The sequence below is a fragment of the Lonchura striata genome, chromosome 5, assembly GCF_046129695.1.
Source record: "Lonchura striata isolate bLonStr1 chromosome 5, bLonStr1.mat, whole genome shotgun sequence".
NCBI lineage: Eukaryota > Metazoa > Chordata > Aves > Passeriformes > Estrildidae > Lonchura > Lonchura striata.
Genome location: NC_134607.1, coordinates 71,528,232 through 71,670,114, shown reverse-complemented (window position 1 = coordinate 71,670,114; position 141,883 = coordinate 71,528,232). Strand labels below are relative to the sequence as shown.

Genomic DNA, 141,883 nt, shown 5'->3' with positions numbered 1-141,883 from the left:
CGAGACCTGGGCCAGGCTGCCCGTGGCTAACGCCACAAACAACGGGATCCGCCGCCCTGCTGGCCCTTCCCGGCTGGATCAGCTCCCTTTCCCAGCCATCCCTTGGCATTCCCGGCTGGAATCTGGGGCAGGAGGCTGCGCCGTGCCTTTGATCCCGGCGTGCTGGCAGCAGCGGGTGCCAATTATCCAGGGAAGTGCCCAGGGAGCCTCCGGGAGCTTCCCTGGAGTCCCGCTGGAGATGACCTGGATGGATCCGGGCTCTGCCCGGGGCCATCCCTGTTTTCTCCATCCCTGTTTTCTCCATCCCTGTTTTCTCCATCCCTGTTTTCTCCATCCCTGTTTTCTCCAGCTTGGCTCAGGTTTTCCAAGCTTGGCTTCTCCCTGAGCTCTTTATTCCGGGGTGAGGAGCGTGGTGCTGGTGTCCCATCGGGATGTGAGGGATCAGCAGAGGACCTGAGGAGCCAGCAGCTCCTTCCTCCCTCCTTCCCCGGCTGGGGAGCCTTTCCCAGGAGATCCCGGGTTGATCCCGGCTCCGCTCCTGCTGGAACTCCCATGGGGCTGGAACTCCCCACCCACGGGATGTGTGAATGTGAAATTCCCATTTTCCCTTTTCCAGAGGGAGTGCATTTCCACCCTCAGGCTGTGTAAAATTCCCATTTCCCTTTTCCAGAGGGAGTGCATTTCCACTTATGGGTTGTATAAAATTCCCATTTCCCTTTCTGAGACGGAGTGATTTCCATCCACTCCCCATCCACGGGATGTGTGAAATTCCCATTTTCCCTTTTCCAGAGGGAGTGCATTTCCACCCACGGGATGTGTGCAATTCCCATTTCCCTTTTTGAGACGGAGTGATTTCCATCCACTCCCCATCCACAGGATGTGTAAAATTCCCATTTTTCCTTTTCCAGAGGGAGTGCATTTCCACCCAGGGGATGTGTAAAATTCCCTTTTCCAGAGGGAGTGCATTTCCACCCTCAGGATGTGTAAAATTCCCATTTTCCCTTTTCCAGAGGGAGTGCATTTCCACCCTCAGGATGTGTAAAATTCCCATTTTCCCTTTTCCAGAGGGAGTGCATTTCCACCCACAGGATGTGTAAAATTCCCTTTTCCAGAGGGAGTGCATTTCCACCCTCGGGATGTGTAAAATTCCCATTTCCTTTTCCAGAGGGAGTGATTTCCATGCACAGGATGTGTAAAATTCCCATTTTCCCTTTTCCAGAGGGAGTGCATTTCCACCCTCGGGCTGTGTAAAATTCCCATTTTCCCTTTTCCAGGGTGATTGCATTTCCACCCATGGGATGTGTGCAATTCCCATTTTTCCTTTTCCAGAGGGAGTGCATTTCCACCCATGGGATGTGTGCAATTCCCATTTTTCCTTTTCCAGAGGGAGTGCATTTCCACCTTCGGGATGTGTAAAATTCCCATTTCCCTTTTCCAGAGGGAGTGCATTTCCACCCACAGGATGTGTAAAATTCCCATTTCCCTTTTCCAGAGGGAGTGATTTCCATCCATTCCCCATTCACAGGATGTGTAAAATTCCCATTTTCCCTTTTCCAGAGGGAGTGCATTTCCACCCAGGGGATGTGTAAAATTCCCTTTTCCAGAGGGAGTGCATTTCCACCCTCAGGATGTGTAAAATTCCCATTTTCCCTTTTCCAGAGGGAGTGCATTTCCACCCTCGGGACGTGTGAAATTCCCATTTTCCGTTTTCCAGAGGGAGTGCATTTCCACCCACAGGATGTGTAAAATTCCCTTTTCCAGAGGGAGTGCATTTCCACCCTCGGGATGTGTAAAATTCCCATTTTCCCTTTTCCAGAGGGAGTGCATCTCCATGCACAGGATGTGTAAAATTCCCATTTCCCTTTTCCAGAGGGAGTGCATTTCCACCCTCGGGCTGTGTAAAATTCCCATTTTCCCTTTTCCAGAGGGAGTGCATTTCCACCCACGGGCTGTGTGAAATTCCCATTTCCCTTTTCCAGAGGGAGTGCATTTCCACCCACAGGATGTGTAAAATTCCCATTTTCCCTTTTCCAGAGGGAGTGCATTTCCACCCAGGGGATGTGTAAAATTCCCTTTTCCAGAGGGAGTGATTTCCATGCACAGGATGTGTAAAATTCCCATTTTCCCTTTTCCAGAGGGAGTGCATTTCCACCCTCGGGGCTGTATAAAATTCCCATTTTCCTTTTCCAGAGGGAGTGCATTTCCACCCTCGGCCTGTATAAAATTCCCATTTTCCCATTTCCAGAGGGAGTGCATTTCCACCCTCGGGGCTGTATAAAATTCCCATTTTCCCTTTTCCAGAGGGAGTGCATTTCCACCCTCGGGGCTGTATAAAATTCCCATTTTCCCTTTTCCAGAGGGAGTGCATTTCCACCCTCGGGGCTGTATAAAATTCCCATTTTCCCTTTTCCAGAGGGAGTGCATCTCCATCCACATCGGGCAGGCCGGGGTGCAGATGGGCAATGCCTGCTGGGAGCTCTACTGCCTGGAGCACGGCATCCGGGCCGACGGGACCATTCCCGGCTCCAAGCAGGTGAAATCCATGGATCCCAGCTCCGAGCAGGTGGATTCCTCCTTCGAGACCTTCTTCTGCGAGACGGCGTCTGGCAAGCACGTGCCCCGGGCCGTGTTCATCGACCTGGAGCCCACTGTCATTGGTAAAACCAGGATTTCTCCCTCATCCCTCTTCATCCGGAATTCCCAACCCTTTTTTTATTTCCATGGGTTCCCGTTGCTCCCGCTCCTCTGCTCCGGTTAAATGTCCCCGGCCATTGGAAGCAGATGGAATTTACGCCTCCAAAGGGATTCCAATTAAATTCCCACTTCCAGAGGGAATTTACGCTTCCGTGGTTGTCGCTGAGTTGGTTCCCTCCTTTTGGGACCTTCAGCAGGTGGAAAATATCCTGGATTTGCCAGCCTTGCTGCTCCTGGCTGGAATTCCACCATCCCACGGCCAGATGTGGCACATCCGGACCTGGCTGTCCTCCTTGGCCACCTTGATCTCTTGGAGATCTTTTCCAACCTGATGGATCCCAAAAGATTCCCACTTCCCCTTCCAGCTCCCTCGGGGATCTCTGGGTGTTTGTTTGTGTGGCACCTCCGTTTGAGGTGTCTTCCTGGGAATGAAGAAGGATTTATTTGGGAAACGACTCCAAATCCAACCACCTCCTCCTGCCCTCCAGGCTCCTCCTCCTATCTTTCCATCTGGGATGTGACTCATTAGTCCTAATTAAAGGGTTGCAGGCTTTTGTTTGGGTTCTGCTTAATTTTTAGACGCCTCATTAAGGTGTTCAGTGCAGAACTTAATGAGCGAGCCAGGAGATTATGGGATGTGCCCAGCGTTGGGATGGAGTGGATCTAAAAACCCTCCGGAGCTGGGTCAGGTGGAAATGCCAACGCTGGAGGGGCTTTGTCCGTGTCCCTTCCCTGCTGGAGAAGGTGGAAGAGACGGAGGGATGGAGGTGGAGCTCCCAGACTTCTCCTCCAAGCTGCCTGTGGTAACCAATCCCACAAAAACAATGGAATTGCGGTGTCCTCGCTCAATAACCCAGATAAATTTAGGATTTCAGGCTAGGTGTAGGGTGAGGATGGAGTTCAGGTGGGAGTTTATTCCTCCCCATTCCGTTATTCCCACAACTCTTCCCTAACCGTGCCACGACCTCCTGCTGGACATCCCACGGGTTTTGCTCCATCAGCTTCTCCCAGAACGTTCCCTGGTGCTCTGCTCTGGCTGATTTCTCCTCCTGGTGCAGATGAGATCAGGACTGGGACCTACCACGGGCTCTTCCACCCGGAGCAGCTCATCAGTGGCAAGGAGGACGCGGCCAACAACTACGCCCGGGGCCACTACACCATCGGCAAGGAGATCATCGACACCGTGCTCAGCAGGATCCGCAAAATGGTGAGGGGCAGGGGTCTGAAAATCAAAAAAAACACCTTAAATTAAAAAATATCGCTGGGGGAGGTGGTTGGTGCTGCTGTTGGGATTTGGTTGGGGGCTCGGGGAACCCTCCGGGTTTGTGTGTTGGCCCTAAAAGCAGAGGATTGACGCGTTAAAACCGGGCTCAAGGTGCTCGGGGAGTGCTCCAAGAAGAATTTTGTGCTGTGTTATTTGGGATAGGCATCCCAGTCCTTAAATGGATACATATCCATTTAGTTTGGGATAGTCATTCCAGTCCTTACAGGGATAAATATCCATTTCTTTGAGGATGGTTATCCCAGTCCTTACAGGGATAAATATCCATTTAGTTTGGGATAGTTATCCCAGTCCTTACAGGGATAAATACCCATTTATTTTGGGATAGTCATTCCAGTCCTTACAGGGATAAATATCCATTTCTTTGACGATGGTTATCCCAGTCCTTACAGAGACAAATATCCATTTAGTTTGGGATAGTCATCCCAGTCCTTAAATGGATAAATATCCGTTTATTTTGGGATAGTTATTCCAGTCCTTACAGGGATAAATATCCATTTCTTTGAGGATGGTTATCCCAGTCCTTACAGAGACAAATATCCATTTAGTTTGGGATAGTCATCCCAATCCTCAAATGGATAAATATCCATTTATTTTGGGATAGTCATCCCAGTCCTTATAGGGATAAATACCCATTTATTTTGGGATAGTTATCACAGTCCTTATAGGGATAAATATCCATTTATTTTGGGATAGTTATCCCAGTCCTTACAGAGACAAATATCCATTTAGTTTGGGATAGTTATCCCAGTCCTTACAGAGACAAATATCCATTTATTTTGGGATAGGCATCCCAGTCCTTATAGGGATAAATATCCATTTATTTTGGGATAGTTATCACAGTCCTTACAGGGATAAATATCCATTTCTTTTGGGATAATCATCCCAGTCCTTAAAGAGAAAAATATCCATTTATTTTGGGATAGTTATCCCAGTCCTTATAGGGATAAATATCCATTTATTTTGGGATAGTCATCCCAGTCCTTATAGGGATAAATATCCATTTATTTTGGGATAGTCATCCCAGTCCTTATAGGGATAAATATCCATTTATTTTGGGATAGTTATCACAGTCCTTACAGGCATAAATATCCATTTCTTTGAGGATGGTTATCCCAGTCCTTACAGGGATAAATATCCATTTATTTTGGGATAGTCATTCCAGTCCTTACAGGGATAAATATCCATTTCTTTGAGGATAGTTATCCCAGTCCTTAAAAGGATAAATATCCATTTATTTTGGGATAGTTATCCTAATCCTTAAGTGGATAAATATCCATTTCTTTTGGGGATAGTTATCCCAGTCCTTAAATGGATAACTGTCCATTTATTTTGGGGATAGTTATCCCAGTCCTTAAATGGATAAATATCAATTTATTTTGGGGATAGTTATCCCAGTCCTTAAGTGGATAAATATCCATTTTTTGGGGATAATCATTCCAGTCCTTAAATAGATAAATGTCCATTTCTTTTGGGATAGTTATCCCAGTCCTTAAATAGATAAATGTCCATTTCTTTGGGAATAGTCATCCTAGTCCTTACAGGGATAAATATCCATTTCTTTTGGAATAGTTATCCCAGTCCTTAAAGGGAAAAATATCAATTTATTTTGGGGTAGTTATCCCAGTCCTTAAATAGATAAATGTCCATTTCTTTTGGGATAGTTATCCCAGTCCTTAAATGGATAATTATCCATTTATTTTGGGATAGTTATCCCAGTCCTTAAAGGGAAAAACATCCATTTATTTTGGGATAGTTATCCCAGTCCTTAAAGGGAAAAACATCCATTTATTTTGGGGATAGTTATCCCAATCCTTAAAGGGAAAAACATCCATTTCTTTTGGGGATAGTTATCCCAGTCCTTAAAGGGAAAAATATCAATTTATTTTGGGGTTGTTATCCCAGTCCTTAAATAGATAAATGTCCATTTCTTTTGGGATAGTTATCCCAGTCCTTAAAGGGAAAAATATCAATTTATTTTGGGATAGTTATCCCAATCCTTAAGTGGATAAATATCCATTTCTTTGGGGAAAGTTATCCCAATCCTTAAATGGATAAATATCCATTTCTTTTGGGATAGTTATCCCAGTCCTTAAAGGGAAAAATATCCATTTATTTTGGGATAGTTATCCCAGTCCTTGCAGGGAAAAATATCCCTTTTCTTGGAAATAGTTTTCCCAGCCTGTAAAGGGGAACAATATCCATTTTCTTGGGATAGTTATCCCAGTCCTTACAGGGATAAATGTCCATTTCTTTTGGAATAGTTATCCCAGTCCTTACAGGGAAAAATATCCATTTATTTTGGGATAGTTATCCCAGTCCTTGCAGGGATAAATACCCATTTTCTTGGGATAGTTATCCCAGTCCTTGCAGGGATAAATATCCCTTTTCTTGGGATAGTTATCCCAGTCCTTGCAGGGATAAATATCCCTTTTCTTGGGATAGTTATCCCAGTCCTTGCAGGGATAAATATCCCTTTTCTTGGGATAGTTATCCCAGTCCTTGCAGGGATAAATATCCAATATTTTTGGGATGGTTTTCGGGATAAATGTCCCATGTTCTGCTGCAGGCTGACCAGTGCAGTGGACTCCAAGGCTTCCTGGTGTTCCACAGCTTCGGAGGAGGCACCGGCTCCGGCTTCACCTCGCTCCTCATGGAGCGGCTCTCCGTGGAGTACAGCAAGAAATCCAAGCTGGAATTCTCGGTGTACCCGGCCCCGCAGGTGTCCACGGCCGTGGTGGAGCCCTACAACTCCATCCTGACCACCCACACCACGCTGGAGCACTCGGACTGCTCCTTCATGGTGGACAACGAGGCCATCTACGACATCTGCCACCGCAACCTGGACATCGAGCGCCCCACCTACACCAACCTCAACCGGCTCATCGGGCAGATCGTGTCCTCGGTCACGGCCTCGCTGCGCTTCAACGGCGCCCTCAACGTGGACCTCATCGAGTTCCAGACCAACCTGGTGCCCTACCCGCGCATCCACTTCCCGCTCACCACCTACGCGCCCATCGTCTCGGCCGAGAAGGCCTACCACGAGCAGCTCTCCGTGCCGGAGATCACCAACGCCTGCTTCGACTTCTCCAACCAGATGGTCAAGTGCGACCCGCGGCGCGGCAAGTACATGGCGTGCTGCCTGCTCTACCGCGGCGACGTGGTGCCCAAGGACGTCAACGCCGCCATCGCCGCCATCAAGACGCGCCGCTCCATCCAGTTCGTGGACTGGTGCCCCACTGGTTTCAAGGTGGGCATCAACTACCAGCCGCCCACGGTGGTGCCCGGCGGCGACCTGGCCAAGGTGCAGCGCGCCGTCTGCATGCTGAGCAACACCACGGCCATCGCCGAGGCCTGGGCCCGCCTGGACCACAAGTTTGACCTGATGTACGCCAAGCGCGCCTTCGTGCACTGGTACGTGGGGGAGGGCATGGAGGAGGGCGAGTTCTCCGAGGCCAGGGAGGACCTGGCGGCCCTGGAGAAGGATTACGAGGAGGTGGGACGGGACTCGGCGGACGGGGAGGAGGATGAGGGGGATGAGGATGAGTGTTGAGGGGCTGGGCGTGGACGCACGCTCGTGTTCCGGAGGTGCCGGAGCGCCGGCCGGCTTTGATGTTTAAACCTCCCCTGCTTGCGTGGTTTGGGCTGGCAGAGCTCCTCTGCAGCCTGGGTGTCTTGAGCTTTATCCCGCTGCTGTTGACCGACGAGCGACGCTGAGCCAGGCCTAACCTAGGCCTGACGTCCCGCCTAGCCAGGAGATCCCGGTTCCGAATCCAGGGAACGCTGCAAGCCGCCTGCTTTGGCTGCCGTGGCAAAACTCTTCCTCCTTGTTCTTTAAAGCACTTTGGAATTTGAAACGCACCTGTAAGCGTCTGTGCAAACGGCTTTTTTGGATATGAATAAAGAGGGGTTTTTTTTGGCTCAGAATTCCTTGGATTCCCCCAGGGGCGTTTCACGGCGAGGTTCCCGCTCCCAGATGTCCCGAGGAGAAGAGGAGATGCTGCTCAGGGTGTGCTCTGAGAGTCATCCACCCTCATGAGTGCTCTGGGGGAAGTGTCCTACATCCTGAGGGAATTTCTGTCTGGAGCTGGCGGCTGCTCCGGGAATTCCATGGCTGGGATCGGGGGATCAGCTCTCAGATGTTGAGGAGCACTTTTTGGCCTCCTCGCCGCCTTCGGTGGAGCTCAGGTGTTGCCTGAGCAAATCCTGGTGGTTTGGGGGAGTGCTGAGGATTTGGGAAATATTCCCAAAGCGGGGAAATCCAGCCAGGAATGGGGAGAGCAGAGGGGAGCTCTGATCTTTGGGACAGCAGGTGGAAGGATCCCAAAACTCTTTGGTGGCCTTAAAAGGACCGGGTTGGAGGTGGCCTCTGAGAAGGTCCAGGTCCCTTGAGTCACCCTCAAAGCCACCATCCCAGATTCTCCCTGAGAAGATTCCAAATCCAGCTGGGAATGGGGACAGGGAAAGAGGGGAGATGTGTTTGATCTTTGGGACAGCAGGTGGAAGGATCCCAAAACTCTTTGGTGGCCTTAAAAGGACCGGGTTGGAGGTGGCCTCTGAGAAGGTCCAGGTCCATTGAGCCACCCCAAAGATTTTCACCCCAAAATCCCCATCCCAGATTCTCCCTGAGAAGATTCCAAATCCAGCTGGGAATGGGGACAGGGAAAGAGGGGAGATGTGTCTGATCTTTGGGACAGCAGGTGGAAGGATCCCAAAAACTCTTTGGTGGCCCCTGAGAAGGTCCAGGTCCCAAAGCCACCATCCCAGATTGTCCCTGAGAAGATTCCAAATCCAGCTGGGAATGGGGACAGGGAAAGGGATTGGAGCCGTCCCATGGGCGGAGTCGCTTTGGAAAGGAGAGGAGAAGGATTTTGGGGAAAACCCCAGAGATTTTGGGGAAAACCCCAGAGGTTTTGGGGAAAACCCCAGAGATTTTGGGGAAAACCCCACGGATTTTGGGGAAAACCCCACGGATTTTGGGGAAAACCCCATGGATTTTGGGAAATCCCCACGGATTTCGGGGAAAACCCCATGGATTTTGGGAAAACCCCAGAGATTTTGGGGAAAACCCCAGAGATTTTGGGAAAACCCCACGGATTTGGGGAAAACCCCAGAGATTTTGGGGAAAACCCCACGGATTTTGGGGAAAACCCCAGAGATTTTGGGAAAACCCCAGAGATTTTGGGAAAACCCCACGGATTTGGGGAAAACCCCAGAGATTTTGGGGAAAACCCCAGAGATTTTGGGGAAAACCCCACAGGTTTTGGGGAAAACCCCAGAGATTTTGGGGAAAACCCCAGAGATTTTGGGGAAAACCCCACGGATTTTGGGGAAAACCCCAGAGGTTTTGGGGAAAACCCCAGAGATTTTGGGGAAAACCCGAGATTTTGGGGAAAACCCCAGAGATTTTGGGGAAAACCCCAGAGATTTTGGGGAAAACCCCACGGATTTTGGGGAAAACCCCAGAGATTTTGGGGAAAACCCCACGGATTTTGGGAAAACCCCACGGATTTTGGGAAAACCCCAGAGATTTTGGGGAAAACCCCACGGATTTTGGGAAAACCCCAGAGATTTTGGGGAAAACCCCAGAGATTTTGGGGAAAACCCCACGGATTTGGGGAAATCCCCACGGATTTCGGGGAAAACCCCACGGATTTTGGGAAAACCCCAGAGATTTTGGGGAAAACCCCACGGATTTGGGGAAAACCCCAGAGATTTTGGGGAGAACCCCACGGATTTTGGGGAAAACCCCAGAGATTTTGAGGAAAACCCCATGGATTTTGGGGAAAACCCCAGAGATTTTGGGGAAAACCCCAGAGATTTTGGGAAAACCCCAGAGATTTTGGGGAAAACCCCACGGATTTTGGGGAAAACCCCAGAGATTTTGGGAAAACCCCACGGATTTTGGGGAAAACCCCAGAGATTTTGGGGAAAACCCCAGAGATTTTGGGAAAACCCCACGGATTTGGGGAAAACCCCAGAGATTTTGGGGAAAACCCCACGGATTTGGGGAAAACCCTACAGATTTTGGGGAAAACCCCACGGATTTGGGGAAAACCCTACAGATTTTGGGGAAAACCCCACGGATTTGGGGAAAACCCCACGGATTTGGGGAAAACCCCAGAGATTTTGGGGAAAACCCCAGAGATTTTGGGGAAAACCCCACGGATTTTGGGGAAAACCCCAGAGATTTTGGGGAAAACCCCACGGATTTGGGGAAAACCCCACGGATTTTGGGGAAAACCCCAGAGATTTTGGGAAAACCCCACGGATTTGGGGAAAACCCCACGGATTCGGGGAAAACCCCAGAGATTTTGGGAAAACCCCACGGATTTGGGGAAAACCCCACGGATTTTGGGGAAAACCCCAGAGATTTTGGGGAAAACCCCATGGATTTTGGGGAAAACCTCACGGATTTTGGGGAAAACCCCACAGGTTTTGGGGAAACCCCACGGATTTTGGGGAAACCCCAGAGATTTTTGGGAAAACCCCAGAGGTTTTGGGGAAAACCTCACAGATTTTGGGGAAAACCCCACGGATTTGGGGAAAACCCCACTGATTTTGGGGAAAACCCAAGAGATTTTGGGGAAAAGCCCACGGATTTTGGGGAAAACCCCAGAGATTTTGGGAAAACCCCAGAGATTTTGGGGAAAACCCCACGGATTTGGGGAAAACCCCAGAGGTTTTGGGGAAAGCCTCACAGATTTTGGGGAAAACCCCACGGATTTGGGGAAAAACCCACAGATTTTGGGGAAAACCCCAGAGGTTTTGGGGAAAACCCCAGAGGTTTTGGGGAAAACCCCACGGATTTTGGGAAAACCCCACGGATTTTGGGGATCTGGAGCTCCAATCCTCCCTGCAGGAGGTGAGTCCTTGACCTGTGACTTCAGCTCCATTTTCTCATCCTGGAATGGCGAAGCTGCTCCTCCAAAATTCCAGCCTGAGGAACGTCGGGGACATCCCTGGCCCACCCCTGCACCATCCTTAATTGCATTCTCCCCATAATTAAGCCAAGGAGTTAATGACTTTGTGCTGATAGGGAATTCTACAGAACCTTTTTGGTAAATTGTTTGAGCTAGGCCATTCGTTAAGCGCTTTAATTTGAATTTCATTTTTTAATTGAAAGGTTAAAAACTTCGTTGATGGAGGGACTTTAATTTGGATTTCATTTTTTAATTGGAAAGTTAAAAACTTCGTTGATGGAGGGACTTTAATTTGAATTTCATTTTTTAATTGAAAAGTTAAAAACTTCGTTGATGGAGGGACTTTAATTTGAATTTCATTTTTTAATTGAAAGGTTAAAAACTTCATTGATGGAGGGAATCCTCTGACCCTTGGGATTCCATGGGAAGATCTCCCTCATTCCTTTTATCCTTCCCCATTCCCAACCTCCACGGAATTCATTTCTGTTGGGTTTTTTGGTTTTTATTTTTATTTTCAGGCTGCTCAAATTTAGGTTTATTTTGCTTTTTCCCCGAGTTTTACCCATCCAGCAAAAGCTGCAGGCTGAGCTTTGCCAAGGAGCTTGGCACGCTTTCGCTTTCTGATTAAATCCACTTTTTTTTCCCATATTTTTCCCAGCAATTCCCTGAGGAATCCTTAAATTCCTGCTAAAGCAATCCCTGTCCTGCTGCCAGGGCTGGAAATCTAATTAATTAACTAATTAATTAGAAGTGATGAATTTTCAGCTGAGAAGAGCACAGAGCTCCAGGAGCTTTGGGAAGGGACAATTCCAGCCCTGCCTAGGAGCTGGGAAAAGCCTCTTTCATTAATTAATTCGTTAATTAATTAATTAGAAGTGATGAATTTTCAGCTGGGAATTCTGGGAATGCCAAGGTGGGGAAGAATGGAGGTGTGGGAATTCTGGGAATGCCAAGGTGGGAAATGGAGGTGCTTTGAAGGATTTGCACCTGCAAATCCATGGAATTTGGAGTTTCCTTGGCTTTTTTTTTTTTTTTTTGGTGGGGGAATCCATTTTTTAACAATTAATTTCTTTAAAGGATTAAGCTCCTTTTCCAAAATTCCCTTGCAACCTTCAGGGCTGGGAATGGGATTTCTGCTTTCCGCCCTCGTTTTCCAAACGTTGGAATTCCTGGCGATGGCGGCTCCTGGCTTGGGATCGTGGGCTGGGATGGTTCTTCCAGCCTTGGAGATCCATGAAAATTTGGGATTGTCCCAACTCCAGGGCAGCTCCAAATAATCCTGAATTTTGACTCTTCCTTCTTGAGCCCACACCATGGATAATGAAAATTCCCAAGCCTTTCCCATGGAGCTGGATCCCACTTCCAGAGGGAAGGAGGGACCTGCACTCCGGCGGGGAGGGGATGTCCCTTCCCTGAAACACGGATAAAATTCCATCAGGGTTGGGATTTAGGGATGTCCTGGAAGACCTGGAGAAGCTGTGGGAGAAGGGATAAAGCCAGGACTGAAGTCACCAGTGCAGGTGGACGATGGTTTCATTTTCCACGCAAAACGGACAAAATCAAGGAATTCATGGATATGAGGTGTCCCAGAGGCCGGAAAAAAGGAATTTTAAAATTGTATCCAGATTTGGGATGTGGGAACGGCTCCTTGGGAATGATGGTTTGGTCCTCTTGGACGTTCCTGTCCCAAACCTTGCTTGGGTTCAGTGGAGGGTTGGGATCATCCTGAGGAAAGCAGGAAGTGAGGCCGTTCCCGGGAAAAATCCATAAAAACTGCTCAGGAAGGAATGGATGGAAAAGCAATTGGGAATGACACGGAGCTGGGGTTTGGGGAGGGGCCTCACCCTGCTTTGGATTTTCCATCTCTTTTCCATCTGCTGAGGGGGATCCACGAGGAGCTCCTGGCTGGTGGGAACGCCCCAAATTCTGGGATTTGGGAACGCCCCAAATCCCAGGATTTGGGAATGCTCAAATCCCAGGATTTGGGAACGCCCCAAATGCCAGGTCCCAGCCCCACCTGGGCCAGCTTGGAGCAGGCAGGAACCCCAGGAAGATCCCAGGAAGGGGATCCATCATCCCAGCTCCAGGTGGGCCTGGAGCTCCAGAGCTCCTGACAGAATTCCCAACAAATCCATCCCGTTCCTTGTCCTGCTGCCTGCTGGGAATTGCTGTGGTTTTCCCAGCCCCAACCCCATGGATGTGAACGTGGCGATGGTCCCTAAACGCTGGGAATGTAAATTTGGAATCTGTCCCTCAGCAGGTGGGGCTGGATCCTCCTCGATCCCGGGATGGAATTCAGGATCCTGCCGGCCTTGGGAATGTCGGAATTCCTGCGGCGCCTCCGGTTTGCTCTGATGGGAGGGGAAAAAGTGGGAAAAAAAACCCTTGGAGTGGAGGAGGAAAGGGAGGAGGAGGGGATTCCTGCAGGCCAGGGAAGAGCTGGAGGCCTGGGGGAAGGATTTGGGATCAGCTGGAGGGGATCCAGCAGAGGAAGGGTTTGGGATGGGATCCAGCATGGGAAGGATTTGGGATGGGATCCAGCAAAGATTTGGGATCATCTGGATGGGATCCAGCAGAGGAAGGATTTGGGATGGGATCCAGCAGAGGAGGGATTTGGGATGGGATCCAGCAGAGGAGGGATTTGGGATGGGATCCAGCAGAGGGAGGATTTGGGATGGGATCCAGCAAAGATTTGGGATGGGATCCAGCATGGGAAGGATTTGGGATGGGATCCAGCAAAGATTTGGGATGGGATCCAGCATGGGAAGGGTTTGGGATGGGATCCAGCATGGGAAGGATTTGGGATGGGATCCAGCAGAGGGAGGATTTGGGATGGGATCCAGCAGAGGAAGGATTTGGGATGGGATCCAGCATGGGAAGGATTTGGGATGGGATCCAGCATGGGAAGGATTTGGGATGGGATCCAGCAGAGGAAGGATTTGGGATGGGATCCAGCAAAGATTTGGGATGGGATCCAGCAGAGGAAGGATTTGGGATGGGATCCAGCATGGGAAGGGTTTGGGATGGGATCCAGCAGAGGAAGGATTTGGGATGGGATCCAGCATGGGAAGGATTTGGGATGGGATCCAGCAGAGGAAGGATTTGGATGGGATCCAGCATGGGAAGGATTTGGGATGGGATCCAGCAGAGGAAGGATTTGGGATGGGATCCAGCAAAGATTTGGGATGGGATCCAGCAGAGGAGGGATTTGGGATGGGATCCAGCATGGGAAGGGTTTGGGATGGGATCCAGCAAAGATTTGGGATGGGATCCAGCATGGGAAGGGTTTGGGATGGGATCCAGCAAAGATTTGGGATGGGATCCAGCAGAGGAAGAATTTGGGATGGGATCCAGCAGAGGAAGGGTTTGGGATGGGATCCAGCAGAGGAAGGATTTGGGATGGGATCCAGCAGAGGAAGGGTTTGGGATGGGATCCAGCAAAGATTTGGGATGGGATCCAGCAGGGGAAGGATTTGGGATGGGATCCAGCAGAGGAAGGGTTTGGGATGGGATCCAGCATGGGAAGGATTTGGGATGGGATCCAGCAGGGGAAGGATTTGGGATGGGATCCAGCAGAGGAAGGATTTGGGATGGGATCCAGCAGAGGAAGGGTTTGGGATGGGATCCAGCAGAGGAAGGATTTGGGATGGGATCCAGCAGAGGAAGGGTTTGGGATGGGATCCAGCAGAGGAAGGATTTGGGATGGGATCCAGCAGAGGAAGGGTTTGGGATGGGATCCAGCAAAGATTTCGGATGGGATCCAGCATGGGAAGGGTTTGGGATGGGATCCAGCAAAGATTTGGGATCATCTGGGTGGGATCCAGCAGAGGAAGGATTTGGATGGGATCCAGAATGGGAAGGATTTGGGATGGGATCCAGCAGAGGAAGGATTTGGATGGGATCCAGCAGAGGAAGGGTTTGGGATGGGATCCAGCAGAGGAAGGATTTGGATGGGATCCAGCAGAGGAAGGGTTTGGGATGGGATCCAGCAGAGGAAGGATTTGGGAAGGCTGAATCCTGCCTGGAATCCTCCCTCGGATCCTCCAAACCCCTCGGATCTCCCCGGACGTCCCTTCCCGAGCACTCCCCAGCTCCGGCGCTCCCAGCCCCACCGGAATGTCGGTGGGGATTCCCGTGCTCCCGTTCCCATCCCGTTTCCTCGGGAAATCTGCCGGCGCTTCGGCCCCTCCGGACACCCCGGACCCACTGGGCAGAGCCCGGGAATTTCGGAAGGATTCCTTTGGGAAGGGTGAAGTTGGGAAGAGTGAAGTTGGGAAGGGTCCATTTGGGAAGAAGCAATTTGGGAACGGTGAAGTTTGGAAGGATTAATTTCAGAAGGATTAATTTGGGAAGGATTAATTTCAGAAGGATTAATTTGGGAAGGATTAATTTCAGAAGGGTCCCTTCGGGAAGAGTCAATTTGGGTAGAATTCCTTTGGGAAGGATCGTTTGGGAAGGGTTCATTTGGGAAGGATCAATTTGGGAAGGATTAATTTCAGAAGGGTCCCTTTGGGAAGGATCAATTTGGGAAGAGGCAATTTTGGAAGGATCAATTTGGGAAAGCTGGATTTGGGAATGATCCATTTGGGAATGATCCATTTGGGAAGGATTCCTTTGGGAAGGATTCCTTTGAAAAGGATGAATTTGGGAAGGATCCGTTTGGGAAGGGTGAATTTGGGAAGGATCAATTTGGGAAAGGTTCCTTTGGGAAGGATCCGTTTGTCCAGGTGCCAGGTGTGGGTGGGAGGATCCCGGCCGTTCCCAGCACTCCTTATCAGCTGATCGGAGCTGATCAGAGCTGATCAGAGCTGATCAGAGCTGATCAGAGCTGATCGGAGCTGATCGGAGCTGATCGGAGCTGATCGGAGCTGATCAGAGCTGATCAGAGCCGATCAGAGCTGATCAGAGCTGATCAGAGCCGATCAGAGCTGATCAAAGCTGATCAGAGCCGATCAGAACTGATCAAAGCTGATCAGAGCTGTCCCTGCCTCAGCTGTGCCTGGATCCGGCCGATCCCTTCCCGCTTCCCGGGGATTTTCCTTCCGTGGCGAGCGAAGATCCCGCGGAGCTCCAGGCGGGCGACCTCGGGAATTCCGTGGTCTTCTCCTTGGCCAGCCGGAGCTGGGCCCGGCTGCCAGGGGAGCAGCTGTCCCCAATCCCAACCTGGAGCGGCGCTTTTCCCGGGAATTCCAGCGGGAATCGCATCCCGGCTTTCCGCTCCGAGCGGGGATTTCTCCTGGAGCTCGGAGCAAATCCCTGGTCCCTCCTCCCGAGGATCCTCTGGGCCCGCAACGCCCGGGGACACCCAGACATCCCCAATCCCAACAAAGGGATGAGCGTCCAGGAGCGGCTTCTTCCCGTGCCTCAGTTTCCCCGCATGGGAAATGGGGACAATGGCCGTATCCTGCTGGGGGACAATTTGCCGGGCTCTAACAATCCATCGAATCCAAGATTCCAGCGGATTGTGGTGGGAAGAGACCACCTCCCTCTGGAGCTGAGGCAGGAGGCCATTGTCCCTCTGGTGGCTTCTCCAGGACGTTTCCCACCCACCGGGACATTCCCAAGCCTCTGGCTGTCCCGTGGATCCCACCTGGAACATCTCCATGGATGGGGCTGGTGGGATCTCATTTTCTCCTCTTGGTGAGCACCTCCCGGGGGGTGAAGGACCAAGTTTCTTTCCCGAATTTCCTCCCCAAATTTCTCTCCACCTTCCCAAACCTTCTGGATGTGGGGATGAGGTGGAATTCCGGCGGGGCTGGGAGGAGGAGGATGGGTTTAGAAGAAGGGATGGATCCTCCAAGGTGGAGGGTGGGAGCGTGGAGCGAGGTGGGCACGGATGGACTGAGGATGAGGAGCGGAACCTGCTGGAAAACGGAGCCGTGGGCAAATGGGAGGGGACGGGTGGGAATTCGTGGTGGGACCATGGGTGGGTTTGGAGCAGCCACAGAGGAACCTGCAGGTCCTGGCATCCAAACACACCTGAGGATGTGGGGTGGCCCTGGCCGGACCCACCTGGGGACAGCGGGGCTGGGTGAGTGACAATGGCCAGGAGACACCAGGGACACCAGGACTGTGTGGGTGACAATGACCAGGACCCATCTGGGGACACCAGGGCCATGTGGGTGGCCCTGGCCATGACACATCTAGGGACACTGGTGCCATGTGGGTGACAATGACCAGGAACCATCTGGGGACACCTGATGGGTGGCCCTGCTGGGGCCCATCAGGGGACACTGGGACTATGTGGGTGACAATGACCAGGACACATCTGGGGACACCAGGGCCATGTTGGTGGCTCTGGCCAGGAACCATCAGGGGACACCAGGAGTGTGGGTGACAATGGCCAGGATCCATCTGGGGACACTGGTGCCATGTGGGTGACAATGGCCAGGACCCATCAGGGGACACCAGGACTGTGTGGGTGGCCCTGGCTGGACTCATCTGGAGATACTGGGGCCATGTGGGTGGCCCTGACCAGGAACCATCAGGGGACACTGGGCCCATGTGGGTGACAATGGCCAGGAACCATCTGGGGACACCTGATGGGTGGCCCTGCTGGGGCCCATCAGGGGACACTGGGACTATGTGGGTGACAATGACCAGGACACATCAGGGGACACCAGGACTGTGTGGGTGGCCCTGGCTGGACCCATCTGGGGACACTGGTGCCATGTGGGTGGCCCTGACCAGGACCCATCAGGGGACACTGGGGCTGTGTGGGTGACAATGGCTGGGACCCATCTGGGGACACCTGATGGGTGGCCCTGGCTGGGGCCCATTAGGGGACACTGGGACTATGTGGGTGACAATGACCAGGACACATCTGGGGACACCAGGGCTGAGTGGGTGACAATGGCCAGGAACCATCTGGGGAGACTGGGCCCATGTGGGTGACAATGACCAGGACCCATCTGGGGACATCTGATGGGTGGCCCTGGCTGGAGCCCATCAGAGGACACCGGTGCCATGTGGGTGACAATGGCTGGGACCCATCAGGAGACTCTGGGACCATGTCGTGGCCCTGGCCATGACACATCTGGGGACAGTGGGCCCATGTGGGTGACAATGACCAGGACCCTTCTGGGGGACACCAGGGCTGTGTGGGTGGCCCTGACCAGGAACCATCAGGGGAGACTGGGCCCATGTGGGTGACAATGACCAGGACCCATCTGGGGACACCTGATGGGTGGCCCTGGCTGGGGCCCATCAGGGGACACTGGGATTATGTGGGTGACAATGACCAGGACACATCTGGGGACACCAGGGCCATGTTGGTGGCTCTGGCCAGGAACCATCAGGGGACACGGGGACTATGTGGGTGACAATGGCTGGGACTCATCTGGGGACATCAGGGCCATGGGGGTGACAATGGCCAGGACCCATCAGGGGACACCAGGACTGTGTGGGTGGCCCTGGCTGGACCCATCTGGAGATACTGGGGCCGTGTGGGTGGCCCTGACCAGGAACCATCAGGGGACACTGGGGCTGAGTGGGTGACAATGGCTGGGACCCATCTGGGGACACCTGATGGGTGGCCCTGGCTGGGGCCCATCAGGGGACACTGGGACTATGTGGGTGACAATGACCAGGACACATCTGGGGACACCAGGGCTGAGTGGGTGACAATGGCCAGGAACCATCTGGGGAGACTGGGCCCATGTGGGTGACAATGACCAGGACACATCTGGGGACACCAGGGCTGAGTGGGTGACAATGACCAGGACCCATCTGGGGACATCTGATGGGTGGCCCTGGCTGGGGCCCATCAGAGGACACCGGTGCCATGTGGGTGACAATGGCTGGGACCCATCAGGAGACTCTGGGACCATGTCGTGGCCCTGGCCATGACACATCTGGGGACAGTGGGCCCATGTGGGTGACAATGACCAGGGCCCATCAGGGGACACTGGTGCCATGTGGGTGACAATGACCAGGACCCTTCTGGGGGACACCAGGACTGTGTGGGTGGCCCTGGCTGGACCCATCTGGGGACACCGGTGCCATGTGGGTGGCCCTGACCAGGAACCATCAGGGGACACCGGTGCCATGTGGGTGGCTTTGGCCAGGAACCATCAGGGGACACCTGATGGGTGGCCCTGGCTGGGGCCCATCAGGGGACACTGGGACTATGTGGGTGACAATGACCAGGACACATCTGGGGACACCAGGGCCGTGTGGGTGGCCCTGGCCATGACACATCAGGGGACACTGGGGCCATGTGGGTGACAATGACCAGGACCCTTCTGGGGACACCAGGACTGTGTGGGTGGCCCTGGCTGGACCCATCTGGGGACACCGGTGCCATGTGGGTGGCCCTGACCAGGGCCCATCTGGGGACACTGGGGCTGAGTGGGTGACAATGACCAGGACCCATCTGGGGGACACCAGAGGCACATGGGTGGCTCTGGCCAGGAACCATCAGGGGACACGGGGACTATGTGGGTGACAATGGCTGGGACTCATCTGGGGACATCAGGGCCATGGGGGTGACAATGGCCAGGACCCATCAGGGGACACCAGGACTGTGTGGGTGGCCCTGGCTGGACCCATCTGGAGATACTGGGGCCGTGTGGGTGGCCCTGACCAGGAACCATCAGGGGACACCGGTGCCATGTGGGTGACAATGGCCAGGACCCATCTGGGGAACACCAGGAATGTGGGTGACAATGTCCAGCACCCATCAGGGGACACCAGGAATGTGTGGGTGGCCCTGGCTGGACCCATCTGGGGACACCAGGGCTGAGTGGGTGACAATGGCTGGGGCCCATCAGGGGACACTGGGACTATGTGGGTGACAATGGCCAGGACCCATCTGGGGACACCAGGAATGTGTGGGTGGCCCTGGCTGGACCCATCTGGGGACACCAGCGCCATGTTGGTGGCTCTGGCCAGGAACCATCAGGGGACACCAGGAGTGTGGGTGACAATGGCCAGGAACCATCAGGGGACACCAGGAGTGTGGGTGACAATGGCCAGCACCCATCAGGGGACACCAGGAGTGTGGGTGACAATGGCCAGGAACCATCAGGGGACACCGGGGCCACGTGGGTGGGAAGTTGGTGCTGAAGGTGCTGGTGACAACCTCAGGGAAGACCCAGGAGGAGGAGCTGGGAAATCCATCCTGAGGTTGTCCCGGCACTTTTCCCTCCCCGGTGGATCGGTGGCCGTGGCAGGACCAGCTCGTGGTGGGATCTGGGAGGAACGTGGTGGGGACGAGGCCACGAGGTTTTGGAACCCCTACGGACCCGACGGAGCAGGAGATGGGACAACAAAGATTGGAAACTCCAGAGATGGCGGCTTTAATCGGGAACCTTCCCGGGTGACGCGTCCGCCGCGCCGTGCCGGGGACAGGGACCTCTTCCCTGCGCGTGGAAATGTCCGGGAGGAACGCCAGGAGAACGGGGAGGAGAGCTGGTTGGAGAAGGGACGTGGACGCGAGGTCGCTCGACGGGTCAAAGCCAGACGGCGCTGGCATCGCCCGCGGCCGGCCGTCCCCTCCGGCGGTGGCCCGGTCACTTCCTCCGCCCGATCTGGGCCATGAGGTGGGCGTTGGCCGCCGCCTTGGCCCTCAAGTTCTTGGCCTTGGCGATGTTGAAGAGGATGTTCATGATGTTGGTGGGGACGTCGAGGGACAGCGTGACCTTGGCGCGCCGGTCGCTCTTGGGCCTCTTCTGGTGGGTCTCGCCCTTCCCCTGGGCCGCGCGGTTGTCCCCCGGGAACGTCCTTTTGCCCAGCTCTTCGTTCTCCTCGGAGGCCTCCTCCAGGGACTCGGAGCCGCGCTTCTCCAGGACGGCGTTCTCCTCGGGAAGGACCCGCCGCGCCTCCGCCAGCGCGGCCTCGAGGCAGCTGAAGATGGAGGCGCCGTTGGACAGGCTCAGGGCCCGGCCGGTCCCGGCGCCGCCGAGCAGGATGAGGAGCAGCAGCAGCCTGGCGTGGGACATGGCGGTGGCCTGGCCCTGGAGACACCCGCGGGAGGGCGGAGAGGGACGTGAGCTTCCCGTGGCACCTGCGGAGGTCCCCATCCCTGAACTCCCCTTCCCGCGCTTGGAGCCACCTCCCGGCTCCCACCCAAAGGTTGGGACAGGTGGGAAGGAGCTGCCCTGGGATGAGACCCCAGCCCTTGGCTTGGGGCGCTGGTGGGAGGTGGGATGTCCAAGGAGCTCCACTTCCATGAGGCTTCCATGGAGCTTCCATGGAGAGGAGGATTTGGCCCTTCCTGGAATTTGACCTTCCATGGAGCTTCCATGGAGAGGAGGATTTGGCCCTTCCTGGAATTTGACCTTCATGGATTTTCCATGGAGAGGAGGATTTGACCGTTCCTGGAATTTGACCTTCATGGATTTTCCATGGAGAGGAGAATTTGGCCCTTCCTGGAATTTGACCTTCATGGATTTTCCATGGAGAGGAGATTTTGGCCGTTCCTGGAATTTGACCTTCCATGGAGCTTCCATGGAGAGGAGGATTTGGCCCTTCCTGGAATTTGACCTTCATGGATTTTCCATGGAGAGGAGAATTTGACCGTTCCTGGAATTTGACCTTCATGGATTTTCCATGGAGAGGAGAACTTGACCTTTCCTTCATGGAGTTTCCATGGAATTTCCACAGAGCTTCCATGGAGGAGAGGGTTTGGCTTTTGCTTCCATGGAGCTTCCATGGAGAGGAGGATTTGGCCTCTCCTTCATGGAACTTCCATGGATGGGAGGATTTGGCCTTTGCTTCCGTGGAACTTCCATGGAGCTTCCATGGAGAGGAGAATTTGACCTTTCTTCCATAGAACTTCCATGGAGCTTCCATAGAACTTCCATGCAACTTCCATGGAGAGGAGAATTTGGCCTTCCCTTCATGGAATATCCATGGAGAGGAGAATTTGACCTTTCTTCCATAGAACTTCCATGGAGCTTCCATAGAACTTCCATGGAGCTTCCATGGAGAGGACAATTTGACATTTCTTCCATGGAACTTCCATGGAGAGGAGAATTTGACATTTCTTCCATGGAGCTTCCATAGAACTTCCATAGAACTTCCATGGAACTTCCATGGAGAGGAGAATTTGACATTTCTTCCATAGAACTTCCATGGAGCTTCCATGGAGAGGAGAATTTCACTGTTTCTTCATGGAACCTCCATGGATGGGAGGATTTGACGTTTCCTTCATGGAACTTCCAGGGACCTTCCATGGAGGAGAAGATTTGGCTTTCCTTTGGTCGTTCCTTTTGGTCCTTGCTCTTCTGGGCCCATTTCTGGGGGTTTTTGGGGTCATTTTTGGGGATTTTTGGCCCATTTTTGGGGTTTTTGGGCCCATTTTTGGGTCTTTTTTGGGCCCATTTTTGGTGTCTTTTTTGGGGGTCATTTTTGGGGTATTTTTGGCCCATTTTTGGGGACTTTTTGGCCCATTTTTGGGGTCTTTTTTGTAGTCATTTTTGGGGTCTATTTGGGACCATTTTTGGGATTTTTTGGCCCATTTTTGCGGTCTTTTTTGGGCCTATTTTTGGGATCTTTTTGATTCATTTTTTGGGGTCTTTTTTGCTCATTTTTGGGGTCTTTTTTGGCCCATTTTTGGGGTTTTTGGGCCCATTTTTGGGGTCTTTTTTGGCCCATTTTTGGGGTCTTTTTGGGCCCATTTTTGGGCTCTCTTTGGCTCATTCTTGGGGTCTTTTTTGTAGTCTTTTTTGGGATCTTTTTGGGCCCATTATTGGGTTTTTTTGGCCCATTTTTGGGGTCGTTTGGGGCCTATTTTTGGTGGGTTTTTTTGGTGTCCTTTTTGGCCCATTTTTGGGTTTTTTTTGGCTCATTTTTGGGTATTTTTTGGGCCAATTTTGGGGTATTTTTTGGGACGTTTTTGGGGTCTTTTTGGGCCCATTTTTGGGGTCTTTTTGGGACATTTTTGTGTCTTTTGGGGCCCTTTTTTGGGCCCATTTTTGTCCCATTTTTGGGGTCTTTTTTGGGCCCATTTTTGGGGTCTTTTTGGGCTCATTTTTGTGGTATTTTGGGCCCATTTTTGGGGTATTTTTGGCCCATTTTTGGGGTATTTTTGGGGTATCTTTGGGGTCTTTTTCGTCCATTTTTGGGGTCCCTTTGGCCCTCTTTTGGGGTCTTTTTGGCTCATTTTTGGTGATTTTTTGGGCTCTTTTTTGGCCCATTTTTGGTGATTTTTTGGGCTCTTTTTTGGCCCATTTTTGGTGATTTTTTGGGGTCTTTTTGGCCCATTTTTGGGTTGTTTTGGGACATTTTTGGGCACTGTAAATCCCTGGACAATTCCCCGCTCCGTCAACATTCCCCATCTCCCTTTATTCCCACCTGATCCCCCCAAAAAGCCACCAGGAATCCTGCTGGAATTCCCAGGAATCCTGCTGGAATTCCCAAAATCTGGAATTCCCGGGAATCCTGCTGGAATTCCCAAAATCTGGAATTCCCGGGAATCCTGCTGGAATTCCCAAACCCTGGAATTCCCAGGAATCCTGCTGGAATTCCCAAACCCTGGAATTCCCGGGAATCCTGCTGCCATTCCCAAACTCTGGAATTCCCGGGAATCCTGCTGGAATTCCCGGGAATCCTGCTGGAATTCCCAAACCCTGGAATTCCCGGGAATCCTGCTGGAATTCCCGGGAATCCTGCTGGAATTCCCAAACCCTGGAATTCCCGGGAATCCTGCTGGAATTCCCGGGAATCCTGCTGGAATTCCCAAACCCTGGAATTCCCAGGAATCCTGCTGGAATTCCCAAACCCTGGAATTCCCAGGAATCCTGGAATTCCCAGGAATCCTGCTGGAATTCCCAAAATCTGGAATTCCCAGGAATCCTGGAATTCCCAGGAATCCTGCTGGAATTCCCAAAATCTGGAATTCCCGGGAATCCTGCTGGAATTCCCAAAATCTGGAATTCCCAGGAATCCTGCTGGAATTCCCAAACCCTGGAATTCCCAAACCCTGGAATTCCCGGGAATCCTGCTGGAATTCCCAAACCCTGGAATTCCCGGGAATCTTGCTGGAATTCCCGGGAATCCTGCTGGAATTCCCAAACCCTGGAATTCCCGGGAATCCTGCTGGAATTCCCAAACCCTGGAATTCCCGGGAATCCTGCTGCCATTCCCAAACCCTGGAATTCCCAGGAATCCTGCTGCCATTCCCGATCTTTGGCTCCACCTCGCGGCCAGCGCCTCGCACGGCAATTCCAGGCTGGGAACATTCCCAGGGCTGGGCTGGAATTCCATCCCGGATTTGGGGATTTGGTGGATTTCATTCCCAGGGAATTCCATCCCGGATTTTGGGATTTGGTGGATTTCATTCCCTGGGAATTCCATCCCGGATTTTGGGATTTGGTGGATTTCATTCCCATGGAATTCCATCCCGGATTTGGGGATTTGGTGGATTTCATTCTCTGGGAATTCCATCCCGGATTTTGGGATTTGGTGGATTTCATTCCCAGGGAATTCCATCCCGGATTTTGGGATTTGGTGGATTTCATTCCCAGGGAATTCCATCCCGGATTTTGGGATTTGGTGGATTTCATTCCCAGGGAATTCCATCCCGGATTTTGGGATTTGGTGGATTTCATTCCCAGGGAATTCCATCCCGGATTTGGGGATTTGGTGGATTTCATTCCCAGAGAATTCCATCCCTAAATTCTGCCCTTTCCCATTCCTTGGAGTGGGAATTTTGGGAAGTTTTATTCCCTGAATTCTGCCCTTTGCCATTCCTTGGAGAGGGAATTTTGGGAATGTCTTTTCCCCTTAACTTTGCCCTTTGCTGCTCCTCCGGGTGGGAATTTCGGGATTTTCCCAGTCCCGCGTGATTCCCAAATCCTGGAATATCGCCCCGACCCTTCCAGAGCTGCCGGGCTGTTCCCGCCGGGAATTTCGGGGCTGGAGCTCCCTGCACGCACGGAGCCTTTTCCCGGGATTTTCCTGGGATTTTCCTGGGATTTTCCCGGGATTTTCCCGGGATTTTCCCGGGATTTTCCTGTGATTTTCCCGGGATTTTCCTGGGATTTTCCCGGGATTTTCCCAGGATTTTCCCGGGATTTTCCTGTGATTTTCCTGGGATTTTCCCGGGATTTTCCTGGGATTTTCCTGGGATTTCCTGGGATTTTCCCGGGATTTTCCCGGGATTTTCCTGGGATTTTCCTGGGATTTTCCCGGGATTTTCCTGGGATTTTCCGGGATTTTCCTGGGATTTTCCCGGCATTTTCCCGGGATTTTCCCGGGATTTTCCCACTGCGGGAATCCCATGGAAAAGCAGGACAAGGGAAAACGCGGCTGGATCCACGCGGAGCCGCTCCTGCTCCTGGCCGGGATGGATATCCTGGCAAAAGGAACGGAAATCCAGGAAAACACCCCAAAAACCAGGAAAAGCGGATTTTTCCTGGGATTTGGGTTCCTTTTGCCGGCGCTGGGGCGAGCCGTCCGCTCCTGGAGTTTTGATGGAGCGGGAAAAAAAAAATCTGGAATTGGCGTTTCCTCCTTGCTAAAAAATGGAAAAATAATTCCAAAGGAAAGGAGGAAAGGGCGAACGGGAATCTTGGGAATTCCTCCCGCCGGGAATTCAGCGGGAATTGCCGGGAATTCCTCCCGCGCCGCTCGGAAAAGGAGGGAAAAGATCCCGGAAAGAGCGGGAGGAGAGGAGCGGGATAAACCGGGATAAACCGGGATAAACCGGGAAAAACCGGGATAAATAAATCCGGGAAAAACCGGGATAAATAAACCGGGAAAAACCGGGATAAATAAATCCGGGAAAAACCGGGATAAACCGGGATAGACCGGGATAAACCGGGATAAATAAACTGGGATAAACCGGGATAAATAAACCGGGATAAACCCGGGATAAATCCGGGATAAATAAATGTGGGATAAACCGGGATAAACCGGGATAGACCGGGATAAACCGGGATAAATAAATCCGGGATAAACCGGGATAAACCGGGATAAATAAATCCGGGATAAACCGGGATAAACCGGGATAAACCGGGATAAATAAACGAGGGATAAATCCGGGATAAACCCGGGATAAACCGGGATAAACCGGGATAAATAAATCTGGGATAAACCGGGATAAACCCGGGATAAATAAACCCGGGAAAAACCGGGATAAACTGGGATAAATAAATCCGGGATGAATCTGGGATAAAACTGTGATAAATCTGGGATAAACCCGGGATAAACAAACCCGGGATAAACCCGGGATAAACAAACCCGGGATAAACCCGGGATAAACAAACCCGGGATAAATCCAGGATAAACCCGGATAAACAAACCCGGGATAAACCCAGATAAACAAACCCGGAATAAACCCGGCATGAATCTGGGATAAATCTGGGATATATCTGGGATAAAACCGGGATAAATCTGAGATAAACCCGGGATAAATCCGGGATAGATCCGGGATAAATAAACCAGGGATAAACCCGGATAAACAAACCCGGGATAAACCCGGGATAGATCTGGGATAAATCCGGGATAAATAAATCCGGGATAAACCCGGGATAAATAAATCCGGAATAAATCCGGGATAAACCCGGGATAAATCTGGGATAAATAAACCTGAGATAAACCCGGGATAGATCCGGGATAAACAAACCCGGGATAAATCCGGGATAAATCCGGGATAAACCCGGGATAGACCCGGGATAAACCCGGGATAAATGTGGGATAAACCCGGTTTAAATCCGGGATAAACAAACCCGGGATAAACCCGGGATAGACCCGGGCTAACCCGGGGATGGAGCCGGCCCCTTGCGCTCTCCGGGCGCTTTTCCCGGCGCCGATTCCCGAATTCCCGGAGCTTTTCCCGGGATCCGGGCGGGCTGCGCGCGCCTCGATCCCCAAATCCCGAATCCCAAATTGGGATTAGCACCCAATTCCCTGGCCCGGCCCGGCCCGGCCCGGCCCGGCCCGGCCCCAGCCGCGGCGATCGGATCGTTTCTCCCATTCCGAATCCCCTGGGAGCAAAACACCCGGGATTGCTTTGCCCCTGCCTTGCTGAGCTGCTCTCCCTTTAAAACAGAATAAAATAAAATAAAATAATAAAATAAAATAAAATAAGATAAAATAATAAAATAAAATAAAATAAAATAAAATAAAATAAAATAAAATAAAATAAAATAAAATAAAATAAAATAAAATAAAAAAATAAAATAAAGTAAAATAAAATAAAATAAAATAAAATAAAGTAAAATAATAAAATAAAATAAAATAAAGTAAAATATAAAATAAAATAAAATAAAATAAAATAAAATAAAATAAAATAAAATAAAATAAAGTAAAATAAAATAAAGTAAAATAAAATAAAATAAAATAAAATAAAATAAAGTAAAAATAAAATAAAATAAAATAAAATAAAATAAAATAAAGTAAAATAAAGTAAAATAAAATAAAATAAAAAAATAAAATAAAAAAAATAAAATAAAATAAAATGAAATAAAATAAAATAAAATAAAATAAAATAAAATAAAATAAAATATAAAATAAAATAAAAATCCTGGAAAACTCAATACCTGGAGCATGGGGCAAAGAGCTCAGGATGGGAGCCAGAGCTGGAAAACTCCCTCAATCCCTAAAATCCCAAAACCCCCAAAAAAACCCTGGAATGTGCCATCCCACGGAAAATTTCTAAAAACTGGGAATACTGAGAGGAGCCGCTGCGGGGGATGCGCTCACCTGCTCTCCTGGCTCTCGGGACGAGGGTTGGGAATCAGTGCCGGGAAAAGGCATCGAGCCCTGCCCGCTCCTCCTCCGGGAATTTTAATTTTTATGGTTTTTTCCAAGGATATTTTTATTTTTATTTTCTATTTTTCTCTGTCTCTGGCGAGCGGCGGCGGCTCCGCGGGGTATTTATGAAAATCCCGGGATCACGCGGCTGGATCGTGATTCCAACGTCGCCTCGGGAATCTTTTCCTTGAAATGAGATCCAGGCGGGAGGGGAAAAACCGGGAAAAAAAAAACTGGGAAGAGGCACCGCCCGGGGTTTGGGATGTGTTTATTCCAAAGGGTTTTTGGGATGTGTTTATTCCAAAGGGTTTTTTGGGATGTGTTTATTCCAAAGGATTTTTGGGATGTGTTTATTCCAAAGGTTTTTTGGAGGATCCCAGATTTTGGGATGTGTTTATTCCAAAGGGTTTTTGGGATGTGTTTATTCCAAAGGTTTTTTGGAGGATCCCGGGGTTTGGGATGTGTTTATTCCAAAGGTTTTTTGGGATGTGTTTATTCCAGAGGTTTTTTGGGATGTGTTTATTCCAAAGGTTTTTTGGGATGTGTTTATTCCAGAGGTTTTTTGGGATGTGTTTATTCCAAAGGTTTTTTGGGATGTGTTTATTCCAGAGGTTTTTTGGGATGTGTTTATTCCAAAGGTTTTTTGGGATGTGTTTATTCCAAAGGTTTTCTGGAGGATCCCAGGGTTTTGGGATGTGTTTATTCCAAAGGTTTTTTGGGATGTGTTTATTCCAGAGGTTTTTTGGGATGTGTTTATTCCAAAGGTTTTTTGGGATGTGTTTATTCCAAAGGGTTTTTGGAGGATCCCAGATTTTTGGGATGTGTTTATTCCAAAGGTTTTTTGGGATGTGTTTATTCCAGAGGTTTTTTGGGATGTGTTTATTCCAAAGGTTTTTTGGGATGTGTTTATTCCAAAGGGTTTTTGGAGGATCCCAGATTTTTGGGATGTGTTTATTCCAAAGGTTTTTTGGAGGATCCCGGATTTTTGGGATGTGTTTATTCCAAAGGTTTTTCGGAGGATCCAGGTTTCTGGGATGTGTTTATTCCAAAGGTTTTTTGGAGGATCCCGGATTTTTGGGATGTGTTTATTCCAAAGGTTTTTCGGAGGATCCCAGATTTTTGGGATGTGTTTATTCCAAAGGTTTTTTGGAGGATTCCCGGATTTTTGGGATGTGTTTATTCCAAAGGGTTTTTGGGATGTGTTTATTCCAAAGGTTTTTTGGGATGTGTTTATTCCAAAGGTTTTTTGGGATGTGTTTATTCCAAAGGTTTTTTGGAGGATTCCCGGATTTTTGGGATGTGTTTATTCCAAAGGGTTTTTGGGATGTGTTTATTCCAAAGGTTTTTTGGGATGTGTTTATTCCAAAGGTTTTTCCAGCTGCCGGGGGTGTGGGGTCCCAGCAGGGATCGAGGTTATCCCAAAAAAGTGTTTGGATTCCCAGAGTGGATTTTCCCATTTCCAGGGGATTTTCCTCTTCCCGATCGTGCATTTTTCCCAAATGGGGAATTTGGGAATTTTTTCTGGGAATTCTCAGCGCAATCCCAGGGGAGGTTTGGGAGGGGTGGGAAGGACGAGGGGCGGGATGAGGGAAAAAGGAAAAATTCCCAAAAAGTGCAGGATTTGGGATTTGGGATTTGGGATTTGGGAATTGGGATTTGGGATTTGGGATTTGGGAATGGGGATTTGGGAATTGGGATTGGGGATTTGGGATTTGGGATTTGGGATTTGGGAATTTGGGATTTGGGATTTGGGGATTTGGGGATTTGGGATTTGGGGTTTGGGATTTGGGATTTGGGATTGGGGATTTGGGATTTGGGGTTTGGGATTTGGGATTTGGGATTTGGGATTTGGGATTTGGGATTTGGGATTGGGGATTGGGGATTTGGGATTTGGGGTTTGGGATTTGGGATTTGGGAATGGGGATTTGGGATTTGGGATTTGGGATTGGGAATGGGGATTTGGGAACAGGGATTGGGGATTTGGGATTTGGGAACGGGGATTTGGGATTTGGGATTTGGGAATGGGCATTTGGGATTTGGGAACGGGGATTTGGGATTGGAATGGGGATTTGGGATTTGGGATTTGGGAATGGGGATTTGGGAAACAGGGATTTGGGATTTGGGATTTGGGATTTGGAATTTGGAATTTGGAATTTGGGATTTGGGATTTGGGATTTGGGATTGGGATTTGGGATTTGGGAATGGGGATTTGGGATTTGGGATTTGGGATTTGGGATTTGGGAATTGGGATTTGGGATTGGGATTTGGGATTTGGGATTTGGGATTTGGGATTTGGGATCTGGGATTTTGGAACAGGGATTTGGGATTTGGGATTTGGGATTTGGGATTTGGGATTTGGGATTTGGGATTTGGGATTTGGGATTTGGGATTGGGGATTTGGGATTTGGGATTTGGGATTTGGGAATGGCCATTTGGGCACAGGGCCGGGATTTCGCCGTGGGATCCCCGGGATTACGGGATTCCCGGCGCGGGGATTTCCGCACTGCGGACGGCAGGAAAAGCTCCGGAGCGGCCGGAGGAGCCCCGGAGGCTTTTCCAGGATTTTGGCCAGGCCGGGCGAGGCCTGGGATGAGCCGGGATCCTGGGAGACCTCCCCGGCCTTGGGATGAGCTTTGGGATCCTTCCCAACGGAGCCGTCCCACCATTCCAGGATCGATCCCAACCCTCCCTTGAGGGAACCGGGAATTGCTCCCGCTGGAAAAATCCATCCGGAACCAGCCCGATCCCAGCTGGGATTTTCCGGCTGCTTTTCCATCCGCCGGGGTTTGGTCGGCTCCTTCCCGACGGATCCGATCCCGTCTCCCGGCGCATCCAGCGGTGCCATTCCAGCCTGGCTCGTTAGCCAATTAGCAAATGATCCCGACCTCCCGGCCCGCTCCATCCCTTCCCTTTGCTGGGATTGCGTAGGAATCACCGAGGCAGCGCGGCCCCGAGATTCCCGGAATTCCCGGCTGGATCCGGGGATCCATATTCCAGCAGCCAATATCCCAGGGATCAATATTCCAGCAGCCAATATCCCAGGGATCCGTATTCCAGCAGCCAATATCCCAGGGATCAATATTCCAGCAGCCAATATCCCAGGGATGGATCCATATTCCAGCAGCCAATATCCCAGGGATCCATATTCCAGCAGCCAATATCCCAGGGATCCATATTCCAGCAGCCAATATCCCAGGGATCAATATTCCAGCAGCCAATATTCCAGGGATCAATATTCCAGCAGCCAATATCCCAGGGATGGATCAATATTCCAGCAGCCAATATCCCAGGGATCAATATTCCAGCAGCCAATATCCCAGGGATGGATCAATATTCCAGCAGCCAATATCCCAGGAATGGATCAATATTCCAGCAGCCAATATCCCAGGAATGGATCAATATTCCAGCAGCCAATATCCCAGGGATGGATCCATATTCCAGCAGCCAATATCCCAGGGATGGATCAATATTCCAGCAGCCAATATCCCAGGGATGGATCAATATTCCAGCAGCCAATATCCCAGGAATGGATCCATATTCCAGCAGCCAATATCCCAGGGATGGATCCATATTCCAGCAGCCAATATCCCAGGGATGGATCAATATTCCAGCGGCCAATATCCCAGGGATCAATATTCCAGCGGCCAATATCCCAGGGATCAATATTCCAGCAGCCAATATTCCAGGGATGGATCCATATTCCAGCAGCCAATATCCCAGGGATGGATCAATATTCCAGCAGCCAATATCCCAGGGATGGATCAATATTCCAGCAGCCAATATCCCAGGGATGGATCAATATTCCAGCAGCCAATATCCCAAGGATCAATATTCCAGCAGCCAATATCCCAGGGATGGATCCATATTCCAGCAGCCAATATCCCAGGGATGGATCAATATTCCAGCAGCCAATATCCCAGGGATGTATCAATATTCCAGCAGCCAATATCCCAGGGATGGATCAATATTCCAGCAGCCAATATTCCAGGAATGGATCAATATTCCAGCAGCCAATATCCCAGGGATGGATCAATATTCCAGCAGCCAATATTCCAGGAATCCCGTCCTGCAAAGGGGCCGGGAGCGCTCCTGGATCCGTTGGATTCCCATCCCCGGGATGCGGATCCCGATCCCGAATCCCTCTTTATTCCCAAATTCCACGGGGGGTTCCTCCGCCGGCTTGGCGCGCGTCAAATCCCAGATTTCCGCCGCTCGGCCCGGCTTTTCCCGAGGCCGTTCTCCCAGGCACGTCCGGGAATTTTAGGGATGATTTTTAGGGATGGCGCTGGGCTGGAAAGGGAGAATGAAGGGATTGGCCAAAAATTTCTGGGAATAACAGCAGGAAGGGAATTGCCTCAGTTTCCCGGATCCCACAGGCCCGTTCCTCCCCTGTGCATTCCCAGATTTATCAAATTTTCTTGGAATTCCTGCTGCCTCCACCCCTGTGCATTCCCAGATTTATCGAGGATTTTCCTGGAATTTCTGCTGCCTCCACCCCTGTGCATTCCCAGATTTATCAAGGAATTTTTCCTGGAATTTCTGCTGCCTCCACCCCTGTGCATTCCCAGATTTATCAAGGATTTTCCTGGAATTTCTGCTGCTTGGCGTCTCCTCAGCCTCGGTGACCAATTCCCACAATTTTTGGCTCCAGATCCTAAAGGCTGGAGCAGGATTTGGCCTCCTGCTCCCAGAGCATCCAAAGGAATTGGGAAGAGCCTCCCCAGGGAGCGGGATTGAGGAATTTTTGCTTTTGGGATTTGGGAGAAAATTCCATGTTGAATTCTTAATTATCGAACGGCTTGTTATCCTTAATGGAAGGGATGGGTGGGAATTTGGGAATGAGGAATTCCTGGCTGGGCTGGGATTGCCAGAGCAGCTGGGGCTGCCCCTGGATCCCTGCAATGTCCCAGGAAGGACTGGAGCACCCTGAGATCATGGCAGGTGGCCCTGGAATGAGCTTTGAGGTCCCTTCCCACCCAAACTGGTCCAGGATTCTGGGATTTGGGACACTCAGGATCCATCCTGAGGGATTTTTATGGAAAATGGGGATAGAAAAGAGAGGGAAAGGGAAGGGAGACCCTTCATGGCTTCCTGAGATTCCAAGTGAAGCCCCTGGGTCCATGAATTTCTTGGAGAGGAGATGGATCCAGTGTCAGGCTGGGAGAGCTGGGAATGTTCCCCTGGAGAAGGGAAGGATCCAGGGAGAGCTTCCAGCACATTCCAGGGCCTGAAGGGGCTCCAGGAGAGCTGAAATTTGGGAAAAGCCTGGAGGGACAGGACCCAGGGAATGGCTCCCACTGCCAGAGGGCAGCCAGGGATGGGATCTTGGGAATGAGGAATTCCTGGCTGGGCTGGGATTGCCAGAGCAGCTGGGGCTGGATCCTGGAATGTCCAAGGAAAAGTTGGAGCAGCCTGGGACAGCAGAAGATTCCCTGTCCATGGCAGGAGTGGAATTGGATATTCCTTAAAGTCCCTCCAATCCCAAACCATTCCATGATTTTATTTTCCAACCAGGGAACCTGTGCCTCTTCCAAGCCTCCCTTTCCCGGATCATTTAATTTGGGAATGAGATTCTTTCCTGATTATTCCAAATCCTTTATTTCCCTGGATGGTCTCAACTCCCCCGGGGGCTGGAATTCCACTCATTCCAGATTTCCTGGGATGTTGAATTCCAGAGGCTGCATTCCTGGGTACATTCACGCAGGGAAAGCAGGAAAATGTGGGAATGTTTCTCAGAATTCCACTCGTTCCCGAGCCCTCTGGAAAAGCCCAATCCCTCCCTTCCGGGTGACGCCGTTCTTCCCACCGGGAACGTTTTGTTTCTTCTCCCAGGGAATATTTTTCCGGAATGTTTTTCCTGCCCAAGGACATCTCGGGACAGGCCAGGATTCCAGGAGGAGAGGTTGGAATTGTCCCTCTGGAAACGGCTCCTTGCCAAGGCTTACAAAATTCCATGTTTTTCACTTTTTTGGGGCGGAGGAGGAAAAGGAAGGAAAATCCCCAAATCTCTGCTCCTCCCTGCCCAGTCCCCGGGATTTTGGGAGTGAGGGAATGAGCAAAGAGCCAATCCCGAATCCTGGGAAATCCGAACTCTGGGAATTCTGAAACCTGGCAAATCCGAGCTCAGTTTTACCAAACGACGTGGAAAACTTTGGATAAATCCTTGTTTTCCCATTGGAAATCCTGTAACCTTTCCCAAGGATTGTCCCATGGAGCAGAACCCCCCTCAGCTGTGTCTCCATGGGACCAAAATCCCGGGATTTGGAGTCCCTCTTCCTGGATTTCCACACCTTTTCTTGGATTTCCACAAGTTGCAGCTCCAAGCTCCTTGAGGACTTGGAAGTGGATTTTTTTAGGGACAAGCCTGGCTTGGATCCCTGTTTTTTTTCTTGGAGATTTTTGGGAGGATCCTCTTAACCTGCCCAGGGAATTCCCTGTTTTTTTTCTTGGAGATTTTTGGGTGGATCCTCTTAACCTGCCCAGGGAATTCCCTGTTTTTTTTCTTGGAGATTTTTGGGTGGATCCTCTTAACCTGCCCAGGGAATTCCTAAAGGAAGGAGGAGTGGAGGAGAAGGTGGGAATTCCTGAAGGCCCCAGGGAATTCCCAAGAGGAGGAGGAGGAGGTGGGAATTCTGAAGGCCCCAGGGAATTCCCAAGAGGAGGAGGAGGAGGTGGGAATTCTGAAGGCTCCAGGGAGTTTAGGGCCAGGCCAAAAAGGGATGGGGCTCCACCTGATCCAGCTGGAAAAACAGATTTTTCCCACCTTTCTCTGCCATTCCCGAGGTTTCCCTCTTCCAGGCGAACGCTCCAGAATTCCACAGCATTGAGACACTTTTATTTTACCGAAATAAAACTCGGGAATTCCGTGCCACGTGGTTTGGCTCAGGAATTCTGCCCTTCCCACCCTCCTTTTCCTGTGTATCCAGAGGTTTCCCTCTCCTCATCCCACGATGTCCATAATTCCAGTTTTCCCACATCTTTTTTTCCAGTTTCTCGGTGTTTGTTCTCCTCGTCCTTATCCCGGAGGGGTCGGGGTGACTCTTCCCAATCCCACTGGATTTAAACGAAGCGCTTGGAGCCGCTCAGATCCCTCTGCCTTTTTGGGAAAAAGAGAGGAGAGGAAACAATGGGAATGCTGGCTGCAATCTGGAGAATTCCCTCTTGGAATTCCCAAGCTCGCAGCGGCTTGGGAGGTCCCTGACACCGCGGGGATTGGCCCATCCCACATCCCCAAAAAGCAAATATCCCAATCCTGGCTCTGCTTGGGATCGGCCAGGAAAAACGGGCGCACGGAGAACTCAAGGATGTGTCTTGGATTGGGATGAATCCCATTCCCGGTGGTTTTGGATTCCCACAAAGCACGCTGGAGGTCCCTTCAGCTGCTCCCAAAGCAAATTCCCTGGAAATAAAAACGGGCAGGAGGAGTTTCAGCCATTTCCCGGTGCTGCTGGGCCCGGATCTCAAAAATATTCCCAAAATTACAGATCTGAGGTTTAACTCCTCTCTCTTTTTACAGTTTCCCTCAAACCCAGAGCAGATGAACCTCACCAGAGGATTTTTTTTTTTTTTTAACGGATTGTAGGGAATTCACGGATTTTTTTTCCCCAGAGGGAATTTTGGGAGAGGAATATTTTCCTTGGAAGGCGGGGATCAGTCCCAGCTCCCGCCCTGCTCGGAGCAGGGATTGCATCCCTGCCAGGCCCCATTTGGGATGAGCTGGAGAGGAGGGAAAATCCTCACAAAGCGATCCCAAAACTCCTGGATCTGGCAGTGGAAGCCAAGCTGTGCTTCCAGGGGATTTTCCCATTCCCTGGATGAGGTGACACCCCAAGCCCGGGTGTTAATCCAGTCCTAAACCGGTCTAGGATTGAGCTGAGGAGATGCCAGAGTGTTCTTGGGTGGAACATTCCAGGGTTCCGAAGGCACAAATCCCCAAATTCCTGCACTACTTCAGTCCTTGGAAAGCACAAAAACCTCCGAAATATCTGGACCTGGTGGATCCATGCACACTTCCATGGAATTAACCCAAGGGAGATGTCCAGGAGCTCCTGGGAACGATCTGGGAATGGGAATGGTGCTGGCAGGAGCCCTCATCCATGGGCTGCAGGAAAACACCCCACAATTCCATGGGAAAACACCCCACAATTCCCATGGGAAAACACCCCACAATTCCCATGGGAAAACACCCCACAATTCCCATGGGAAAACACCCCACAATTCCCATGGGCTGGATCCGGGTGGGAAAACACCCCACAATTCCTCATGGGAAAACACCCCACAATTCCCATGGGAAAACACCCCAAAATTCCCATGGGAAAACACCCCACAATTCCCAAGGGCTGCATCCGGGTGGGAAAACACCCCACAATTCCATGGGAAAACACCCCACAATTCCCATGGGAAAACACCCCACAATTCCCATGGGAAAACACCCCACAATTCCCAGAGCCTGGATCCGGGTGGGAAAACACCCCACAATTCCCAGAGCTTGGATCCGGGTGGGAAATCACCCCACAATTCCCATGGGAAATCACCCCACAATTCCCATGGGAAATCACCCCACAATTCCCAAGGGCTGGATCCGGGTGGGAAAACACCCCACAATTCCCAAGGGAAAACACCCCACAATTCCCAGAGCCTGGATCCGGGTGGGAAAACACCCCACAATTCCTCATGGGAAAACACCCCACAATTCCCATGGGAAAACACCCCACAATTCCCAAGGGCTGGATCCGGGTGGGAAAACACCCCACAATTCCCAGAGCTTGGATCCGGGTGGGAAAACACCCCACAATTCCCATGGGAAAACACCCCACAATTCCCAGAGCTTGGATCCACGTGGGAAAACACCCCACAATTCCCAAGGGCTGGATCCGGGTGGGAAAACACCCCACAATTCCCATGGGAAAACACCCCAAAATTCCATGGGAAAACACCCCACAATTCCCATGGGAAAACACCCCAAAATTCCCAGAGCTTGGATCCACGTGGGAAAACACCCCGGAACCATCCAGGGGTTGGATCCAGGTGGGAAAAGGTCACACTTTGGAAAACATCCCCGTAACAGTCCATAAAAAAATCCATAAAAACAGTCCCGTAAAAATCCAGGCTTGGATTTTTTTTCTGGAAAACATCCCCACACCCACCCCTGGGATGGATCCCAGAGTGGACAAAGGAGGGAATCCGAGTGGATTCCCAGAATGGAAAAATGGGGATAATCCAGGAGTGGATTCTCCAGGAAAAATGGGGATATCCAGGAGTGGATTCTCCGGGAAAAATGGGGATGTGTGGGAGTGGATAAAGGAGGGAATCCGAGTGGATTCCCAGAATGGAAAAATGGGGATAATCCAGGAGTGGATTCTCCGGGAAAAATGGGGATATCCAGGAGTGGATTCTCCAGGAAAAATGGGGATATGTGGGAGTGGATAAAGGAGGGAATCCGAGTGGATTCCCAGAGGGACAAAGGGCTGGTTGCACCCTGGATTTTGGGTGGGATATTTCCACGGGAACATTTGCATTCAGGGAATTCCAGGAGGATGCTCCCAGTGTGTTTTTCTGGATCAAAATGCCAAAATGTCACTTCATTCCCAGCTTTCCACCTGGGAAGTGACTTCCCAAAATGTCACTTCATTCCCAAAATGTCACTTCATTCCCAAAATGTCACTTCATTCCCAAAATGTCACTTCATTCCCAGTTTTCCTCCTGGGAAGTGACTTCTTCCCAAAATGCCATTTCATTCCCAAAATGTCATTTCATTCCCAGCTTCCCACCTGGGAAGTGACTTCTTCCCAAAATGTCACTTCATTACCAAAATGCCACTTCATTCCCAGCTTCCCACCTGGGAAGTGACTTCCCAAAATGTCACTTCATTCCCAAAATGTCACTTCATTCCCAGCTTCCCACCTGGGAAGTGACTTCATTCCCAAAATGCCATTTCATTCCCAGCTTCCCACCTGGGAATTGACTTCTTCCCAAAATGCCATTTCATTCCCAAAATGTCACTTCATTCCCAGCTTCCCACCTGGGAAGTGACTTCTTCCCAAAATGCCACTTCATTCCCAAAATGCCACTTCATTCCCAAAATGTCACTTCATTCCCAAAATGCCACTTCATTCCCAAAATGTCACTTCATTCCCAGTTTTCCTCCTGGGAATTGGCTGCGGGCTCCTCGCCGAGAGGTTCCCGTTGTCTGCTGCTCCGGGGCTGGAGCTGGAGGGTTGGGAGGAAAAAAATCCAAGGAAATCACATGGAATGAGGGCGTGCAAACAAATTATCCCTCATTGAAGTCAAGCCCCTTGGAGCCTTCCCGCGGCTAACGAGTTCTCCCAAGAAATGTCACGGAGCGACCGGCGGCAATAAATCCCTGTAATGGTGTTAAACAACCCCGCGCGAGAGGTCGGCCGTCCGTCAGGGAAAATGGAATTTTCTTGGCTGTTTGCCGGAGATAAACGTCAGGCTGGAGCCTCGGAAAAGCCGGGAGCGATGGGAATCTGGCGTTCGGAGACGCGCTCGGCGCGTGGCGGAGACGGATGGATGAGCCCTCCCGCCTCGGCCCCGCGTTTTAACGGGATCGTTGGCTGCTGCCGTGATCCCACAACACCCGGAACGTCCCATCCGTCCCATCCCGGGCGCTGCCGAGCGAGTTTCCGTCCCCACGGGAGACGCGGACGTCCGGCACGGACGTCGGCAGAGCGCCCGGAGCGATGGTTTGGGGTTTGGTTCTGGGATCGGCTGGGTTTTTTTGGGATGCGTTCATTCCTTACCCCTGGATGGGGCCAGCGTGCATGGGTTGGATTGAAAACCCTTCCCAAAGCTCTTCCCAAAGCTCTCCATCCCGGGGAATCACAGAACCGTGGAATATGAGCTGGGAATTGGATGATCCCTAAGGCCCCTTCCCACCCAAACTGCTCCATGCCTCAGGTTGGAAAGGGAGCCATAAAAACCCTCCCATCCAAATCTCTGTCGGACCCCTTGGCCTGGAATTGGGGGATTTTTACGGCATTTTCCATCCCAAACCATTCCATGGCCTGAATTTGAAGGATCTGTAAAAAATCTGGAATCCAAATATTTTTTGGACTCCCTTGGCCTGGAATTGGATGATTTTTAAGGCCTTTTCCATCCCAAACCATTCCATGGCCTGAATTTGAAGGGTCTGTAAAAACCCCGGAATCCAAATATTTGTTGGACTCCCTTGGCCTGGAATTGGATGATTTTTACGGCATTTTCCATCCCAAACTGTTCCATGTCCCAAACTGGAGAGAGGCCTGGAAAAAACCTGGAATCCAAATATGTTTTGGACACCCTTGGCCTGAAATTGGATGATTTTTAAGGACACCCCAAATAAATTCATGTCCTGAATTTGAAGGGTCTGTAAAAACCCCGGAATCCAAATATTTTTTGGACTCCCTTGGCCTGGAATTGGATGATTTTTAAGGCATTTTCCATCCCAAACCATTCCATATCCCAAACTGGAAAGAGGCCTGGAAAAACCCCGGAATCCATATGTTTTTTGGACTCCCCTGGCCTGGAATTGGAGGATTTTTAAGGTCCCTTCCATCCCAAACTGTTCCATATCCCAAACTGGAAAGAGGCCTGGAAAAACCCCGGAATCCAAATCTTTGTTGGACTCCCCTGGCCTGGAATTGGAGGATTTTTAAGGACATCCCAAACCATTCCATGGCCTGAATATGAAGGGTCTGTAAAAAACCTGGAATCCAAATGTTTTTTGGACTCCCTTGGCCTGGAATTGGGGGATTATTAAGGACATCCCAAACCATTCCATGGCCTGAATTAGAAGGATCTGTAAAAAACCTGGAATCCAAATCTTTGTTGGACTCCCTTGGCCTGGAATTGGATGATTTTTAAGGACACCCCAAATAAATTCATGTCCTGAATTTGAAGGGTCTGTAAAAACCCCGGAATCCAAATATTTTTTGGACTCCCTGGCCTGGAATTGGAGGATTTTTAAAGCCTTTTCCATCCCAAACCATTCCATGTCCCAAAATGGAAAGAGGCCTGGAAAAACCCCGGAATCCAAATGTTTTTTGGACTCCTTGGCCTGGAATTGGAGGATTTTTAAAGCCTTTTCCATCCCAAACCATTCCATATCCCAAACTGGAAAGAAGCCTGGAAAAACCCTGGAATCCAAATATTTTTTGGACTCCCTTGGCCTGGAATTGGAAGATTTTTAAGGACACCCCAAATAAATTCATGTCCTGAATTAGAAGGGTCTGGAAAAACCCCGGAATCCAAATATTTTTTGGACTCCCTGGCCTGGAATTGGATGATTTTTAAGGACACCCCAAATAAATTCATGTCCTGAATTTGAAGGGTCTGTAAAAACCCTGGAATCCAAATATTTTTTAGACTCCCCTGGCCTGGAATTGGAGGATTATTAAGGACATCCCAAACCATTCCATGTCCTGAATTTGAAGGATCTGTAAAAAACCTGGAATCCAAATATTTTTTGGACTCCCTGGCCTGGAATTGGATGATTTTTAAGGTCCCTTCCATCCCAAACCATTCCATGTCCCAAAATGGAAAGAGGCCTGGAAAAACCCCAGAATCCAAATATTTTTTAGACTCCCCTGGCCTGGAATTGGGGGATTTTTAAGGTCCCTTCCATCCCAAACCATTCCATGTCCCAAACTGGAGAGAGGCCTGGAAAAAACCTGGAATCCAAACATGTTTTGGACTCCTTGGCCTGGAATTGGGGGATTTTTAAGGTCCCTTCCATCCCAAACCATTCCATGTCCCAAACTGGAAGGATCATGGAGTCCAGCTCCCTCTCAGACTGGAATTTGGATCTCGGAGACCTCCCCTAGAGGATGTTTTTGGGGTGACAAAGAGGATTTAATGACGGTGTTTGATCAGATTTAATTAAGCCCCAAACCCCCAGGCTGGAAAACCGTTCCACTGCTCCGTGCCCCTAATTTGGAAGAAATTCCCCAGGAACATCACACTTGCATCCCATAATACGCCATAAACCGTAGGGCAACGCTACAGCTGATTTTGGGGTGTAAAGGTGGCAACGTCGGGGTGTCTCGCTCAGCACAATGGGATTTACATTTTTTTAAAAAATTTATTTATTTAGTTGTTTTAAAATTAATTTTTAAGTGTATTTTTTTTTTTTTTTTAATTTTTAATTTATTTCGAATTATTTCTCCAGCTGTGCCACCCATTGTACCCAACCCTCCTTCTCGTCCTCCTCCTGGCCACCAAATCTGATCTTCGTCTGCTGGATTACAAGAAACGATCCCAAATTCTCCCTGATTTTTAATCCTGTCCTGAAATTTTTGGTTGGAGCTCCAGGTAGGAGGAATCCTGCCACAAATCCCTCCTGTTTTCCCTCTCTCCCACGAATCCAGATGGAAATCCATGCCCTGGCGAGGAGACCACGAGGTCCATGGGTGGCTCTTGCCCTGCTCCAGGAGCAGATCTGGCTCTCCCGGGGCCCTTCCCTCTTGGAAAACACTGGCAGGAACAGCTCCGGTGGTTTTTCCAAAAGGAAAAACTCACGGAAAACAGGTTTTCCCACGTTTTTAAGCTGTGGTTTTATCCTTTATTACAACCTTCACGAGGCCCTGGGCAGAACCAATCCGGGATGAGTGTCGGGTCTCAGAGATGCCATTTCTTCCCGCTTGGAAGTTTTGCTGGAATTTGCCAAGGGTGTGGTGGGAAAAGTGGGACAAAATCATGCCGGAAGCGGGAGCCTCCTCCCAGCTTTTTAAAAGGAACCCTTTGGAAGGCTGGGATCACCACCGATCCCGTGAATATTTGGGTTTTCCTTGCCTCCCAGGGACGTTGGCTCGTGTCGTCTCCGAGAGCGTGGGGTAGCTCACGGGAATCCCATCCCTGCCTCGTTCCTGCCCAAATCCCGGGAAGCGGATTTAGCACGGAATGAGCATTCCGCGGTTGGAAAGACGGGAAGGAGGCAGCTGGACTCACCTGCAAGGGGCGGAGGTGGCTCCACGAAGGGCTTCACCGTGGTCCTGCCGTCAGTGGTGCCAAGCTCTTCTTCCCACTTTCCGCCATTCCCGGTGTATTCCCGAGACTGGGAATACCCTTGGAGCTGCCTGTGGACTTCAGCTGCCTGCAGACCTGCGGGATGAGGGTCACTGAGGACGGATCCGATGCTTTTGGAGCGCTCCGGACTCCGGGGACCATTGGATTTGAGGATCCCATGAGTCCCGGAGCTGATCCCGGGGATGGCTTGGGATGGTGGAGCAATCCCGGAATTTTGTGGGCAGGGATTGGGATTTCTGTGGGTTCAGCTTTAAAAACTGGGAGTCAGGAAGGGATTCGATCATGTCCTGGAGGAGGGGGTGAAAACAGGAGACTTCCAGGATTCCCTCGGATCCCTCAGATTCCTCTCAGGAAAACCCGTCCCCCTCAAGCCAGGATCCAAAAGCTGTTGGTGATCCGACATTTCCTGCACTGAATCCCAGAAAAAAACCCCATTTATTCCTAAAAACAACTTTTCACTTGCAGTCTGGGGCTGGTTTGGGGCAAGGAGAAGATCCTTTCCTGCATGAATTCCCAGCCTTACCCTTCTCCATGGACATCCTTCCCAACTCGCCTCCACAACCTGCAGACAGAAGAGACAGGGAAGAGTTGGTTTGCTACTTTTTTTTTCCCAACGTAAATAAGATTTGCCGAGGAAATAATTACTTTTATGGATTATTTTTCATCCCTTTTTCCCCGTTTTCAAGGATCCAAATGCTTCCTAACAGCTCCAGCAGTGGTGAACCTAAAAATCCTCCATATCCATAGGGAAAGCCCAGGGAATGAGGTAGGAATTTTCTGCTGGATCTCAAATTTATGGATTTCTTCAGGGCAAGGAAAGCAAGACCTCAAAAAATTTCAGTGTTGAGGTTCTGGGATAAAAACATCCCCAAATTTTCCTTTTTTTTTTTTTTTGTGTTTTTTGTTTGTTGTGTTTCTGTTGTTTGATTTGATTTTTTTTTTTTGTGGGTTTTGTTTGTTTGATGGTTTTGGGTGGGGATTTTTGGGTTTTTTTGTGGTTTTTTTGTTTTGTTTTGTTTTGTTTTGTTTTTGTTTTATTTTGTTTTTGGGTTTTTTTGTGGGTTTTTTTTGTTTTTTTTCTTTTTTTTTTGTGGTGCTGGTGGTAGCTATTCCCCGTGGGAGTGGAGAACTGTGCACAATGCCAAGGAATGCCACAAAAAACTGGGAATTAAAAGGTTCGGCGAGCTCCGAGTGACCCAGCGCTTTCCCCATCCCTGAGGAAATGGGGGAAAGATTTGCTGACAAAACCAAACGGGAAGAGACAGGGGGGGAATAAAGGATAAAACCGGAGAATTTCGGGAGGTCAGGAATCTGCAGGGCCTGGAATTCCACCCTCCTGGAGAGGGGCCCCGCTCCACCTGCTGCTGACGGTGACATTTGGACGCGTGCCGACGCGGAGGTGGCTCCAATTTAGCTGCTGGCAGGGTCGCCAGGGGCCAACTCACCACAAATCCCTCTCATTTCGCTCCTCAGCACTTCCTTCACCTCTTCCTCCTGTGCCAGAGTGGGAAAAAGGGAATTTAGGGATCAATTCCGACCCTGGCAGCATCTCCCTGATTGTCCCACCGAGGTGGAGTCGCCTCGTTTGGGGCGTAACGAGAGCGGAGATTTGGTGTGACGGGGAGCTCGGGTCAAGATTTGTGCCTCATTCCATCTGGAAATTCCAGGTTTTCCTGCAGCCAGCTCCTCTGGCCATACAGGATGGGAACCCAACCCATGTCACCCCTCAAACCTGGGCTGGCTTTCCAAGGAGTGTCCCCACCTTCTTGGCATTGTCCCACCGAGGTGGAGTCGCCTCGCTTGGGGCGTAACGAGAGCGGAGATTTGGTGTGACGGGGAGCTCGGGTCAAGATTTGTGCCTCATTCCATCTGGAAATTCCAGGTTTTCCTGCAGCCAGCTCCTCTGGCCATACAGGATGGGAACCCAACCCATGTCACCCCTCAAACCTGGGCTGGCTTTCCAAGGAGTGTCCCCACCTTCTTGGCATTGTCCCACTGAGGTGGAGTCGCCTCGTTTGGGGCGTAACGAGAGCGGAGATTTGGTGTGACGGGGAGCTCGGGTCAAGATTTGTGCCTCATTCCATCTGGAAATTCCAGGTTTTCCTGCAGCCAGCTCCTCTGGCCATACAGGATGGGAACCCAACCCATGTCACCCCTCAAACCTGGGCTGGCTTTCCAAGGAGTGTCCCCACCTTCTTGGCATTGTCCCACCGAGGTGGAGCCGCCTCGTTTGGGGCGTAACGAGAGCGGAGATTTGGTGTGACGGGGAGCTCGGGTCAAGATTTGTGCCTCATTCCATCTGGAAATTCCAGGTTTTCCTGCAGCCAGCTCCTCTGGCCACGAGGAATGGGAACCCAACCCATGTCACCCCTCAAACCTGGGCTGGCTTTCCAAGGAGTGTCCCCACGCTCGTGGCGTTGTCCCCAAAGCCACGATCTCCCAAACTTCCCCGAGCTCTGAAAAGCCTTGGAGCCACCTGCATCCAAGTTATCCTCCAGGATTTCCCCTTGGGAATGGGGCTGTGGAACCACCTTTGATCATTTGGAGCTGCGCCTCCTCCTGCTTTCTCTGCCTCTTTGCCAGCCAAAGCCTTTCCCCATGGAATGAGAGCTGTGATCTCATGGATTTGGAGCCCATCCTTCATCCCTGGGACAGCTGACAGCCACTGATCCGTTGGGAATCTTCCCTGTGGGATGATCCATGTCCAACTGGACTTCCTGGGGTCATCAAGTTTGGGGTATCTTCCCATGCAGGGAGCTGGAATTTTCCACAGCCCCAAATTCAGGAGATCCTTTCCCACAACCCCCCTGGCTAAAATGAATCCTGCTTGGAAAAATCAATCCACACCCTGGGGAAATGGAAAGAATGCCTCGTGTCACAAAAGTGGCACAAAATCCGGGACGAAGGGATGCGGAGGGAGCTGCAGCAGGAATTTTGTCCCGATCCATGAGGTGTAACCCTTCCTTCTTCCTCAGCATTTGGAAGGCCGCTTTTCCCTAAAGGCTTTGAAGATGAGGGGAATTTCCCTCTCCTGCTTTTCCTTTGGCTTGGATCCGCCCCGGAGCACCGATCCTGTCGGACAGCCAGGAGCTGGGAGTCGTGGCAAAGATTGGGGAGGGAAAAACCGGCCTGGTCCTTTAGGCTTGGCTTTGTAGAGCCTGGCTCTGCCATCCCCGACAGCTTCATTCCCCAAATATTCTCGGAGTGAATCCGTTTCCCAGCGTTTCCCTCCTCCCCTCGGCCTCTTTGGCCAATTTTCTCCATTTTCCCCCCAAAATGGGAAACGATCTTGAGAACAAGCACTCACGGAAAGGCCCGGATCGCCCTTGGCTCCTTTCTGCCCGGCAGGACCATTTTCCCCCTGTGGAAAACATTCCATCATCACCAAATCCTCGGAGATTGTCCATGAAAAGCTCCGGGAATAAGCGCTCCTCAGGGATGATAGCTCGGAAGGGAGGTGGGTAAAAAGCCTCACGTGTTTCCCTCTAAATTTTAGGGATTTTCTGCGAGTGGCTGACAGGAACGGCCTCGTCCATGGGTCCATCAGATCATCCCAGATTTTTTGGGAGCTCTGCTGCATCCCAACAATATTCATTAAAAACGGGAGCCGCCGTTCCCAAGCCTCAGCATCCTGATCCTGGGATAATGAAGCACTTGGTGTCCTGATCACTTGGAATTATCTCCCCGTGGAGAGGTCAAATATTCCCCTGAAGAGATGGGAAAGGAGGGGAGGAAAGGGGAGGGAAAATCTCTAGAGGGAAAAAAACTGGGAGATGAAATCCACGGATCAAATTGGGTTTATTTTCCAGCTGGAAGAGGTGGATACAAGGAGAGGGTCTGCACAGAATCTTTGGGAATCAGCTCAAGCAAAAGATTTGAAACTGGAGCTGCAATTCCAGTGCTGGAAAGATGGAAAAACAAGGAGATGTCGAGCTTTGTCCACAAGGGATAAAAACACCCTGACAAATTTTCCACTCCCAACTGCTGGAAACTGGATTTGTGCATTAAGGGGACTTCAAAACATTAAAGGACAAGAAGGATGATCCCAATTAAAGCCGGGAGGATCATTTTTCTCAATCCACGCTCGCTTCCAGCGCCAGGAAAAAAATCACATTATCCCCCAGCAGCACATGGAGCTGAAGCAGTGCCACTCCTGATCCTAAAATCCCTCGGGACACTGGGATGCAGGGTGTAGGGATTGACCCCAAACAGGCCGGGATCCAAAATCCTTATGGAATTCTCTGCTGAGCGTTAATTGTGCGTTAATGACCCCGCACTGATTAGGGGGTCATTCCTGCTCTGCTGATCCAAAATTTCTCGTTTTCCCAAAGGAATCTCCCGCCCCAGCTGGAGGCGCCTCCAGGCAGGAATTTGGGCAGCGCTGCCCGTGTCCGACGCCTGGAATTTGGGATTGTGATGGCTCTGCTGGTGTTGGGAAATCTGAGAGACGAAACCTGGAGGATCCAAGGTTCATCCAAGCCCAGTTTGGAATTTTGGGAGCCCCAGCGGATCGTTCCCGTACTGACCGCTTCTCCTTTCGGCCCGTCCATGCCCGGCGGTCCCTGGAGGCAGAGCTGGGATCTCCCTCTTCTCCCTGGTGGACCCTGGAGAGGAGAAGGAGAGTTCAGGCAGATATCCAGAGATATCCCCAATTTCTTTGGGATTTTTTCCCCCTAAAACCCAACCTGGGAATGTGCTCTGGAATTTTTTCCCCCCCGTGTCCCAACCCCACAAGCCATTCCCAGCGTTTCTCTTTAATTCCAGGAGAAGCCACGGAGCGCCGTGGGTGGGAAAAGTGGCGCCTCACGGCCTCTCTTTAATCAGTGTCCAAAAAAATAAAAAAAAAGCCATTTATTATCCCAGACAGGCTTTTCTGGGCTCGCTAATAACATCAAAAATTCCAGCCTTTTTAAATATCCATGAGGGAATCTTGTACTTTCGGCTCCTTCCTCCCTCCTGCGATTCCTTTGATTTATTTTTCATGGCAAGGCACAGCCTGGGGAGCAAGAGGAGGAAGAATAATTTTGTTTCCATGGGCTGTAGCGGGATTTAATCCATATTTTATTGTTCCGGAAGGACCTTTTCCCACCTTCCTCCTACAACCACCCTTCAAAATTCCTCTTAAAGATTCCCGTCACACTTCCAGCATCTTTATTTAGGGGCTTCAAGCTCTTATTTTTAAGGAAGATGCCGATTTCCAGAGGTATTTTTCCAGGTAAAATTCAGCTTCCAAAAGGCAAATTATCAGGGAGAAAATCCAAGTGTCTTTAGGGGAAAAAAAAAAAAAATAGAAATATTTGGGAGTTGTTTTCAAGTTGATTTTGTGATAAAGGAGTTGATTAAAGGAGATCTGGTGCCATGAAAAAAAAAAAAAATTGGGAATTTCTGGATATGGGTCGAGTTCCTTGTTTATCCTTCCTGCTCTGCATCCCTCTTATTGCCTTAAATCCCTTTTTTTTTTTGGGAATTCCACGGGATCGCACATTTTTTGTCTTTCTGAAGAGCAGCCTCATGTTCCGATAGACATCTCCCATTCCAGATACCGAGGTTGTCGTTTTTAATAACTTAATTAATCAAAACATTATTTTTCACGTGGAATCTGCCAAAATCCCGCCACGATTTGATCCCGATGGAGCTGACGTGGTGTAAAAGTTGTCAATGGATATCGCCTTGGGAAAAAAGGAGGAAAATTCTGCGGGAATGAGGTGGAATAGAGATTTTTTAGTGACCCATCCATGTCAGAATTCCTGCAAAGATCTGTAGGATATCCTTGGAAATCCAGGAGAATGGATCTGATGGGATCCAGGCTCACTCAGATTTTCCCAAAAAATTGGGAATTGTCCCAACTTCTGTCTCCAAAATCCAAATTATTGCTGCTGTTGTCAGGAATCAAGCAGGGCTTACGGATAAAATTTGGTTTTCCAGGTTATTTTATTCCAACTTTTCTCCGATTCTTGGATCTTCCAGGTAATTTTTGTATTCTTTAATCCAAGCCCGAAACTCTCCCAGCAAAACCACGGAGGGAATTTTCATTTCCAGCCTTTTTTCTTTTTCCACTTTGCAAAGTTATTTATTTCTCGGAGCTGTCTCCAGAAAACTTCCAGGGCAGGGTGATCCAGCTCATCGATGGAATTAACATCTCATTTCCCAGGATTTTTTTTCCCCTATGATTCTAAAGGTGCCCAGCGTGGCTGGAATGCAAAAATATTCATTAAACTCGGGAGCTGAGAGCCACCGGCTGCTTCCCAAGCCTCGGCATCCTGATCCTGGGATAATGAAGCACTTGGTGTCCTGGTGACTTGGAATTATCTCCCCCTGGAGAGGTCAAATCTCCTCCTGGAGAGACGGGAAAGGAGGGGAGGAAAGGGGAGGGAAAATGTCCCCAGGGAAAGGAAGCGGGAGATGGAATCCACGGATCAAAATCCTGCGGGAAGAGGGAATGTGGGAGAGCTCTGGAGAGGGGGGACAGGGGGACACGACAGGGGTGGCCAGGAGGGGGTTCCTGTGGGATTTGGGATTCCTGTGGGATTCAGGACCCACTGGGATTCAGGATCCGTGGGATTTCTGTGGGATTCAGGACCTGCTGGGACTCCTGTGGTATTCAGGATCTGAGGGATTCCTGTGGGATGCAGGACCTGCTGGGATTCCTGTGGGATTCAGGATCTGAGGGATTCCTGTGGGATTCAGGACCTGTGGGTTTCAGGACCTTCAGGATTCCTGTGGGATTCAGGACCTGAGGGATTCCTGTGGGATTCCTGTTGGGATTCAGGACCTGTGGGATTCAGGACCTGAGGGATTCCTGTGGGATTCCTGTTGGGATTCAGGACCTGTGGGATTCAGGACCTGTGGGATTCCTGTGGGATTCCTGTTGGGATTCAGGACCTGTGGGATTCAGGAACTGTGGGATTCCTGTGGGATTCCTGTTGGGATTCAGGACCTGTGGGATTCAGGACCTGAGGGATTCCTGTGGGATTCCTGTTGGGATTCAGGACCTGTGGGATTCAGGACCTGAGGGATTCCTGTGGGATTCCTGTGGGATGCAGGACCTGTGGGATGCAGGATCTGAGGGATTCCTGTGGGATGCAGGATCTGAGGGATTCCTGTGGGATTCCTGTTGGGATTCAGGACCTGTGGGATGCAGGATCTGAGGGATTCCTGTGGCATGCAGGACCTGCTGCTCACCTGTGGGCCTGGCTCGCCCTGTGGCCCTCGAGGTCCAGCTGCTCCGGCCCCTCCAGGCTTCCCAGGCCATCCCGCTTGTCCCTTGAATCCTGCCACTCCAGGAACTCCCTTGGCTCCCTGGGAATCACAGGGGTTTTAGGGATGGGGCAGCCAAACCTCATCCAAACGCTTCCACGGGGTTGGGAATACGGGAACACCTCCCACATTCCTCTGGCGTGGGAGCTTTGCTCTCCACCTTTCCTAGTCCAGAAGAAAAGGTGACTTGGGTTTTCCAAGATTTCCAAAATTCCCAGCTCACCTGAACGGAACCCTTTCATTCGTAACCCCTGGGGAAAAATGAGGAAAGAGGAAGATCCCAAACCTATAAATGTCATCTTCACCACTGAGCTTTCTGCCAGAGCTGCTGGAACAGAAAATATTCCCATGAAACCCGGCAGAAGGAAAAATCCAAGAGCCAGCAGTGGTGGAAAACAAATCTGTGGGAGAGGAGAAGGGTGGGAGAGGAAGGGAATGAGAATTCCCTGGGAATGGTCTCCAAGCCACCAGCCGGAGACTTCAGGAGGTGTTTGACCATCAGGGAGTAGGGAACAATAAAATCCTTTAAGATCCCAAATCCATCAGAGACTGGAATGTGGGAAGGGTCTGAGGGTGGAAAATGCCAAGAGATTTGATGGAGGCTGCTGAGAGTTCGTTTTGTTTTGTTTTTTTTTTTTCCCTTAAAAATTTACTGTTTTATCAGAAATCCCAATTTTTTCCCCCCAGGAGGCAGAGTACAAACTTAGGTGTGGTTTTTTTTAAGGAATAAAGCAGGAAATTAAGGAATGCCGAGGAGGAAGATTGGTGGGGAGTGCTCCAGGTGGGAATTCCTCAAGGAGATGAGAACAGAACTCGGGATCAGCTTGGAGACCTTTCCCATTTCCCACGGCGGGGCGGCCACAGCCTGATCCACTTCTCCTACCCCAGAGCATCCCAGGGATTTTCCTTGGGAATGGTGCTGGAATAACTCTGCCAGTGACTCCCGGCTTCTCCTCACACCAAACTGGCTCCTCCTGGGATTTTATCCATGGAAAGAAGGGAATTTAAGGAGACCTCTCTCCCCTGCCCTTTTCCAACTGCATTCCCAACCCTAACATTCCAGCCAGTTGACATTTCCCCCCTGGAAAGGGCACCAGTGATGTGGGAAATGTGAAATTTTGTTAACTCCACCTGATGGATGTGGGATTTATTCCTCGGAAATGGCACCAACCTTTTCTCCTTTCTCCCCAGGAATTCCCGAGGCGCCGTCGTTCCCCGAGGCTCCTGGCTCGCCCTGGAAGGAGCCAAGGTAATAAAAGCATGGCTCATGTGGGCTTGGAAAAGCTGGGATTTTGGGAATGAACTGGTTTTTCCTTGGGTTAGAGGTATTTACTGAGTGTCACCTCAGTCTGGGCACTGGTGGTATTCCAGGAGAGGGAAAATTCCCATAAACATGGAAAAGGGGCTGTGGAGCATCAGCACTGGGATGGATTAACTCAGCTGAGGAGGTGAGTAAAGATCCCAATCCCAATATCCAAGAATCCTCACCCAATCCATGATGATTTATGGGAACAGATCCGGGAAAACCCAATTCATGCCCTTTGGAGGACACGAGCATTTTCCAGAGGTGGATTTGGGAAAACTTCTGGGAAAACTCTCGAGGGATGACCTTTAATGTCCCTTCCCAAACCATTCCATGATTTTGTGATGGTTCAGATCCTCACCTTTGGTCCACGCTGTCCATTCGATCCTGGAATTCCTGGTTTTCCAGGACTGCCAACTTCTCCCTGTGGATGGAAAAGCAGTAGAGGACAAAGAACCCCCAAAACATCGGGAAAACTCTGGAAAAGCAAGGAAAGGCATGATCCTGGGATGACACTCGGAGATAAAGTCCCACCTCAGCCTGGAAATTTCAGATCACTAAAATTTAACTATTACCAAATGAGACCAATTAACAAACTAACACTAATTTAACCCATAACCAAGATAATTTGGAATCCTTAAAACTGGAGATTATCCCAACTCCAAGCTCGCCTTGGAGGAAAGTAGGTGGGGAATATTCCCTAGATAAAAATTCCGTTGCGAAATGGAGCGGGGATGACGAATCCAAGTGTTAGCAGCAATAACAATAAAAATAATATTAATTTTAAGCATGATTATGACCACAACAATAACATCAACATTGCCTCTGTCACCAACTGCTCCATTTCTCTTATCCAACTTCCCAATCCCTCCATAAAAAGCCCATTAAGGCTCATTAGCGTTGTTTACTGATAAGGGACTAATGGTGCTGATAAGAGCCCGGCACCAATTTAGATCTGAGCCCAGGCTGTTGCTAAGACGCGGATCAGGAGGGATTTGGGCTGGGATTGGTTTAGTTTTTAACCCCAGATTTTCCCGAAATTCCCTAAAAATCTTAGAGCTTCCTGGCCCATGGTTCCCTGCTCTTCCAGGCCTTCCAAGAGGGATTTTCCCACAGAAATGGGGTGGATTCCTGAGAATTCCGTGCCACGGATCAGGAGGGATTTGGGCTGGGTTTAGTTTAGTTTTAACCCCAGATTTTCCCGAAATTCCCTAAAAATCTTAAAGCTTCCCAATCCTCTGTGATTCCCTGCTCTTCATAAACCTTCCAAGAGAGATTTTCTCACAGAAATGGGGTGGATTCCTGAGAATTCCGTGCCATGGATCAGGAGGGATTTGGGCTGGGATTGGTTTAGTTTTTAACCCCAGATTTTCCCAAAATTCCCTAAAAATCTTAGAGCCTCCTGGTCCATGGTTCCCTGCTCTTCCAGACCTTCCAAGAGGGATTTTCCCACAGAAATGGGGTGGATTCCTGAGAATTCCGTGCCATGGATCAGGAGGGATTTGGGCTGGGATTGGTTTAGTTTTAACCCCAGATTTTCCCGAAATTCCCTAAAAATCTTAAAGCTTCCCAATCCTCTGTGATTCCCTGCTCTTCATAAACCTTCCAAGAGGGATTTTCCCACAGAAATGGGGTGGATTCCTGAGAATTCCGTGCCATGGATCAGGAGGGATTTGGGCTGGGATTGGTTTAGTTTTTAACCCCAGATTTTCCCGAAATTCCCTGCAAATCTTAAAGCTTCCCAATCCTTTGTGATTCCCTGCTTTTCATAGGCCTTCCAAGAGGGATTTTCCCACAGAAATGGGGTGGATTCCTGAGAATTCCGTGCCATGGATCAGGAGGGATTTGGGCAGGGTTTAGTTTAGTTTTTAAACCCCAGATTATCCCAAAATTCCCTAAAAATCTTAAAGCTTCCCAATCCTCTGTGATTCCCTGCTCTTCATAAACCTTCCAAGAGGGATTTTCTCACAGAAATGGGGTGGATTCCTGAGAATTCTGTGCCATGGATCAGGAGGGATTTGGGCAGGGTTTAGTTTAGCTTTTAACCCCAGATTTTCCTGAAATTCCCTAAAAATCTTAAAGCTTCCTGGTCCATGGTTCTCTGCTCTTCCAGGCCTTCCAAGAGGGATTTTCCCACAGAAATGGGGTGGATTCCTCAGGATTCCGTGCCATGGATCAGGAGGGATTTGGGCTGCGTTTAGTTTAGCTTTTAACCCCAGATTTTCCCAAAATTCCCTAAAAATCTTAAAGCTTCCTGGTCCATGGTTCCCTGCTCTTCCAGGCCTTCCAAGAGGGATTTTCCCACAGAAATGGGGTGAATTCCTGAGAATTCTGTGCCATGGATCAGGAGGGATTTGGGCTGGGTTTAGTTTAGCTTTTAACCCCAGATTATCGTGAAATTCCCTAAAAATCTTAAAGCTTCCCGATCCTCTGTGATTCCCTGCTCTTCCAGGCCTTCCAAGAGGGAATTTTCCACAGAAATGGAGTGGATTCCTCAGGATTCCGTGCCACGGATCAGGAGGGATTTGGGCTGGGTTTAGTTTAGCTTTTAACCCCAGATTATCCCAAAATTCCCTAAAAATCTTAAAGCTTCCCAATCCTCTGTGATTCCCTGCTCTTCCAGGCCTTCCAAGAGGGATTTTCCCACAGAAATGGGGTGGATTCCTCAGGATTCCGTGCCACGGATCAGGAGGGATTTGGGCTGGGTTTAGTTTAGTTTTAACACCAGATTATCCTGAAATTCCATGCAAATTTTAAAGCTTCCCAATCCTTTGTGATTCCCTGCTTTTCATAGGCCTTCCAAGAGGGATTTTCCCACAGAAATGGGGTGGATTCCCGAGAATTCTGTGCCACGGATCAGGAGGGATTTGGGCAGGGTTTAGTTTAGTTTTAACACCAGATTATCCCAAAATTCCCTAAAAATCTTAAAGCTTCCCGATCCTCTGTGATTCCCTGCTCTTCCAGGCCTTCCAAGAGGGAATTTTCCACAGAAATGAGGTGGATTCCTCAGGGTTCCACGCACGAAACTTTCCTGGGAATGTGTGTGAAACAATTTTGGGGATGGGGCAGCTGGAGCAGGGTGGAAATCTGGGCTTGGCTCACCGTGGCACCTTTGGCTCCGGGAGCGCCGATCCGGCCTGGAAGGCCTCGCGAGCCCTGGGAATAAAGGAGAACACCGGGAATGAGGGCAGAGGAGGAATTCTGGGGCTGCTGGGTGCTCCTTCCCCATCTCTGCTCGTCCCAGCCTTGATTTCCCAGGATCACGGGGTGGTTGAGGTTGGAAGGAGCTCTGGAGAACGTTTCTCCAGCTCCCAATCCAAGCAGTGCCGTCCAAAGGTGTTCCGCCACCTCCCCAGGGATTTTGGGCATCTCCAAGGATGGAGATTTTCCCTGGATCCATGTCCTACCGTTGTCCCTTTCTGCCCGGTGTCACCAGTGGTCCCGGGGTCACCTTTCCCTCCCTACATGGAAAAAAAAGGACAAAGGAGATGAAAGTTCAGGAATAACGGGCCAAAATCCCAACCACTGGAAGTTTTTTGGGAGCCTCCCTGTCACGAAGGAGCCGATCCCAGGAAATCCATGAGGGATTTAATGGAAGATTCTTTGGTTTCCTGCTTTCCATCAGGCAGAGAGGGACTCGGGATGTGCAGGGAATGGAAATTCGGGCGTTGGTAAGAAGCTGAGGAAAACTCAGGCTGGGAAACACGGGATAAATACAAAATTTTGGGATATGGATGCGCTGGGAAGTGGAGGAGGATAACTCCTAAAAACCAGGCCAGGATGTGCATTGGAGACTTTTCCAGGATTTGGGAAAGACCCTGAGGAAAGCCCCGAGGCCTTTAGGGGGGTGGGAAGGGAAAGGAATGGGGGATCTGGGAAGGAGCAGACAGGAATGTGGGATCTGGGAAAACACAGAGAGGAATGTGGGACCAGGAAAGAACAGACAGGAATGTTGGATTTGGGAAGGAGCAGAGAGGAATGTTGGATTTGGGAAGGAGCAGACAGGAATGTTGGATTTGGGAAGGAGCAGGGAGGAATGTTGGATCTGGGAAGGAGCTACAGGAATGTTGGATCTGGGAAGGAGCTACAGGAATGTTGGATCTGGGAAGGAGCAGACAGGAATGTGGGATCTGGGAAGGAGCAGAGAGGAATGTGGGATCAGGAAAGAACAGACAGGAATGTGGGATCTGGGAAGGAGCTACAGGAATGTGGGATCTGGGAAAACACAGAGAGGAATGTGGGATCTGGGAAAACACAGAGAGGAATGTGGGATCAGGAAAGAACAGACAGGAATGTGGGATCTGGGAAGGAGCTACAGGAATGTTGGATCTGGGAAGGAGCAGACAGGAATGTGGGATCTGGGAAGGAGCAGACAGGAATGTGGGATCTGGGAAGGAGCTACAGGAATGTTGGATTTGGGAAGGAGCAGACAGGAATGTTAGATTTGGGAAGGAGCAAACAGGAATGTTGGATCTGGGAAGGAGCTACAGGAATGTTGGATCTGGGAAGGAGCTACAGGAATGTGGGATCTGGGAAGGAGCAGACAGGAATGTGGGATCTGGGAAGGAACAGACAGGAATGTGGGATCTGGGAAGGAGCAGACAGGAATGTTGGATTTGGGAAGGAACAGACAGGAATGTGGGATCTGGGAAGGAACAGACAGGAATGTTGGATCTGGGAAGAACAGACAGGAATGTTGGATTTGGGAAGGAGCTACAGGAATGTTGGATCTGGGAAGGAACAGACAGGAATGTTGGATCTGGGAAGGAGCAGACAGGAATGTGGGATCTGGGAAGGAGCAGACAGGAATATGGGATCTGGGAAGGAACAGACAGGAATGTTGGATCTGGGAAGAACAGACAGGAATGTTGGATCTGGGAAGGAGCTACAGGAATGTGGGATCTGGGAAGGAACAGACAGGAATGTTGGATCTGGGAAGAACAGACAGGAATGTTGGATTTGGGAAGGAGCAGACAGGAATGTTGGATCTGGGAAGGAGCAGACAGGAATGTGGGATCTTGGAAGGAGCAGACAGGAATGTGGGATCTGGGAAGGAGTTACAGGAATGTTGGATCTGGGAAGGAGCAGACAGGAATGTTGGATCTGGGAAGGAGCTACAGGAGTGTTGGATCTGGGAAGGAGCAGACAGGAATGTTGGATTTGGGAAGGAGCAGACAGGAATGTGGGATCTGGGAAGGAGCAGACAGGAAGGTGGGATCTGGGAAGAACAGACAGGAATGTTGGATTTGGGAAGGAGCTACAGGAATGTTGGATCTGGGAAGGAGCAGACAGGAATGTTGGATTTGGGAAGGAGCAGACAGGAATGTTGGATTTGGGAAGGAGCAGAGAGGAAGGTGGGATCTGGGAAGGAGCAGACAGGAATGTTGGATTTGGGAAGGAGCAGACAGGAATGTTGGATCTGGGAAGGAGCAGACAGGAATGTGGGATCAGGAAAGAACAGACAGGAATGTTGGATTTGGGAAGGAGCAGACAGGAATGTGGGATCAGGAAAGCACAGACAGGAATGTGGGATCTGGGAAGGAGCTACAGGAATGTTGGATCTTGGAAGGAGCAGACAGGAATGTGGGATCTGGGAAGGAGCTACAGGAATGTTGGATCTGGGAAGGATCAGACAGGAATGTTGGATCTGGGAAGGAGCAGACAGGAATGTTGGATCTGGGAAGGAGCAGACAGGAATGTGGGATCTGGGAAGGATCAGACAGGAATGTGGGATTTGGGAAGGAGCTACAGGAATGTTGGATTTGGGAAGGAGCAGACAGGAATGTTGGATTTGGGAAGGAGCAGACTGGAATGTTGGATCTGGGAAGGAGCTACAGGAATGTGGGATCTGGGAAGGAGCAGACAGGAATGTGGGATCTGGGAAGGAGCAGACAGGAATGTGGGATCAGGAAAGAACAGACAGGAATGTTGGATCTGGGAAGGAGCAGAGCCTTTCCCAAACAATCCGTGTCCTTTCCTGCCACTCACCGGATTCCCCTTCTGCCCCTGGAGGCCTCTGTCACCTTTGGCTCCCTTGATCCCGTTCTTCCCATCCTGTCCTGCTGCGCCCTGCCAGAAAGTTGGGAAAAATTCATTCCAGAGCCAGGGAAAAGGGATGAGGAGAGTCCAGGATGGAATCAGGACCCCTCAAGCCGAGGGCGGGAGTCCCCCAGGAGCAGCCCCAAGGCCTGAGGCTGGGATTTATTCCCATTCCTCACCCCAATTCCATGGGTTGTAAATCCCTGCCAAATGAATTCGGAATTCCAGCCAGGGAAACTGTGGCACCAAAAGGGTCGTTCCAGGCAAGGGGATTTGGATGGGGTTGGGAATGGGAACAGGGATTTAAGGAATGTCAGACCCCGGGGGGCTGCAGGGTTTTTTTTATCCCATTTTGGAATTTTTTTGGCTTCTGGAGCCACATCCAGCACTGGGAGCTCATTTCATGGAATCTCCCATTGTTGTGGGAGCAAAATAAAGCTGCTAAAATCCCTCCTTTTTTTTTTAATTTTTAAATTTAAATTTTTTTTTCCCAAGGTTGTTTTAATCTCCTCATCCATCCCGGCCGATTTTCATGGCATTTCCCAGCACCTGGATGTGAAGGAAAAATTGGATTTATCCCCACTTGAGCCCCTCTGAGGGGAGAACTAATTGGCTGCTTGAGGAAATCCGGGGCTGAACAAGTGGAATTCTCTGCTGGGAATTTGTTTGCTGCGGTTGTTGGAAGGAAACAAATTCATTAAGTTAAAAATAAAAATCAGATTTGTCTGCCAGGGACTCCCTGGATCAGGGAAAATCCATGTTCCTCCATATTCCAGGCACAGCTATCTCTCTATTGGTAATTATTTATTGACACAAGCAACAGAAAATTCCATCTGGGGATGTAAATAAACCATAAAACCCCAGGGAAAATGGGAATATTTCTGTTTGCTGGGACAGATTGGAGGGTAATAAACCATTAGTGTGATGGTTAAATCCCACAAATCCGGGATACCTTCAAGTGCCTGGAGTTTTGAAGGAGCTGGGAGCTGGGATCAGACCAGGAATGGATCAAAAAGCTTTTTTGGTGCACTAAAAAACCTGACATTAATTAGAATTCTCCTAATTAACTTTAATATTTCCCTTAAATATCCCAAATATCTCAAATGCCAGGTTTTCCATGAGATCCTTCTTATCCTGAGAGAATCCCAGCTGGGTTTAGGAAAAGTTAAGCTCACTTAAGGATATGCTGAAAGAAAGTTGGGTCTAAGCCTGGCCTACTTAATCCAGGCCACAGAAATAAAATTTAGAGCCAGGTTTAAACTCTCCATAAGTGGTTTCCTGCTTATCCTGGGCTGGAGAGATTTTGGAATATGGATTGGAATGTTTAAAATCATAAGGATGTGCTGGAAAGCTGGGTCTAAGCCTGGCCTACTTAGTCCAGGAAACATAAATAAGATTTAGAGCTGGGTTTTATCTCTCCCTTTCCTGCTTATCCTGGGCTGGAGAGATTTTGGAATATGGATTGGAAGGTTTAAAATCGGGATTGGACATGGCCTGAAAGGGAAGAAGTTCATGGAGGTGATGCTTTCCCAGGACGGGGAAAAGATGGGACAGGAGGAATTAAAAGAGGAAAAAAAAAAGGGGAAAAAATAAAAGAAGGAAATGCAAAGAAGCCAAATGGAAATTTGTTCCCTCGGATTTCCATCCCGAAAAGATGGGACAGGAGGAATTAAAAGAGGAAAAAAAAAGGGGGGGAAAAAAATAAAAGAAAGAAGGAAATGCAAAGAAGCCAAATGGAAATTTGTTCCCTCGGATTTCCATCCCGAAAAGATGGGACAGGAGGAATTAAAAGAGGAAAAAAAAGGGGAAAAAATAAAAAGAAAGAAGGAAATGCAAAGAAGCCAAATGGAAATTTGTTCCCTCGGATTTCCATCCCGAAAAGATGGGACAGGAGGAATTAAAAGAGGAAAAAAAAAAGGAGAAAAAATAAAAGAAAGAAGGAAATGCAAAGAAGCCAAATGGAAATTTGTTCCCTCGGATTTCCATCCCAAAAAGATGGGACAGGAGGAATTAAAAGAGGAAAATAAAAGGGGGGGGAAAAAAATAAAAGAAAGAAGGAAATGCAAAGAAGCCAAATGGAAATTTTTTCCCTCAGATTTCCGTCCCGGTGTCGTGCCAGGGAAGTCAAGGCTGGACAATAAATGGGAGTAAATTAAAATTTAACTGGCAATTTAAAGGCAATTACTGGGGGAATGCTGGGAACGGCTCCGGCTCTTCGGATTTGGGATGGAAACGTTGCTGGAATGGAGCTGCCAGCGCCGCGGGTCCACGCAGGGAGGCTGAGTCACCCACCCCGTGACGCAGAGAACCCTCGGATCCTCCGATTCCATGGAAAAATTCCCGTGGGTGGAGGCGGGGAGAAGCTGGGAATGAGCAGGGACACCCCGGGAAAAGGCTGGAATCCATGGGGGATGCTCCCCCGGAAGGACGGAGCCGTTGGAAGGATGAATTCCCAAAGTTCTCCCCGAAAGTTTTTCCCACCTCCTGGGCTCCTGCTCCTCGGTGTTTGATGGGATGATGCAAATGGAATCTCCACCTTGGAAAAATGGTTTTAGCGCGTCCCTGCTGGGTTCTGGGCAGGATTATCTGCTGCAGTTTTGAGTTTCTTTCCCCCCCCCAAAAAAAATAATTTGGTGTTTGGGGTGGGAATTGCCCGGTTTAGTGGAAAATTTCCCTTGGCAGGGGGTTTGGGATGAGAGGATCTGGAAGGGAATGATCCAACCCGCAGCGTTTTAGGATCCTGTGTGATCCCAGTTTTCCTGAAAAAAATTAATATCCATCATAAATTCCTGCTTAGAAACCATTCCCACTCCTGCTGAGCTCTGAGTCTGGCGCCCTCCAGACTCCAGGGATTCAAAATCCCTGGAAAACCAAAACAGGGAGCATGAAATGAGAGAAAAGAGCATTTAAAAATCCGAGTTTTGGGGAGAACAAGGGGTTAATGCACATCGTTATTTTAATGCACATCGTTATTTTAATGCACAATCACGGGGAATAAAGGAGAGGAGCTGGACGCTCGAGTCCATGATCCAAATGACGAGTTAATGGGAATAAAAAGCAGCAATTGGAACATAAAAGAGGGAAGGGAGGCGGGAATGGTAGAATAAAAAGGGAGCGGAGCTTTTAGAAAAGTGAGGAAAGGAGGAGGAGGCGCCTGGAATATCCAAACTGGACCCGTGGGTGAAATCAAGCGGATCCATTGAAATATTCCGAGGAATAATTGCAGGGAGAAGACACAAACGCTGTCAGCTCGGTTGGGAACTTCCATGGATCAGGAAATTGGGAGAGTAAATGGGTGAGGGTGACAAAATCACGGCCAGGGAATTCAGCGGGAGCAGCAATCGTTGGCAATTTGTGGGAATAACAGACGGGATTAGAGGGAAATGAAGGAAAATGAGGAGGCGTCACCTGGAAGATTTGGCGTTGGATCCAGGCAGGATGGGAGTTCTGTCCTCGGGAAAAGGGGGAAAGAGGATTTGGGGAATGATGGAGAGCTCGAGATCAACTCAGGGAAGGGATAATCAAAGTGGGAGCGCTTGGGAAATGAAATGGGAGCTCAATTCCCACCAGGATCCTCCCTCAGGTGCCTGAATGGATGGGAACGGTGGGTGAGAATTCCCTAAAATGACAGGTGAGAATTCCCTAAAATGACGGGTGAGAATTCCCTAAAATGACGGGTGAGAATTCCCTAAAATGACGGGTGAGAATTCCCTAAAATGACGGGTGAGAATTCCCTAAAATGACAGGTGAGAATTCCCTAAAATGACGGGTGAGAATTCCCTGAAATGACAGGTGAGAATTCCCTAAAATGACGGGTGAGAATTCCCTAAATCTCCCAATAAAACCAGTGGGGAGTGAACGTGGCAGAGGTAGCCCCAGGTGGGTTGAATTCCAGGATTTATGGATCTTCCAGCATTGTCCCAGCTTGGATCCTGGCTTTCGCAATTTTGGGAATGTGGTGAGGGACCAAATCCCAGCTTTGCCCTGCACCAGCAGAATCCCAGGATATTTCCAAAAGGAAGATTCCTTTGCTTTGCTCAGATGGAAGTCACCACTCTGTGGGAATTATTATCCCTAAAATCCAGGGAAAAACAGGATGCTGGCATCCCTTTGCACACAGCAAACTTTGCTCTATTCCCGGATGGATTCGGGCCATGGATTCAGGCGTTCCCTACAAAACAATTCCATAAATATCCTCAATCCAACACCTGGCAGTGCTGATCCCAGGTCTTGCGGCACGTTCCGGCCTCGAGGCTGTGCCCAAGTGCTCAGAAGGTGGTTTATAATTAATAATAATAATAATAAATGCAATAACTAATTGGATGAGGGCCTTTTCCTCAGGGAGCAATTCCCACTCGGGATTCCAGGCCCTGTCAATAATTCCGTGGCTGTGACCAGGAATCAACGGGGACTCATTTCTTTGGACAACCTTGGAAATTTGGAGTTTGGGCCCTTAATTTAAGGGCGGGACTCGATGATCCCGGTGGGTCTTTTCCAACTCCAAATGTTCCATGAATCCATGATTCTGAGAGTCTTTGGAGCTTGGAGGCATTTCCACTTGGGGTGAATATACAAAGGCATTAAAAACATTAAATAAACGTATTTTTGCTGTGTTCCTTGATGCAAAATCATGGAACCACGGAATGGTTTGGGTGGGAAGGGACCTCAAAGCCCATCCAGTTCCAATCCCAAGGGCGGGGACGCCTCCCATTGCCTTGGACACTTCCAGGGATGGGACATCCATAATTTTCTGGGAATTCTGTGCCAGGGCATCGGGAACCTCACAGAGAGGAATTTCTTCCACAGGCCGTAACCCCGAACCTCTGGCTGCGATCCCTGATCTCCAAGCTGGTTTTCCAGCAAAACCTCCAGGAACAGGGATTTTGGGAGCAGCTCCGAGTTCCCATGGCCTCTTCCCACCCTTTCCCAAATTCCTGGCCTGGGAGAGGACCAGGGCCCTTTTCCACACCCAGGGTTTGGGAAGGCAGGGAAACGTTTTCCAACTCACGGGAGATCCCGGCGAGCTCGGTTCTCCTGGCTCCCCCTGCAAGGAAAGCGGGGATGAGTTACCCTGGGGAAGAGCCGAGATCCCTCTGGAAACAGGGAATGCTGTAGGAATTCTGGAAAAGGGACAAAGAGAGCTTTGGGCAGCTGGAAGGACAGTGGGATATCCCAAATATCCCAGCTGGAAAACAACGGGTTCCACTGGCTCTACATGGAGCTTGGAGAACATCTGTCACCTCCCTCCTGGAATATTGACATTCCAGCAACTCCTTAGTGACCATTCCAGCCTGGAAAACCTCCCAGAGCGCTCTGCTCCTTTAAAATCTCCAGGATTTTCCTGGAAAAGTGCAGCTGCTCCTGCTTTTCCAGAGTTTCAATCATTCCAATCGGGAAATTTGGGGAGGGAATGAGGGATTATATCCCATGGGAAAACCGAGATGGGATTTTCCACCTCAGTCCTGGCAGGAGATGCCTCAAGTTTGGAGCTTACCTTCCGTCCCACGGGTCCTCTGCTCCCGAAAAGTCCCATCATTCCCTTGGATCCAGCTTCTCCTTTGATTCCCTAGAATGTTAAAATCCCTGTTTAATACATTGTGAGCACCTACCCTCGGGAATTTATCCCTGGAAAAACCCATGGAGATAACGCAGATGACCAAAAGCACCATTTCCATATCAAAAATTCCATCCCAGGGGTCAGGAAGAAAGCCACCAGTGCCAGGACTTGGCAGGGACCTCTGGGAATTGTTATGGAAAAGATTCCTTGCCCAGTGGTGGGGATTGCAGGAGGACAGGCGGGAAGGGGGTTTGGATCCTCGGGATGAGCTGTATCTCTGCCAAAAATCCAGGAGAAGACCCTGCTGGGCTCACTGGGGCTGGAGATTCCACTCTCCAAAGTCATCCAGATGTTTATCCAAGAGGAGACATTCGTGCGTTATTTTATGGATTATTTTTTCATGGATTATTTTTTTTTTCCTGGAGTATTTTAAAGGGTTGTTTTTTACGGATTAATTTTTACGGAGGAATTTTCATCAGAGTCCAATCGGATGAACGAAATACATGGAATTTCATCCGACTTTAAAAAAACATGGGAGAATCTCCAAGAGTTTCCTTCGCTTTGGGGACCCGAGCAGCGGGATCAGAAAAGGGCGGGATCTGCCTCTTCCCAAGGGACGTGCCCACCTTGGATCAGGCAATTCCCACCCGGAATACACTGGGATCCAGCTTCCCGTGGGAAATAACCGGAGCTGGATGTGTCACTGCTGCTGTAGGAAATTCAATTTATTCAATCCTGGCTCAGGCTTGTGAGGCCAAAGCCATTTCCATGCGATGGAAATCGGGATGAGTAGGACACGGAGACGGGAGCTGTGACTCAGCCGGGAGTGGGAGAATTCCATGATTCCTCCCAGGAAAAGGGGGCTGGGTTGGGACCTGGGATGAGCTCCTGGGGAGCAGAGGGAGAGGGAGGAGCTCTGCCACCACCCAGGGGACGCAAAGGGACACAGGAGCCATCCAAGCCTTCCCGAGAGCATTCCAGAGGCTCCAGGAGCACGGATGGCTCCTGGAGGGAGAGGAGGGTGCGGGAACGGAACGGTCGCTTTTCCCAGTGGGACACCCGAGGAAATGGGATGCGCTTGGGGTCCCCAAACCCCTGCCCAGCCCCCTCCCCTCCCTGTCCATGCCAGAGCTGGGTGTGGCTGTGTTTTCCAGCAGAATCCCGGGATGGTTTGGGATGGAGGTGACTTTAGAGATCACCCAGTTCCGATCCCAGCCGTGGGACACCCTCCACGATCCCAGGTTGCCCCAAGCCTCGTCCAGCCTGGGACTTCCAGAGGCATCCATAATTTTTCTGGGAATTCTGTTTACCGCCCTCAGTCCCTTCCTCGCAGGGCTTTGGGAAATTCCCACCTTTTCTCCTACGGGTCCGTCCTCTCCCTTCTCGCCTTTGTCTCCATCAAAACCTGGCGGTCCCTGCTCACCCTGAAAGGAAAACCAGGGATTGGTGGATTTGAATGATTCCACCTCTCCTGGAAGGATCCAGCCGGATCCAAGTGCTGCTTCCCAGCGCCGATCCCGAGCAGGGAAGGGACAGCTTGGAAAGCCAAACTTACGGGATCTCCTTTGGTGCCTTTGTAGCCCTGGGGTCCAAAACTCGTCACGGATTCACCCTGGAGCAAGGAGAAAACAGGGAAAGGGATCCACCGTGAGCTGGTGGGAATGCAGCGATCAACAACAGCATTGATTGTTAGGGTTAATCACCCTTAATTAGAAGCTGGATCATGAACATGCCCAGAAAACCCCAAATCCGGAGGTTTCCCAGTGACCTCCTGAAAACGTTGGAGCCCGCTGGCGTTATCCCAGCGCATTTCTCCGGGATGGAAACGGACAACGGGACCGTTCCCTGATCCCAGCGCTGGGACACATTCCGTGAGCGCCCCTTGGCTTTGTCACTCAGCGGGTCGGGATCTCCAGAGGATTTCCAGCTCTTCCCAGCGGCCGCCGGCAGGATTGGGAATGAGCTTTCCGTGGTTTCCTAAGTGATGGATGCAGCTGGAGCTGAGGAACGGCTCCAAGGTCACCCCTTAGAGGGAGGTTCTGGGAGGTGACACCCCAAAGTGTCACCCCTGGGAGCCACAGGGACCCCACGGACACATCCGTGCCAAGCTCCTCGGGGAGTGGAATCCCGGCCATCCCAAGGAATGTCTCTGCTCTGGAGAAGGGACGGTCGTGTCTCCAAAGATGGACAGCCGGGCTCCCTTTGGGAAAAAATTCCCTTCACTCAGCTCCCTTCAGGGCAAATATTCCCAGTCTGGGTGATTGTGCCTTGCTGGGGTTTCACCAGCTCTGCATGCCTCAACATTCCCAAAAATCTGGCGTTTTTTGGACTCTGTCCGAGCCTCTCCACGTTCCGGTTTCATACACATTCCCGCTTCCCGGCTCTCTAGCAGAGGCAGGATGGGGCTCAACAAATTTTGGGGATAGAAGGGAGACTAAAAATCCTGCAGTTTAATCCAGCCCTGGGATCCATGGAGTTATTCCCACGTCGATCCGGGGAGAAGGAGATGGAAAATGAAGCTGCAATCAGGCGGAACAATCCCAAGCCGGTTTTTCCCCTCCGGCTCCCGTTTTATCTCCGATTCCACCTCGTCTTTTACCAAGGCATCCTTTGGAAAACTCATCCCGCTCATTCCTTCGGCTTGGGAAGAGCTCCGAGGCTTCCTCACAAAGCAAATTAAGAATTGATTGGTCTCCGGGGCGGGCGAGCTCCTTTCCAGAGGAGCTTCCTCAGAGACAAATGGGCCTTAATCACGGAATATTGCGTGACTCAAAGGGCGGCATCATCACGGAGCTTTTCCAAAATCTCATTTTCCAACCAGCCATTCCGGCCAGGAAGGGACTTAACAAAACGCCGGGCACGAGTTCAGCGGTTTCTGAGCATTTTCCAGGAGCACTTGAGGAGTTATTTTCCCATTACCTGTCAGGAGCCGGCTCGGGCTGGTGGAAATTAGGTTTGGCTTTGGGGTCAGCTGCTCATTCCAAAAATCAGGGGGAATTTTCTTCCTCTCTTAATTCAGGAGTTTTGTGCCCCGGAAAATCGTTCCCAAAATGACTTTTGTTAAAATTTTTTTTTTTTTATTATTGTTGTGCTTTTGTAGGATCCCATCAAATCCATCCCACAAACATCAGCTCTGAGAGATTGCGAGGATGGAAGCAAAAAATTGGGATTTAAATTGGTGGAGACCCCCAAAAAGGAGGGGGAGAATCCAGGTGTTGTCTCCATTTCACAGGCACAACAAGGAGAGGATGGATCCAGGTTTTTCTGGGAGCCACACTGAAAGGAAAAACCCCCAAAAAACTGGGATGTCCTTACTCGTTCTCCCTTTGGTCCCACAAGTCCCCGATCACCCTAAAAACAGGAAAAGAGAGGAAAAAAAGGTGAATTATTCCCTTTTTATTGCCTCTTGTGCTGCTCAGGCCACTGATCCCACTCCAAGGCACTAAAATCTCCGGGAGCTGGAAGTGAGATCCTGTGGACACGCTGGAAAACCCTCAGCTCGCCATGAAATGATGTGGAAAAACCCAAATTTATGGCACTGACAGGGAATAACACCCCAGAGGACTGAGATGGTTTTCCTGATCCATGCTCAGCACAAAGCGGGATCGCCGCCGGATTTCCCATCCCAGTGGGATTCAGCACCTCCATCCTGCAGGGGTGGCATCCCAAAAATGAAGGATTTCCCACATTTCTCCCACAAATCTTTTAATGGAATCCGTATGGAATAGGAGCTGGAGTGCAGAGCACACGAGGCTGATCCAGGGGCTCTCCCAGTCCAATCCCAGGAAATCTGGGATTATTCCCAAAGGCTGATCCAGGGGCTCTCCCAGTCCAATCCCAGGAAATCTGGGATTATTCCCAAAGGCTGATCCAGGGGCTCTCCCAGTCCCTTCCCAGATCTGGGATTATTCCCAAAGGCTGATCCAGGGGCTCTCTCCATCCATTCCCAGATCTGGGATTATTCCCAAAGGCTGATCCAGGGGCTCTCCCAGTCCATTCCCAGATCTGGGATTATTCCCAAAGGCTGATCCAGGGGCTCTCCCAGTCCCTTCCAGGAAATCTGGGATTATTCCCAAAGGCTGATCCAGGGGCTCTCCCAGTCCAATCCCAGGAAATCTGGGATTATTCCCAAAGGCTGATCCAGGGGCTCTCCCAGTCCAATCCCAGGAAATCTGGGATTATTCCCAAAGGCTGATCCAGGGGCTCTCCCAGTCCAATCCCAGGAAATCTGGGATTATTCCCAAAGGCTGATCCAGGGGCTCTCTCCATCCATTCCCAGATCTGGGATTATTCCCAAAGGCTGATCCAGGGGCTCTCTCCATCCATTCCCAGGAGATCTGGGATTATTCCCAAAGGCTGATCCAGGGGCTCTCCCAGTCCATTCCCAGATCTGGGATTATTCCCAAAGGCTGATCCAGGGGCTCTCCCAGTCCAATCCCAGATCTGGGATTATTCCCAAAGGCTGATCCAGGGGCTCTCCCAGTCCCTTCCCAGGAGATCTGGGATTATTCCCAAAGGCTGATCCAGGGGCTCTCCCAGTCCATTCCCAGATCTGGGATCATTCCCAAAGGCTGATCCAGGGGCTCTCCCAGTCCAATCCCAGGAAATCTGGGATTATTCCCAAAGGCTGATCCAGGGGCTCTCCCAGTCCAATCCCAGGAAATCTGGGATTATTCCCAAAGGCTGATCCAGGGGCTCTCCCAGTCCATTCCTAGATCTGGGATTATTCCCAAAGGTTGATCCAGGGGCTCTCCCAGTCCATTCCCAGATCTGGGATTATTCCCAAAGGCTGATCCAGGGGCTCTCCCAGTCCCTTCCCAGGAGATCTGGGATTATTCCCAAAGGCTGATCCAGGGGCTCTCCCAGTCCAATCCCAGATCTGGGATTATTCCCAAAGGCTGATCCAGGGGCTCTCCCAGTCCCTTCCAGGATATCTGGGATTATTCCCAAAGGCTGATCCAGGGGCTCTCTCCATCCATTCCCAGATCTGGGATTATTCCCAAAGGCTGATCCAGGGGCTCTCCCAGTCCAATCCCAGGAAATCTGGGATTATTCCCACTGGTTTAAAAGGGCAGCTGCTGCCCACAGCACCAGGGAACAAAGTGCAGATAAGAGCTACAGATAAGATTTACAGATAAGATTTACAGATAAGAGTTACAGATAAGAGTTACAGATAAGAGTTACAGAGAAGATTTACAGATAAGAGTTACAGATAAGAGTTGCAGATAAGAGTTACAGATAAGATTTACAGATAAGATTTACAGATAAGAATTACAGATAAGAGCTGCAGATAAGAGTTGCAGATAAGAGTTACAGATAACATTTACAGATAAGATTTACAGATAAGAGTTACAGATAAGAGTTACAGATAAGATTTACAGATAAGAGTTACAGATAAGAGTTGCAGATAAGAGTTACAGATAAGATTTACAGATAAGATTTACAGATAAGATTTACAGATAAGAGTTGCAGATAAGAGTTACAGATAAGATTTAGAGATAAGAATTACAGATAAGAGTTGCAGATAAGAGTTGCAGATAAGAATTACAGATAAGAGTTGCAGATAAGAGTTGCAGATAAGATTTACAGATAAGATTTACAGATAAGAGTTGCAGATAGGATAAGAGATGTAGATAAGAGTTGCAGACGAGATAAGAGTTGCAGATAAATTTTGTAGATAAGATCAGTTCTTACTCTCTGGCCTTTCATGCCCGGGAAGCCTTTTGGACCCTGGAAAAACACATTAAAAACACGTAAGGATCCACAAAAACAGGTGGGAAGTGGGAAGGTGAGAAAGTTGGGATAGAGCAGCCTCCATCCAGAGGCAGAGCTGCTTCCAGGGGTGGGCTCCAGCCTGGAAAATCCGCTGGAAGAACCAGCACAGGAGCTCCTACTTTAACCCTCTGTGCACCACCGGGATCTCCTGGCAGGTGGATAAATTCAGCCAAATTCCCTCATTTTGAGAATCCCAATGGGATTTTTGGACCCTCATCGTCCGGGAAAAGCCGGGTTGCTCCAAGAGGTTCCTCCAAGGTGGAGGTGGATCCTTGGTGGGGATCTCCAGATCCCGTGGAGGCCAAGGCAGGATGGGAAGGGCATTTGGGGAGGTGAGAAGCCCCTGGTCACCCCATTGTGGTCACCCCTGTTTGCTAAATTCCCGGGAATATGCGGGAAGATGGGAGTTTCCATCTGCAGGGACACCTTCCACTATCCCAGGGTGTTCCAAACCTCGTCCAACCTGGCCTTGGACACTAGCAGGGATGGGGCAGCCACAAATTTTTCTGGGAATTCCGTGCCAGGGCCTCCCCAGCCTCACAGGGAAGAATTTCTTCCCAATATCCCGTTTTTCCCTGCCCTATTCCAGTTCAGAGCCATTCCCCCACTTCCTATTGCTCTGCGTCCTTATAAAAAAAAATCCTCTTCCTTTCATTCCGTGAAAAAATAATAGCCTAATAAATAATAATTAATAAATAAGAACGAGTTTATCCAAATTCCAGCTGCTGTTTGTGTCTCCCCCTACTCAGCCCCCTCCAGTGGAACGAGAACCTGAAATTCCTGCTGTGAAATTCCCGGAATTCCTGCAGACTTGACAAACGGCAGGGAGGGATTGATATTCCAGGAGGGCTTCCAAACCTTGGGATGAGCCACCCAACTGGACAAGGACAGTAAGGGAGTCACAGGATTTCCACTCCCCCATCCCACTGGAATTCAGGTTCCCAAATCCCCGTTTCCCACGGGGAATAATCCCCTTGTGTTTCTCTCATGGCTCGCGGGCGTTCTGCCAGCCGCGGATCCGTGGTTTTCTGGGAATATGGGAACACTCACCATCATTCCAGGGGGACCCCGCATTCCCACGATGCCCTCGTCACCCTGGGGGACGCAGAGGGGCAGGGGCAGCAACGAGGAATCCCAAACCCACAAACCGTCCCGCCGGGAATGGGGCAGGCAGAATTCCCTGTCTCCAGAGGACTTCCCAACCTCTTTATCCCTCCACCGGGATTAGGTGCCGGATATTCTCACGGATTGGGATGAAAGAGCTGCGCTGGAGGGTCCATGGAGGCCTTTGATGACCTCCTTGAGTTGACCCTACAGGACCTGCCTTCAAACCTCAGGAATTGCCCGAATTCCAAATAATTGAGGCCAAGTTTAGGTCTCCCCTATGAAGCCAACACAACCTGAGATCCTGGGATTTAGATTTATGCTGGAGTCGGAAGAGCAGGAACACGATTCCGATAATTTCCTTTGGATAACGAAGCTCCAGCAAGGTTTGCCCACGGCTGTTGACATTTCCAGGGAGTGTTTTGCCTCGGGGGCCTCATCCCAAAGCAGGTGGGGAGTTTTTCCCGATGGATGAGGCCATAAAATCCCAATTTATTTGTGGGACAGCCGCAGGAGCAGCAAATTTAAACGCGGCCTCCGATTCCGACTCCGTCTTTGCCGGAACGAGACCAAAACTTCTCAGGGATAGGATGAAAAGGGAATTTTGCTGCCTGAAACCCTTCAGGAATTTCTGGGATGGGTGGGAGGGAGGCGATGGATAAAGCTGCCTCCAAAGGGGCCGGGAGGCTGCAGGAATCCAAGCCTGGAATATTTATGGACGGACCTACCCGAGGGCCAGGGAATCCATGGGGACCTCTTGGACCAGCAGCTCCAACGCCAACTTCTCCCTGGAAAGCAGAGAATTCCAGAGGTGTCACCGGGAGCAGGGAAACCCCACCACACAATTCCTGATGAGTTTGGCCAGGACTGGAATCCCGGGAAGACTCAGGAGACTCATTTCCATGGATTTTCTGCTGTTCTCTCTGGAGGGTGCTCCAGGAACCGTGGGAGGGAGTGGCGGTGGAATGGGATGGAGTAGGATGGGGTCAGGGATGAGGAGCCAGGAGAAGGCAGGGAATTGTCCCATTCCCATCCCAGGATTTGTGCTCATGACTTTCCCGGGACGGTGGCACTGACCTTGCTGCCTTTGGGTCCAGGTGTCCCAGGAATTCCCTGGAGGACAAGGAGAACAAGATAAAAAGGGAGGATTTGCTTTGGAAGTGCTCGGCGCTCTCCTTTCCCAACATTCCCGGAGGATCGAAGCCCATCCAGCCCAGATCCCTCATCCATGCTGCCCAAAAGGCACAGGGAACATGTACGAATCCACCTCTTTTCCTGGGAATCCCGATGGTCCCACGGGCCCAGGAGATCCACTCCGGCCTCTCCTGCCACGTTCCCCCTGGAAAACAAAAGCCTTTGAGAGGAGGACACAGGGATGGGAAAGGTCCCAGTTGCCCTGATCCAGGCAAAAGCAGGAGCGTGGATCCGAGTGTTCCTTGCACTGGCAGGAATTTCCTCATGGAAAGGGCGGCCAGGCATCGGCAGAGGCAGCCCAGGGAGGTTTGGAATCCCATCCCTGGAGGTGTCCCAGGAATTCCTGGAGGTGCCACTCATGGGGGATTTGGCACAGCTGGACCCCGTGACCTTGGAAGGGCTTTCCCAACCTCAGAAATCCTGGGATTCTGGGATTCCTCCCTCGGTTCCCAGGGATTAATGACCCCAACATTCCAGCTGCCACTCCTTGCCAGTCCTCTCCTCCAGCCACACCGTTAAATTCCCAGGAAGAACAACTTCCTGGGAGCTCCACTGCTTTCCTTAGGAACCTGAGGAGCATCCCGTCATTCCAATCATTCCCGGTACCTTTCCTTTTCCATCAGGGATTTTTTTTCCCACTTCCCTGACAACCTCCAGGCTCAGGAAGACCTGGAATTGTGCCCACCTGGCACGGGCAGTTTGCTCATTGTGGTCACCCTGAGGTGACAAACACAACCCATGGCGTCCCCTCACCTTCTGTCCCGGAATTCCGGGCACGCCCGGAGCCCCTCTGTCCCCCCGGGATCCGGGAATGCCGGCGTTGCCGCGAATTCCTTGGATGCCCTGAGCTCCTGGAGGTCCTGGGGCGCCTGGCTCACCCTGGTGAGGGAATCACAAGGAATTGGGATATTGGGTGGGATCTGCTGGAGGTCCTGGAAAGAGTCTGGGATATCTCCTGGAATTCCCACGGCCAGCGCGCGGAATTTGGGACAACACTTCCAGTCCTGATCCACGAGGAGATCCAAGGGCTGGAGAAATTGTCACCGAACTTCGGGATGTCTTTTCTTCCCAAGTTTTGGTGACAAAAGGGATTTTCCATGGCTAAATAAGGACAGAGCCTTTATCTCCTGTGGCGAATTCAAATATTCCAGGGATCCCTGGAAGTCATTCCTGGCGAACCCACAATTCCCTGGAATTCTTTTCCCAGCCTGAGGATGTCCCTGCTGACTGCAGAGGGGTCAGCCCAAACCCTCCTATGATTCCAAATTTATCCTCAGGATCTCCCTCTGGAACGGCCCTTTGGAGGACACAGAGCATTCCCTCTATCCCAAATCCTTCTCCCATTTTTCCAGGATTATTTTGGTGCCACTTCCGTGCTCCGCATCCAGCGGTGGAAAACCAGGATGACAAAGAGGAAAAACCCAGGGAAAAAAAAATAATTCCAAGCGAGATTCAACCTTACCTTAAATCCAGGTGGGCCAGCCTGGCCAATGGGACCTCTGAACCCGATTCCTGGTTCTCCCTGTGAAAGGAAAGTTGGGAAAAATCAGGAATTCTGCTTCCAGTGTAGAGCCAGCACAGGGAGAGTTTGGTTCGTGCCGCTCCAGGGAGATCCAGCTGAAATCCCACCGAGCTGATCCCACTCCGAGGGTTCCTGCGGAGCCCTCATCGCCTCTGGATGAGCTGAGCTGCAGAGACAAAATGCTGGGAATCAGCTCTGGAAAAGAGGGAGCTGGAATATTCCCGGGAATGGTATCCCAGGGTTCCGGGTCAGACACATTCCCTGGAATTCATGACTCCAAGGTGTCCTGTCCCTCTGATCCTCCTGGAATATTCCCAGGAACGTTATCCCAGGATTCCGGGTCAGACACATTCCCTGGAATTCATGACTCCAAGGTGTCCTGTCCGTGTGATCCTCCTGGAATATTCCTGGGAATGTTATCCCAGGATTCTGGGTCAGACACATTCCCTGGAATTCATGACTCATTCCCAAGGTGTCCTGTCCCTGTGATCCTCCTGGAATATTCCTGGGAATGTTATCCCAGGATTCCGGGTCAGACACATTCCCTGGAATTCATGACTCCAAGGTGTCCTGTCCGTGTGATCCTCCTGGAATATTCCTGGGAATGGTATCCCAGGATTCCGGGTCAGACACATACCCTGGAATTCATGACTCATTCCCAAGGTGTCCTGTCCCTGTGATCCTCCTGGAATATTCCTGGGAACGTTATCCCGGAATTCCGGGTCAGACACATTCCCTGGAATTCATGACTCCAAGGTGTCCTGTCCCTGTGATCCTCCTGGAACATTCCCGGGAACGTTATCCCGGAATTCCGGGTCAGACACATTCCCTGGAATTCATGACTCCAAGGTGTCCTGTCTGTGTGATCCTCCTGGAATATTCCCGGGAATGTTATCCCAGGATTCCGGGTCAGACACATTCCCTGGAATTCATGACTCCAAGGTGTCCTGTCTGTGTGATCCTCCTGGAATATTCCCGGGAATGTTATCCCAGGATTCCGGGTCAGACACATTCCCTGGAATTCATGACTCCAAGGTGTCCTGTCCGTGTGATCCTCCTGGAATATTCCCGGGAACGTTATCCCAGAATTCCGGGTCAGACACATTCCCTGGAATTCATGACTCCAAGGTGTCCTGTCTGTGTGATCCTCCTGGAATATTCCCGGGAATGTTATCCCAGGATTCCGGGTCAGACACATTCCCTGGAATTCATGACTCCAAGGTGTCCTGTCCGTGTGATCCTCCTGGAATATTCCTGGGAACGTTATCCCGGAATTCCGGGTCAGACACATTCCCTGGAATTCATGACTCCAAGGTGTCCTGTCTGTGTGATCCTCCTGGAACATTCCTGGGAACATTCCCTGTGATCCTCCTGGAACATTCCCGGAATTCCGGGTCAGACACATTCCCTGTCCGCAGCCACACCTCAGGAGGTGGCCGGGATGCTGATCCCGAGGCGGGAATTTGGGATATGGGAAAAGGAGGAGAAGTCACCCCTGGCCGGTCCTTTACCTTTTGACCTTCCTCCCCTCGTTCTCCTTTGGTGCCCTGGGGGATAAAGAGAAGATTCCAAGGTCATGGAATTGTCACCCCTGAGATTTCCAGGGATTCCCTGCCTGGAATGTGGGGAAAAACTGGGAAAACGCCCTAATTCCAAGGAATTCAGTGATGGGATGAGAGGGGACATCAAACGTCCCTCTCAGGTCGATGTCTGGGTGAGCGGCATCAATTCTACTTCAATTATTGAGGTTTTTGGCTAATTTTAAGGTAATTCCTTAAAAAGAAATAATAAATATTGTAAAAGAATAATTAATTGCTTTAAAAAGAATTGCTTTAAATAAATTAACTATTTTAAAACACCAAAAGAATGAATTCAAATTAATTTAATTACTTCAGTATCATGCGCTGCTCTGTCCTATCCAGTTTATCCATAATAAATAATTCTGATTAAGACATTTTTACCTAATTATTTATTAATAATAAATAATAAAAAAAAATCACTGCCCAAAGTGTCCATGAAATGAGATTTTTTGTGGCATTTTTTCCATCCCTACCCCTCATTCCATGGCTGGAATTTCCTTGTCCATCCCAAATTTCAGTTCTCTAATCCAGCAGAAAATGAGCAACTGGGGGCCCCCCTTGAATTTTTGGCGTTTGGGAACACAGTGATTCCATCCTTGAGGTTGGAAAATTCCTCAAAAAATCACTAAATCCAACCTTCAAATTTCGTATTTCCTCCTGGGCGTGGCGGATGTGGGGGAAACCGCTGGAATTTCAAAGGATCAGGCTGGAAAACCCCATCCCTACCTTTTCTCCTTTGTCTCCACGGGATCCAGGAGTTCCCATTTCTCCCTGGAAAACAACCAATCCCCCCCAAAAAAATCAATCCCAAAAAATTCATTATTCCCAGGGATTTTCCCTCCCCTCTTCGCACCGCTTGAATTCTTGGGATGGCAGGATAGAATAATTCCATCATTTTGGGTGGAAAATTCCTCAAAAATCACTAAATCCAACCTTTCAATTTTGCGTTTCCTCCTGAGCGTGGCAGAAAAACTGCTGGAATTCGGGACCAAAACCCCCAGGAATGTTTGGGAATGTGCCAATCCCAGTTTCCATTGGACCTGAGTGTATTCCCAGCTGCTTTTCCCTTTCCAGACCCTCTCAGCACAGGGAATTCCGGTTTCAAAGGATCAGGCTGGAAAATCCCATCCCTACCTTTTCTCCTTTGTCTCCACGGGATCCAGGAGTTCCCATTTCTCCCTGGAAAACAACCAATCCCCCCCAAAAAATCAATCCCAAAAAATTCATTATTCCCAGGGATTTTCCCTCCCCTCTTTGCAGCAGCTGCCCACATTCCTGCTGCAGTTTTTGGCAAATATCCATGGAGGAATCCCTGCTTTCCAGCACTCCCATTCCCACAATGGATTGGGAATTCTCCTGTGCAGTGGGAATGCAGAGGGAAAAAGCACAAATCCTGGAGCAAAGGATAAATCCAGGCTCCCCCTATCCCAAGGGAATAATTTGAAGCAGATGTTCAATAATTCCATGAATTTGAAGGAGACAGGAGGAATCCCAAAGTGATTGAGAATTCCCAAAACACAAATCCCATGTTTGGATCAGCTGTGAAGGATTCCACCCTGGAATTGCTGCTCATCGCCAATGATTTAGTTTTGATTTTCCTGACTTTTTTTCCTGTGATTCCTCAGATTCCAAAGTGAGACAGCTCTGGGAATATGGATCATTATCCCGGGAATGTGCATTAAAATGTGGGATAAAAGCACTGACCTTTGGGCCACGGGAGGAGGGATCTGCTGGGCCACCTCCCTCCTTCTGCAAGGAAAACATGCACCGGGATGGGATGGGATCCATGGGATGGGATGGGATCAGTGGGATGGGATCCGTGGGATGGGATCCTTGGGATGGGATGGGATCCATGGGATGGGATGGGATCCGTGGGATGGGATCAGTGGGATAGGATGGGATCAGTGGGATGGGATCCTTGGGATGGGATGGGATCAGTGGGATGGGATCCATGGGATGGGATCCATGGGATGGGATGGGATCAGTGGGATGGGATCCATGGGATGGGATGGGATCCGTGGGATGGGATCAGTGGCATAGGATGGGATGAGTGGGATGGGATCCGTGGGATGGGATCCATGGGATCAGTGGGATGGGATCCATGGGATGGGATGGGATCCATGGGATGGGATCCATGGGATGGGATGGGATCCATGGGATGGGATCCATGGGATGGGACGGGATCCATGGGATGGGATGGGATCCATGGGATGGGATGGGATCCTTGGGATGGGATGGGATCAGTGGGATGGGATCCATGGGATGGGATGGGATCAGTGGGATGGGATGGGATCAGTGGGATGGGATCCATGGGATGGGATCCATGGGATGGGATCCATGGGATGGGATCCATGGGATGGGATGGGATCCGTGGGATGGGATCTGTGGGATCCATGAGATCCATAGGAGGGGATGCCATGGGATGGGATGGGATCCATGAGATGGGATGGGATCAGTGGGATGGGATCCATGGGATGCAATGGGATCCATGGGATGCAATGGGATCCGTGGGATGCAATGGGATCCGTGGGATGCAATGGGATCCGTGGGATAGGATGGAATGGGATGGGATCCATGGAATGGGATGGGACCTGTGGAACGGGATCTGTGGTATCCATGAGATCCATGGGATGGGATGGGGTCCATGGATCAGGATGAGATCCATGGGATCCATGGGATCCATGGGATGGGATGGGATCCATGGATCAGGATGAGATCCATGGGATGGGATGGGATCCATGGATCAGGATGAGATCCATGGGATCCATGGGATCCATGAGATGGGATGCATGGGATGGGATTGATGGGATCCATGGGATGGGATGGGATCCATGGGATGGGATCAATGGATCGGGATGAGATCCATGAGATCCATGGGATCCATGGGAGGGGATGCCATGGGATGGGATAGGAAGGGATGGCACCCATGGGCTGGGATGGGATCAATGGATCGGGATGGGATCCATGAGATCCATGGGATCCATGGGATGGGATCTATGGGATAGGGTGGAATGGGATCAGAGAAAGGAGCAGCCGCCTCCTCCCTGGGATAAGAGCAGGACAGGAGGAATTCCGTGCCTTAATCCTCCTTGGATGACGAGGGCCTGGATGTGCCTTGGATTCAAAAGGAGGAGAGGGAAGTGTGAGAGCAGCTGGAAAAACTTTTCCTTGAGCCATGGAAAAGATGCCTCTGAGGAATGGGATGGGAGGCAGGAAGCGGGGAATTCCAGAGGGAAGCTGGGCGTTTCCAGGGATCACCAGGATCCTTTGGAGGCTTCCTGGCTGGATTTGGGGTGGCCTCCAGGCTCCCCATCTGCTCCAGCCTGGATGGGACATCTGGGAGCTGCCAGGACCAAGGAATTCCTGAGGAATTCCTGAGGAATCCCAGGCTTTTGGCAATGGCACACGTGTCCCACTTTAACCCTGGAATTTCTGGAGAAGGTGGGGATGGGCTCGTTCCTCCTGGGAATGCAGGGTGAGAATCACTCCCTGCTTTCAAAGAAATCCATTTACAGGAAAACTATCCCAAATTTTCCATCCTTAACTCCCGGGAATAGGAATTTTTGCTCCTAAATTTCATAGAAATCAACTTTTTCCTCCCCATTTCTGGGATCTTGGGTTAAAGATCCCTGGAATGTCCAGGTTTGTCAGGAATGGGCAGGTTTACCAGCACACGCCCTCACAGGGAAACGCCTTCGACATTCCAAGGGGATTCCAGTTGTTCTGTTTTCCCCGAGAACCGGATTCTTCTGTTCCCTCATTTCCGGGGGTAAATTAATGGAGAAGGATCCGTTAGTCCATGAAAAATGGATCCCGCAGCAGCTGTTTCCTGCTTTATTTATGGATATTTATCCCTAAATTTCCACATTCATTGCGTCTTTGCCCGGATGGGAAAACAGGGATCCACTTCCATTGCTCACCGTGGATCCCGACGGGAATTTCCGAGCTCCCGGAGCTCCGGGGGGACGAGCTGGTGGTGAATCCTCCAGGGAAGGGGCACTGCTCCCCCCTGGATCCCGGGAATGGCTCTGGAATGGGATCCTCGCGGGGTGTCCCTCATGCTCGGGAGATCTCCTGGATCGGTGCCTTGGGATCGCGGAGCCGTTGTCGGAATTCCCGTTTTCCTGTGGGGAGGGAAACACAGCACCGGATACACGGACAGGGAACGGTTTAAAAGTAAGAAGTGGGTTGGATGGGAGGGAAAAAATTCCTTACCCAGGGAATGGGGAGGCCCTGGGAAAGGTTTCCTGGAGAAATTGTGGATTCCCCATCCCTGGAAGTGTCCAAGGTGAGGTTGGACGAGGCTCGGAACAACCTGGGATGGTGGAAGTTGGTCCTGCCCATGGAACTGGACGGGCTTTAGGATCTTTCCCACCCCGTTCCGTGATTCCACGATTTTGTAATTATAAAATCAAAATATTAATGCCGATAAACCAAAATGATCTTTCCCAACCTTAAGAATCCCACGATTCCATTTTCCAGTTTAGCACCAGGCCGCAAATCCGTGGCTGTTTCAAAGCAATAAAACCTCCACCTAAAATATTCCAAAATAGAACTAAAAATCCCTCCCTACTCCAGCCATTCCCGGGCAACTCCGTGCTTATTGCACCTGGAATTGGAATAAAGCATCAATTAATGCCAATTAAGGGCCGTGTGTTAATCAGCCCCTCGGTGATAATTTGGAATACTTCAGGCACACAGAGTAAAGCAAATCATTCCTGACCTGGCTCCTAAATTGTCCCTGCTTTTCCATAGCAACAGCAGGAAACGATCCGTTGGAAAAACGAGAATATTCCTACCAGGAATATTCCTGGCAATTATTTCCTGAGGCAAATATTTGGGGAATATTTGGATCCGAAAGTGAAATTTGAATTTGTTCGCCATAAATGTCCTGAGACCTTCCAGGAGAGCAAGGAGAAAGAAAAATCAGGATGTGGTGCAGTTATTTAGGGATATTCCCTTTTTTTTTGTTTTTTTTTTAGGAACAAAGATCTGGATTCACCTCCAATAATTTCCTGGATTTTTAGATGGTTTAAGCAGGGAAAATAAATCCTAAACTTCCAAGGAATGTCGGTGGGGTTTTCAGGCATGTTCATCCTGTTTTCCTGGATTTTATCAAACCACGGGATAATTCCACCTCATGGATAATGAACCCAGCAAATTTCTGGCTCACCGGGGGTGGGAAAAATCCCAATTTTGAGCCAATTAAAACTGGAATTCTTCACTGGATGTGGATGAGGATGAGGGGAAAAGGGATAAAAGAGGGATGAAGGATAGGCTGGCATGGGGAGAAGCCATCCAGGGTGGGATTTTTTGGGATAAAAGAGGGAAAATCCCCCAGAGGTGGCACCGCTGCTCATTTTCCTGGGAACGGCTCCGAAATGCTCCACAGATCCCTGTGGAGGCGATTCCAGAGGTTGCCAAGACCTGGCTGAGGTTTGGAATGTTCCCTGAGATCCCATTTACTGGGAAATTGCCCGGAGTAATGAGACTTCATGAATTCCGTGATTCCTCCGTAATTTTGGCAGTTTCCTGCTCCGGGAATGAGGCACTTCCAAGAAAAATCGGGAGGCTGCTGCTCCCTCGAGGAATGATTTGTTGATTTGTTGCTGGCAGGGAAAAAGGAAAAAAAAAAAAAAAAAAAAAAAAAAGGAAGGAAAAGAGGGAAGGGAGAAAAGGAGGGAAGAGAAAAGCCTAAATAAAAGGGAGAGGAAAAAAATATTCCTGCAAAAAAGGAAAGGGAAAAATAGTGGGGGGAAAAAAGGACAGGATTTCCGGGAAGAAAATGAAGCAATTGTGGGTTTATCCATATGGAGATGAGGGGGATTTATCCCAATAAACCCTGGAAAGGAATAAGCCTAAATAATAATAATAATAATAATAATAATAATAATAATAATAATAATGATAATAATAATAATAATAATAATAATAATAATAATAATAATAAAAATAAAAAAAAATAAGCAGGGATGGAGGAGCAGGAATTTTTGGGATGGTCCCATAACCCCAAAGCTCATCCATGGATGAGCATCCAGCCCTGTTCCGGACACGTGGATCTGGGCTCATCCCGCTCTTCCCAGCGGTTCCTTTGCTTCCAGTTAACTCCTGCCGGGAACTTCTCCCCAGGGATGGAGCTCCTGGGATGTTCCAGGTGGAAATTTGTGATTCCTGCTGCTGCTACTGGGAAAACAGGCAGGAAAACTGTCAGGAAAACTGGTTCCATCCCTCCGTGGCATCTCCGGGAGGTGGGAGCTGCTCCCTCCCTGCCTTTGGAATCTGCTGTTCCCTCCTCGTGAGGATAAACGGGATTTTACTCCGAATGCAAGCGAGGAAAACATCCTTGGGATGCAGATCCCATCCTGCTGAGGGAATCTGGAGTGTCCTAAAATATCTGTGGGAGCTGTTTTATGTTCACAAAGCTCCTGATGGAATGGGGATCATCAGGAGCTGCTGGAGCAAATCCAGAGGAATTCATGGAGCTGCTCCCAGGGCTGGAGCCCCACTGGAGCCAGGCTGGGAGAGCTGGGAATGTTCCCCTGGAGAGGAGAAGGATCCAGGGAGAGCTTCCAGCACATTCCAGGGCCTGAAGGGGCTCCAGGAGAGCTGAAATTTGGGAAAAGCCTGGAGGGACAGGACCCAGGGAATGGCTCCCACTGCCAGAGGGCAGCCAGGGATGGGATCTTGGGAATGAGGAATTCCTGGCTGGGCTGGGATTGCCAGAGCAGCTGGGGCTGCCCCTGGATCCCTGCAATGTCCCAGGAAAGGCTGGAGCAGCCTGGGATGGTGGGATTGGAATGGGATGGGATTTGAGGTCCCTTCCCACCCAAACCATTCCAGGATTCTGGGATCAAGGAGGCCCAGAATCCATCCCGAGGGATTTTTATGGAAGTTGGGGATGGAAAAGGGAAGGGAGACCCTTCCTGGAGTGCCGAGATTCCCAGTGAAACCCCCGGATCCCAAAATTCCTTCCTGGAGCAGAGTCGGGGTGAAGATGGATCCAATGCCCGGCTGGGAGAGCTGGGAATGGAGGGAATTCCCTGGAAAGGGAGCTTGGGGTGGGATTTTGGGAAGGAATTCCTGGCTGGGCTGGGATTGCCAGAGCAGCTGGGGCTGCCCCTGGATCCTGGAATGTCCCAGGCCAGGCTGGACATGGGGCTGGAGCAGTTTGGGACAGGAGAAGATTCCCTGCCTGTGGCAGGGGGATGGAATGGGATGATCCTTAAAATCCCTTCCCCCCCCAAACCATTCCAAACCCGATGGATTTGGGCTCCATCCTCTGTGTTCCTCCAGCCTGAGCATTCCCAGGAGAGGGAATTGCTGCATCCAGGAGGAAAAGCAGAGCCCGGGGATGCTCTTGGCCCCTCCCAGCGTCTCCAGAGCCGCAGTTCCCGCTCCAGGATTTTCCTTTGGAGCCGGGAGCCCTCTCGTGGCTGCTGAGCCCTCGTGATTCCAGCTCCGGGATTATCCCAGGAATTCATTTCCCGAGCCAGGGCCGGGACAAAGGGACGGGAGCAGAAGGAAGAGCTCGGCAAAGCAGAGCAGGATTTCCTGGAGCAGGATCCCCCCGCTTCCAGTCTCGCCATCCCTAAAAATATCCTGGCTGGTGCTGTTCCTGCTGCTCCAAGGAAAGATCCGCGGGATTTTCCCCTTTGCTTTTTAAAGCTGGTGCTGTCCTGCCTCTGGGTGTTTCCAAGAATTCCATAGGGATGTCCAGACTGGAGAGTGCTGGGTTTGGAGCGGGATTTGGGAAGGGAATCTCTGCCCAGGAGGGCAGGAAAACAGAGGGAAATGGGATTTTAGGGATCGGAGAAAATCCCCAAATTCCTGCCTAGACCATAAAATCCTCCTCTTTACATGAGTCAGATGCTCCAGAGCACAGCAGGAATATCCTGGAATATCTGTGGAATATCCTGAGACCCTATCCATGGATTTCTATATCCATGGAAAATGGGAAGGAAAAGGAAACCTCTTGTAGGAGGCATATTTTAAATTCCCTGTTTGGAATTTCAACTCCCAGTTTTAAAAGCACTGGGAATCATCAAATCTTCAGCCAACCAAATTGGAATACCACAGGGATGGTGTGGCCAGGTGGGATCCGTTTGATCTACGGGATTATCCCGGTTTGGCCCCCGAAATTGTGGAATTAACCAACAAAACATTTCCCCAGGGATTCCTGTCGCTGCCATCAGCCTCCTGCCCGTCCCAGGAGCTCTGGTGTTCTCCAGGGATATGGAGAAGACAATCCCAGGATTAGGATTTGCATCCCAGTCCATCCCTGGTCTGAAATCCTTGGGAAAACGTACCTGGCTGGTGTCCTGCTGGGCTTGTCCTTCCAGGAGATCCGGGGAATGGTTTTCCTGCAGATCTCCTGGATGTGGCGGGGGCACAGCCAAACTCTGCAGAGAGGGATGGATAAACACCGACAAAATTCCGTTAATTACTGGGAAAAAATGGGGAAAATGGAAAAAATGGACAACAGGACCCTCTCCCAAGCCCTGACACTGATCCATGCAGAAATCCTTATCCTTTCTCTAATTTCATTTTCCATTGCAATCAAATAGGGGCAAAACTCAAAATTCCAGTGATCTGTCCAGTCAGGCTCTGGGAATTTTAACTCCTCTGCACCCATCCAATCAGCATCAATGGAAAAGGGAGAATTCCCTGAGGGAATCCTCCCCGAGGGAGTGAGGGATGCTCTGATGGTCCCAAATCCCTTTTTTCCGGTTTGGGTTGGGCTCCCAAAGCTTAACACAGAGAGTTTTGGGGTCTCTGTATCCCAAATCCCAATTTTTGCTGGTTCTTGGTGCAAACGTCCCCTCTCGGCCCCTAAAATGTCCTAATCCAGCTTGGAAAAATCTGGGAAGAACCTGAGGATGCAAGAGGAGGCCGAGGGCTGAGAGGGAATGTCCTGTCCCACCTTGTCCAAGTCTCTGAGGAATTGGATCATCCTGCTCCAGCCACAGAGGGAGATCAAACCCCAGGAGATGCCTCCTACAGGAACCCCAGCATGGAGAGGAGCCTTAAAACTATGGATAAATTCCTGATTCCCATAATTAGGAGCTGTTAATCGGGAGGCAAGTGGCTGGAATTTGTCTGGCTACTCCAAATGAGGGCTCTGGAGTCGCAGAATCATGGAATGTCCTGAGTGGGAAGTGACCCACAGGGATCATGCAGTCCCAGGAGATCCCAAGAATCCCTGGGAGTGTTGTCCAAACGTTCCTGGAGCTCCGGCAGTCCCAGCATGGACAACCCAAATCCATCCTGACAACAGGACTGGATCCACCCCTGCCGGGGCAGGAAGCGCTCCACAGAATCCCAGGATGGAAAAGAATTCCAGGACCATGGAGTTCAACCTGGGCCTGATCCCCAGCCCAGAGTGCCACCTCCAGGGATTCCTTGGACACCTCCAGGGATGGGCACTCCAAACCTCCCTGGGCAGCTCCTCCCAAGGCCTGACCCCCTTTCCATGGGGAAATTCCTGCTGGTGTCCAGCCTGAGGCCGTTCCCTCTGCTCCTGTCCCTGTTCCCTGGAGCACAGCCCGACCCCCCGGCTGTCCCCTCCTGGCAGGGACTTGTGCAGAGCCACAAGGTCCCCCTGAGCCTCCTTGGCTCCAGCTCAGCCCCTTCCCAGCTCCCTCAGCTTCTCCTGGTTCTCCAAACCCTTCCCAGCTCCGTTCCCTGCCCTGGACACTCTCCATGTCCTTCCTGATTGGAAGAGCCCAGAACTGGACACCATAAAAACCCCAATTTTGTCCTTTCCTGCTGTTTATTTTCACCTCAGGGAATCCTCCAGACAGCGGCACCTCCGGAGCCTCCAGCTCCAGGCTCTGTCCCTCTCCCGTCCCCTCGGTGCCGGCCGGGACACCGCGGGAAGTGTCGGACCCCGGCGGATCCTGCCACACCAAAAGAAGGGATCGGTGAGACGGTGACAGCGCCGAGCTCCCAGCATCCTCCCCCAGCAGGAGCCGGATCCTGGTGGCTTCATCCCAACCTTTCCCAACCTTCCAGCACGCTCCGTCCCACTCGGGGACGTTTCTGAGCCAGGATGGGGCGAGTGGGCAGCAATTCCTTGCTGGCCACATCCAAACTTTCCTTCCCGGGAATCCTCCTCCTTCCCTGGGACCCCTTTGGCTGTCGAGACCCCACTCATGACCCCTTTTGGTGCTTCCAGCCCCACACCCAGCACCCCAAAGACTCCCAGAGGGCACAGGGACACTTGGGTGGCTTTGGGAATGGCTGATTCCTTAATTCCCGTTTAAAAATGAGTGTTTTGTATCCCAAAATCCCAAAATCCCAGATCCCGGTGCCAGTCACATCCTCTCCCAGTCCACCACGACCTGCCCGGTGACAGAGGTGACCCCGATGGCTTTGGGGTTCTCAAAGACTCCCAGAGGGCACAATGGTTTGGGAATGGCTGAATCCTTAATTCCCATTTAAAAATGAGTGGTTTGTATCCCAAAATCCCAAAAATCCCAGATCCCGGTGCCAGTCACAGCCTCTCCCAGTCCACCATGACCTGCCTGGTGACAGAGGTGCCCCTGATGGCTTTGGGGTCCTCAAAGACTCCCAGAGGTGCAGAGCATTTGGGAATGGCTGATTCCTTAATTCCCATTTAAAGATGAGTGGTTTGTATCCCTTTATCCCAAAAATTCCAGATCCCAGTGCCAGCCACATCCTCTCCCAAGCCACCACGATCTGCCTGGTGACAGAGGTGAACTCAGTGGCTTTGGGGTCCTCAAAGATTCCCAGAGGGCACAAGGACACTTGGGTAGCCTTGGGAATGGCTGATTCCTTAATTCCCGTTTAAAAATGAGTGGCTTGTATCCCAAAATCCCAAAATCCCAGATCCCGGTGCCAGTCACATCCTCTCCCAAGCCACCAAGACCTGCCCGGTGACAGAGGTGACCCCGATGGCTTTGGGGTCCTCAAAGATTCCCAGAGGGCACAAAAGTTTGGGAATGGCTTATTCCTTAATTCCCATTTAAAAATGAATGTTTTGTATCCCAAAATCCCAGATCCCGGTGCCAGCCACAGCCTCTCCCAAGCCACCACGACCTGCTCGGTGACAGAGGTGACCTCAGTGGCTTTGGGGTTCTCAAAGACTCCCAGAGGGCACAAGGACACTTGGGTGGCTTTGGGAATGGCTGATTCCTTAATTCCCGTTTAAAAATGAGTGGTTTGTATCCCAAAATCCCAAAATCCCAGATCCCGGTGCCAGTCACAGCCTCTCCCAGTCCACCACGACCACCCGGTGACAGAGGTGACCCTGATGGCTCTGGGGTCCTCAAAGACTCCCAGAGGGCACAAGCATTTGGGAATGGCTGATTCCTTAATTCCCATTTAAAAATGAGTGTTTTGTATCCCAAAATCCCAAAAATCCCAGATCCCGGTGCCAGCCACATCCTCTCCCAGTCCACCACAACCTGCCCGGTGACAGAGGTGACCCCGATGGCGTTGGTGGCTCATTCCCATCTCCCTCCTTCCCCGGAGGTCTGTCACCCCCGGCAGGTGACGCGACTCACGGTGACGGGCACGGCCGCCTGGTTTTCCATGGAAGTTTGGCTGGTCCTGGAGCCACCCCGGAGCCGCAGGAGCCCGTCCCTCAGGATGGCGTCCGAGAGGTCCCTCAGCAGCTCCAGCTGGAACCAGGGCACACCAGTAAGGCGGCCCAGTGCCACCCTCCTGTCCCCAGCAGGTGACAACCCAAGGGCAGCCAGCCCAAAACGAGGAATGACGGATTGCCGGGGGTTGAAATACAGCTTTGGGATCAAGGAGATGATCCGTGGAGTTTTGGGGGGTCTGTCCCCATCCTAAATAAAAACCCCACCTTCGTGGCCTTTCAGGACTTTGAGGGGAATTAAAGAGGGAGAGCGGGGGGAAAATTCCCTTTTTCCATGGGAATATGGGGATATGACAAGAGGGAGGGGTTTTAAACTGAATGAGGATTTAGGTTGGATATTGGGGAGGAATTTTTGGAAGGCTGGGAGGGTGGAATTCCCAGAGAACTCTTTGGAATTCCCAGAGAAGCTGTGACTACCCCATCCCTGTAAGTGTCCAAGGGCAGGTTGGATGGGGTTTGGAACAATCTGGGATAGTGGAAGGTGCTGAGGTTGGAATTAGAGAGGATTTAAGGTCCACGTGTCACTGTCACAGGGGCCTCAAAGCCACCACCCACCCCGTAAAATGGCAGCAAAAAAAAAAATTCTGCCCCAGAAATATTTAAATATAACCTGGAAAAGGAAACGGAATGAACCTTCCTGGGATTGCTGGGGGAGCAAATGGCACCTCCAGGATTCCAGAGGGAAGAGATGGAAAAGCCAAATCACACACCTTGGTCAGGAGGAAGGACCAAGGATCTCCTACCTTGATCCCGTACGCTTCAAAAAGCCTCTCCAGGTCCTGCAAGGGGAAAGAAAAGCCCCAACTTTGCTCTCCAGAAGCTTCTCCTGGAGGTGGCTGATGGCCCAGGGGACGCACGCTGGGTCCCCTCTGCCATCCCAGCCCACACAGAGAGGGAGGTGCTTCCAGCTCTTTAATTTTGATTTCTTTACCTTCATTTCCACTCCTCTTCCCGGTGGGCCAGGTTCTCCCTTGGAACAAACGAGATCGGATCATTAATTCCATCCTGAATCATTAATTTCCACGAGGAGCAAGAAGATTAAGGGGAGCAATCCCATATCCAGCCCTTCATCTGCCACCAGCCCGCTGGGTAATCCCGGATAATTCCCATTTAGGGGCTTGAATCCCACCCTGCTCCTTCCCTCCTCCACTGGACACAGGCACGGCTGGATTTTGTAGGGAAAGCCTGGCCCATGAGCAGCATCTAAGTGAGCTTTGGACCAGAACTTTGCACCGTCCCCTTCTCCACCTCTTGGCCACAAACGTGTGGGAAAGGAAAGATTGTTGAGGTCCTTGGGTGCCACCAGTGCCATCAGGGCAGAGGACACCGAGGAGGACGATGGCCAAGCTGCTCCTGCGGTTGGTGGTCCCCTCTGGAGGTGGCCATGGTGCCGGTGGCCCCACACGTGGTTGGATCCAATGTCTCCAGCGGGATGGGCTCCCACGGGAGGTCGCGGTGATGGAATTCCGACTCCAGGAGAGAGATCTCGGACGGAGCGGGGATGAAATCACAGATGAGCCGCAGGGGTTTGGAAGGTCCAGCCTGGAGGCTCCCGGGGTGAGGAACATCTGCTGAGGTGGGGCTGACCTCTGCCTCTCTGAGGGACTTCATTTCACTGAAATCCGGGTTCTGCATCGACAGATTCCGGTGGAATGAAGGGCACCAGGAAGGCTCCGATGGCCTCTCCAGCCAAGGCGCGTCAGGGAGAATTTGGGATGCCTCTTCCCTCGGATAAATCTTTGCTTTTCCAAAGGTCTGGATCTCCTGGCAACCAGGACATCTCCCTGTCCCCACCGGTGCCGCTTCCTGCAGCGTTTTCCTCTCCATTAAGGAAGGAGCTGTTCCCACCTCTAAAGGTCTTGGATGGGATCCAAAGCCATTCCTCCTTCCACCCCTTTCCGTGTGCTCTTCGACTTGCAGGAGGAGGAAAAGAAGGAACAACCTTTGAATTTATCCCGTTCGACTCCTGAAGAACATTCTTCCTCCTAAAGAAGCTCTGTGGAGACGTGGGACCACGGCCCCGGCGCGACCACGACTTCCTGAGCCCATCCCAGGAGCTCCGCTTTGAAATCCCAAACTTTTGGGGGGGTCAGAGGAGACCTGAGCCGGGTTTTCCTCCCAAAAGGTGGTGGCACCACCACCAAATCCTGGACTCAGCACCTACCTTTGGTCCTGGGGGGCCTCTTTCGCCTCTCAGGCCGTCCTTCCCAGGATCTCCCTGAAAACCAGCAGGAACGCGTTAGTTCCCCTCTGAAATTCCCATTTCCTGGGTGCTGATCCCAAACTACTGCCACCTTTTCCAGAGGGACCAACCAAGCCTTTCCCGCGTCTCCCAAATTCCCGTTTTTAGCTTCAATTTGGAGCAATTCCGCTCTTCACTCCAAGCCTGGCCACCAGAAGAGCTCACGGGAGTTTTCCTTGATTTTCCTGGCTTTTCCTTTGCTATCCCACCTGGAATAATGGAATTACCTCTCGTGCAACCCAAATTTTGCTTTTATTTCCCTGCCCCCACGCCTTTGGAGGAAGCAACACCATTTCTTTGGGAAAGCCTGGGATTGGATCTGCTTTGCATCCATGGGGATGATTCCTGCAGCTTTGCTCCCAATCCCACTTTTCCCGTGACTTGGACACGAGTCCTGCAGGAAAATCAGGAATTTGGCAGGAATGGCTGCAAAAGATCCACCCAAAGACACCCTGTGGACCTCTGGGAATGAGTTTTTCCTCCCAATTTCTTGGGAATTGCTGCTGTGGCTGCTCTGTCTCGTGTCCTTCCCTGTCCCCACAAAATAAACAGCAAGAATAAATAAAATTAAAAAGAAATAATTTTTTAAAAATTTAAAAAAATTAAATAGAATAAGCGAAACAATTTGATAGAATAGATTGAATAAAGTAAATTAAATAATAAAGTAAATGACATCATTAAATCACAAATTTAAACTCTCAATTCTTGCTGAAATGGCCACAGGGAAAAGGGTGAGAGTGGGGGAGGAGCTGCTTTGATATTTTTGGGACTCTCCCAAAGAAGATTTAGGTAAAATCATGAGAAAATTAGTAATATTTTCCCTGATTTTTTTTTTTTTTTTTGTTCCCCACTGGGATGAAAAAAGGATGGAGCGAATCCATCTCTGCTGCATCTGCCCACATTGGATCCATCCAACCCTAATCTGAATAAATAAATATTATTTACTTATAATGCTGGGAATAAACCCAAGGTCTCCCAACATCCACCCTCTTCCAGCTGCTCCTTCAGGGATTCCTTACATCCTTCCCAGGTTCTCCTGGATCTCCTTTCATTCCTTGTTCTCCAGGACGTCCTGGGGGTCCAGGAGGACCCTGCAAGAAGAGATTGAGAAGAAAAATAAAAAATCCCAAACAGACCCCGAGCAGCAGCTCAGACATGGAAAACAGCAAGGAAAAGATCATTTTTCCCACAGGAAAGGAATATTTGGACGCGGATATTTCCAAGTGAGGGCTCCCAGTGGGATGGAGAAGGGAAACGGAGCAGCCCCACCAACTCTCCAGGGCAGGAAATGATAATAATAGTGAGAAAAATGGAATTATTACCCTGATTCCTCTCACTCCTGGCTCTCCAGGGACTCCAGCTTCTCCCTAAAAGAGAGGAGCGGCTTTCCAAATGTTTTTCCATCAAGGGACAGGGATTTATTGCACTTAAATAGGAGGAAATGGTTTAAAGGGAGAGAACCGAGTCCATCAAACATTCCAGGGGCTCTAATGGATGTTAAATCTCGTTAGCCCAGGAAAACTGGGATAGAGGCAGGTTTTGGGATATCTGGGATGTCTTAAATTAGGGATGGTGTTTTACAGCATTCCCATAAATGAGGAAAAAGGGGCACAGGGTGTGGGGTGACTGGAATATTTCAGTTTAGGAGAAGGGTGAGGTGATTGCCACCGGATCCCACTGTTCTGAGCTCCAGGAATGTTTGGATAATGGTCTCAGGGACAGGGTGGGATTGTTGGAGTGTCCTGTGCAGGGCCAGGGGTTGGACTGGATGATCCCGGTGGGTCCCTTCCCACCCGGGATGTTCTGGGGTTCCATTCATGGCGCTCTTGTTTTCAGCATCTCCCAGAAAAACAAAACAAAACAAACAAAAAACCCCCCCCCCCAAAAAAAAAACCAACAAAAACCAACCAAACAAAACAAAAACCAAAACAAAAAACCATAACAAACAAACAAAAAACCAAACAAAAAAAACCCCAAAAAACCAGTCTAGTTATTTTTTGGTTTTTCCACTCCAGCCGTTTGGAATGTGAAATCCAAGCTAACAGGAAAGTGAAGAGGATTCTCGTTCAAGGACAAATAAATAGGAAATAAAATGAGCCGGGATCAACTTCAGGACCAATCCACGGGTTTCGTTTTCCAGCTGCGCTTTTCCTGGCACCTCGGGAAGGGGTGGGAGCACCTTGGTCCCAGAGGAGCCGTTCCTCCACGGTTCTACCAGACTGACCACAGAGACATCCCAAACTGACCACAGGGAGATCCAAACTGACCACAGGGACATCCCAGACTGACCACAGGGACATCCCAAACTGACCACAGGGACATCCCAAACTGACCACAGGGACATCCCGAAATGACCACAGAGATAACTCAAACTGACCACAGGGATATCCAAAATGACCACAGGGACATCCCAAACTGACCACAGGGATATCCAAACTGACCACAGGGACATCCCGAACTGACCACAGGGACATCCCGAAATGACCACAGAGATAACTCAAACTGACCACAGGGATATCCCGAACTGACCACAGGGACATCCCGAACTGACCACAGGGACATCCCGAAATGACCACAGAGATAACTCAAACTGACCACAGGGATATCCCGAACTGACCACAGGGACATCCCAAACTGACCACAGGGATATCCCAAACTGACCACAGGGATATCCCAACTGACCACAGGGACATCCCAAACTGACCACAGGGACATCCCAAACTGACCACAGGGATATCCAAACTGACCACAGGGACATCCCGAACTGACCACAGGGACATCCAAACTGACCACAGGGATATCCAAACTGACCACAGGGATATCCCAAACTGACCACAGGGATATCCCAAACTGACCACAGGGATATCCAGAATGACCACAGGGACATCCCGAAATGACCACAGAGATAACTCAAACTGACCACAGGGATATCCCGAACTGACCACAGGGATATCCCAGACTGACCACAGGGATATCCCAAACTGACCACAGGGACATCCCGAACTGACCACAGGGATATTCCAAACTGACCACAGGGACATCCCAAACTGACCACAGGGATATCCCAAACTGACCACAGGGACATCCCAAACTGACCACAGGGATATTCCAAACTGACCACAGGGATATCCCGAACTGACCACAGGGACATCCTGAAATGACCACAGGGACATCCCAAACTGACCACAGGGATATCCCGAACTGACCACAGGGACATCCCAAACTGACCACAGGGATATCCAAACTGACCACAGGGACATCCCAGACTGACCACAGGGACATCCCAAACTGACCACAGGGATATCCAAACTGACCACAGGGACATCCCAGACTGACCACAGGGACATCCCAAACTGACCACAGGGATATCCCAAACTGACCACAGGGACATCCCAAACTGACCACAGGGATATCCCAAACTGACCACAGGGACATCCCAAACTGACCACAGGGACATCCCAAACTGACCACAGGGATATCCCAAACTGACCACAGGGACATCCCAAACTGACCACAGGGAGATCCAAACTGACCACAGGGATATCCCGAAATGACCACAGGGACATCCCGAACTGACCACAGGGACATCCCGAACTGACCACAGGGACATCCCAAACTGACCACAGGGATATCCCAAACTGACCACAGGGAGATCCAAACTGACCACAGGGATATCCCAAACTGACCACAGGGACATCCCGAAATGACCACAGGGATATCCCGAAATGACCACAGAGATAACTCAAACTGACCACAGAGATAACTCAAACTGACCACAGGGATATCCCAAACTGACCACAGGGATATCCCGAAATGACCACAGGGACATCCCAAACTGACCACAGGGACATCCCAAACTGACCACAGGGATGTCCCAGACTGACCACAGGGATATCCAAACTGACCACAGGGACATCCCGAAATGACCACAGGGATATTTCAAACTGACCACAGGGACATCCCAGACTGACCACAGGGACATCCCAAACTGACCACAGGGACATCCCAGACTGACCACAGGGACATCCCAAACTGACCACAGGAATATTCCAGATAATGTGACATCAAACTCAATGTATAAAAATCCATTTTTCTAGAAGCCAGTCAGGGTGTTTTTGCTTGTTTTTTGTGAGGGTTCCTCTTTTTTTGTGAGGGCCCATCTTGTTTTTCATGTGGGTCACCTTATTTTTGCGAGGGCCCGCCTTGTTTTTTTGAGGGCCCACCTTGTTTTTGTGAGGGCCCACCTTGTTTTTGTGAGGGCCCACCTTGTTTTTTGTGAGGACCCACCTTGTTTTTGTGAGGACCCACCTTGTTTTTTGTGAGGGGCCACCTCATTTGATGCCAAGAGGGAACTTTTTATAGGGTTCCTATTCTATTTCCAGGGACCAACCAGCACTCAGAGCTGAGGAAAGCTCTTTGCTGGGATCAGGAGAAATTTCTAGAAGCCTCTTCTGATGTTTTTTGAGGACCCACCTTGTGTGGCCGTGAGAGGGAAATATTTGGGCAGTTCTGTGAGGAGCAGGGAGCCGAGCTCCGTGATTTTTATGGATCCTTCCCAAGTTGAGATCATCTGAGGCTCAGAGCCACAAGCGACCCCTCAGGGCTGGTGTGGCTGCACCTGGAGCTAAATCCACATCAAGCAGATGTGACCAAAAAAAAAAAAAATCCTGATCAAAGAATTCCAGAATGGTTTGGGTTGGAAGGGACCTTAAATCCCACCCAGTGCCACCCCTGCCATGGCAGGGACACCTCCCACTGTCCCAGGCTGCTCCAGCCCCAGTGTCCAACATTTCCTTGGACATTCCAGGGATCCAGGGCAGCCCCAGCTGCTCTGGGCACTGATGTTGAAGAACAAGGAAGAAAAGTTGTCCCTTGTTTGTCATTTCAGGGCAGAGCCGGGGTTGTTGGTTGGTCCCAAAGATCGGCAGCTCCGTCCCCCCGGATCCTGCCCTCACTCACATCTTTTCCTCTCAGGCCGGCCTCTCCTGGTTTTCCAGGGAATCCTGGTTCACCTCTCTCCCCCTAAAGGAAAGAAGACTTGTCACCTTCCCGTCCTGCATTCCAGAGCCCTCCCACTTGAGACACCGAGGGGCAGATTCCAGCGGCGCATCCATGGTCACGGAGCTGCTTCCACAATCCTGGGTGAAGTTTGGGCTCCCAGCATTTTTACCCTGTGCTAGGAAAGGCTGGGCTTGTGGGTTTTGTAGTATTAATATTTATTTGATTTTGATTTATTTAATAATATATGTTAATAGTATTTCGGTTGATTTAATCATAGTATTATTATTTTTGTAGGATTATTGGCCTGGAAAGCATCCAGCTCTAACCTCATCTATCCAGACTCCACAGTCACCCCTGGAATTCACTCAGGACAGAACCTGCTGAGGTTCTCCACCTCCAGGAGCAGCTCAGGTTGGCAGAGACTCGAGATGGATCCAGTCTTGGACACAGGATCAGTTCCCGTTGGGTGTTTTAATTTTTATTCCCATTTAAATCAGCTGAGCTCTCATGGATGGGTCCTCTCTGCTCTGTTTGATGTTTGTCCCACAAGGTCATGGATTTGATCCCATTTCCTTCAGAGCTGGATTGGATGATCCTTGCGGGTCTGTCCCCAACTCAGAATATCCCATGGGATCTGGGAAATCTGTGACACCACCTCTCCAGGCCTTCTCCCAGCCCAAACACCTTTCCTTGCTTCCGCTGCGTAACTTCACCCATCTCGTGAAGACCTCTTGGCTTGGCCGCATCCCACTTTGTGACATCCCATTTGTCCATGCCCTGGAAGCTGATCCAACCTTAATATTCCATTCCATTCACTGATCCACGGAACAATTCCCAAACTCAAACCCTCCTCCAGCCAAGGCTGGGGGGGATCCCTGTTTGAGGAACGCCCACAGCGAGACACTCACTGAACAAACTCCACAGGTGGGATCTTTTCCAGAAATTCCTTGACTGGTTTGGAACTTTTCCCGGGGAAAATCCTGCAGGTGAGGATTAGCAGGAATCTTTCAAGGCCTGATCAAAGATGTTGGAAGGAACCTCTAAGACCACTTGGTTCCACCCCCATCCATGGGCAGGGCCACCTTCTACTATCTCAGGCTGCTCCAAGCCCCAGTGTCCAACCTGGCCTTGGACACTTCCAGGGATCCAGGGGCAGCCCCAGCTGCTCTGGGAATTCTGTGCCAGGACCTCTCCACCCTCACAAGGAACAAAGCTTTCCATGGACTCACCTTCTGACCTGGCTTCCCAGACAATCCCACGTTTCCCTGCAGAAACACAGAAGGAATGACACAGGGAAGGTAATTCCAGTTCAAATCAGACAAGGGGAAAACAGGGAATGTCCCACGAGGGGCTGTGCCAAGGAAAAACAGGGAATGTCCCACGAGGGGCTGTGCCAAGGGAAAACAGGGAATGTCCCACGAGGGGCTGTGCCAAGGAAAAATGGGGAACGTCCCATGAGGGGCTGTGCCAAGGGAAAACAGGGAATGTCCCACGAGGGGCTGAGCCAAGGAAAAACGGGGAACGTCCCACGAGGGGCTGTGCCAAGGAAAAACAGGGAATGTCCCACGAGGGGCTGTGCCAAGGAAAAACAGGGAACGTCCCATGAGGGGCTGAGCCAAGGAAAAACAGGGAATGTCCCACGAGGGGCTGTGCCAAGGGAAAACGGGGAATGTCCCACGAGGGGCTGTGCCAAGGGAAAACGGGGAATGTCCCATGAGGGGCTGTGCCAAGGAAAAACAGGGAATGTCCCACGAGGGGCTGTGCCAAGGGAAAACGGGGAACGTCCCACGAGGGGCTGTGCCAAGGAAAAACAGGGAATGTCCCACGAGGGGCTGTGCCAAGGGAAAACAGGGAACGTCCCACGAGAGGCTGTGCCAAGGAAAAACAGGGAACGTCCCACGAGGGGCTGTGCCAAGGAAAAACAGGGAATGTCCCACGAGGGGCTGTGCCAAGGGAAAACAGGGAATGTCCCACGAGGGGCTGTGCCAAGGGAAAACAGGGAACGTCCCACGAGAGGCTGTGCCAAGGAAAAACAGGGAACGTCCCACGAGGGGCTGTGCCAAGGAAAAACAGGGAATGTCCCACGAGAGGCTGTGCCAAGGAAAAACGGGGAACGTCCCACGAGGGGCTGTGCCAAGGAAAAAACAGGGAACGTCCCACGAGGGGCTGTGCCAAGGGAAAACAGGGAATGTCCCACGAGGGGCTGTGCCAAGGAAAACAGGGAATGTCCCACGAGGGGCTGTGCCAAGGAAAACAGGGAATGTCCCACGAGGGGCTGTGCCAAGGGAAAACAGGGAATGTCCCACGAGGGGCTGTGCCAAGGAAAACAGGGAACGTCCCACGAGGGGCTGTGCCAAGGGAAAACGGGGAATGTCCCACGAGGGGCTGTGCCAAGTGCACCTTGTCCAGAGGTGTCTCCTGTCTCCCCCACTTTGAAACCATCAATATTTTGAGCTTCTCACTCCTTTTCCAAAGATATTCATCCGTAATATTGGGATTTGCCAATTTTTGCTGAATTAAAGTGAGCAGGACTGTGATGCCCCTGGAGAAGGGAACAGCAAGGATTAACCCAATCCTTCCTGGACATCACTGGAGTCATATGGGAGCCACCAAGACCTTCCTAGACAGAAAAGTCAGGAAGATGAAGATTTTCGGGAGGGGAAATAATTGGAAATGGGATTTCCTTGGATTCTGTCCATAGAGTCACTGACCATCCGTGTTTTCCTCCAGTCACGAGGAATTCTCCACATTTTGGGGGATCCCACCTTTGCATCTGACCTGAGGACAGAGCTGATGACCCCGTCACCCCAGACCTCCAGAGGGTCACCAGCCTGGTTCCTCGTCACCTCCCCAGTGCTCATCTCCTCAGGCCCAACAAATCCATGGAGCTGATGGAGACATTTTGTCCCTAAACCTCCTGGTTTGTCCCCCGGGCCCTTCCCATTCCACCCTGCTGTCCCACTCACCCTGTCACCAATGTCTCCCTTTAGCCCAGGCTGGCCGGGAATTCCAAATCCTGGACTTCCCTGAAAAAAAAAAAAAAGGGATATGGGGTTTTGCCAAGGCAGCTTTTCCAAGCTCAGGAGAAACCTCCCCAGAGCAGATCCAAGGTACTTCCATCCCCACGGATAACCGAGGAGCTGAGCATTTACTCCCTGCCTGATTTCCTTTCCAGGAGCGTTGGATTCCTACACATCCCTGGATTCCTGGATGGGTGACTTGGGGAGGAATTCCATCTCCCTCAGAATTTCCTTGGTGGCCACAAAAAAAACCCCAAAAAACCAACCAAAAACAAAACAAAACCCCAAGAAAACAAAACAAAACAAAAATTCCTTTATCCCTAAAGGAAGTGCAAGGTCATCACCTTCTCCCCTTTTTCTCCAGGGGTTCCTTTGTCTCCTTGTGGTCCAGCTGGTCCGGGATCTCCCTGGGAATAAAATGCACACCTAAAACCAGGAATATCCTGCAGGAAGCCAAGCCCTGTTCCCATGACTCCTTAGGGGCTGCATTTTGCACTTCTAATGCACCCTGGAAAAAAATTCCCTTGCCAAATCCATCCATCCATCCACCCTGGATTTCTAAGGAATTTTTTTTCCACAGCATCTGCTTTCTGCCATCCAAAATTCATCACAGTTGTTGCCACACTACGTAGCACCATAAATGCATTTTTAGTGGTTTAAAGCGAATAAAATGAACACCTGTCATTTCTCTGCGGGTTGCCAGTGAAATATCACGAATAATAATTTAAAAAAATCAGATATTCCAGGCCACGAGGCCACAGCAAAATTCCTAGGACAACACTTAAGCTCAGCCTAAAAGGAAAGAGGGATTTTTGCCAGCCAAAATTAAGCAGTCTGGGCAACAAAAGGAGGTGATTCCAACATCAAATCCCAGCAAAAAAGTCAAAATTCCTTGTGTCTGTGGAATGAGGGGGTCTGAAGCACTGTAGGGAATTCCCATGGAAAAGCCATGTGGAATCAGTCCTGCAGTAAATCCTTCTCACAGAGAGAAGGTTCTTGGCAGGATGGCAACGAGACAGCAAGACTGGAAAAAAAAAAAAGTTTAGAATTGAAATTTAAGATATTCCGGGTCACGTTCCACCTCCAAGCCACTGAGAAAGTGATTGGAATTCTCGAAAGCAGCTGGAAAATGTGGACAATTCAGCCAGGGAATGGCTCTGTCCCAGAGAGCTCCTTGGTTTGGGAAATTCAATTTTCTCTCCACGAGGCCAAACTCTGGATCGGGGGCCTAAAAATGTGAGAATTCTCCATCCATGGGAATTCTCCATCCATGGGAATTTTCCACTCACGGGAATTCTCAGCACGGGAGACCTGAGCCAGCTTTGGAATGGGCTCTGCTGGGAGCAGGAGGTGGGACTGGACACCTCCAGGAATCCCTTCCAGCCTCTTCTATCCCCGATTTTACCTTCTGGGATTGGGCTGGATCTGCACTCGAGTGATGTCTCCCTTCTGAAATCCCAAATTTTCCCCTGGATTAAGGCTAGAATGGGAATACCAGGTAAAAAAACGTGAATAAAAGCAAGAGAAATATTCCCAGGACGAGACTTTTCCAAGCTCTCCTCTCCTGTCAATCACCAGGGAAATGAAATTCAGGAAACATGGGACAACCTCTGCTTTTCTAGGAATAGATCTTGCCTTTTCAAAGCAGTGCCAATTAATTAATTAATTAATAATTTCAATATCAGTCTTACCCTCACACCTTTCTTGCCTGGAGGTCCCAAAATCTGAGGAGAAGAAGAAATCAAAGAAATCCTCTGTTTTTTTAAAAAAAATCTGATTTAATTTCATTTTAAAATCTCCTTTTCATGGAGATTTTGATATCCCTTTTCCGAAGCAAGGGATAAAAATTGCTATGGGATAAGAATTATTATGGGATAAGAAATCTTGTGGCCACCACCGAGGTTTCTCCTTAAAGCTGGAATTTGGAGGGACATGGAGAGCTGTGGGTGTCCAGCAGGGCTCATCCCTGTGGATGAGGAGCTTGGGCTGGAGCACATGGATTCAGTGGTGGGAATTTTTATTTTTATGTTTCCTGGAGAGCAGTGAAGCTCCTTTGAGGGGACAATGGGAATATTGGGAATACAGGAAGTGGAGCAAGGGAGAAGAGGACAAATCCGGCAGGAGGGTCAGGGAAAAGGTCTGGGTGTTCTTCCCACGGTTCTGTGGGACACAACTCTTGGAATTCTGGCATTTTGGGATTGAAGCTGCACGGCTGAAAGACAAGAAGGGCTCTAAACCTCTCCAAGTTACCTCCAAGGCACTTGGAAATCCTGGATTTCCCTGAAAGGCAGAAGGAAGGAATGGTGGCCAATGGAATGAAAAATGTGAGGCAGGGAAAACTTTTCTCTCATTCCTTTCCCACCATTTATTCCTTAAAAATGCCTGAGAGTCATCTCGGAAGCACAAGAGCCAAGGAGAGGGGAGAACTGAGCTCAAGGATCCCACAGGGAACGAGCTGGGAAAAATCGGGATAATTCCAGCTGAGCTGGTCGCGTTCTCTTACTGTTCCACTCACTTGGTCTCCCTTCTGCCCTGGAGGTCCTGGAATTCCCTGGAAGAAACCAGAAGGGAATTTCCACCAGAATGAAACCAGATCCAACATTTTTGGCTCCTGTTGCCATCCAGAGGGAGGGAGGGAGGGAAGGATGGAGCTCTTCGACCCAGTTTTCCATTAATTACAGGACAGCTCTTCCAGCCTGGGACTCTGGAGTCTCCCTGGCCTCAAAAGTGCCATTTATTATTTAAAATATCCCACCTTGCTGCCATGCCAGGTCTCTCCTTGGCAGCAAGGAATTCCAGAGTGCAGGCAGTGGAAAATGATTCCCTTTCTTTGCTTTTGAGCCTGGAAGGCTCCAGGTCAGGCTGGTGTGGCTGAAGGTGTCCCTGCTGAGTCCTGAGGGTTTGGACCAGGTGGCCTTGGAAGGTCACTTCCAACCCAAACCATTCCATGATCCAATGCTTCCCACAGGAATTATGATGATGATTCCTTATGATGCTGGTTAGGGGCAGAAAATTTCCTTGGAAACTGAATTCCAGGCCCGGGAATTCGGGTTCAGGATTCCAGCACCCACCTTTGGTCCTGGTGCTCCCGGAGGTCCCATCATTCCCTGAAAACAACAGAGGAAACAGTGAAAGATCGAATTTTAAACCCCAAATCTTCCCTTCTCTCACCCTTCCCATGCGGAACCACGCGACTCCGAGGAAAACTTAAATATTGGAGGAGACTCCGGAGACACTGAACACTCTGAGAGGATTTTAATGCAAACCTCACTGGAAGATTCCCAACCCACCTGCTCTCCTTCTTCCCCCTTCATGCCAGCAGTGCCAGGAATGCCAATTCCTGCCATTCCCTGCAAGGAAAGCACAGAATCCTCAGGAATGTGATCCCAGAGCTCCCATTCTGTGGGAATGCAGAACTTCCCTCTGGCTGCCCTGGGACCCTGGCAGGGGTCAGGAACCCCCTGGACAGAGCCCCCAGAGACACTGTCTGTGATCTCTGTCCATGGAAAAGAGTTTTCAATCTTACAGGATCAATTACCAGCTCTGAGTGTTTGATATCAGTAATAATTAAGTGTGGCACGGGTGCAAAAGTAAAATTTTAGGATTCTAGATGAGGGGTCCAAAGGGGACAAGCTGGAGGAAATTGGGTGTGCCTTGTCCTTTTTCTCCTTCTTCATGCCCTCCATGTCTCACTGTGGTGTTGGCATTTTTCTGTTGCTTCAGGCTGGGGACACACTGTCCAACGTAGGTGACAGATATTGGCACGTTCTTGTAAATGCAGCCCAGGGAGTTTCTGGTATTGAATGTTTGTCACATCCCACTGAGGGCAGAGCCCCACACGCTGCCCTGCAGGACAGAGCTGGGCAGGGCAGCAGAACATGTGAGAGATAAACAGAATAAACAACCTGGGAACCAGCACAGACCAATTGTGGCTTCTGCTTTGGCAGCAGAGCTAAAAAACAGAAACTTTCTACAATTTTGGAATCACCAACACCTCAGATTCCAACACCATTCCTTCCCACATTTCTGCTCCAGAGTGTTTCTTAGCAGAACAGGAGGGCAGAGATTTCCTCTGGAAATGTTTGCCTCCGAGCAGAGCCAACGAATTCCAGGAATGTTGGGACATCCCAAAATGCCTTCCCACAGGTCTACCCTGCTATTCCTGTCGTTTTCCCTCTGGGCTGAGGGATTCAGGAAATATCCAACCTTTTCTCCCTGTGGTCCAGGCAGTCCAGGAGCCCCATGGAGCCCCACAGGGCCTGGCAAACCAGGTTTTCCCTGGAAAGGAAGGAACATCATCAAATCTCTTTTTTTTCCCCCCTAAACTGGAGAGGTTTACTTTTAATTCTGCAGAGAAAAATTTATCCTGATCTGTCCATCTGAGCAGTTCCTTTAAAACTGAGGAATTGCAGAGCTGTCTGTGTATTCCCAAATTTCCTTTTACTCTCACAAATAAGTTATGAATCCCTGGCTTTACTCAGGAAGGGAAAACAATGGGAGATCGAGGCTGGGAGCCCACGTTGGTCTGGAATGGTGAATCCAGACCCATGGAAAGGGCTGATTTATGGGATGTGGCTCTCCATTATGGCAAAACCAACCAAAACCAGATCCAGGGAGGATGGGAAGCAGCACAGGGATGTTATCCTTTCAGATTTGTAACACAGGGAATTCCCAAATCAATCCTGCTCTCTTGTATTCCCAGTGATCCTCCACAGATTTCTCATATCTCCCCTTGAGCTCAAACTTCCCAAACCTCTTTGTGGGATGATTTATGGGAAGAACCAGCCCTCCCCTTGTTTTGGAATTGCTGCCAGTTTGGGCCATTCCTTGTCCCAGGCTCTTGATCCACGTTTTTCCCTCCTCTGGATCTATCCCAGTTTTTCCCTGACTTCCTGGGGCCACTCACCGGCTCTCCCGCGTCTCCTCTGTCACCTTTGAGGCCACTCCTCCCACGGGGACCCTGCATGAAGGACAGGAAAGTCTCCATGATCCCTTCATGGATCTCCACAGAATTTTGGGAAGTTTGGAAGCCAGAACTTCCTGGGCAGCTTGGAAATAATTATGGAAAAAAGGCTTTTCATCCCAAAGTGAAAGCTGACCTCAGGTACTCACCCTGATTCCTGATTCCCCTGGTTCACCCTGAAACAGAAAAGATGAGGAGAATTCCCATGGGATGGGTATTTAGGGGCTCCTCACCAAACTTCATCCCAGCAGAGAAATCCTGCAGTCTGACAATCCAAGAGAGCAAAATTCCCGCTGCCACTGGAAGGCAGAAATTTAGGAGAGGTCTCCAGACACCTCCACCTGCAATGTTTGGTGTTGGGTCTCCTTTTCCTGTGGTCATGCCTCGGGTTTGGCTTTTCTATTTTCACATTCTGAGCTGCTTTGGTGTGTGGGTCTGAGTTTCACATGATGGGATGGTGAGCTCTGTGCACAGAGCAGGGACACAAAACAATTCCTGCTCCAGCTGGGCACCAAGGACAAATGATCCAAACCTCAGCCCAGGAGCACAAACACCGTGGGCTGGAGAGAGAAAAACAAGCAGGGTGGGACTGATGGGCTGGAGCTGGAATGGGAATGAACTCCAAGGTGCCAATGGAGCAGAACTGATCCCAGGGAGAGCCCCGGGAGCGCTCGTGCATTTTGGGGCCAGTTTGGGTCATTTGGGTTCATTTTGGGACCATTTTGGGTCATCTTGGGTTCATTTTGGGACCATTTTGGTTCATTTGGGTTCATTTTGGGACCATTTTGGTTCATTTTGGGACCATTTTGGTTCATTTTGGGACCATTTTGGTTCATCTTGGGTTCATTTTGGGACCATTTTGGGTCATCTTGGGTTCATTTTGGGGCCATTTTGGTTCATTTGGGTTAATTTTGGGACCATTTTGGGTCATCCTGGGTTCATTTGGGTTCATTTTGGGACCATTTTGAGTCATCTTGGGTTCATTTTGGGGCCATTTTGGTTCATTTGGGTTCATTTTGGGACCATTTTGGGTCATCCTGGGTTCATTTGGGTTCATTTTGGGACCATTTTGAGTCATCTTGGGTTCATTTTGGGGCCATTTTGGTTCATTTGGGTTCATTTTGGGACCATTTTGGGTCATCCTGGGTTCATTTGGGTTCATTTTGGGACCATTTTGAGTCATCTTGTGTTCATTTTGGGACCATTTTGGGTCATTTGGGTTCATCTTGGGACCAGTTTGGGTCATTTGGGTTCATTTTGGGGCCATTTTGGTTCATCCTGGGTTCATTTTGGGGCCATTTTGGTTCATCCTGGGTTCATTTTGGGGTCATTTTGGTTCATTTGGGTTCATTTTGGGACCATTTTGGTTCATCCTGGGTTCATTTTGGGGCCATTTTGGTTCATTTGGGTGCAGCCCTGGCTGGGCTCTGGTGCTGCCCAAGGTGGATCCATGGAGGAGATCCTTTAATTAATCCCTGATTTATTCTTTGGTCCAGCCTCTGCTCTAGGTCAGGTTCTCAAGGCATCAGTGGCACATCCCAGAACTGTGCTGCAAACTCACCTTGATGGAGATTCCTGGTGGCCCTGGAGAACCCGGTGGTCCTGGAACCCCAGGAACCCCCGGCTGCCCCTTCTGTCCCTGCAGCAAGGAAAAGCAGGAGAGGGAGGGATTTGGGATCTCTCCCAACCCTCGGGAAAGGCTCTCCCACACCTGGGGTTTGATACTCACAGCGGGGCCAGGCTGCCCATTCCGGCCAGGAATCACCTCCACTCCTCCCAGGACATAGCCTGGCTCTCCCTGTGGATAAAAGCACCTTGGGAGATCCAGGAGCAGTTTGGGTGATTTTGAGGCAAATTCCATCAACCCAAAGCAGCACCTGGTACCCAAAACCACATGGCCATGACCTGAGTTTTGCTCGCTGGCATGGAAAAAATAATTAATCCCAAGGAAAAAAAAAATGGAAGTTGGCTTTCAGCAGGATCCATTCCCGATTTTCACCTGCACAGGGAGCTCAGAGGGATGCAAGGAAAGAGGAGGGATGGAGAGTGGGAGAAGGGCAGGAAGCTCCTCCTGGAATCTGCCCCCAGTAAATACTGAAATATTCTAGTGTCCTAAATGGATTAAACCAGGTTTGTTATTAATGGAAACTCAGGCAGAATGACCCCACCTTCTCCTGCAATTAATTTACTAATTACTAACTTTTAATTAATTAATTAATTAATTACGCCCAGAGTTTGGGATTTGGATTGAGCACTTTTCTCCATAAAGACATAAGATTCCTGAGGGAAACTCCCCAAGATGAAGTATGGCAGTGTAGGATTAGGTAGACGCAGCTTAAAAATTCACATTTGCTGAAGATCCTGGTGAAAGTGTTTGGAAAAGAGAGGTCACAACAAAGAAATTAATTTTTCCCAGTGAAATCCAGGAACGGAACTCACTCTGTCTCCTTTTGGCCCCGTGGGTCCTGGATAGCCTGGAGATCCCTGGAATTAAAAATAAAATTCTGCAGTATTAAACAGAAAAACACCCTCAAGACCATGGGTGGTGATCCCTGGAATGTCCAAGGCCAGGCTGGATGGGGCTTGGAGCACCCTGGGGTAGTGGGAGGTGTCCCCGCCCATGGAATGGGATGAGTTTTAAGGTCCCTTCCAAGCCAAACCACGCCGGCATTCCAAATACTCACCATGTCACCTTGGCTGCCAGGGAGCCCCTGCAAAACAGGACAGAGGGATGCTGGCCACTCTTCTCTGGAATGGCCCTTTGGAGAAGTTTGTTAGACCCAATCCATACCATGATTCCAGCGGGACCTGGAGGACCCGGCCGGCCCGGCCTGCCCGGCAGCCCAGGAACGCCGTCCTTCCCAGGAAGACCCTAAAAACATGGAAAAGAACAGCGTGGGTGGAGGGGGATGACCTCAGCCCTGCGAACCCGAACAGCTTCATGCAGCACTCCAACTCTCGGGGGCATTCCCAAATCCCAGAGCAGAGCTTCTCCCGGGTTTTCAAAGCCAGCATGGAGCGGGAAGAGCAAAACATCGACAGAAAAGATCTGAGAGCGACTCTTTGCTTGAACTCTTCCTTGGCCATAATTTGGTTGCATTCGCTGCCAGAGGGCAGGGATGGACGGGATATTGGGAAGGAATTCCTGGCTGGGAGCTGGGGAGGCCCTGGAATGGAATTCCCAGAGAAGCTGGGGCTGTCCCACCCCTGGAAGTGTCCAAGGCCAGCTCTGGACAGAGTAACCTGGGATAATGGAAGGTGTCGAGGTTGGAACTGGATGATCTTTCGAGTCTCTTCCAACCCAAACCATTCCATGATTCCAGGATATTAATTATCCAAGTGGATCACGCTGTGGGGCCATTCCCTTAAGAGCTGGACTCCATGATCCATGGGGGTCTCTTCCAACTGGGAATATTCCGTGACTCACCCGCTCCCCTTTCTCTCCCTTCGTGGTGTGGGGGTCATAAACCCCGTGAGCTGCTGAGCCCCTGGAGATCTTCAGCAGAAAAGAGGAAAAAAAATTATCAGGGAAGTAATATCCACCAGAGGATGGCAAATAAACTGGAGTGACCAGGAAAACACAGACTAAAACATTCCTTGGCTTAGGCAAAAAAAAAGGAAAAAGCAAATTTGACCATTCAGGAGAATTCTCAGGCATTTAAAATATAATTCTATGAATTTATAATGTGAATTTTTAATATATTTAAGTGTTCTGCAGTGGCTTTATCCACCAAAACATTCCCAGCTCTATCCTGCCTTCCCCAGTTCCACTCCCTGGATTTCAAAGGTTTCTTTAGGGCTGGACAGTGAGGTCAGGATGGGACACAATGTCCTAAATCCACTCTGATTCTGCTCTGCAACGTCCCTCAGGGAAGATTCTCCTTGTGCCTGACCCACTCCAAGCTGGATTTACTCCCACGAGTCGGAACTCACCTTTCCCAGTGGGATTTGGGTTCCTGGAAGCGGAGGATCAGAACAAATGGCTTCAATCAGCTCTTGGAGGATTTGGGAGAAGTCATCGAAGGTGCTGACGTAGAAAACGTTCTGGGGGTTCTGCTGCAGCGAGATCCTGTGGAGCTCCATGGGGTCAGCTCCCGACACCCCCACAGCAATGACGCGGATTCCTGGAATGACACGGATCCCACCACTCCGAATTCTTGGGATCAGGGTTTCCAAACCCCTACCTGGTAAAAACCTCTGGTGGGATCAGGTAGAACCCACAGAGAAGTAGCCTGGAGCTGGGTGTGAGTTACAGCAAACCGAGACAAGGTGAGAAGGGACAAGAGAAAGGATGAAGGAGAGAAGGAACCAGCAGGGGCCTCCAAGTGACTCCTCACACAGTGCACCACCCTCAAACCCCTGGATATTCATGGAGAACTGAGGGAAACACAACTGGGTGACCTCAAACCCCTGGATATTCATGGAGAACTGAGGGAAAACCCAACTGGGCGACCTCAAACCCCTGGATATTCATGGAGAACTGAGGGAAACCCAACTGGGCAACCTCAAACTCCTGGAAATTCATGGAGAACCAAGGGAAACCTAACTGGGCGACCTCAAACCCCTGGATATTCATGGAGAACTGAGGGAAACCCAACTGGGCGACCTCAAACCCCTGGAAATTCATGGAGAGATGAGGGAAAACCCAACTGGGCGACCTCAAACCCCTGGAAATTCATGGAGAACCAAGGGAAACCCAACTGGGCGACCTCAAACCCCTGGATATTCATGGAGAACTGAGGGAAACCCAACTGGGCAACCTCAAACTCCTGGAAATTCATGGAGAACCAAGGGAAACCTAACTGGGCGACCTCAACCCTCTGGAAATTCATGGAGGACTGAGGGAAACCCAAATGGGCAACCTCAAACCCCTGGAAATTCTTGAAGAACCAAGGGAGACCCAACTGGGCAATCACAAACTCCTGGAAATTCTTGGAGAGCTGAGGGAAACCCAAATGGGCAACCTCAAATTCCTGGAAACTCATGGAGACCCAAGAGAAACCCGAGTGGACAACCTCAAACTCCTGGAAATAAATGGATAACCAAGGAAAACCCAACTGGGCAACGTCAACCCTCTCGAAACTCATGGAGAACTGAGGGAAACCCAACTGGGCAACCTCAAACTCCTGGAAATTCTTGGAGAACTGAGGGAAACCCAACTGGGCAACCTCAACCCTCTGGAAATTCTTGGAGAACCAAGGGAGACCCAGCTGGGCAATCACAAAGTCCTGGAAATTCATGGAGAACTGAGGGAAAGCCAAATGGGCAACCTCAAATTCCTGGAAATTCATGGAGAACTGAGGGAAACACAACTGGGCAAACTCAACCCTCTGGAAATTCATGGAGAACCAAGGGAGACCCAACTGGGCAACCTCAAACCCTTGGAAATTCATGGAGAACCAAAAGAAATTCATGGAGAACTGAGGGAAACACAACTGGGAACTCCTACCCAAAGCATGGGCTGCTCTGGCTGGGGACACCACGTCATCCTGGGATTGTCCATCGGTCACGAGCACCAGGATGTGAGGAAAACCCGGTCTCATCCCTCTGGAGGGCTGGAATAATTCCTTCAGCACGTAGGATATGGCACGGCCTGAGCAGACAGGGAGAAGAGACAGGGTGGGAGGTTGGATTAATTCCACAGGTTTGGACTCTGGGTCTCCTTCCATGGGTGGAGGATGAAGGGAATTCCTCAAAAGTGGAAAGCCCTGGGTATGGGACAATGTCTTTTGGAGGACCACAGCCGGAAATCAGCTTGGCTGGAATGGTTCTGGTGGTATCAGCAGGTAGTTTTGGAAAAGGGGAACCAAAATATTCAGAAAATTGAAGCACTTTTCTTACACGTCTGGAATAAAATCCACAGAATTCCCATCTCCAAATGTCTGTGGAAAGGCCCAGAAAGTTTCACAAAGAAAACTCCAGCATGTGAAATGGTCAAGAAGCTCCAAAACACCATGGAAAGATTCCTACATGGAGTAAAATGTCTTTATTGACACAAACTCCATAAAAAGAAGGATTAGAGGCAAGGTTAGCCAGGAATTTCCAGCATGACCAATTCCATGCCTTCTTTCCCTAAGCAATCCCATGAAAATTCCTGTATTTTGACTTTTCCTGGATATTTATGCTCTTGTCCAATACTATTGAGGCAGGATGAGGGATGTGGGTGCCTCAAATGTGAAGAATTCATTGAAAAATCACAAAACCACAGAATATTCCAAGCTGGAAAGGATCCACAAGGATCATCGAGTCCAATCCCTGAATGGTCCATAGGGGGATCAAATCTTGGCGTTATTTGCACCAGGTTCCTACCAACTGGGCTAAACGATTAAATTAAAATTAATCATCTTTAAGTTACCATTCCTGGTTGTGTTCCTCCAGGGAACCAGGCATTCCCAGCGTCCGGCTGGGAATGAGCACATGGAAAGTGTTGTCCCACTCTGAGCTCTTTAAATGAGACAAAATATCTGGATTTCAGGGATGCAAGAATGCTTCAAATCAGCCATCCTCATGTTTATGGTGTAAAAACCTCCCTCAAGTGCAGGCAAAAATCATAAAATAATGAGGCAAACCCGGGAGGAAAACCAAGACATGGATAAAGCACCAAGTGGTTGGAAAAACCACTCCTGAAAATCAAATTCAAAACCATTTCGAGCACAACGTTCCTGCCAAGGAAACGGCTCCAAATCACTCAGAGGAACGTTTTCCTTGGCTTCCAGGCTCTGTGCAGGGCCACAAGGACCATCGCGGGTGTCCAAGTCCCTTCCCAGACCTGTTTGGGTGTTGCCCCCGGTGTAGCTCAGCCCTTTGATGGCTCCCAGGGCTCCGTTGCGGTCGCGGTGTTGGTCGAAGTGAAAAGCTGCCCTGGGCTCCTCGCTGTACTGAGCGACAGCAACCTGCCAAAAACGGGAATAAAATCGCCGCATCCACAGGAACTGGGACAAACTGCCTCGAGTCCAAGCAGGGAATGGGAAGGGGTTGAATTCTCTGGGAAAAGGGAGTCAGATCCTCACCTAAATCAAATTTTTTTATGTTCCTAGAGGTATTTGTTGAGCCAGGGTAACGGCATCATTCACCTAAAACCTCCAAGCAGAGTCCAAGAAATTCCCATTTCCTCCTCAATTTAAACCAAGCTCTGTAACTCTCCCTTCCTAATTTAAATTAAATAAATGACCCCGAATAAATGAGGAACTGAGTCTTCCCGTTGGCTTTGCTGTCATTAAATCCTTCAGGCTTCGTTTGCCCTCCAGGGGATTCCCATCATCGTCCGGGCCTTTGGCTCTGTGTTGGACGGGGGAGCTGCTGGGACATCCTGCAATTCCCACTTGGATCCACACCTGGATTCCCAGCCATCCCCACTCTGGATTCCCAACAGTCCTCACCCTGGATTCCCAGCCATCCCCACTCTGGATTCCCAACAGTCCTCACCCTGGATTCCCAGCCATCCCCACCTTGGACTTCCCAAAAATTCCCCAGCCTGGATTTCTAACTGTTGTCTCTCTGGATTCCCAACCATTCCCACTCTGGATTCCCAACCATCCTCACCCTGGATTTCCCAACCATCCCCACCCTGGATTTCCCAACAATTCCCCACTCTGGATTCCCCAACAATTCCCCACTCTGGATTTTCCAACAATTCCCCACCTTGGACTTCCAAACAATTCCCCACCCTGGATTTCCCAACAATTCTCCACTCTGGATTTCTAACTGTTGTCCCTCTGGATTCCCAACCATTCCCCATTCTGGATTCCCAACCATCCCCACTCTGGATTTCCCAACCATTCCCCACCCTGGACTTCCCAACAATTCTGCACCCTGGATTTCCCAACAATTCCCCACCCTGGACTTCCCAACCATTCCCCACTCTGGATTCCAAACCATCCCCACTCTGGATTTCCCAACCATTCCCCACCCTGGATTTCTCAACAATTCCCCACCCTGGACTTCCCAACAATTCCCCACCCTGGATTCCCAACCATCCCCACTCTGGATTCCTCCTCACTCTGGATTCCCAACCATCCCCACTCTGGATTTCCCAAAAATTCCCACTCTGGATCTCCCAACAATTCCCCACTCTGGATTCCCAACAATTCCCCACTCTGGATTTCCCAACCATTCCCCACTCTGGATTACTCCTCACTCTGGATTCCCAACCATCCCCACTCTGGATTTCCCAACCATCCCCACTCTGGATTTCCCAACCATCCCCACTCTGGATTTCCCAACAATTCCCCACCCTGGATTTCCCAACAATTCCCCACCCTGGACTTCCCAACTATCCCCACCCTGGACTTCCCAACAATTCCCCACTCCGGATTTCCCAACCATTCCCAGTCTAAATTTCCAATAATTCCCACTCTGGATGGTGTCAGAAATGGGATCTGAGAGGGGAATGTGCACCCAGCAGATCTCTGGGCTAACCTAGACAGCATTCCAGGTGTGCAATTTGCTTTTTTCCCAATGATTCAGTCTCTGAGAAATAACCAAAAATGGAAATCTATCCAAATGGAAAAGCTGACATTGAGGAGATTTTAATCCCTGTCTTTTTGCTCCACACAGGTCTTTCCCTGGCCTTTCTGCTCCACAACTCCTGGGTGAGCAGACTCTGCTCCAGGCAGGGCTGAGCAGAAGGAGAAAAAGGAAGGAAAATAATTTCAGGAAATGGAAAGAGAAAATCTTGCCTGTGTCCCTTCGGGCCCAATCTTGGGGAAATAGGAAACGACCCGGAAGAGGAAATCCTTCACTTTATTGAAGTTGCTCTGGCCGATACTCGAGGATTCATCCACCAGGAACCCAACGTCTGCCTTGAGCTTCCCACAAACTGCAGAGGGAAGAGAGGAATTCCGTAAGCTGAGGGGTCCTAAAGCAGAATCCCGGGATTTTGTGTGTTCAGAGCAGCACAACAAACCCCAGGCCTCTTGTGATGCCAATTTTTGGGTGAGCAGCAGCACCTTCACCCCTCAGGGTAGCGCTGAGGCCTTCACTGCATTTATGGGGTTTGGGCCTTCCCTGACTTTTTCCATTCCTGTTATTCAGGGAATTGAGAATGGTTTTAGCTCCTGGGATCAGAGAAGATCTTGGCCTCTGGAAGCTTTGACTATTTCTACACCATCATCATCATCACCATCATCACCATCATCACCATCACCATCATCACCATCATCATCATCACCATCATCATCACCATCATCACCATCACCATCATCACCATCACCATCATCACCATCATCACCATCACCATCATCACCATCATCACCATCATCACCATCATCACCATCACCATCATCACCATCACCATCATCACCATCATCATCACCATCATCATCATCATCATCACCATCATCACCATCACCATCATCACCATCACCATCATCACCATCATCACCATCACCATCATCACCATCATCACCATCATCACCATCATCACCATCACCATCATCACCATCACCATCATCACCATCACCATCATCACCATCACCATCATCACCATCATCATCACCATCATCACCATCATCACCATCACCATCATTATCATCACCATCATCACCATCATCACCATCACCATCATTATCATCACCATCATCACCATCATCACCATCACCATCATCACCACCATCTCCATCATCACCATCACCATCATCACCATCATCACCATCACCACCACCATCATCACCATCATCACCATCACCACCATCACCACCATCACCATCATCATCACCATCATCATCACCATCATCACCATCACCATCATCACCATCATCACCATCATCACCATCATCACCATCACCATCATCACCATCACCATCATCACCATCACCATCATCATCACCATCATCACCATCATCACCATCACCATCATCATCACCATCATCACCATCATCACCATCACCACCATCACCATCATCACCCCCCCACTCACTTGGCCCAGGCAGGGTTGTCAGCGGTGCCGACACCGTGCTGGTCCATACTGGGGGCTCTGGGAGCTTCGTACTGGTGGGCACTGGGAGACGAGTGGTCCCCACACTGCCGGCAGCTCCAGATGGAGATCCCCTCCTATCCAACGGTGCAGGAGCCACTGGAGCAGTTGGCGTCTCCCTGGGAGCTCCTGCTGTAGGACCCAAGCAGAAAAGGTGAATTTTAAACCTCTTTTAGCCTCTCCAGCAAGGAGAAAAAGGGTGGAAACTCCAAAAATCAGCCTCAAGATCAGTTTTCCCTGGAAAATCCAGGTCTCCATCCTTCATACCTGCTTGTCCAAGGAGCGTTGTCTCCAGTCCCTCTGAGTCTCCAAACATTGGTTTTATGGAAAACAAATACATTTCCCTGGAGCTCAGCCCTGCCGCTCGATAGGATTGGGAAGCTGCTGGTAACAATTCTCGGAAAAGAGTGGGAGCTGCGGAAAACAGCAGGAACGTGACCGGGAGCCACAAAAACACGGAGTCGTTCCCGTTTTGGTGGCATCACTGTTGGCAAACAGGAATTTGGGGATGATTCCCCAGAGAAAATCTAGGGAAGAGGCAAAAGCAAATAATTTCCAAATTGTAATGGTCAGGTCCCTAAAGCAGATGAAATTAGGTCGGTTTTGTACATTGAAAATTTGGAATTTATGCAAAAATTTAGGGAATTTGGTGCAAGTGGTGCTCAAGGGTGAGAGATCAATTTCTATCCAGTGGTTATGATGGATTAAAAATAAGATTATTTTCCAGGAATGAATGGAAAGTTTGATGAAAAATAAAATCAGACTTGACTGAGAAATTTGGTTGCACACAATTCGTAGTTTTGGTTTAAAATAATGATAGGGGAAAAAATGTCATAATAATGATTGACATTTCCTAAGTGCTTTACTTCAGAAATAATAAATGATGAATTTGACATTGTTCAAAGTGAAATTCGTACCTTTTTTTTTATCCTGAAATAACATTTTACTTTCAAAAAATCACCCAAAAAGCTCAGTTTGTGTGGCAAGAAATAATCTGCTCCACTATCATGAACTCATGTTGGAAAAGATCTCCAAAGAGCAAATCCAGTTTGCTGTTCTTAACTTTCCACAAAAATATTTGGAAGGGAGGTTTTCCTCATTTAAATAAAACAATAAAATTATAAAATCCCTCTTGAAATTTGACTTAAAGTCTTGTGCTTCCCTCCCTGAGTCAAAATAGCCAAAATTGGTTCATTTTCTCTGATCCACAGGTGGAATGATCTCAAGTGGAATAGAAAGGGATCCAATTTTTTTAATAGGACAGGCTGGATGGAATCAGCAGGGAAAAGGGCATTAAATGAGCAAGGAAAATGTGTAATAAAATAACGTTCATTTAGGGGAAAAAAACAAGTTGTGTGAAGGGAAAATTAATCAAGACAAAAAATAAGGACCACATTTTTAATTGCTCCTATACACCAATGTTGGCAGTCGGGATAATTAACCAGGAAAAATTGGAATTACTCACTCAGGAACATAAATTTTCTTCTATGGAGAAGTGGGGTCAGGATTCACCTGCTGGTGATGGGAAATCAAGATTTATGAACCCATTCCAGCTGGATCGATGGAGGGAGGGAAATCAATATTTACGAACCCATTCCAGCTGGATCAATATATGGAGGGACTGTCAGACCTGGGATTTTCCACTCCTGATTCCCAGAGAACGCTGAAATCAGGGATTTCTGAGTCCTTCCGGATCAATATTTGAACAGCACAGCACAGGAAGGGGAGCAGTCGCTTTAGATCACTAAAATCACCCCAGAGATCCAAAGGTTCCATTCCCAAATTGCTTTTCCATAATATTTATCCCAAAAAAAAAATGCTGTGTCACTCATCCTGAGTGACACAACCTGCAAGTATGGAGCTGCCAACCCTGAAATATCCTTGGAATGAAAAAATAAAAAAAAAAAAATAAAAAAAAAAATAAAAAAATAAAGTTCCTGGTAGTTCCAAAAGCACTGCAGGGAACACAGGGAATTCTGTTGGATTTGGTTTCTTTGACTTTGGACATGAACTGACCCTAGAAAAAAGTTTGTGGTTGAAGCCACAGGGACAGGAAACTCCGAATTCAAAGAGGATTTTAGTCCAATCCAGGAAAAAAATCATGGAGTTGGTGGTTTAAAAGGGCAAATCCTGGAAAAACCAAATCAGTTGGGAAAAGGAATGGTGAGGAATGATTAAGGAATTTTTACAAGCCCTTCGCAGTAGAGCAGAAATTTGAAACAGATAAAAATGAGGTTTTATGGATTACAAAAATCCACCTTTTTTTTTGGGGGGGGTGGATTTGATGGACAGGAAGGGATAAAATGCCAAATTTCCTTTTTCCTAAGCTATTCCCACCCCTCCTTTTTTTCCTTCCCCCATGGATTTTGCAATAGGCCAAATGTGACCTTTGTGAGCCTCCTCCAGCTCCCATTTCCCCTTCTTTTCCACCAAATGGAGAAGCCGGGATGAAGGAACCCATGGAAACCCTCGGGATTCTCCTGCTAAAGAACCCAGAGGAACCCAGGAGATGGATCAGGGTTTCCATCCCGCGCCAAACGTTACCTGAGGACAACCCCCACGTCAGTAAATACTGGGATGCTCCAGGAACAGCATCCCAGGATAACAAAAGGCTGGAATCCGCGGCCTCCTGCACGCTGAATTCCGTCACTTTGGGCAGCTCCGCTGCTGGAAAAGCAAGGGATGAAGCTCAGGGGCTGGAAAGGGCTCTGGGGACGTTTTCGCCTCCCAAATTCCGTGATTCTGGTGAGAGGAAGGAGTTCCTCCAGCACTTCGGGCGTTTTCCAAGAAGCTGAATCAGACCAGGTTCTCATTTGGTGGGAGCTGGTGGAAATTTTGTCAAGATCTTCTAAACTGACTGAAACTTGTAATTTTTTGTAACTTGTAAAACTTGTAATTAAGTTTTTATTGTTTTGTTGTTTTTTTTTTTCCCCCAGATGCACCCCAAAATCCCAGTGTTGGCTCCACATCCCTGATTCTCTGCTTGGTTTGATCTCAGACCTGCCTGGTTTGGCACAACTCATGAGGGATGTTGGCCTTTACCTGCTGGAAAAAGCTCAAGATATTGCATAGAGAGGGAATTCCAAGATAATGTGCCACAAAAATGGGAATTATTGGCAGGGGAAGACAGGGAAATCCCAACATTCCTCAGTAATAAGAAGAAAGGATCAATGTCTGGGTTTTTTTGTGGGATCTGAGAAGAAACAAGGCTGGGTTGGACAGGGCTTGGAGCAACCTGGTCTACGGAAGGTGTTGGAAGTGGATGATCTTCAAGATCCCTTCCAACCCAAAATATTGTGGATTCCAGGAATAATGCATCCACCAGCCAAAACTGCTCTTTTTCTTTCGCTCCCCTATGGAGATGCTCTTATCCCAATCCATGAATCCCACACTCACAGGTTCTGGCCGTGAGGACCGTGGGGTTTCCCTCCTGCCCTTTTCCCACCGCGGACACGGAGATGGTGTAGGTGGTGCTGTCCTTCAGGTTGGGAATCGCGAAGGAAACGGCCTCCGCCGGGAGCAGCCGGGAGGATTCCGAGTCACCTGAGAGGAGACATCCCAAAAAATCCCTGGTGCCCACGGAAAGGGAAGGGTAACAGTCATTGCTACAGCATCTTCACACACGTCTGACAGGACCTGGCCAGGGAGGAGAGTTAGGAACTCATTTTGCCCATGGGGAAACTGAGGCACAGGCAGCAGAGAGATCTGGTCACAAATACGGAAAGGAACCAATTCTTGGAATTCCCAAATCCCAACTATATCCTAACTATCTGTGGTTAGAGCCTAAAGCTTAGCTCAGGACTCATTTAGAGGAGCTCAACCTGTCCCTGTAGACAATAAAGTCTCCAACAACCCTGATCGCCCATGGGAAAAGGAATTTCCTGAGCCAAATTCCCCGTTTTTGGGGGTTCCTTGTGCTCCCTGACCAAGGATTTGGATTCTTACTATTGGATGGCTCCCAGGATATCTTGTAGTGACTTATCCCAGGAAGACTTTTCCAAGCCAGCTTCAAAGTGTTGACACCAGTGTCGGTAACCCTGAGGTCTTGGATGGTCGGGATGGGGTTGGAATCTCCAGAAGGAGCTGGAAAAACGAACCGGGATAAGATTTCAGCTCAGTCCCAGAGCAGCACCATGGCTCCAGGCTGTGGTGGAGGAGAAAAATACGGGCATTCATTCAATATCTACTTCCCAAACATTATCCAGGATGCCAGGCTAAAATTCCTAATGGATCCGTGGAATCCAAGCTGAGGAACATTATCCACATCCCTCACCACCAAGCTGGTGACACACAGCGTGACATGAACAGAACTCCAGGAGAGGATGGATCACCCAGACACATCCTCAAATTCAATGAAAAACTCATTGAGATGGATTCAGGCAAAAAAGACACTGAAAGGAGCCAGAACTCCGTGTTGGAAGAGGGAGAGCCACCATCCAAGGAATTCCCAAAACCTCAGGAGTGCAGGCTGGCGAGTGACCCTGGGTGGTGCCCGCAGAGAGGTTCCTGCATTCCTGTGGTGGCTGTGGATAAAGAACTCCGGGAATTGCGCTGATAAATCCAGGATTGTCCAGTGTGCCGTGTCCACTCCCTCCCACGGGAACAGCCATGGATTATTGCCACCAAGCTGTGAGGGCTGCTCGTGCCTCCACCATCCACAGGATATCCCGAGTTGGATCCACCTGGATCGCGGAGTCCAGCTCTTAAAGGGATGAACACGAGGCTTGAACCCAAGACCGCGGTGTTTTTATCACCGGGCTCCGACCACCCACGCCCGAGATCCATCCCAGCTTTGCATCCCAAGCCAAGGAGGGATTTTCCAGCAGGAATTACCTGTGTGGTGAGTCAGGGTCACCTCCGGCCCCTCGGTCCTGCTGAACAGAGCCCGGACACCGACCCTGTACAGGGTGTTGGGCACCAGGTGGTCAATCCGATGAGCCAACGCTCTGCTGCCCAGGTACCGAGTCCTGGCAACCTGTTTTCCTGGAAAAACCGGGATATTTCAGAGCCTGGAGCTCACTTCCTTTCCTCAAAAGGAAATTGCTGCGTTGCCCAGAGCTCTGGGGATTATCTCCATAAACAAAACCATGAAAACAAAGAGGAGGAAGGACCTCCAACAGGACCAAGTTTCCCAGCCGTGGGATCTCCTTCCGACCCCAAGGAGCGGGTCAGGAATTTGGGAAGGTGCCTGGAATGTCCTTTCCCCCGCTCACCTTTGCCTGCTGCCACGGGGCTCCAGGTGAGTTTGAATTTGGTGGCGGCGGCTGTGGCACTCCAGGCCAAGGACAGGCTGGTGCTGGTGTGGGACGTCACCTTGAAGTTGGAGACGGATTCCAGAGGAGCTGCAGGACAGGGAGAACATCAGGAGTGTCCTGATTCCTGTCCAACGGCTCATCACGGACACGTTAATGAGTCAAAATTATACTGAAGGGTTAAAAATGGTGTTTTTGTTGATCCTTGGTGTCTCCTCATCCTCACCTGGAGAGACACCACTCCTTGAGGACATCAAGGAGCACGCTCTGCCCTAGATCCCAGAGAGGGAGGCCAGGCCAGGCAGCTCAGGGACCCATGGAGTCAGGAGATCCATATCCCTGTTCCTCAGGTGAGACACCCACCCAGAGCTCTCACGGCTGAGGAATATTCCCCGTTCTCTTCCTCACAAGGGTCAGACCATTTTCTCCATGTGGTGTCCCAGGGTTTCCAGTCACCTGCTGCCACTTTGGAACCTTTCCCAAGAATCTCACCTCTGCTTTTGGACCAGCAGTACTGGCTTTGACCTGCTCGCAGAGCAGCAGCCCAGAAGTTTGAGAGAGTTGGGACAAGATGGGCTTCTAACCCTTCCAACCCTTCTAACCCTTCCAACCCTTCCAACCCTTCTAACCCTTCCAACCCTTCCAACTCTTCCAACCCTTCCAACCCTTCTAACCCTTCTAAACCTTCTAACTCGTCCAACCCTTCCAAACTTTCCAACCCTTCCAAACCTTCCAACTCTTCCAAACCTTCCAACTCTTCCAAACTTTCCAACCCTTCCAACTCTTTCAACCCTTCCAAACCTTCCAACTCTTCCAGACTTTCCAACTCTTCCAAACTTTCCAACCCTTCCAAACCTTCCAACTCTTCCAGACTTTCCTACCCTTCCAAAACTTCCAACCCTTCCAAACCTTCCAACTCTTCCAACCCTTCCAAACTTTCCAAACTTTCCAACTCTTCCAGACTTTCCAACCCTTCCAACTCTTCCAACCCTTCCAAACCTTCTAACTCTTCCAACTCTTCCAAACTTTCCAACCCTTCAAACTCTTCCAACTCTTCCAACCCTTCCAAACTTTCCAACTCTTCCAGACTTTCCAACCCTTCCAAACCTTCCAACCCTTCAAACTCTTCCAACCCTTCCAAACCTTCCAAACTTTCCAACCCTTCAAACTCTTCCAACCCTTCCAAACCTTCCAACTCTTCCAACACTTCAAACTCTTCCAATCCTTCCAAACCTTCCAACCCTTCCAACCCTTCCAAACCTTCCAACCCTTCCAAAACTTCCAACCCTTCCAGACTTTCCAACCCTTCCAAATCTCAACCAATCTGGGACCTTATGAACCTGAAGCTCTTCCCAAGCCTAGAGCCAGCCCCAGTCAGGGATACACAAGGTCGAACCAGATACACAGAGGTTACGTTCTGTAGTAGCTACTCCACCACCCCACCAGCACTCACCTGTCCTGGCCGAGGTGGTGACCCCGGGGCCCTCCCCGGAGCCGAAGAGCACGGACAGAGAGATCACGTACTCCGTGTCAGGGGCCAGGCTGCGGAGCTGGTGGGACGTCACCGACTTGCTGAGGGACAGGTGACGGGGACGGTCCTTGCCAAAGAATTCTTTGGAAGAGGAAATAAAACACAAGAGGAGAAAGAGTCTGGAGAGCAGCTCTGTTGCATCCCGGGAAATCCACTGCATTCCCTCTGCTGGAGGTTACAATTCAGGAGGAATTTCCTCATGGAAAGGGTGGTCAGGCATTGGAAGGGGCTGCCCAGGGAGGTTTGGAGTCCCCATCCCTGAAGGTGGCCAAGGAACAAATGATGTGGCACTTCCATCACAAGGTGGGGATGTGGCAGAGGTTGGACCTGGAGGTGTTTTCCAGCCTCAGTGATGCTGGGATTCCATGTGTTCACCAGGGCAAGGGAGAGTTTTCCTGTGGTTATTTATTCTGGAATTTTAATCCCTAAATGATCCAAACCAGTTGAGAGGAATTGAATCCAAACCATCTCATATCCAGGGACCACAGGAATCTGGAAATGTTCCCTGTCTCCTTCTTGGGAACTCATTCTTTGTAGGGCTGGGGCCAGGTTGGTACCTCAGGGCCAGGAATAATCCCTAGTTTCAGTTCATGCTCTGGAATTGTGGGAGAGGCTGCTTGGAGCAGTTCATGAGCTGGACCTGCCCCGCTCCCACCACTCCCGAGGTTCTCCCATTCCAGGGAGAGCAGAGACGGATCTCACCTGGTGTCGGACCCCAGGCCACCCTGTATCCGGTGGCTCCCATGACTGAATCCCAGGACAGCAGGAGGCTGTTGATGGAAATCTCGCTCACGTTCAGCGTCTGGACAGTGCTGGATGCCACTGCAGGAGGGAAGAGTTGCCCGGTTCCACCAAGGTTCCGACAGCTTCAAAGACGTTCCCAAACCCAACGACGCAGAGAAGTGACAGAAGCGACACCAACTCTGTGCCAGCACCCCCTGAATGCCACCCCTGCTGCAGGACACTCACCCGTGGTGGCTTTGCCAGTCACCACCGGTCCCTCGATGTCCCCAAAGATGGGGTTGATGGTCACCGTGTGCTCCACGCCCGGCTCCAGCCCCTGGATCATGTAGTAGCTGTAGGAGCTGCCGAGGGTCACGTCCTGGATGCTGCCCTCTGCGAAGGGAAACGGTGTCCCCAGGCTCAGTTCGTGTCCCCTGGCTCAGTTCGTGTCCCCTGGCTCAGGCCGTGTCCCCTGGCTCAGGCTGTGTCCCCTGGCTCCATTCGTGTCCCCTGGCTCAGCTCGTGTCCCCTGGCTCAGCTCGTGTCCCCCGGCTCAGCTCGTGTCCCCTGGCTCAGCTCGTGTCCCCTGGCTCAGTTCGTGTCCCCTAGCTCAGTTCGTGTCCCCTGGCTCAGTTTGTGTCCCCCGGCTCAGCTCCTGTCCCCTGGCTCAGTTTGTGTCCCCTGGCTCAGTTCGTGTCCCCAGGCTCAGGCCGTGTCCCCTGGCTCAGGCTGTGTCCCCTGGCTCAGTTTGTGTCCCCCGGCTCAGCTCCTGTCCCCTGGCTCAGTTCGTGTCCCCAGGCTCAGTTGGTGTCCCCAGGCTCAGTCCGTGTCCCCTGGCTCAGTTCGTGTCCCCTGGCTCAGTTCGTGTCCCCTGGCTCAGCTCCTGTCCCCTGGCTCAGTTCCTGTCCCCTGGCTCAGTTCCTGTCCCCTGGCTCAGGCCGTGTCCCCAGGCTCAGTTCGTGTCCCCAGGCTCAGCTCGTGTCCCCCGGCTCAGTCCGTGTCCCCAGGCTCAGTCCGTGTCCCCTGGCTCAGCTCCTGTCCCCTGGCTCAGTTCGTGTCCCCTGGCTCAGTTCGTGTCCCCAGGCTCAGGCCGTGTCCCCTGGCTCGGTTCGTGTCCCCTGGCTCAGTTCGTGTCCCCCGGCTCAGTTCGTGTCCCCAGGCTCAGTTCCTGTCCCCTGGCTCAGTTCGTGTCCCCTGGCTCAGTCCGTGTCCCCCGGCTCAGCTCGTGTCCCCAGGCTCAGTTCATGTCCCCAGGCTCAGTTCATGTCCCCGGGCTCAGTCCGTGTCCCCGGGCTCAGTTCGTGTCCCCAAGCTCAGTTCGTGTCCCCTGGCTCAGTCCGTGTCCCCTGGCTCAGCTCGTGTCCCCCGGCTCAGCTCGTGTCCCCCGGCTCAGTCCGTGTCCCCAGGCTCAGTCCGTGTCCCCTGGCTCAGTCCGTGTCCCCAGGCTCAGTCCGTGTCCCCTGGCTCAGCTCCTGTCCCCTGGCTCAGTTCGTGTCCCCTGGCTCAGTTCGTGTCCCCAGGCTCAGGCCGTGTCCCCTGGCTCGGTTTGTGTCCCCTGGCTCAGTTGGTGTCCCCTGGCTCAGCTCGTGTCCCCCGGCTCAGTTCGTGTCCCCTGGCTCAGTTCGTGTCCCCCGGCTCAGTTCGTGTCCCCGGGCTCAGTTCGTGTCCCCTGGCTCAGTTCGTGTCCCCCGGCTCAGTTCGTGTCCCCAGGCTCAGTTCCTGTCCCCTGGCTCAGTTCGTGTCCCCCGGCTCAGTTCGTGTCCCCTGGCTCAGTCCGTGTCCCCCGGCTCAGCTCGTGTCCCCAGGCTCAGTTCATGTCCCCGGGCTCAGTCCGTGTCCCCGGGCTCAGTTCGTGTCCCCAAGCTCAGTTCGTGTCCCCTGGCTCAGTCCGTGTCCCCTGGCTCAGCTCGTGTCCCCCGGCTCAGCTCGTGTCCCCTGGTTCAGTTCCTGTCCCCTGGCTCAGTTCATGTCCCCAGGCTCAGTTCGTGTCCCCAGGCTCAGTTCGTGTCCCCTGGCTCAGCTCCTGTCCCCTGGCTCAGTTCGTGTCCCCTGGCTCAGTTCGTTTCCCCCGGGTCAGTTCCTGTCCCCTGGCTCAGTCCGTGTCCCCTGGCTCAGCTCGTGTCCCCCGGCTCGTTGGGGTCTGGCAGGGATCCCATAAAAAGCTCCACAGCCTGCCCAGCCCTGGGTGACTCCGTGCTGAAGTCATCCCGCCTTCCCCGCCGGAATGGAAGGCATTAAAACCCAGTTTTAATGTCCTTGCTGTGGGCTAAACCCAGCTCAGCTAAACGTGCCCAGCAGGAGAAGAGTTAAACCCGAATTCCTGTGGATCCACCCCGGATTCCCAAGGCAACGGGGATATCGCAAAAACTTCAAAAAAAGGGAAAATTTTCCAGTTTGGTCACTGGATGGTGCCACGTCCCCATTTTCTGTTCCAGCGGCCCCCGGAGCCCCATCCCCCTTTTCCCACCTGCTCTCCACAGCTCCCATCTCCAGCTTGAGTTCCTCTAATCCCGGTTTTAAAAGTCAGATGAGGAAAACCTGACCCCTCCCGTGCTTGGGATGGGCAGCAGGGTCCGGATCCCATCACCACATTCCCAATCCCGGGATGGGATGGAGTGTGGGAAGAGGACCCAGAGGCCAGCGGGGGCTGCCCTTGGGATTTTTCCACCCCAAAAATCGGGATGAGCTGGTACCAGGTGAAAAAGCAGCTGGAAATTCGGGGTGGAGGTGTTGTGGTTGTCCCACTGTCCCCACTCCCGGGCCGAGCTCCATTCCTAGCTGGAATATCGGGAACAGCCCGGGCAAACTGCTGGGTTTTGGGTTCATTACAAAGCCATAAAAACTGTTTTTTTGGTCTTCCCTGTGAAGGTTTTTCCCTCCTGGTGACCTTTGGAGCTGTTCTCCCACTAATCCCCACCTTTCCTGGTGGGAGATGTCTCCTTCCATCATAACCAGGGGATCTGAGGGAGAAGAAAATGTTTTTTTCTCCAAAGCCTGGGATAGAGCCCAGGTGTCCTGACATCCCTGAGCCCCAGAAACATCCATCTCCCAAGGCCAAAATCTGCCATCAAACTGGAATTTCTCACTCTTGCTCCCCCTCCAGCACCACGGAAAATATCTTTGGGTTCAGGGCAGGGGAAAAGCTCCAGCTGCACAGGTGGATCTGTCTCCAAACTCCCAAATTTGCCAAAAAATGAGGATTCAGCTTAGTTTTAGTGCTGCAGATAGAAAAGCCATGAGCACAGGCACCTCCAGGCTGTCCCCTCAAAAATCACATACTCAGTTATCCCCCAAAAAAGGGCTGACCCCAAATACTCAGGGGCTGTGCAGCTCTGCAGGGAGGGTTTTCCCAGCTCCTCTCAGCTATCCCAAGGTCCAGAAAATCCATGGAATACTAATTCCATGTAACAAGGCTGGATATCCACCAGCCTGCTTCATGCAGAGCCCCAGCAGGAAATTTTGCAGCCATGGCAGAGAAAACTCCACCGGTCAGAAATCCCAAAAAACCTCAATTGCCTCTGGACACAGAGAGAATCCAATCCAATCCAAAGGGCATCCAGCACCTCGGGAATCTCACAGCTCCCATCTTTCCATGCCCTGCTCACTGATACACACCCCCAGCCCTGTCCTGCTGATGTCCAGGTGAGCCTGAATCCCATCTCTGTCCTCCTGCTGATGTCCAGGTGAGCCTGAATCCCACCCCTGTCCTCCTGCTGACGTCCAGGTGAGCCTGAATCCCACCCCATCCCTACCTGCTGACGTCCAGGTGAGCCTGAATCCCACCCCATCCCTACCTGCTGATGTCCAGGGGAGCCTGAATCCCATCCCTACCTGCTGATGTCCAGGTGAGCCTGAATCCCACCCCATCCCTACCTGCTGATGTCCAGGTGAGCCTGAATCCCACCCCATCCCTACCTGCTGATGTCCAGGTGAGCCTGAATCCCACCCCATCCCTACCTGCTGATGTCCAGGTGAGCCTGAATCCCACCCCTGTCCTCCTGCTGATGTCCAGGTGAGCCTGAATCCCATCCGTACCTGCTGATGTCCAGGTGAGCCTGAATCCCATCCCTACCTGCTGATGTCCAGGTGAGCCTGAATCCCATCCGTACCTGCTGATGTCCAGGTGAGCCTGAATCCCATCCCTACCTGCTGATGTCCAGGTGAGCCTGAATCCCACCCCATCCCTACCTGCTGATGTCCAGGTGAGCCTGTATCCCGTTGCTCCCCGGACAGGGCTCCACCGGGCCTGGAGCGTGTCCGTGGTCTCGTTCTGCAGCAAGAGGCTCTCCACAGGCAGGAGCTTCACTGGAAGGAGGACAGGGAAGAAGATTTCAGAGCACCCACGTGGGAGTGGAGGACTTTGCTGGCTCTCCATCAATGTTCCTCCAGCTCAGCTGGGTGAAGGGAACACCTGAAAGGAGGTGGCCAGGTGGGCTCTGCTCCCATGGAATGAGGGACAGGGCAAGAGGGAATGGCCTCAAGCTGTGCCAGGGGAGGTTGAGGTTGGATGTTGGGAAAAAATTCCTGATGAAAAGTGTGGAAGAGTTGCCCAGGGCAGTGGTGGAGTCACATCCCTGGAGGGACTTCAAAGGCAAATGGATGAGGCATTTGGGGACATGGCAGTGCTGGAGATGGTTGGATTCAGGGATCTTAGAGGGTTTTTCCAGCCTTAATGATTCCACGAGAGGGATTTCCAGCCCAGGGGCTGAAGGCATCTCATAAACCAGAGGCAGAGCAGCCCAACCTGTGACTGTCCAGGACCAAACATCTCCCAGCACCAACCTTGTGAAGTGTGGGTGCAAACTGGGAGGGAAAACGATCTCCCACATTCCCTCAAGCTTCGGGATGTCCATGAGGGAAGAGTTAGGATGGAATTGGGAAGGTCCTGTTGCATGAGGGCCCCAACTCTGAGGTGGGGGACAAAAAGGACCAACCACGGGGTCACAACTCTTACGTGTCCTCCCCAGAGCAGCCACGGGCTGGCTCGGCCCCTCAGGATACACGGCGTAGATGCTGATGCTGTATTCCCTGTCCTCCTGCAGGTTCTCCAGCAGGTGGGAAGAGACATCGCCCCGCAGGATCTGCTCGAGGGTCACCCCCGGCTTGTTGGCTGCAAAATCAAGGAGAAAAGGGATGGTGGAACATTTCCATGAGGCTAAACCCCACAGGGAGGTCTTCACACCGTGGAGGTGGCTCAGGAGCGTGGTTGGTGTCTCCCACACCGTGGAGGCGGCTCAGGAGCGTGGTTGGTGTCTCCCACACCGTGGAGGCGGCTCAGGAGCGTGGTTGGTGTCTCCCACACCGTGGAGGCGGCTCAGGAGCGTGGTTGGTGTCTCCCACACCGTGGAGGCGGCTCAGGAGCGTGGTTGGTGTCTCCCACACCGTGGAGGCGGCTCAGGAGCGTGGTTGGTGTCTCCCACACCGTGGAGGTGGCTCAGGAGCGTGGTTGGTGTCTCCCACACCGTGGAGGTGGCTCAGGAGCATGGTTGGTGTCTCCCAATCCATGTGGTGTTGTTTGGAATTCTGGCTGTGCTGTCCCAACCCTCAGATCCCACAGAGGGGAGTGGGAGGCATCCCCAAACTCATCCCAAATCCCCACCAGAGCAGACACTTGAGTGGGAAAAACATCTGGATATGCCAGGGCAAACAAGGAATTCACAGCATTATCCTCAGCTTGTTCTTTCCAAGGAAAAGTCCTTCCAAGGACTCTCCTCTACCCTGGAAGAACCACAATGTTTGGAAAAGTCTATCCTGGACTTTTTCCAGAGTCATGCCAGGAGTTAACAGCACCTCCCCTTGGATCCCTGCTCCTTTTAAAGCAAACGCCAAGAAAAATTAAGAAAAAGCAATTTAAAGTGGATTAAAATTAATAAAATGAATTAAAAATCTATAAAACTCACCCCTGGGGATGTAGATCTTGTAGCCCTCCAGCTTGCCCAGGGGAGGTGTCCAAGCCACCTTCAGGCTGAAAAGTCCTTCTTCTATCACACGGAAATTGGTGACTGGAGGCACGGGAGCTTTGGGGACACAAAAATAGGGCGGAAATGGAGCGGCAATGCCGGAATACCGGAGAAGATCCTTGGAAAAACCTTTTGTCTTCAGGGACAGAGAGACACAAAGAGGAGAAGCACCAGCTCTCCCTCAGCTGATCCCTAAAAACCAACAATCCCCCTCCTACCAACCCTTTTCCCGCTCGAAAATAGGGACAAAACATCCCAGGGCGGAAAATTGGGGAGTTTTCTCTGGGAATGGCGTTGGGATCTGAAATATCCTCTCCAAGGCTGAGGGAATCTACCCTGGGCAGGGGCAAGTCTGCAGTTCTTGCAGACTGAGCAGGAATCATCAAAGCCATGGATCAAAGCCATGGATCAAAGCCATGGATCAAAGCCTGCTTTGCTCCCACAGCCACGGTTCCAAGGGAGAGGAACCCATTTGGACCCAGCCGGCCGGGGCAGACGGATTTATGGCTCCCGCCTCCGGCTCCGTGTCGGGGATAATATTTCCACCCATCGAGACATTCCGTCTTCTTCCTGGCAGGTAGAGACGAGTCAAACCTCATCGAGGAGCTTCATTTGTTCACCCTGTCAGAGATCTTCCCTCCAGGAGACAAACGATCGCGGACGTCCGTCGCGGGGAGGAACAAAAGGCAGGGAAGAAAGGAATAATTCTTCACGAAAGCCCCTCAGGAGAAGCAGGGTTGGAGCTCCATCCAGGGAGCAGAGTGGCACTAGCGAACCCCTTGAACTCTGAGAACCCCTAAAAGCAGAGGTGATGGACGTCCAGTCCCACCTTCACACGTTCTCCTGACGCATCCCCCTATCCCTTCTTGGGAATGGAGATCCCTGCTTTGGGTGGGGACATCCCTGAAAGTCACCCCTTGAGGGTCAGCTGAAGAGATTTGCCTCTGGACATTGGTCTGGGTGAGTGACATCAATCTCTACTTCAAAAATTGGGTTATTTTGGCTAATTTTATTTCAATTGCTTTAATATAATTACTGTAGTATAATTATTTTGATAAAGTGCACGATTCTGTCCTATCCTGGTAGTTTTAGCTTCTCTACTGTGCAGTAAATAATTCTGATTAAGATCTTTTTATCTTCTCATTTATCATAAGAAATCATTAATTTTAATATAAATACACCTGGTTTGCCATCTTTAATCCTTGGACAAAAGTTCAACCACACCTCCATAATTCCTTAGATTTAATTTGTTGACACTTCAGGGTTGGGGTTGGATCCAGCCCCATCCAGGCTCCTCTTGGAGGAGTTTGGAAAGCCAAGGAGCTTCCTGCACCTCAGGACTTAATAGGAGCTTCTCAAATAAACTTTGAAGCTCCAAACCCATGCCTCCATCCATTCATCGATCCATTCATCGATCCATTCACCCATCCATCCATCCTTCCATCCAAGCCTCCATCCCTCGTCCATCCAAGCCTCCATCCATCCATCCCACCACTCCATCATCCATCAATCCTGCTATCCATCCCACCATCCCTCCCTCCCTCATCCATCCATCCATCATTCCCTCCATCCCACCATCCATCCATCCATCTGTCCCTCTGTCCCACCATCATCCATCCATCATCCATCCATCCATCATCCATCCATCCATCATCCATCCATCATCCATCCATCCATCATCCATCCATCATCCATCTGTCCATCATCCGTCCATCATCCGTCCATCATCCATCCATCCATCATCCATCCATCATCCATCCATCATCCATCCATCCATCCATCATCCATCCATCATCCATCCATCCATCATCCATCCATCATCCATCCATCATCCATCCATCCCACCATCCATCCATCCATCCATCATCCATCCATCCCACCATCCATCCGTCATCCATCCATCATCCATCATCCATCCATCCATCCATCATCCATCATCCATCCATTCATCATCCATCCATCATCCATCCATCCATCCATCATCCATCCATCATCCATCCATCATCCATCCATCCATCATCCATCCATCATCCATCCATCCATCCATCATCCATCATCCATCCATCATCCATCCATCCATCATCCATCCATCCATCATCCATCCATCCATCATCCATCCATCCATCATCCATCCATCCATCCATCCATCCATCCATCCATCCATCCATCCATCATCCATCCATCCATCCCACCCCTCCTCTCCAGCTTTGGGGTGGGTGTTTCCCACAGGGGTGGCCCAGGGGACACTCACTTGTCTTCCCTTTGGTGGCTGCCGGCTCCCCGAGGGCTCCTCCATAGCTGGCCCTCACCGTGAGCACGTATTTGGTGCTGGGCTTCAGATTGGTCACCAGCACCGTGGTTGTGTCCCCATCCACCTCCACCTGTCACACACGGGGACAAGCGACACCGTCACACCCATGGCACAACATCCAGTCACTGTCCACACCTGCTCAAGGTGACCTCCGTGAGCAGGAGCCTCTTGAAACCCTCACCCAGATGTGACCCTCAAAATGTGGAACAGCCCATGGAACAGCCCATGGAATAACCCAGGAAATAAAAACATGGAGAGCGCGTTACAGGTGAGGGTGATCTCAAAACCCTTGGAAGAAAATGAAGGAAAAACAACCAAGAAAGTTCCTTTTAAGCTCCGAGAAGGAAATTTTGATGTAACCCGAGGGCAAGAGTTGGAAACAGAACTTCAGGATCTCATAATAACAGGGACAACACAGAAGCTGCCAAGGATGATCATTCCAGTTAAATGCAATTTTAATAATTAATACAATTAATAATCTTCACCTTAATAATTTAAGCTTTCATAGCTTTGTTCTATTATTAGGAATCAAAGATTTTAGGGCAAGTATCTTCTACCCTTCATTCTCCCTGCCAAACTTTGTGAGGTGTGGGACGAGCTGGAGCACACGCGGCAGCATTGCTCACACCGGGAGGTGGAAAATCCCCAAATCCACGGAGATCTTACCAAAATTAACAACTCGGGCAGCAGGAGGAGCAGGAGATGCTGCCAGGGAGGCTGGATGGGATTGAGTGGTGGCATCATAAAGGTAAGGAGAGAAAAGATTGGATATTGGGAAGATTGGGTGCCACCTCCTAACCAAGCGTGACCCCCCCATCGTTGGGAGTTGAAACCCAACACTGGGAATTGTAACTGGTGGATCCCATGGTGGATCTACACCTTCAGATCAATCCTCAGGAATTCCTGCCAATCCCACTGCGGCTGGGATGGCTGAGGGACGTGGTGTGACCTCCTAACCAGGCTGTGCCCTCAGCATGGGATCAATCCCCAGCTTTGCGAACTGAAACTGGTGGATCCCATGGTGGATCCACACCCATGGTGGAGCCACACCTTCAGATCAATCCTCAGGAATTCCTGCCAATCCCACTGCGGCTGGGATGGCTGAGGGACGTGGTGTGACCTCCTAACCAGGCTGTGCCCTCAGCATGGGATCAATCCCCAGCTTTGCGAACTGAAACTGGTGGATCCCATGGTGGATCCACACCCATGGTGGATCCACACCTTCACTTCAACCCTCAGGAATTCCTGCCAATCCCACTGCGGCTGGGATGGCTGAGGGACGTGGTGTGACCTCCTAACCAGGCTGTGCCCTCAGCATGGGATCAATCCCCAGCTTTGGGAACTGAAACTGGTGGATCCCATGGTGGATCCACACCCATGGTGGATCTGCACCTTCACTTCAACCCTCAGGAATTCTTGCAAATCCCATGGTGATCGGGATAGCTGAGGGATGCGGTGCCACTTCCTAACCAGGCTGTGGCACAACATGGAATGACCCCACAACTTTGGGAAAGGAAACCCAGCACTGGAGACTCAAACTGGTGGATCCCATGGTGGATCCACATCCATGGTGGATCTACACCTTCACTTCAACCCTCAGGAATCTGTGCCAATCCCATTGCGACCAGGTTAGCTGAGGGATGCGGTGTCACTTCCTAACCAGGCTGTGGCACAACACTGGGAAAGGAAACCCAGCACTGGAGACTCAAACTGGTGGATCCCATGGTGGATCTCCATCTTCATGTCAACCCTCAGAAATTCCCACCAATCCCACTGAGCCCAGGATGACTGAAGGACATGGTCCGACCTTCCTAACTGGGCTGTGTCCTCAGGATGGGATGACCCCACAACTTTGGGAACCGAAACCCAACACTGGGACCCGAAACCCAACCGCTGCCCCAGAAAATGGGAACATGACCCTACCTGCTGCTGGTGCGCTGCCTCCGGCTGGCCCGGTGGCAGCGAGGGGTGGACACGGACACTGTACCCTGTCACCCTGCCCGTGGCTGCCACCCATGAGAGCCTCAGGGAGTTGTGGCTGTGCTCGCTGACACGCAGCTCCCGAGGGCCCAGGATCTGCTCAGCTGCAAAAACACAAAGGAAAGAGTTTGGATTGGAGTCCACCACGTGTGGAAGTTCACGGATGGAGTCAACACATTCCACACGGAGAAAGCCATGGGTGTCGCTCAGGTTGGGAGCACAGGGACACTTGGGATCTGTTTCCAGAACAGGAGATGCTCCAGAAGGATTTTTTTTTTTTTTTTTGGCCGGTTTTTTGACAGCACAAAGCAAGAAACCAAAATTGGATCTGGCTACACTTCCCCAGTGAACACTTGGTTGATGCATGGGGTAGAAGCTCCTCCCTGCCCTTCTCCTTCCTGCCACTGGAGAAATCTGCCAGGAAGCTTGGACTCTCCATGTAAGGTCACAGGAAGCCTGGATTTTCCATGGACTATCACAGGAAGCCCTGAAGTGCTTCAGAACCACAGAAGAAGCCAAAAAAAGAGAGACTCTTAAAGTTTCAGGTGAAGTTCTCCCCATTTCTACTCCAAGATTTAACTCAGCTTCTCATGAGCTCGTGAGACAAGAAGGGTCAGGAATTCACCTCTGGGTTCACTGCAGTGTCAGGATCTCTTTGGAAATCTCTTTGGATCTTCAGGGAATGAAGTTCTTCCCCAGACCCCGAGCTGTGCTGCCAGAATTCCCAGTGACCATCCCACAGTGAAACACCCCAAGGAGCACAAATGCTGCTCCATCCCATCCCATTGCTGCTCCTTTTGCTTGATCCAGCATCAAAATCCCCAGGATCTGATATCCCTAAAGAAACCACGGAGAGGCAGCCACAAGAAAAACACGCAGGACCGCTGTCCCAAAGCAAGAGCTGCTCCATGAGCTGGTTGCTCCTCTAGGATCCCCCAACCCCTCCAGCTCCTTCAGAGGGACGTGGGAAGTTCATCCCCATGGAAGCACATCCAAAGACTGGCTTGAGCAGATGGAAAGCAGGATCAAGGGAGAACCTGGACACACCTTGCACCCTCTGCTTGACAGGACGTGGTGGCTCCGAGGCGGTGAAGCAGAGCCTCCGAGAAAGTTTGGGAGCCACGTTTGGGAGCAGCTGGAAATCTTCCACGTAAAGCACGTGCTCCGCAGCGGGATCTGAAGCAATCCTGCCCAGCTCGTTCTTGTCAGCATCCTTAATCCCTAGGGGAGGGAAAGAGCAGGAAAAGAGGACATCAGACACCATCCATGGGGCAGGGCAGGCTTTGGAAAGGGGGAGCAGCGCGCTGGGCTTGGAGTTGGACACCGGTTTTGGGTTGTGCTGCCAAGGAAAAGGAGGGAACAAGGAATGGAGTCTCCAGCTGGACGGGGGAAGCAGAGGAAGCCTCTTCCACCAGGGAGAAGAGGTCAGGATTTCTCCAGAGGTGTCACAGAGATTGTGTCAGTGCTGGTAATGGGATGAGAGGTGGAAAGGAAATGAAAAGAAAAGGGAAAAGGGAAAAGAAGGGAAAAGGGAAAAGAAGGGAAAAGGGAAAAGAAGGGAAAAGGGAAAAGAAGGGAAAAGGGAAAAGAAGGGAAAAGGGAAAAGAAGGGAAAAGGGAAAAGAAGGGAAAAGGGAAAAGAAGGGAAAAGAAAGGAAAAGGGAAAAGGGAAAAAGGGAAAAGGGAAAAAGGGAAAAAGGGAAAAGGGAAAAAAAGGAAAAAGGGAAAAGAAGGGAAAAGAAGGGAAAAGAAGGGAAAAGAAGGGAAAAGAAGGGAAAAGAAGGGAAAAGAAGGGAAAAGAAGGGAAAAGAAGGGAAAAGAAGGGAAAAGAAGGGAAAAGAAGGGAAAAGAAGGGAAAAGAAGGGAAAAGGGCAGGATGTCCTTCCTATTGGATACAGAGGCATCCATGTGCTGAGCAGACATTTGAGCAGGATTCTGGGAGGCTGTTTGAAAATTCCAGAGCGTTCCTGTGGTTGAAACAAAAAAACGAGGAACAACCCACCCAACAAACCAATCCTTCCTCGGTTTTCACCTCACATTGCTTCAAATCGGCCTGGTTGCTCTTTGTATTGAGACCCCACCACCATTCCTGTCATTCCCTAAAATATTTGAGGAAGGGAAGGATTTGACTGGTGGAATTTCACTTTTGGGGAGCAGTGGAACATTTCGTTGCCCATGGAATTATTCTGAGGGACATTTCTGAGTCAGTCTCTGAACCCCATTAAGAGAAAACTTCAGAAGCAAAAGCATTTTCGATTGTTTTTTTTTTCTAAATGTCACATCAAAACATTTTATGGAACCATTTATTGAACCCCTTCTGAATTCCCAAGTGGCTTTGATAGATACAAAACTACAGATTCTCACGGAATAAATCGGTTTTTGGCTACAACAACAAAAATACCCAAAACCACAACAGTTTTCCTGGACTTGCAGTGGTTTCCAAAGGGAATGGGAGCAACTTTTAGGAAGAGGGTGTGGTGAATCAGGAATATTCCTCAGGGAGAAGAACGAGGGTTGGTCACACAGAGGTTTTGGTGGCCACACGTACCCACAGCAAACACTGTCACCCCCCCATCCTGCAGGATCTGGGCTCCCTCTTCCACGGAATCGCTGGATTTCCCATCTGTGATCAGAACCACCACCTGCAAGAGTTGGGATAAGAGCCAGGGAAGAAATGGGCACAACACCAGGAGGTCGCGGTGACAGTTGCGGGGTTTCACATCGATTAACTCCCTCTCTTGGGATGAAATCCTCCAAAAACCCAACACCTGTGAGGAACCTCCCATGGAATCGTTCCCATGAGCTGGGAAGGAGCAGAGCTGCTCCTCTGAGGATCTTCTCCGCAGGGCCCTCCTGCCCTTGTGGCAGGAATTCCAGGAGGAAATTCCTGCCAGCACAGGGACAGGATTCATCACCACAAGTCCTCATGAGCAGCTCCTAAGGGAGGACTAGGTTTGGATTGGAGAATAGGAAAGAATTCCCTGTGGAGAGGGACAACTTGCAGTTCTTCCCTGTGGAGAGAGACAGGACAAAGGGAGAATGGCTTCCCACTGCCAGAGGGCAGGGATGGATGGGATTTTGGGAATGAGGAATTCCTGTCTGGAAGGGTGGGGAGGCCCTGGAATGGAATTCCAAGAGCAGCTGTGGCTGCTCCTGGATCCCTGGAAGTGTCCAAGGCCAGGCTGGACACTGGGGCCTTGGAGCAGCCTGTGGAAGGTGTCCATGCCCATGGGTGGGGTGGCACTGGATGATCCTGGAATTCCCTTCCGACCCAAACCATTCCAGGGTTCTGGGAGGACCCAGCTGCTCCCTGGACAACACCTCAGGAGCTCGCCCACCTTTGCTGCCTCCTCTCTCTGGGTGTCCTGGTGGGCCAAGGCCTGAGCTGCAAAAGCCAGGGCTGAGCCTGTTCGGAGGCTGCTGCCCTTGAAGGAGAGATCCTGAACTGCATCCAGCGTCTCTTTGATGGCCACGTAATCCGTGAGCTCGACACTCATCCTGGGAATGGGAGACGGGGGAATAAAGAGCAAGGGACGGCCTGGAAATGGCCACAACCAGCAGGAATGTTGACATTTATTTTCCAGTTGTCCAGAGAAGCCCTGGCTGCCCCTGGATCCCTGGAAGCGTCCTAGGCCAGGCCGGAAGGGGCTTGGAGCACCCTGGGATAGGGGAAGGTGTCCCTGCTCATGAAAGCTGGAATTAAATGGTCTTTGAGGTCCCTTCCCACCCAAAATTTAACTCATGCCAAGAAGTTCTCCTCACAGTGGTCGGGGGAGCGCAGGGAACGAGCCCCAGGCCGTGGTACCACAACCCAGGTTCCAAAACATGGAATTTGAACGTTAAACCCATCCTTCCTGCCCTGAAAGCATTCCCCGCGGCCAAGCACCTCCGGGTGACTCTGCTGAGGGGTCAGCTCTTGCTCAGAAGTTCCCCAGAGCTGGATTCCAGGAATCCAGGAGTGACCGGAGGAGGATGGCCAGACCCACCTTGGTGTCTCCCCATACAGAGCCAGGCCCAGCTGGACTCCTCCTCTTCCCATCTCCGCGTTCTCGAAGGATCTGGCCACGCTCCCGATGAAATCCTGGAGCAGCCGCGAGCTCTCCTTCCCTGCAGCCTCCGACTGCCCCACGAGGAACAGAACCTTGGCCACCTCTGCTGTCCTGCAGGCTGGGGGACAAGAGGGACAGGGAGGCTCAAGCCACACCGCGGAATGAGGGAAACCTCCCAGAGGCGCCTGAATTCCCGGGATACTGAAGGGAAAGAGATGGAGAGACCATGTTTAGGTGCTTCCCAGGGTGTTGTGTTCTCCTTAATTTCCTCCTAATTCCTCATTTGGATGTTCTGACCCAGAAGTTTTTCATCCAGAGATGCCCCATCCTGGGAAGTGTCCAAGGCCAGGATGACCTGGGATAATGGAAGGTCCCTGTCCATGGCAGGATTGGAGTAAATCACCTTTAAAAGGCCCCTTCCATCTCCAACCATTCCATGATTTTCAGCACAAACCCCAGATCCCAGCTCCATCAAAGCATCAGGTGTGTGGGACACTGGAAGCAAGGGAATTCCAGAGTGGAATCCCATCCCAAGGCTGGGGATTCCACATTCCCAGACCCCTGAGCCACCCAGTACTGAAATTTGGGAGTGTGGCAGCTCTGCCATCCCATCAACCATCCCGGGATTCATATCAGGGACACCGATGGAGATGTGGGACCACCCAAATCTGGGCACGAGCAAACCATGAGGAGCTGGAGTGGTTTTCCAAGCTGTCCCACGACAGCTCCGATGGCAGGGAAGGGACAGGAGCACAGGGAAATTTCCTTAACCAACAGCAAGGCATTCTTCCCTTCCCAGTGTTCCCTCCCAGCTGAATTCCGTATTTTAGGCATTCCATAAATTCATTTCGTGGACAGGAACCTGATCACTTTGAGGGATGCTTAAACTCATGAAGACTCTGCAAGGGATATGGAAAATTGGTGTTTTCCTTGGAATTTCTCTCCCTTGGAGGCAGTTTGTCCAGACCTTGCTGGAGGAGGAGGTTGGATCTTCCTCACTGGGATTGGGCTCAACCTTGTCCCTTTTTGGGTGTTTTTTTTCCCATTTTGGGTCATTTTGGATTTTATCCACCTGCAGCTCTGGAGCCCCAACTTGCTCCAAACAGGCTGGAAATTCCATCCTGGTTTCCAGGGAGAGGAGCTGGGTGTATTTCCCAGGATTCTGCTGCACATGGAAAACCCGTTCCAGCTTGACCTCTTCAACACCCTGGATTTTTATCCCATTCCTACCAGCAGGACCCCTAAAGGGCCTGGAAATATTTGGGTTTTGTGCTGTCCTTCCTTGCCGTGGCCCTGATCAATCCTCTTTGGCCACCAGCAGGAGAAGGGATCCTTTTCCAGCTGTGGATGGATGTTATCCAAGGATCTGGGGGTTTTCATCCTTCTTTTTATTCCTGACACTGAATGATTCCCAACATGACCCTGTTCGCTGCAGGAAAATAGGGATTGGCTCTTTTTGGGTTTAATTTTGGAATATAAAGCACTTTTCCTTGAGGAAAAATAGGAGACAATTATTTCAATTTTCCTTCCCAGGGATCTCCCTGTCCGGGGTGTTTGGAAGCAGCCCAGCTGCTCATGGATCACCACCACCTCCTTTTCCAGCTGCTGCTCCTATTTTGGATCCTTTTCCTCAGCTTTGGGGTTTTGATGTCCCTGTTCCTCCAGAAAGATGGAGAGAAGCAAATCCCAGTCCCCATCTCCATCCTTGGGACTGGTGGAAATCCTTCAGCAGCTTCTCAGGGTAACCACACCCTGAATTCCCACAAGAAATTCCCAAGAAAATGCAGAACTGTCCACCTCCTGGAGCTAATCCAGGAAGTGCAGATTTTCCTGCTTTTTCGGCCCTGATTTGGAAAACATCCTCAAAATCAGTATCAGAGGGGTCTTTGCTGCCTCTTCCACATCCCAAATTCCCAGAGAGCTTCCTCCATCCATCCCGATTTTTCAGAGTCTTCCTCACCCCACCTTCATTTGCATCCAGGGATAAGGAGGAGGAAAACAACAAATATGGGATTCCCAAGGGTGGGATGGTTCCCTTTCCCCTATAAACGTGACAATCCCAGATCACTCCGGGGATTTCCTTTTTTTTTCCCCAAAACCTCGGCATTCCTGCTTGGCGCTGTCATGGGAAATGTGGGATGCTGAAGATATTTGGATGGATACCTTCTGGAGAAAACCCCACCCCAGACAGCTCTATTAATCACGGGGGGATAGGATTGGCCTTGGAATTTTCCGTGCACCTCCAGAACGATCCCGTTCCATCCGTCACGGCTTTGCCACAGACATCTCCAAACGTTGATTTATTGCCCCGCTCCCAGCCTGGAATTAAACAGCATTAGAGTCGAGTTTCTTGGTTAATTGATGGACAGCAGCTTAATCAAGTTCATTTCCAAGCTGATGCTGAAGATTCCATTAACTCCTTGTTGAATTTAACGGATTGAGATGGAGCTGCGCCTCCAGACCTGGGGGTTGTTGGGAACAAGGAGAATCCTCCCTGGGACAATCCTGGGAGCTCTGGATTTGCTCTGGAGGACGTTCCCAAGGATCTCCCCGCCCAAGACCAAAAATACACCCTGGGTCATCCAAGAGGCTCTTCCCTGGAATTATTTTCCTTTTTGGATCCAGCCCCTCATCCCCAAAAGTTCTTTGTGGGCGTGCATGGAGCTGGGGAGGTGAATCCTTGTCCCTGAAAAACAGGAGATGGATTCAAGGCTTCCTTGAGGTTTTTCCTCTCCCATTCCCTGTGTGGTGGCCAGAACCAGGTCTTGGAATTCAGAGGAGGAAGCAGGATGGGATTTGTTTTCCCTTTCTCCCCACTTTCCTCTGGAGCAGGAGCTGGAACAGAGGCAGGACACTGAGCAGAGCCCTGATTTCTCCATAAATCCACGAGCAGGAATTCCTTTGGAATTCAGGAGTCCCTGAATTCCTTTGGAGGTGCTGCGTTATCCACATGATCCCAAACTGAGAGGATCCCGCTCGGGAATTAAAGGCACCAGAGCTCCACCCCGACAGCTCCAGGTGTGGATCCATGCCAGGAGCAGGAAAATCTGCTTGGAAAAGGGATTTTCCTCCCCGAAATGTCCCAGGTGCTGCACCCGTGGTGACCCAGGGGTCACTTGTCACTCACCTTCGGGAACAGCCCCAGCTCGGAACGGCGCCGTGGCCACCGCCAGGACAAGGAGCTGGACACACAACATTTCCCTCGGGATCAGCTCCTGGGAATTCCTGGAGAGTCCCTCACCTGCAGAGGGAAAGAGGTTGGAGCTGGGGCCACCTGAGGGTGACGCTCCCACCCACCCTCAGTGCCAGGAAAAGCTTTTCTCCGGCTAAAAAGGCTCCTCATGGCTTGGAAAATTGGGATTGAAATCCATAAATCCTTGAATTCCTTAATTTCTTTGCTAACGCTGAGAGTTCAGCTTTGCCCCTCCTTTCCCAACATCCATCAGAGACATTGAAGCCCAGATGGGAATATTGGTGGTGGGATAAAAGCAGGAGAGACTTCCCACTTCAATTAATTTGGGAGAAAAGATCAGGAATCACCTGCATCCAACCCTGATCAACCCTAAATCCAGGATGAATTTCCTTGAGGGTCCAGCCCACCATGCCAGAGGAGTCTGGAATTTTGGTTATTGCTGGTGGTTTCATGACTCCCAAAACTGCTGCAGAATTCCCCCTCTGGAAAACAGGGAATTCTTCCAGCCGTGCAGAAGTGGTGCTGCCAAAAGGGATTTTATCATTTTTCAACGGACAATCAAAAGTTCTTCTCCTGCTCTGGGCCTCACCTGTTCCCAGAGAAGCTTGGACAACTTCCAAGGTGGAAATTATGGATGCAGGGGGGGAAAAAAAAAAATCTCAATGGTTTCATCCAGCTTTGTTCTTTTCCAGGGATTTCATTCCAAGTAACACCAGGGATTAATGAGAATAAAGATTCCTGTGACAATGAATGTTCCAGGAGTTTGGGATGGAGGATTTCTTGGAAACAACCAGAGGAAAAGCAGGAAAACACCTGGTGAATAATGGGAATGACATCCAGACCCTGCTCTCATTTATCCTGCTCCACGGTGACTTCCCCACAAATCAGATTTTCATATTAAAAACACATTTTTAAAGCTAAATTTAGAGGCTTTTCCAAGCAGAAAATTCCAGCTGGGTGTTTCTTGGGAAGATCACCTCCAGGCAGAACTTTTCTCCCTCTCCAAGAAGCACAATTGGAGGGGGAAAAAAAAATTTTGGTGCCCACCCCTGAGCTCCAATTCCCGCAAAAAATCCCAAGAGAGGAGTGAAGCTTTGGGGTGGGCGACTCCAAAGGGGAATTTTGTTGGGAATCACCGCTCATCGGACAATTCATGGAACCAAGAATGGGACATTTGCAGTTTTGTCACCCTGCTGGCACGTGGGGCATCCAGGGGGTGACGTTCGTTCATCTGTTTTCCCTTAAAAAAGGTGGAATGGGATAATTCATTCTCAAAAAGGGAATATCAACAGGGAAGCAGGATTCACGGCCGAGGAGAGGTGGGGATTTGTGGGAAAACCGTTGGATTTGAAGGAGGTGGGGGTTAAAAAACGGGGAAAACAAGGGGTTGGAAAGTGATGGATGAAGAGGTTGAGTGGCTGGCTGGCAGCCAGGGCCGCACCGCTCCGGCTCCTCCAGCTGGAACTTTTCCAGGTTATTCACATTTCCAAGTGCTCCTGAGGGCAACAGGAGCTGGGACAAAGGGAACAAAGATCCCAAAGGTTCTGCATCCCCTGGGAGCCTCCTGGGCTGGGGGCAGGAGAAACTCTGCCAGCAGGAATCTGCTGCTTCCCTGCCTCCAGATTCGATTTTGCTGGAATAAGGACGTGGAAGGAGGCAGCAAGGAGAGTTTGGGAATGGAATTTCCACATTCCCATCTCCTGACCCAACGCCCCATGGCCAGGTAGGAATTGGATGGGCTTTAAAGTCCCTTCCAACACAAATCCCTACATGATTCCCTGATTTATGGGCAGGGAATGGGAGACGCTGATCCAGAGGCACCCCCTGCCCAGTCAGGAAGAGATCCCCCAGTCCCTGAGCTGGAGCCAAGGATCTGAACCCAAATCTCTGACTTTTCCTGTTAATTTAATGATGAATTCCACAGGAAGGTGAGGCCTGTGGTGAGGACATCCCACAGCCTTGGCACCACCTGTAGCTGCTTCATCCCGAATCCCAAAGAGTCACATTCTGTCCGTCCATCCATCCATCATCCATCCATCATCCATCCATCCATCATCCATCCATCATCCATCAATCATCCAGCCATCCATCCATCCATCATCCATCCATCATCCATCCATCCACCATCCATCCATCATCCATCCATCATCCATCCATCATCCATCCATCACCCATCCATCCATCCATCCAGCCATCCATCCATCATCCATCCATCATCCATCCATCCATCATCCATCCATCCACCATCCATCCATCATCCATCCATCCATCATCCATCCATCCATCATCCATCAATCATCCAGCCATCCATCATCCATCCATCCATCATCCATCAATCATCCAGCCATCCATCATCCATCCATCCATCCATCATCCATCCATCCATCATCCATCCATCCATCCATCATCCATCCATCCACCCATCCATCCATCCATCATCCATCCATCATCCATCCATCCATCATCCATCCATCCATCCATCATCCATCCATCCACCCATCCATCCATCCATCATCCATCCATCATCCATCCATCCATCATCCATCCATCATCCATCCATCCCTCCATCCATCCATCTCCTACTCCACTGGGATTTCCCATTCCCAGACAAGCCATGATTGGGAAAACTGAGTGACCCCAAAAAGGACCAAATGACACCCAAAAAAGAGTGAATGACACCCAAAACTCCAGTGATCCCAAAAAGGACCAAGTGACACCCAAAAATCCAGTGATCCCAAAATTCCGGTGACACCCAGAATGAATGAAATGACACCCAAAATATCCAGAGATCCTAAAAGTCCAGCAATCCCCAAAATGACCAAATGACACCCAAAAAGGACCAAGTGACACTCAAAACCCCAGTGATCCCAAAATTCTGGTGGCACCCAGAAAGGACCAAAAGACACCCAAAAATCCAGTGATCCCAAAAATGACCAAGTGACACCCAAAAATCCAGTGATGCCAAAATTCCAGTGACACCCAGAAAGAATGAAATGACACCCAAAATATCCAGAGATCCTACAAGTCCAGCGATCCCCAAAATGACCAAATGAGACCCAAAAAGGAGCAAATGACACCCAAACCTCCAGTGGTCCCAAAAAAGATCCTAAAAGTCCAGTGATCTCAAAAATCCTGTGACCCCAAAAAGGCCTAAATGACACCCAAAACTCCCGTGATCCCAAGATTCCAGTGGCACCCAAAAAGGTCTGAATGACACCCAAAAGTCCAGTGATCCCAAAACTCCAGTGACACCCAAAAAGGACCAAATGACACCCAAAACTCCAGTGATCCCAAAACTCCAGTGATCCCAAAAAGGACCAAATGACACCCAAAACTCCAGTGATCCCAAAACTCCAGTGCCACCCAAAAAGGTCTGAATGATTCACAAAAATCCAGTGATCCCAAAAAGGACCAAGTGACACCCAAAAACCCGTCGATCCCAAAATTCTGGTGACATCCAGAAAGAATGAAATGACACCCAAAATATCCAGTGATCCTAAAATTTCAGCAATCCCCAAAATGACCAAATGAGACCCAAAAAGGAGCAAATGACACCCAAAACTCCAGTGATCCCAAAATTTTGGTGACACCCAGAAAGGACCAAATGACACCCAAAAACCCAGTGACCCCAAAAATGACCAAGTGACACCCAAAAAACCCAGTGATCCCAAAATTCTGGTGACACCCAGAAAGAATGAAATGACACCCAAAATATCCAGAGATCCTAAAATTCCAGCGATCCCCAAAATGACCAAATGAGACCCAAAAAGGAGCAAATGACACCCAAAACTCCAGTGACCCCAAAAAGGACCAAGTGACACCCAAACCTCCAGTGATCCCAAAAAGGATCCTAAAAGTCCAGTGATCTCAAAAGTCCCGTGACCCCAAAACGGCCTGAATGACACCCAAAAAACCAGTGATCCCAAAACTCCAGTGACACCCAAAAAGGACCAAATGACACCCAAAACTCCAGTGATCCCAAAATTTTGGTGACACCCAAAAAGGTCTGAATGACACCCAAAAATCCAGTGATCCCAAAAAGGACCAAGTGACACCCAAAACCCCAGCGATCCCAAAATTCTGGTGATATCCAGAACCCTAGGGATCCTAAAAGTCCAATGATCCCAAAATCCAGTGACACGCAAAAATGACAAAATGACACCCAAACACCATTGATCCCAAAATGGACCAAGTGACACCCAAAAAACCCAGTGATCCCAAAATTCTGGTGACAACCAGAAAGGACCAAATGACACCCAAAAATCCAGTGACCCCAAAAATGACCAAGTGACACCCAAAAAACCCAGTGATCCCAAAATTCTGGTGACACCCAGAAAGAATGAAATGACACCCAAAATATCCAGAGATCCTAAAATTCCAGCGATCCCCAAAATTATCAAATGACACCCAAAAAGGAGCAAATGACACGCAAACCTCCAGTGATCCCAAAAATTCAACGACACCCAAAAAAAGACCAAGTGACACCGAAAAATCCAGTGATCCCAAAATTCCAGTGACACTCAACAAGGACCAAGAGCCACCTGAAAGAGTCAGGACGTGTCCCCATATCCCTGTGCCAACCCTCCAAACACAACCTCCAGCCCTTCCCAAGGATTCCCCAGGATCCTTGGAGCTGCAGGAAAATTGGGAAGCTCCAACATTCCCTGTCCCTTTCCTCTTCTTCTTCCCAGGTGCAGTGAGCACAGGAAGCAATTCCTGCAAATTCCACCCGAACCACAAAGAGCCTCAAAGACTTTTGAGATGTTCCAGGAATCATTTCCTGGAGGTTGATTTCCTCCTCTCCCTGGATGAAAATTCCCGGTTGCAGCAGAATTCCCGTTATTTTGGGCCCACGATGGAGAGCAGCCAAAAAAAAAAAAAAAAAAAAAAAATTAAAAAATTGTGAATCAAAACGGAATTTGTGGAACATCATTCCACGGGGGAAGGTGGGAACTGTGAGTGGATCTCAGCCACCACCACCACTGGTGCTCCTGGGGCAGGAAAAGCTGGATTGGGAAAGGGGCAAATCCGCAGCTGGATGTGGATTCCAGCCATGCAATCCCTGCATCCATTGCCACGATCAAAGCTGCAGCAGGAAAGGAGAATTCCGCCCTGGAATTTGTGAGTTCCCCAGCCAGGAATGGTCCCAGACCAACCCCTCCTGCTGCTTCTCCCCCATCCCACCGGGACATCCATTTTTTTGTTGGAATTATAACCATTCCCAGGGGATTTGCTCCGTTGTTGTCCCGGCTTTGATCCGGGGCTTGCTTTCAGCCTCCTCACAATCAGAGGGAAAATCCATCTCCTTTTCCCACTGGTGGGAAGATTTCTGGGATCAGATTCTGCCCACTCCACGCTCACACCCCATGGATGCATCAAAGGAGAAACAGGAATTGGTTCTTCCCGAAAACACCTCAAAAAACCCCCGAAAAACCCAAAAAAACCATGAGAACTCTGGCAATGCCAACAGAGCTCAAGGAGCATTTGGGCAACACCCTCAGGAACACGGTGGGATTTTGGGATTGTCCTGGACCAGGAGTGGCACTTTGGTGACCCTGCCCAACCCTGGATATTCCAGGACCCTCTGGAATCTCCTTCCCAAGCTCTCCCTGAGCCACGTCCCACCAGGGGAGGTGACAAGTCATCCCAAAATTCCAATTTCCGACAGGTTTGGGGCACCCCAAGGGGTTCAAGCTGTGCAGCACAGGGGGAAGCCGGGGCTGCTCATCCTCCTCATCCTCTTCATCCTCCTCATCCTCCCCACTGGGAGCTGCTGCTCCTCAACCTCTTCTTCCTCCCCAATCTCCCCATGAGGTGCTTCCTCATCCTCCTCCTCCACAGCTGCTTCGTCCTCATCCTCCTCTTCCTCCCCATCAGGAGCCGCTGCCTCCTCACCCTCCTCTTCCTCATCTGGAACTGCTGCCTCCTCATCTTCTTCATCCTCCCCATCAGGAGCTGCTGCCTCCTCATCCTCCTTATCCTTCTCATCTGGAGCTGCTGCCTCCTCATCTTCCTCATCCTCCCCATCAGGAGCTGCTGCCTCCTCATCTTCCTCATCCTTCTCATCAGGAGCTGCTGCCTCCTCACCCTCCTCTTCCTCATCTGGAACTGCTGCCTCCTCATCTTGTTCATCTTCTTCATCCTACCCACCTGGAGCTGCTGCCTCCTCATCCTCTCCATCTTCCTCCCCATCAGAAGCTGCTCCCTCCTCATCCTCCTCATCTTCTTCATCCTCCCCATCTGGAGCTGCTGCCTCCTCATCCTCCTCATCTTCTTCGTCCTCCCCACTGGGAGCTGCTCCCTCCTCATCCTCCTCCTCTTCTTCATCCTCCCCACTGGGAGCTGCTCCCTCCTCATCCTCCTCTCCCTCTTCAGTTTCTTCATCCGGAGCTGCCGCTCCTCATCCTCCTCTTCCTCCCGCTTGGGAGCTGCTGCTTCCTCCTCCTCCTCCTCCTCCTCCTCCTCCTCCCCGGCCCCTCTCCCTCCTTCCCCTCCGCGGTTCTTCACCTGCAACCCGAGACTGAAGAATGGACGGTGGGGTGGGTGGAAAACAAAAAATCCCCGCGGGAGCCAAACCCTGGACGGACAAACAGACACGGACGGACGGACGGACGGACAGACGGACCCTGCTGCTCACCCGGCGCCGGCTTCTCCTGGCCCCGGAGCGTTCCCGGGGTCTCCACCGGGAGAGAAACTTCCACAGGCTGGGGAAAAGAAGGAATGATGAGGTGGGAGGAGCGGCGGTCCCCCCTTCAGCTCCCGTTCCTCCCCCGGCCGGGGGATGCTCCGGGCAGGAATGTGGGAATGGACAGGGGGAGAAACGGAGGGAACGGGGAAACATTAAAAAATGTTTACCTTGTGGGCAGAAAGTGATAATAAAATGATGATAAAATAAGTGGGATGTTTGTAAGGGAAGGGGCAGGGAAAGGGGGAAAAGTTTATTCCCAGGGAGAGAAAAACTCCAGGTATCAGCACCTGGAGAGGTGGAAAACACCGGATTTGGGTGGAAAAGTTTGGGGTGGAAAAGTTTGGGGTGGAAAATGCTCCAGGCGGGTCCCCCCTTCAGCTCCCGTTCCTGCCCGGGCCGGGGGATGCTCCGGGCAGGAA

The 141,883-nt window shown here is 50.5% G+C and overlaps 3 protein-coding genes across 3 annotated transcripts; 1 reads left to right on the top strand and 2 right to left on the bottom strand.

The window, feature by feature from the left end:
• The first annotated feature begins 2,419 nt into the window (after positions 1–2,419).
• Positions 2,420–7,529, top strand: TUBAL3 (tubulin alpha like 3). Its single transcript, XM_021531035.3, has 3 exons — positions 2,420–2,657; positions 3,753–3,901; positions 6,546–7,529. Exons 1-3 carry the CDS (start codon positions 2,456–2,458, stop codon positions 7,527–7,529), a joined length of 1,335 nt encoding a protein of 444 aa, XP_021386710.1. The 5' UTR covers positions 2,420–2,455.
• A 12,766-nt stretch (positions 7,530–20,295) lies between these two features.
• On the bottom strand, positions 20,296–27,670 carry UCN3 (urocortin 3). Its single transcript, XM_077783712.1, has 2 exons — positions 27,550–27,670; positions 20,296–20,849 (listed from the first exon to the last, which is right to left on the bottom strand). Exons 1-2 carry the CDS (start codon positions 27,601–27,603, stop codon positions 20,412–20,414), a joined length of 492 nt encoding a protein of 163 aa, XP_077639838.1. The 5' UTR covers positions 27,604–27,670; the 3' UTR covers positions 20,296–20,411.
• Positions 27,671–34,419: 6,749 nt separating this feature from the next.
• LOC110470949 (uncharacterized) lies at positions 34,420–134,818 on the bottom strand. Its single transcript, XM_077783713.1, has 79 exons — positions 134,711–134,818; positions 131,521–131,701; positions 130,873–131,032; positions 130,083–130,176; positions 128,583–128,756; positions 127,479–127,639; positions 125,496–125,625; positions 123,185–123,301; positions 122,239–122,394; positions 121,473–121,589; positions 117,531–117,677; positions 117,264–117,383; positions 116,484–116,642; positions 114,992–115,120; positions 114,612–114,761; positions 113,724–113,861; positions 113,175–113,321; positions 112,323–112,442; positions 110,046–110,192; positions 109,722–109,910; positions 108,484–108,623; positions 106,575–106,698; positions 105,255–105,398; positions 103,739–103,929; positions 103,233–103,301; positions 102,597–102,677; positions 102,490–102,516; positions 102,245–102,289; positions 101,535–101,603; positions 101,367–101,444; positions 99,955–99,981; positions 99,749–99,802; positions 99,049–99,120; positions 98,133–98,192; positions 97,914–97,949; positions 97,358–97,393; positions 96,534–96,566; positions 95,187–95,249; positions 94,789–94,848; positions 93,052–93,087; positions 91,781–91,843; positions 88,144–88,188; positions 87,841–87,912; positions 86,744–86,797; positions 85,511–85,549; positions 85,323–85,358; positions 84,482–84,598; positions 82,736–82,852; positions 81,263–81,355; positions 76,877–77,080; positions 76,035–76,070; positions 74,661–74,705; positions 74,091–74,135; positions 73,683–73,727; positions 72,888–72,923; positions 71,317–71,376; positions 70,608–70,733; positions 69,928–69,999; positions 69,738–69,773; positions 69,389–69,448; positions 68,607–68,651; positions 67,476–67,511; positions 65,097–65,132; positions 63,337–63,393; positions 63,134–63,205; positions 61,719–61,790; positions 61,233–61,268; positions 56,174–56,254; positions 53,593–53,646; positions 53,288–53,341; positions 50,547–50,609; positions 50,054–50,116; positions 48,808–48,924; positions 46,152–46,229; positions 44,933–44,986; positions 43,071–43,119; positions 42,149–42,187; positions 41,548–41,700; positions 34,420–34,696 (listed from the first exon to the last, which is right to left on the bottom strand). Exons 1-79 carry the CDS (start codon positions 134,778–134,780, stop codon positions 34,683–34,685), a joined length of 6,825 nt encoding a protein of 2,274 aa, XP_077639839.1. The 5' UTR covers positions 134,781–134,818; the 3' UTR covers positions 34,420–34,682.
• Positions 134,819–141,883: the final 7,065 nt, after the last annotated feature.

Excerpts from the sequence above, each read along its gene's own strand:
- TUBAL3 (XM_021531035.3), top strand. The coding sequence starts at position 2,456 with ATGGGCAATGCCTGCTGGGAGCTCTACTGCCTGGAGCACGGCATCCGG. Across the intron at positions 2,658-3,752 it reads CCTGGAGCCCACTGTCATTG|ATGAGATCAGGACTGGGACC; the intron begins GTAAAACCAGGA and ends CTCCTGGTGCAG. Across the intron at positions 3,902-6,545 it reads TCAGCAGGATCCGCAAAATG|GCTGACCAGTGCAGTGGACT; the intron begins GTGAGGGGCAGG and ends GTTCTGCTGCAG.
- UCN3 (XM_077783712.1), bottom strand. The coding sequence starts at position 27,603 with ATGCCTTTTCCCGGCACTGATTCCCAACCCTCGTCCCGAGAGCCAGGA. Across the intron at positions 20,850-27,549 it reads CCCGAGAGCCAGGAGAGCAG|GCCACCGCCATGTCCCACGC; the intron begins GTGAGCGCATCC and ends CTCCAGGGCCAG.
- LOC110470949 (XM_077783713.1), bottom strand. The coding sequence starts at position 134,780 with ATGTTGTGTGTCCAGCTCCTTGTCCTGGCGGTGGCCACGGCGCCGTTC. Across the intron at positions 56,255-61,232 it reads CGAGCTCGCCGGGATCTCCC|GGCGCAGCAGGACAGGATGG; the intron begins GTGAGTTGGAAA and ends ACTTTCTGGCAG. Across the intron at positions 48,925-50,053 it reads CTGGGGAGAAAGGAGAAAAG|GGAGCCAAGGGAGTTCCTGG; the intron begins GTTGGTGCCATT and ends TGTGATTCCCAG.